The 144,179-nt window shown below is 39.5% G+C and overlaps 1 protein-coding gene across 1 annotated transcript; it reads right to left on the minus strand.

Moving 5' to 3' along the window:
* Positions 1-10,173: 10,173 nt before the first annotated feature.
* LOC128733562 (neuroglobin-like) lies at positions 10,174-118,782 on the minus strand. The gene is made up of 3 exons (XM_053827220.1): positions 118,055-118,782; positions 23,203-23,434; positions 10,174-10,416 (listed from the first exon to the last, which is right to left on the minus strand). The coding sequence occupies exons 1-3, from the start codon at positions 118,258-118,260 to the stop codon at positions 10,174-10,176; spliced, it is 681 nt and encodes a 226-aa protein (XP_053683195.1). The 5' UTR covers positions 118,261-118,782.
* Positions 118,783-144,179: the final 25,397 nt, after the last annotated feature.

Genomic DNA, 144,179 nt, shown 5'->3' on the forward strand with positions numbered 1-144,179 from the left:
CCTGGGAATAGAGCGGATTCTTCTTTTTTCAAACATTTTATAACTTAACTACCTTGCATCCTAGTGTCAAACAGTCTTAACAGAAAATATGTATTCCAACATACTGAATAACTTTGTAGAACATTCGAAAGCAATAAAATAAATAAATTAGCGCAACACACTCTGCTAAACTAGTCTATTTCTAGCTTTTTGGAGCATGTCTAAAGCACGGGTGCAGCCAGAAATATTTTTTTTACAAGAAAAAATCTCACATAGCCTATGATGATATGATTTGATACGGTAATTGATACGAATAAGCTGAGAATGTCGGGGCGACTCGTCTCAATGAGACAATATTGATGCTGTTTAGTTGAGGTCGCAAAGTAAAATACTAGGAAATAAAATACTCGAAAGGCGTAATACTTAATTTGGACATTCACAAGCGCGAAAGCAGTCACTTCGTAAATCAGGTCTGCTCACAAAGGGAGGGAAAGTTGCTTCTCGAAAACCGAAACGAGGAGAATGTAGCCTGTTTATCATTTGAAGGCGATCTTTAGGGTCTGTCCTCATGTAAGTTTCCTCTATCTAGTGAGCATCTGTAGTACATGTCAAGAGCGGCTCATACTCATGTCTGTCCCGGGCGGATGGTTTAATAAGGAAACGTATTGTGCCTAACGCTTACGAGACTTGGTAGCTCGGCTCTTGTGAGGTAAGTCTCAAAACATTTGGCATGGACCGTATTCTACTAAGACGCTCCAAAAACTTCAGTCAACTTGGCATAGATCCAGACAACAATGAAATGGAAGCTTGATTGCTTGGAACTGATCGTTGACTTTCGCAGTTGGCGGTAAGTTTATGTTCTAGCATCTGGAGTGCTGAAAGTTCGACATCGTTGTACTGCAGATTTGTTGCAAAAGTGACAAAAAAGTATGAAAGCTCTGCGACGGCAAAGCCTAATTTTACCAGAGGTATCTTTAATAACCTCTGGAAACGCGCCTTTGGCCAGTGTTGCGAAGCCTATAGACTCGCGTGGTCTAATAAACTGATACGCGCGTTATCGTTTTGTAATGAGCACTCTTGCATGAGCATCAATTTTTCTTAGCCCATGCCAGAATGAGGATTCCGGGCTAATGGCACGCGCAAGTTTGACGAGATTAGTTCACTTTCTCGTATTCACACCGAAACCTGACATGTATAGGGACGAGGGAGGGAATTTAATCACAAACGAACGCGAGGTGGTCGACAGGTGGAAGCAGTTCTTCGATGAGCATCTCAATGGCGATATAGGAGAACGATAAAAGCGTGTTGGCTCCGGATCTCAAAGAGATCCGGCGAGAAATCGGTCAACCGAAGAATAATAGAGCCGCCGAAAAGGACCGACTCCCGGCAGAACTCTGCAAAATGGTCAGGAATTGCTAGCAACGGCACTGCACTGGATAATTTCAAGGATGTGCGGGGAGGGGAAACTACCGGAGACGCCGACGGCCCCATAGAACCCTCAGTCAGCAGGCCCTAGGCAAGAAGGTCTCGTCCGTGGCCCACCGATCTCGCCAAAGAAGGAAAACGCCGAGTCCGTTTCCCGCAGCAGCTTAACCCATTCAACAAACTGCATAAGTGGCATAACACCGCTGCAACGACGAGACCCAGCAGCAGTGAACTCCCTGAAGATCCAGTTTTGTCTCCGGGCTCGTACCGCAAGTGAACCCCCAGTTGCCAAACCCACACATACTCGATTTTTCCTTCAAACCAAAATATAAAGCACCTAGAAATCTAATAGAGGTTGCACATTTTGTCCGCATAGCCCCTCCGATTACCCAGTGCAAGCCGACCTGGTGATCTAAGATCCATGGTCTCTTGCTCTGTGAGCTTACTCAGTCAGGAGTGCTGTCGACCGAATAGTAAAAGAGTATGTATTTAGCCACAATGCGTCGAAGACCAAATACATGAAAGAAAGAGGCTCAAAGTAAACAAACGCGCGCCTCCCACGGACGGTAACCGTTGACGGCGACGAACTAGAAGTGGTAGCGGAGTTCGTGTATTTGGGATCGCTGGTGACCGCGGACAACAACACTAGTAAGGAGATCCAGCGGCGCATCCAAGCGGGAAATCGGGCCTACTTTGCCCTTCGTAAAACGCTACGATCAGAAAGCATACGCCGCCGACTTGAAGCCGTGACGCTGCTTACGGAGGACATACGCGCCCTTGCCGTGTTTGAGCGGAAAGTGCTGCGGACGATATTTGGCGGAGTACAAACTGAAAGCGGAGAATGGCGGAGGTGTATGAATCACGAGCTACAGGCACTGCTTGGGGATACTCCCATCGTACATCTAGCGAAAGTTAGCAGGCTACGGTGGGCCGTACACGTCGCAAGAATGCCGGACGACAGTGCGACGAAATAGTCCTCTTCAACAATCCCACCGGCACCAGGAACAGGGGGGCCCAACGTGCACGATGGCTCGACCAGGTCGAAAGCGATTTGCGACTTCTGAGACGACTAGGAAATTGGCGACGAGTGACCCAAGACCGAGTTGAATGGAGACGAGTGCTTGAAACAGCACGAGCCACCCCGGCTCTATGCTGCTGAAGAAGAAGAATTTAGCCACGATCGTCACTCTCGCTTGTCATTGCAACCTGAATTGACTCTAACAGCCTCTCCCAACCGAGATCCGATCATACCTCGAGGCCAACTGGGAGGCTATATGAGGTTGCATGTGTAAGCGCTAGCGTAATATAAAGAATAGAAGAATGCCATATGCCCTAGTAACCGCCCGCATTCACAAGCTGCTGGCCTCATGAGCGGCTGTGCAGAAAGAAGCTACGAGACTGTGCGCTCGCAAGTGTGTAGGTAGCAAAATGTATGCTTAGAGCACCAACAGTTGTTTGTCGCACGCTTTCGTCAATGTTGCAAGCTTTGGATGTAGTAACTCACATTCGATCGCGTAAACTTGGGACTCGTTTACTTCTACAGTCGGAGGCAACGTACGACAGCTGTTCGCCACATGACTACAAAATACTTTTCGGATTTATGAACGCCCAGGGCGGTAGGGAAGCGATGTACGATGATCGGTGGTAGCACGATAACGGCAAGCGGAGCATTAAGCTCGCAGCGTTCCAAGGCCTGGTGATTAGAAGCACCAAATCGGGCCAAATAGCGGGCGCTGAAGCAGAATCTAGTGGCCAAAAGATGTTCCCGAAAGTTGCACAATGAGATTCTTATGAACTACAAAGGATGCATCTTATGAATTATGGGCAGCTTGCCGGACAAAAATTCTATAAAGCCACTGGTCGAGCTAAAGTTGCTAGCAAGTTTAGATTTGTTTTTGCCGATAAATTCGTAGGAAAGCTTATGATCTGGAAAGTTATGTGTAGCTGCGGACAAAATATCCATTTTGTGACAAATAAGACTATGGTTTTCAAAACGTACAAGCCGGAGCGCCCGAAAAAACGTATTCTTCTGTACATCAAAGTTTACAATGGACCGAAATTTTAAACAAAAGTAATTAGTAGGAACTTTGCGAAGATGAAGGCAATTTACGCCAGACTGAATCACCTCCCCCTAAGGGTCATAAATTTTACCGCGGATAGAATGTCCACCTGTAGCACCAATTTTTAACACCTGAAGGCATCCAAATGGAGACTCTAGTTCTCAGATCGACCATGTCTTGTTTAACGTCTACACTTTTTGGGTGCCTACGATGCACGGTCTTTTCGTGGACCAAATATCGACAACGGTTAATGGTTCACACCCCGTATTTCTTTGGAAAAATACGACAGCGCTTGAGTACCTTAACTGAAAAATGTTTTCATATTACTTTTGTGTGGATACCTTCTCATTGTTCAATATCTGGCAATGAGAAGGCTGACACATCAGCTAAATTGGGGCCAATAAGCGGTGAAATTTTTGAGAGGCCTTTAACGAGTATTATGCTTCGTTACGTCAGAAGACATTAATTAGTTGGCAAAACTCTTGGGAGAATGGAGAACTAGGAAGATGGTTACATTCCATTATTCCCAAAGTATCAACTAAATCGTGGTTCAAAACTTTTAATGTAAATCGTGATTTTATCTGTGTGATGTCTCGAATTATGTCAAACCACTACTGGTTCGAGGCACATTTACATCGTATAGGTCTCTCAGAAGATAATCGTTGTACTTGTGGTGAGGGTTATCATGACAAAGAACATGTTGTTTGGCAATGCCCAACATACCATGCCGCAAGATCCGTGTTTAAAGATTCCCTTCGAGGGAGAAATAAACAAACTAATGTTCCTGTTTGTGATATTTTAGCAAGTTTGTTACATGTCTCTTATTTATACTTTTCTCAAAACTATTCGTATCCCCATTTAGTACTTTCTTTTTAGAAAAGGATTATAAGACAACCCGCATATGTGACTAGAACTTGAAGTATGAAAATAATTACAAGAAGCCATATTCAAGACCTCCATATCTGTTTTTTGTTAACTCATCAACCCCCACCCCCCCCCCCCCCAGAAGAAAATTTGTTCTACACTTTAAAGCTTGAAATTTCTGCTACCAACTGCTTAGAGCACAGGAAAATTTCCAGGACTAGTTGTACGATCCTCGTTGTCGTCGTCGTCAGTAGCATAGACCTGGGGTGGCTCGTGCTGTTTCAACTAGTTGGCTGCATTCAACTCAATCTTGGGTTACTCGTCACCTATTTCCCAGGCGTCTCAGAAGGCGCAAGTCGCAAGACCAAGTTGAGCCATCCCGCACGTTGGTCCCTCTGATCTAAGTATCCGTGGGGTTGTTAAATAGAACCGTTTTCCTTATGACTATCTGGTCCACCGTTGCTTACCGACTTTCACCAGATATCCGATGGTAATTTCCTCAAGTAGTGTCTGCTGCTCGTGATTCCTATATACTCAAGTCTCGTTTTCCGTCCACTATTGGGGGACGTAAAAAAATCAATCGTAAAAAGAGAAAACGTTATTTCAAATTTTAGACGTAAAACGAGCCGACGTTAATTCAAATTTCGGACGTAAAAATGTTGGCGGAGAAGGAAATCACGTAAAATGAATGGACATAAAGAGATTCCAGTGTACCTCCGCCGCTCTCCGCTTCCAGCTTTTGCTCCATTAAATATCGTCCGTAGGGGCGGGCAAGTTCTCCGTGAACATGGTCAAATCCATCAAGACTACCGGTCTAACAAGGGATGTGTACTTTGTCAGCATCGTACGGCGGCTATCATTTGCTAGCGCATGGAAGCGTTTTGAAAAGGGCAAAGTAGGCTCGATTTCCTGCTTAAATGCACCGCAAGATCTCCTTACTTGTGTTATCCGCGACCACCAGCGTTTCCAAAAACACATCTTCCACTTCTGGTTCGTCACCGTCAACGATTACCGTCCGCGAAAAGTGCATGTTCGTTTCTTTGAGCCTCTACCAATAGTGTTTTTGGTCTGCGACTCGTTTACTTACAGCTCAATCCTACTAGCCTTCGCCTTCTGTGCAACGCAAATGGCCTCTGCCGTTGCGAAGTTTCGGCTAACAATATCAAAGTCATCTGCGTGGCCAAAAAGTTTGCTATCTTCACTGAAAATTGAGTCTTTCGTTTCGATTTTGCTCGCCGGGTCATTTTCTCAAGGGTGATGTTGAAAAGCATGCAGGATAAGCTGTCAACTTGTCTCGACTCTTGTTGCACCTCGAAGGGACTCGACCCTATTGACTCTAATAGTCTCTCCCAGCCGAGATTTGAATATACAACATATGCCAACTGTGAGGCGCAATTTCAACATTTATCTTCTATTATTTCAATTCGACTTTTTTTGTCAAACGAAAAACCCTGAGTATTAACCCAAAATAGCTTTTAATTGAAAATAATTCTCCATTTCAATCAATCAATCAATCTAATGTATATCCAGCCAGCTTGATCCTGGTGTTTGTTAGAGCTAATCTTAAACGTGAAAATAATTCTCCATTTCCTGAATAAACTCCTTAAGGTTAGGCTATGGTAGAATTTTTTTTTGTTAAATCCCCCCTAAGAAAATTTTCTGGCTACGCCCCTGCCCTACGTCAGTTACTAGACAAGTTCTGGAAGTGCAACTTGCCGGCTCATCATCTGTTTGTGAACTATAAGGCGGCGTACGATTCAGTCAAACGAAACGAGCTGTGGCAGATAATACTAGAGCATGGTTTTCCTAAGATACTAGTTAAACTGATTCGTGCAATGCTGGATGCGTCAAAATCATGCGACAGTATAGCGGGTGAGACCTCAGCCACTTTAGTGACGTTGGATAGACTGGAACAAAGGGATTTACCGCCTAACCTGCTATTCAACATTTCCTTGGAAAGTGGAAACGGAACTACAATCACGAAATCTTACATGATTCTTGGTTTTGCCGATGGCGTTGATATAATCGGAATATTTTCGTAGAGCAGTGGAAGAGGCCTTTATGTATTTTAAATGGGAAGCAGCCAGATTTGGATTTATTATTAACACCACCAAAACGAAGTACATGGTTGCTGACAGGGAACGTGGGAAGTTCGTGAAAGTCCAAACAGTGTTGGTGCCGCGGTGGAGCTGAATGGGGAACGATGCGAACTAGTGGAGGAATTCATATACCGTGGTACGTTCGTGACATGTGACAACGATGTAAGCCGTGAATTAAAACAACGAATTGCAGCTGCAATTTGGGCTTTTTACGAATTATGTAGCTAGCTGACGTCCCATAGTTTGCAAATGCGTACAAAACTGGCGTTCTACAGCGCACTAATCGTCCTGGTGGCTCTTAACGTACATGAATCATAGACGCTAAAGGAAGTTGATCGACGAGTGCTTGGGGGTTTTGAGTGTAAAATTAAGCGATCAATAGTTGGTGGTAAAATTAAACATGAAATGTGACGTAGACGCATGAACCACGAGCTGTATAGAGTATACAAGTATGTTAATATAGTGAAGGTAATCCAATGTGGTAGGCTGCGTTGGGCTGGACACGTGACCAGAATGTCCGACGAGAGTTTTCAAAATTATTTTCAGCTGGTTCCCTGCTGAAAGAGGTCGTAGACTTGGATGTGCGCAGTCAATGATGATGCACGTTCAGTTGGGGTTCAAGGGGATTGGAGAACCGCAGCCTAGGACTGACAGTGTTGGAGGACCATAATTCGTTCGGTGCAGGATCAATAACGGTCCGTCGCCACAACAGTAAGTAAGTAGAAGAGTGAGGGTGTATAGGGTTTTTTTTCTACGATCTGAGACGAGAGAACTACTACTATTCTTTTTACAAAAGTTAACACTGAAATGCTGGAATTGCCATAGACAACGCTGCCTACGAAACAAATCTTATTCCGCTGTCTATAATCATTAACCTCGAGGTGTGTGGATCAGGATCAGGATCTATTAGAGTACGAGATAATTACGGGGCTACGTTCATCACATTTCTATCGAATTCAAGACAGTTCGAAAATTTTTCGGGAAAAATTGACAAACAGGCGGAGGGGATGAGCAATTTATAATCACGTAAGATAAGTTCATTTTGAATTAATCCTCGAATTTGGACGTGCAACTTATCTGTAGCAGCTTCAGATTCAGAATTTGTAGGAGGGACTGCCAACCAGTATTGCTCCGAAGCAGATAATCATTGCTCAAACTGTCTTCTCCAAAGTTTTTATTAGGGTTTAGTGCTAATTCCTGTCGTAGTAAGGAAAGTCACTTCAATTTTCATTATTTCTTGAATGGGTTTAAAACAAATAATCCCATAGTTCTTGTATTGATTATATCATTATAGGTAATATCGCTAAAACATCCACCCGATTTTAACTTCTGTGACAGATATCGATTTAGAATTCTCAGGAAATTTACTGTTTCCAGACGCAGTTGTTGATGTTTGACAACCACTATCAAAAATTGCCCATTTTATAGCAACTATTATTGCAGTAAAACCACGCACATAAAGTAACCCTAAAATTCAGGCAGAATGTGTATTACAATCAGTAAAAACCCATATACGGCCCTTTTTTATGGCCGTCTCGTAGAATAAACAGCCGCAGTTTACTGGGCACCAAACAAACGGAACTGCCTAAACGAGTAGGTTGGAGGTAGCGAATAATAGTCGACGCAGACCTTGGGTGGGACGACAACTACTAAACAAACCCATAAACACCGGCACTGCTCGCTTGGACGCCCGGCCGAATGGAACGGGCGGCGCGGCGCCTCGATTCGACACAACATTGATCATCGGCCGGCAAGTAAGCAAGTTGCATACTGCTATATTTGGTTTGGTTCTATTTGGATTGCGAAAAAAAAACGGAAAAATATTAACATTACTGTAATTAAGAAAATGGTCACGCTTTCACGCTGTTCGTCGACGACGACGACGACGAGGTGCGGTTCTTCCTTCGAATCGTGTTTGCTCGTCCAGGGTCCGGGCGGGCGGGCTTCGGTCGATCAATAAGGGAGGCTCTTAACTTGAATTATACGCACGATTATATCGCAAATTATGTGCCAATTAGAGTTTTGCCAAAACTAATGGATGGGATGGAAGTTTCATTTCACGAGAGTTATTGTTTCGCATTGTCTCGGTTTGTGATATATTGACTTTGGCGGGGTGCGAGGTCGGGCGGATTTCCCCCTAATGGTGCGAATCATTGTCTTTATCAAAGAGGCTTATTTACCTCGTAGCTTGTGTGTGCAACTTAATATCGCAAATCACACATACAATACCATGCTTTTGGCAAGTGAAATCAAAACCATACACACACCTGATAACGCCAAAGCACCGCCCGCAACCGTGCGGCGTTTAATGCGAATTTTGACAGCATGCCACTAAGCTTCGTGCTAAATTATGCTCGTGCCAAGCGCTGCGATAGAAATGGTTTGAATTACCCGCAGGATAATCCCGCTCGTTATAACCCTCGTTTGCCGCCGTTGCTGTCCTGTCATCCGTGCTTGATCGTGGCCAGCACCGAACACCGTACGTACAGAGTGTGTAGCTTTACTTACCGCTCGCTGACTGAGAGCCGGTCGTCAAATATACCTCGCTATCTAGCCACTAGCCGTCCGCCACTTGCTTGCTTCCACTTGAAGGGGTTTCCGTTTGGGCAGGACTCACTTGGACATAGCTGACCTGTTTCACTTTTTCACTACCCTCGACCCTCCCGAACTAGATGTGGAAACAAGCATGTCATATCGTTCCGTCTTCCCCCAGGCACTCTCCTTCCCAACACCCACCCGCTGGTTCAGAGGGCAGGCTGTTTGTTCAATAAAAACGCTTTTTATGCTCTTCACCGACCGTGATGCATCCGTGTGTGGTACACCTACCAGCGCCACTCCATTTAGCCCTTATCCGTCCGTTCGTCTTCGCCCACTTCGAAAAGCACTCCCAGTAATCCCGGGGCTGACCCGGGCGATATCAAATGACCGTTCCGTCGATAGGAAGGTGTACTACATACATAGTGCCTTCCTCGCCTTCCTACTCACACTATCGTTCCCTGCATCAGTCACCGTTGCTTATCTACTAGCTACTCCTCGGGCGCAGTAGGCTAGCTAGCTTGCTGTCAGTAGTTTTACGGTACATCCTAGAGATATAGATGACTCCTATGCTATGGTTGCTTTGTTGGTTGGTTAGTTTTGCCTGCCTGTCTGCTCGCCTGCTCGCCCACTCACTCGCTCCAGTTAGCCGACCAGGCGAGAAAATGTAGTCGTACTGTTTTTTTTTGTTATTTATTATTTGTGCACTGTATTACTGAGTTGCTGGTTTCCGCTTTTTTTTGTGTTTTCCCGACTATAAATGTTTTAAATGCATACAAAAAGTTTGTTTCGAGTGCCCTGCACATTTCTGCTTATTTTGAGAATAGTAGTATACTAAAAAAAGTGAGTGCTATTGTGGCAACATGTTCAAGAGAGTTCGGAGGTGGGGCTGTTGTTGATGTTTTTTTTTTCTCTGTTGCTGTTGAAAGATTTTCCTCCCGTCGTTTTCGTCGGATTTGTGCACGGTTTGACAACTTGTGTTCGCCTTAGTTTTCCCCCAATAGCACCAGGTATTGTTACATACGATTCACACACAAAAAACACCCGCGCACGGTTCAAACTCACTCTCGCTCTCTCTCTCTTTCGCTAACGTCTGATTTGTTTTATAGTCTACCTTGCGTCTGCATCATGATGCACTGCAGAAACGGCGTGCTTTACACGGACGCGTCCTGCCTGCATCCCGACTGCATTTTTGATGTTTATTACGATGTTCAGGAGGTCTTTTTGCTGCTGTCGCTGCTGTTTGTCGTTGGGCCCGCCGCCCGCGATCCCGACGACGTGGAAAGGTTCGCATTGTTGACGTTCTCATTGTTGTTGGCACTTGTAGTTTCATAGCCGGCGATCAGCGTTTCGATTATGAACTTGATGGTTAGTTTGTAAATTCCTTCGACATTCTGCGTGTACCGGTCGCCCAGCGTGGTCTCGACCGCCGACAGGAACGGTTCCTCTATTCTCTGCAAGAGATTCGAAATGAAACCAAAGAGAGAGAAAAAAAAGAAATTTATTACCATGCTGATGGGAAATTCTACTATTTCTACAAGAAGACGAAAAAAAACACCGGAACTGACGGTTGCTGTGCGGTTGGTTGGTCGGTTGTTTGCAACAGCTGAGGGTTTCTAATTATGCACCGCCTGCTGCTGCTGTGCAGCTTCAGCTTTGTGTTCGCCTGTCAAAATATGTCCAGTTGCCAAGCGAAGCGAGGGCATCGCAACCGGAAAGCTATTGTTTTCACCGTCGGTAAGACCACGGATGTGATGCTGCAGAAAATAAAAATAGAAACAGCAGCTGTGTTCGTTTTTTTCTCCGTTCACACTTTCTTTAAGGCATCTTTGTTCCCTGGCGGAAGGATCGATACGTAACCGACTGACTGGTTGCTGCTGATGCTGAGTGGTATGATGATAGATGTAGAGAAAACCACTGAACACTTTGGTTCGAACTTTTCCCGGTCGATGATGGGGAAGAATTGCTTGTTTAGCATGACATACAATGAGACAATGTAAACCGCAGAGCTGCCAATAACGACAAATTATCACTGCGGTAGGTAGAATGAAGCACTGACAGTTGTTTTTGATGTGTCTCCTTCAAAGGAGGCGCATGGTTCACCATGGTGACAAAGAATGAGAGCACATAAACTGTGTTTCCGTCCGTAGGCCCCGCAAAGTTTGGTGTTTTACATCGAAACTTTTTAGTACCCGACATTCAATCTGAACTGAACTGATGAGAACGTTGAAAGTTTTTGATGACTTTCGCGCGTCAGTCAGGAGAAGAAAACTCGCAATGTCAGTCTTTTTGCAGCGGAAAGTTATTCTATTATTCTGTTTATTTCTGTGACCTCTTCTGTGAGGCTGTTTGATTTTGAAAACATCTGCTGCGACATAATCTTTCCTTGATTGTGACAATAACCTCTTAACGTGTTGTTTTATACGAGTATTTTTTTTATAACCGCATATTTATGTCACGCTGCATATCAGCACAATTAGTTGGTTACTATTATATTATTCATTGTTAAAAGTTTAGTTTAGGCGTAAACTTTATACTGTACTTCAAAACTAACACTATTATTATTTGGAATATTTTCACACTTCGCACTTTATGGAACGAAAGTTTATTGACTAGCAAACTTTCCTTCGGGGTTTATTATCTATCAACATTTTTATGAGTGCAAATTTATGGCTTAATGCATCGCAGGCATAACGCCGATTTTTTATGTGTCATTTTCATCCCAGTTTTGCCGCCTTCGTTGGTGCCAAACGTTAATCTTTGATGTTGTTTTTCCAGCCCAGTTCCCAGCTGCTCTGGGTGGGAACCAACTATTTTGCTTCCTAGAGAGAGCAGGCAGGATTGTCGGACTGAAAGTTTAGCTCACCGAGAAACGTTATCCCTTCCCTTTAAACTACTATCCTAAAGACTAATTTATTATTTGCTGTTAAGCTGTTGTCGTTCAAGTTATTGCTGTTGAACAATGGTGAAGTTTAAGTACATCTCACAGCAGCGGAACAGCGATATTTTCTGCTACTGATGGTACCACTCTATTGAATGTATGAAAAATGAACATTACTGCTTTCATTAAGAAATTGTCTAACAATTTGAATAGTTTTTGATAACCGGTTGCTTGAATGGCAGTTCAGCGTCGTTAGCTTTTGCGGCTCGCTCGTTGCAAAAACCAGCATACGTGAGTTCAAGTCATATATCTCCATGGATCAGCATGGCTTCTACCCCCTTACCCTGGCAGATCAACGACGACAAATTGTCTGCAGTTTGTTCACATCGCATTGCATGGAAAATGGCGTGCAAGTAGTGGACACTATTTAAACTGATTTGAAAGCTGCGTTCGATCGTGTCGATCACTCTATCTTATTAGCTAAGATTGGCTTATAACTTTAATATGTTTTAACTGTTTTCTCAAGAATTTAGTTAATTCGTTGTTTTATATTAAGGCCATTGCAAATCATTTTAAAAGTTTTTGTCACCCCCCTCCCCCCCCCCCCCCCTTGGAAATTGCCTTGAAAAATCGGGGGCAAAAAAATAATTTGTAGGATATGAGTTATTTTTTTTTTATAAAATCAATTGTCTGTGGGCTCTACAGCCTAAAAAACTTGAAAAATGAGTGTATGAGTTGAGTTAACGCTTCTCGCATGAAATAGAAAAGGAAATTCTAACAGCGGAATTTCCGAAAATCGGCCAAAGAATTTTTCTTCCGTTTTTGTCATTTTTTCGTAGATTTTTGCATGGAAATTAACAACGTATATATTAAAAGCAAGAATAGATTTGGTTGGATGCCTAAAATCCATTTTTTTTTGCTTGATTAAAAAATTCTTTTTGTTTTTTTTCGTCCCCCCCCCCTCCGTGGTCCAACACCGGAGGTACAAAAACTTTCTAAAATATTTGTAATAACCTAAATGAACATCAAAACTACCTGTTGTTTCACTAGAAATTAATAAAATATGAAAGAGATAAAGCTACGGCAAAAACTGCCATTTTGATATGAAAAATGATACAAAATGGTACAAATAAGACCAGAATAAAATGGAAATAACATAAAACTTATACAAAAATGAAGTAAGCATGAGACCAAAACGAGTCAAAAATGACAAAAATGGAATAAAATGAAACAAAAATGGTAAGAGTGAAATAAAAATAAGACAAAAAGTAAAAAAAACATGAAATGTGATCAAAATAAAACAAACATGAGACAGAAATGAGATAAAAATGAGACTACAATAATACGAACATGAGCAAAATGAAATAAAAATATCAAATAAAATTAAACAAATAAATAAAGTGAGACCAAACCAGAACAAAAATGAATTGAATAGTCTACAATAATGATGCAAAAGTAGGATAAAATTACTAAAATAAGTAATAAATGACAAAAAAAGACGAAAAAGAGAAGAAATTGATGAAAATGAAATGTGAGATAAAAAAGTGAGATAAAAGTGAGATAAAAAGAGATAAAATTGAGACGAGAATAAGACAAAAATGAGATAAAAATGTAACAAAATGGTAAAATGACACAAATGAGTTGAAAAGAAAAGGGTCACCATTTGGAGTATTGAAAACCAGAACGGCAACATCTTTCTAGTTCCAAATCAAGGGCTTCAGTTATGAAATGCGACTAGTGATGTAAAAATAAGACAAAAGTAAACCGAAAATGAGAAAAAAGAATGAAAGAATATAATAAAAATGAGAAAAATTAAAAATGAAATTAATATGAGGTAAACTTAAACCCAAATTGGAACAAAAATGAGTCGAAAATGAGACAAAATAACACAAAAGTGCGGCAAAAATGATAACACTATAAATTAGATAAAAATGAGACAAAGGTGAGAAAAATTATATGAACATGGGAAAAATTATATAAAATGGGAACAAAATTAGGAAAAGAAATCGACATGAGACAAAAATGAGATAAAATGGAGAAAAGTTGGTTAAAAATCAGATAATGGTTGGACGGATCTAGATTTAGTCGCATAATCAATAGCCTAATCAATCCTTTTGCATGGCTTATGCGACTATTTAAAAATCAAATTCAGAAATGTGACTAAAAGGAGATAAAAATGAAAAAAAAAAAACCAGAATGAGAAAAACTTGTAACAAAACCGGGATAGAAATGAGAACAATGAGATAAAAAGCAAAGCCTTGGGCCTAAACCGTCATTAGACATTACCCTTATTTATCGACAGACTTCGCAGCCGGCTGTTAGAGTACAGGAAAATTACGTGGCCAGTGCAATGATCCTATTGACTCTATCTAGCCGACTGTTGTGACTATTGTGTTGTGTTGTGACTAGCCGAGATTGTTAGACCAATATCGTACTTCGAAGCTAACTGGGCGGCTAACAGTGAGATAAAATGAAACATAAATTCCAAAAGTGATTTAAAACGCGACAAAAGTGAAACAAAAATATGATAAAAATGATACTAACATCAAAAATAGAATAAATTCGAAACCGAAATAAGATAAAAATGAGACGACATTGAAACAAAGCAAAGTGACAAACAAAAATGAGATGGACATGACAAAAATGGGATTAAAATGAACTAAAAAAGGGATACTGATGCAAAAAAATGCGATAAATAAACATAAGACAAAACTGAGACTAAACTGGAATAAAAATATGTTGAGAATGAGACAAAAGTTGGACGAAATGGCAAAAATAGGACAAAAATGAGTTAAAAATTTGATAAAAGGGAATAAAAATGCAGTACACGCAGCAAAAATAAGGTACATATGACACTAAAATGATATAAAAATGAAGGCCTGAAAAAAGAATGAAACGAAAATGGGATAGAAATGAGAAAAATATGAGAGATGAAATGAGACAAAAAAGAAAGAAACGGAAATGGAAGTAAGACAAAAGTGAGTCATAAATCTATACCTATAAAAATGGATTTCTGTCTGTACGTTTGATCCTGCCAAATAAGGAATTTGCTTTTGCGACAACCTTTTCAGTATGCCGGATGAAGTTAAGCTCGCTGTCCATTTCTACCCCAAGATCGCATACATGGTCTCTTCTTGGTATTATTTCCCCTTCCATGAAATAATCAAATACCAATTTATTTGTTTTTCTGGTGTATGAAACCAGATTACACTTCAACGTATTAACTTTTAGGCCGAACGCTTTACAAAAACCGATGAAATGTTGTACACTATCCCGAAGAATTCGACAGTCCTTAACAGATTTCACTGGGAGAAAAACCTTCACATCGTCAGCGTAAATTAAGATGTAAACTCCAGGTTCCAGGAAGTTCCGGGAGCTCGTTCATGACTGTGACGAAAATCAATGGTCCTAGATGACTCCCCTGAGGCACACCAGAGTAGACCGGGAATGAAGCTGACTTGCTCTTGTCAATCTTAACATATTGCGATCGATTCTTTAGATAATCGCTTATCCACCTCAGATTTTTACCGCCTATTCCATACTTTGGCAACAATGATACGATCGCATCAATATTTATTACGTCAAAAACCTTAGACATATCTGTGTATATTGAATCTATTTGCCACCAATCCACCATCCATTGCACAGTTCTCGAAACAAATTCCGCCAAATTAGTTTCCGTTGAGTGTGCTTTAAGGAATCCGTGTGGGGAAATTGAAATTTTTGGTTCAATCTCGCGATACAAACGCTTATAAACCATGGATTCGAACATTTTCGGTATTGCCGAGAGAATGGCAATTCCTCTATAGTTTTCAACCAGTAACTTAGAACCTTTTTTATGAATTGGTATGGTGTGCGATATCTTCCATACTTTTGGAAATGAACCTGTTGCTAAAGACACACTGAATAAACTATGTAATGGAACTAAGAAGCTATCCATACAAGTTTTTAACACAGAATTTGGGATTCCATCGTATAGAAAACGACAGAGACCTGGCGGATAGTCGTAGTCGTAGTGATCTGGTTTGAGCGCCAAATGTTTCGTAGACCTTTAAAGGCACCCCTGGCCTTCCAAATCCGTGTCGCTATATCAGTCTTGGTATCACCATCGGGCGTTGTCTGGCTACCAAGATATTGAAAGGCGTCTACCTGCTCAACTTGTTGTCCCGCTACTGCGAAGTTGGTGGAATTGTCAGTGTTCACTACCATAGACTTAGTTTTCGCTATATTGACTGTGAGACCTGCTGCCTGGGAGCTCTCGGAGAGGTCATCTAACTTGCTCTGCATATCGTTTCGGCGTTGTGCGAGCAAGACAATGTCGTCGGCTAGGTCGAGCTCATTTAGCTGCTCCATCGTTAGAGGATTCCAAGGCAATCCTCGATTTGGTCTACTGTCAATTGCTCCAACAAATAGCTCATCCATAACGATGAAAAACAGAAGCGGTGATAAAATGCAGCCCTGTCTCACGCCAGTAGTGACCCTTATAGGGTTGGACAAGGCGCCTCGTTCTGAGCTTCGATGAGATGGACTAGCTTATCTGGAACTTCTATGGGCCTAAGTGTGTCTCTGATGTTTCCGTGATTGAGACGGTCGAACGACTTTTCGAAGTCAATGAACACCAGCAGAAGAGAGTCCTGGAATTCGTTGATCTGCTCTAATATAATGCGGATCGTTGTGATATGGTGTACATATGATCGGCAAGCACGGAATCCGGCTTGCTGCCGCCAGAGAGTAGCGTCAATTTTCACCTGGATCCGATTGAGGTTTACCGTTTTTACAGAGTACTTTGAGAGCAATACAGAGCAGCGTGAGCAACGTACACTACAGGGTAATATGTGACAAAAATAAAACATACATGAGACAAAACGAAGACAGAAATGAGATAAAAATGAGAATAAACTATGACGAACATAAGCAAAGTGAAGTAAAAAATCATAAAAAACTTAAATATGAAATGAAAATGTGAGTAAAATGAGATAAATATAGGACAAAAGTGAAACAAAAATGAGTTAAATATGAAACAAGAATGCGATAAAATGACAAAAATAAGTGATTAATGATAAAAATAGGATGAAAGTGGGACGAAAATAGGTATAAAATTGAAACAAAAATAAACGTAAAAATATATAAAAAGGTCGATAAAAATGTAACAAAATGGTAAAATGCCACAAATGAGACAAATGAAGGCGATTGAAATAAAGAAAATGAGTTAAATGTTACAAATGTAAGACAAAGTAAGAATTAAAACGAGAAGAGTTACCATTTGGAGAATTAAAAACTAGAACAGCAACAGGTTTCTCTAATCCTAATTCAAGGGTTTCGCTTGTAAAAAGTGATTAATGAGCCAAATATAAGACGAGTTACCAAAAATGAGACAAAAATACAATAAAAATTAAAAAATAGGTCAAAAATTATAAAATGATTCAAAAATGAAATTGAACCAAATTGAAAACAAAAATGAGTTTAAAATAGGACAAATTAATGCCAAAGCGCCGCAAAAATGAGAACACCAAAAATGAGACACATTCCAGCGTTACGGGACACAATCAGCACTCATTGTTACCGTGCGAATCGCCTCCTGTTTCACCAATTTTTTTGGGAAATGCCTTGTAATATAGTTGTTTAAAGAGTACTTTATCTTCCACTAGAATACCAGGGATTCGATGAAACAGGAACCGATCTGCATAGTAGGGATAGTGTCCCGTAGCGCCAAAATGTGTCATGAGACAAAATCGACAGAAATGGTATGAAAATGACACAAAATCAAAAATAAGATAAAGATCAGACAACCACAAAAAATAAAACAAAAATGATATACCTACAAATGAGATAAATACATTGAACATGGGAACAAAATGATCCAGAAACAAATCCAGAAATGTGATAGAAAAGAGTTAGAATGAAACAAACATTTGACAAAAATAAGTCCAAAATAAAATCAAAACGAGAAAAAATTCTGACAAAAATGGAACAAAAAAGTGAGACAAAAATGAAATAAAAATGAGACGAACTTGAGACAAAAAACTGACAAACAAAAATGAGATAAAAATGAGATGAACATAAGGAAAATATGAGACAAAAATGAACTAAAATAAGAAGCAAAATGATAAACATACAAATATAAGACAAATTTGAGATGAAATTTGGAACAAAAATAAGTTAAAAATAAGACAAGAATGAGACAACAGTTGGACATGGCAAAAATATGATAAAAGGAGGTGAAAATGAGCTTTATATGACAAAAACAAAAATTAGGCCGTTACAAATATTTAAAAAAGTTTTTGTCCCTCTGACGTTGGGCCAATGAAGGGGGGGGGGGCGAAAAAAACACAGAATTTTTTAATCGAGCAAAAAAAATTTGGATTTTGGGCATTTTTATTTTAAGTTCAAACGTGAAAACCAAATCTATTCTTACTTTTAATATAAACGTTACTAATTTCCATGCAAAAATCTACGAAAAAAAGACAAAAACGAAAGATAATTTTTTTGGCCGATTTTCGGAAATTTCGCTGTTTGAATTTCCATTTCTATTTCATGCTAGAAGCGTTAACTCAACTCGTATACTCATTTTTCAAGTTTATCAGGCTGTAGAGCCTACAGACAATTTATTTTATAAAAAAAATTTAACTCATATCCTTCAAATTATTGTGTGCCCCTCGATTTTTCAAGGCAATTTCCAAGGGGGGGGGGGGGGGTGACAAAAACTTTGAAAATGATTTGTAATGGCCTAAGTTAAAAATAAGACAAGAATGAGACAACAGTTGGACGAAATGCCAAAAATAAAATAAATATATGCGATAAAAGGAGGTGAAAATGAGCTTTATATGACAAAAACGAAAATTACATTAAAATGAATAAAAGAAACAAGAATAAAAAATGGGATAGAATTGAGAAAAACATGACTAAATGAGATAAAAATAGGACAAAAACGGGAGCAAAAAATAGAATAAATGGAAATGGAAGTCTGACGAACGTGAATCAAAAATATGATATTAAAATGAGACAAAGTAAGTCTAAAATAAATTAAAAAATGAGCCAAAAATAAAACAAAAATTGTAAAAAGAGACACATGAGACAAAAGAATGAGATTGAAATAAAGAAAATGAGTTAAACATTACAAAACTAAGTTAAAAATAGCTAAACTGAAACAAAAATTAGAGAAAATTAGATAAGATGAAAATAAAACAAACTGAGAAAAAATAGGATAAAAATAATATAAAAGGTTTTTGTCTCAAAAGACAGGCAAAAATCATTCGGAAATTTAATGAAATTAAAATAGAAAATAGAAAAATGACACAGAAATAAACCAAAAATGAAATAAAATGTAACAAAAATAGCAAAAATGAGAAAAACCGTGTAAAAATGAGACAAAACTGAGCTGAAAATAGACCAACTTCGTGTTTTGTCTTGACTTTTTACGTTTGTTATACTATAACAAAGGGTTAGAAATTGGTCGAAAAACACGAAGTGTGAGTGTGTGTGCGTGTGTGTGTGTGCGTGTGTGTGTGTGCGTGTGTGTGTGTGTGTGCGCGTGTGTGTGTGTGTGTGTGTGTGTATGTGTGTGTGTGTGTGTGACGCCTAACTTTAGTCGACCGTTTCTCGGAGATGGCTGAACCGATTTATGCACTATTCGTCTTGTTTGAATGGTATTATAGCCTCATAGGTCACTATTAATTTGTTTTTATATTGGGCGTTTAATTTGGAAAATATGAGTAATCGTATGTAACACAATAAAATTTACAATAATGTATAACGATTTTAAGCAGATGAATCAGATTTCTATTATTTTAGTATCAAACGAGAGGTCTTAACGCTCTGAACATATCTGCCAAATTTGATGAGAAATGGTCTTACCGGTTATTTGATAAAAATTGGATGAAATTGCTTAAGAAAACTTTACTGATATTAATCAAAGAGAACCAAACCTCAAAAACACGAGCGTAAAAAATCAAGATTTTTCAAGGAGTGTGTCTTTAAAGAAGTTTATTAAGTGCATCTTTTTACATTCTTAGGGTGACCGAGAATCCACCTATTAGGGTGACACAAATTTTTGTTTTTTTAGTGCATCCAAAACTTAAAGTGTCTTAACAAAAGTTGTAGACCCATAGTAAAATAAGTAACTGTCTATCTCTTAGTAGTTGCGAAATATATTTATTTGTTTAAAAAAGCACTTAAGGACTCTACTCTGTAAAGTCGTCAAATAATGCAATTTCGTAATTTCAACTTTCCAGAGTAGCGTTCCTCCTCAAATCTCAATAACTGATCAATAGCTTTGCATACAATGTTTTATTGCTTTCGTTAGAAAGACACATTTTATTCAGTATATTAAATGAATATGCATAGTATATTAAATACGCATTGATAATATATGACACAACGTTAGCAAGAGTTGAATTATGTTCCGAAGACTTGTCGATTTCTAACTCAAATGACAAATATTATGGTATAACAAAGGTTCCTTTCACCAATAGGTGGATTTAATCGGGTTTTTTTAATGAGGTCAGGGATTTATTTAATTTTAATGGTAGTTTTTACAATCGACGGCGTGGGATAAGACGTGAAGATTAAGGAGCGGAAAATTACCTAAGCAGCACATTTTTGTTACTGCTAGTTACATGAACTTGTTTATGACTAAAATTAGTCATATATTGGTTGTCACAACTATTTTGTAACAACTGTGCTAGTAGGGGCGATAGGGGTGGGTCATTGAAGTATCGCTTATTAAAAAGTGTACCGTTCCTCTTTACTCAAGCCGGGGGATTCACTGATCGAACCAAGCTATAATCGGAGCCAACTCCAACAGCATTCGAACTAAACTTCTCCTGCCCAGACCGATAAATCGCGGGTATTGGTGAACCTTTGAACCACAGCGGACTCGATATAAAGAGATCTCTACAACCCCCTTATTTAGTGTGAGACGTATTCCAAACTCCATCATCACTGGCGGCTTTGCCTTTTCCATCGTCTATTCGTAGGTAACGATTATAAGTTTTATTACGTTCCTCTAGTGCTTTTCACGACCAAGTTCATAAAACTAATACTATGAGCTCCACCAGAACTTTCTGATGACCGCTATAAAACTACCTTTCGACCAAGTGGCCCACTCTTCAGAAGGTCTTTATAACTTCTTCAAGGATCAGGTCATTAGCCCAAGTAGTCGTATCACGCTCTGCTGGCTGCTAATTAAAATCAGCCGACTAACTTTGTTTTGAACCGCTTAGACTGCTTAAAAAAGTTTTCTACCCTAATTTGTACACACAATATTTCACCTCCGATCTGCCGACTTTATCGGTATCTGTTTCGAAACAAACTGATTGATATTTTTAATTGTGGCATAAATTTACAAAACTCTGTATTGTAATAGAAGCGCAAATATACTTTCAACAGGTTGATGGAAATGTTTCTAAAAACATTAAATGAAAGTCGTGTTAAAAATGTGAAAAACCTAACAACTTTTCGTGCTATGTTCAGTTTTCGCATGTGCAAAGTTCATCACAATCTAGTACATCAAAACGCAATTCTACGTTGAAATGTTTTTTTTTGTTCTGCATCATCGTTCCAATTGGTATACATTTGATACAAGCAATTTGAGCCAAAACCGGCATAGGAAAATAGAAGAATATGATTTATCATTCCGGAGGAAGCGCTGCTTTGCAGATATTGCTTCGCACAAGGTCGATCCCCCCTAAGCCGAATGAGCTTGTTGATTCAGTTGATTGCTTTCGTGTGGCGAACGATGAACGAATTCATTCGTCGCTCGCAACACAGAAAAAAAAAATTGTTATCGAAAATGTACCCCCAGCCGGGGGGCGTAATTTTGTCGTTCCATCATGACAACTTTCACTGCGCGGTGCTACCCCTCGATGCGTCCGTCATCAGAATCGAAGGTGACAACAGGTTTCCAAAAAATCCAAGCTAGCCATTTTACTTAGCGGGCAAAGTTGCCCGGGGATCATTCGGGCAAAACAAAAGCTCGCACGTTCTTCAGTTCAGATAGGAAAGACAGATTTCTTTTACCGCATTCGGCAACACCTCATCCGGGCCAGGATTTGTGAAACAAAGCAGGCTCAACCAAGCGGGTATCGAATTGCTTAACCAAGCAAGGACACGAATGATTTCACTTGGAAAACAGAACCGCCACCGGGAGGGAGGCCATCATAAATCAAACACGTACTGACGCATTATGAATCCCATTGGTGGACACCATCCACCGATGGAGGATTATTACTGATCGATTTTCAGGGAAAGAAAAAAAACGAAATTGGGCCCAAATTAATGAATAGCTAATGGGCGTCATCCGGTTAACCTCGGCTTCGGTCTATCGGTCGGGTAGCTTTTTCCTGTATAAATGAAGGTGACAGCATAAATCAAAGCTTTTCGACCGGAACGAACAGAATGTTTATGTAAGATAGAGTGAATGATTCTAGAGTTTGATTAGGTTTTCAATCGATTTGTCTACAGAAATATGACTAAGGGTCTAATAAGGGAACATAGAATATTGTTTCATCTGAGATGTTTTGCAAAATTGTTCAGTATCAAATAATTTCTATATTTTAGTAAATCATTTTACGCAAAAAAGTCCACTACTGCGCATTTTACCCCAAATAGTTCCACGGAATCTATTTTGGGTTGTGAATTAATAACCAACAGCGAACGATGATTACTTCCAATTTGTCTTCTCAGATATTTCGAGAGAAATAATTTTGACTTTCGTTGGTCATTAGTCCATAAAAACAAGGGATTTATCATAACAATAGACTCACAAAATTTTAAAAATTGTTTTGTTAAATCTGATTTGATAAATTTCTTATGAGGTAAAATATGTAAAAAAAATATTCAATTTTTGCGTGCACACCACAGTCAAATACCATGGCAGCTTTCATCTTATCAAGTTAGCCTTGAGTTGCCGAACTGATTGACAGCTTTAACACAGTTTGATTTCAAATTTCAATTTCCCAAGAGTAATTTGCTAGCCTTTCTCCCCATTGTGATTTGAAGAGCATTTATTATCCCCAAAACCTGTAAGCGTTTATTTCTATTGAACGCAAGAAATCACCCGTAAGCCACAATCAAGCATAATTAATGAAATTGAAACTAATTTCAACTTTGCGTGAGCCTGAATGAAATTGAAGTCAATTTCCGGAATCGCGTAATTGCTGCTGGCTGCCACTTTGGGAAGCTTTGCTCTACACAATAACACACCCACGTCTGTCGGCTGGTGCAATTGGCATTCAACGTTGTTTAATTGTCGAAGGACGGAACCGGGTGCGGTAGTCCGGTCCGGCTCATTAGCCCGGTCACGCTATCGTGTCTCACTTGAGGAATAGTTAGATAGATAGTTAGAAGGAGCGATGCTTACCCAAAAGTACTCCTGCTTGAAGCCGGGAATCCTCCGATGGGACGCCCCCACCTGGTGCAGGAACTCCAGGAACGTGTCTACATCGTCCAGACCGCGGATGCCTTCGTCCAGTGTGGTCATCACCTTGTTGGCGTGCTCCTGCAGCTCCTCGGACGTCGCTTGCTCCTCCTTCGTTCGGAGCTCCTTAAACTTGGTGAAAAGAGTCAGCAGTTCCGCGTGCTCCTCGAATAATCTGCAAGTCAAGTGTGGGAAAGGAGAGGAAAAAAAACGAAAAATAAGTAAGTATTGAACCATATGTGTTGTGTGGTGGACTTTTCAGTCCCTGGAAAAGCAATCGTGCGTGAACAGTGCCCTGCCAGCCAGCACCGTACCGGCGGTACCATTCCGGCGGGATCGATTTGCATAATTGAACGACCCACCGGTGCCCGGCCGCCCGTGCTTGTTCAACCGATGCGATGCGATGCGATGATATCGCCCCCGTGCCCTCCTGCTGTCACCACACTGACACTACATGTCTTCCACTTTGTACCTACCGTGCAACGGAAAAGCAATGATTTGAAATGAATAGTAGTGGAAATGATGGCAAAATAAACAAACGCCAGAAGGGGCACGCATTACCAGCACGGAAAGTTTATGCTCACGATATCAGCTCTCATGAATGGACTACTACAGGAGGACAATTAGAGTTAATCAAAAACGGAAGTCTTTTCCTGTTTTGCCTCCAGGAAGTATATTGTGACGTAGGACTACGTCTTATGGTAACGTTTGTGGTCTAGAGAGGATATCATTCCAAAAAATTTATCCCTAAATGTGTTCAGGTTTGGACGCTAATCAGAATAACAGATCGGCTTAAATGTTCGGCATTACACTACCAATGGTTCAACCCCTTCACAGAAGTTTGTTCAATTGTTTGTCGTTACGGATGGCCAGCTGCGAATGATATGGGTCTATCCTGACATAACCTTCTAGTTCCAAGACTTCAGAGCAGCTAAATACTATCACATCACAAATGCTAAACGGTCTAGTGCAATTGCACCAACGTGTTCAGCATAATTTCCTTCTCGCAGCAAACGGTGGGGACGGTTCACTGGAAACTAGCGACCAGCAAGGGTTGAACGGGACTGTGCCTCTTTTGCCGCGTACCGCACATGTTGAATAACTTAATTTCCGAACGTAGCAAGCAAACGTTCAAGAGCTTCCTAAATTACATTCTACTCTAATCGGATTACATAAATGTAACAAATAGCCACAGATATGAATTGATTTTGAACGGTTGATAGCTTTAAACAACACAGAGTAGCAAACTATAACGTCGTTTTTCTCGAAATTAAACTTTTGTCACTTGGTTCGGTCTGACTTAACACCGACTGTATACAAGTGGCGAAACTTCTTATTATTAGGAGTAGAAAGACGAGGTTATTTGCTCTATCTACAAGATAGGTTTAGCCTGGATTGTGAGATCTATCGAGCGATCAGTATCCTGAGTGCCGCCCACAAAGTGCTGCGGCAGATCCTCCAAACGTGTCGCAAATTTCGAGTCCTCTGTTCATTGATTTCCAAGCCGCATATGATAGTGTAAACCGACAAGAGCTATGGAAAATTTGGACGAAATCGGCTTTCCTGGTAAGCCTACTAGGCTTATCATGGCAACGATGGATGGAATTCAGTGCAGTGTGAAATTGTCGTGTGGATTATCAGACTCGCTTTCGCTTTTCTTATATTTTTCCTCTTTTTCTCTTGTTTTCCTTTTTTTCTGTCCCCTGTTTCCTGTTTGATTATTCTGTTATTCTTCGTTTCCTGCCCCGTTTTTATTATTTTCAATCCGGTTTTTTTCACTGGTTTTTAATTATATTCTTTCTTGTTTTCTGTCTTTTCTCTTCAATTTTTCTTTTTTTTTTCGTTAAAAGTTTTCAGCTTTTAACTCTTTCTGCTTTTCGTTTTCACATTTTTTCGTCTTCTCGTTTTCGACTGTACCGTTGGTACCCCTTTTTCTCTCGGTTTCGGTAGTTTTCCCGACCATTGTTTGCTCTTCCTCTGTTCCTTTTCGCTTCCTTTCCTATCCCCGTTTTCGCGCTTTCCTGACTCTAGATTGTTCTTTCCGATTTTGACGTCGGACTACGTCTTTCAGGAAGGTAGCTGATATAGGGGGTCATTCCAGAAAATCGAAAAATGCGAGCGTCTCGAAAAATGAAAGATTTTGAACGCCAATAGCTTAGCGGTTTTCCGAGCGATTTTCAATTTTTTTGCACCAATCGATCGGAAAATCTTCTACGCATCCTTACACATCCTTCTTTACGATGATTTAAACCCATATCAATTTGATATCTGTGCTTGGAAAGTAAGCCAAATTAAATGATAAAGCTTCCTTGTCTTAACAAGATGTCTTAACATCGCGATTAAACCTAGACCATTTTGATGTCCTTGCTTGGAAAGTACGCAAGAAAGAGCGATTAAGCCCCCTCGTGCCGACAAATTTTCTCACGAACGCGATTAAAGCTAGTACAATTTGATATCTGTGCCGTCTGTGGAAGTGTGCCAGAAAAAATGACTAAGATCCATTGTCCCAACAGATGCAAATTCTTTACGGCGAGACAATTAAACCTAGGCGAATTTGATATCTGTGTTGGAAAAGTGCGGTAGAGCTGTAATGTTTGGTTGTATCTGTATCTGTATCTATATGGAAGTGTAGTGAAAAGTAGGGCTATTGATAAAATGGGATTAAATTGGAAACATCCCTTCAACGTGGAGGAACCATTGGTAATAAAAACAATCTTTAATCTCTGTAAGGTAGATGGAAAGCAGTTTGTGTTCTTGATTTTGTTAAATTGTTTCCATATGCACACAGAAGTCTATTGAAATCTATTGAGGATTGAACGTTTACAATGTTACTACTTTGATAAATGTTACATACAACGCATGTAGCATGTATATATGCTGCATATAGCATGTATACATGATGAATCGAATGATTACATGCATAGATACATGCTACCATCACTACAAAGAGATTTACGTAGTCCTGCGTCACCTACATATGCGGTCGTGTCTTGTACACAACCCCTCTGATTTGTTTATCTCTTTTTTCCATTATTTCTCGTTTCCAAGTTTATTGTTCCTTTTCTACTGACTCAGTTTTTGTCATTTTCTGTCACGATTCGACTTTTTTCTCGGTTTCGATTTTCGTTTTTTTTTCGCTTGTCCGTTTTCGTCTGTTCCGTTCTTCCTCTTATTAGGTCTTACTTTCCCTCCTTTTCTTTCACGCTGTTTTGTTTTTCTGATCGCTTTTTGTCTTCCGTTTTGTTTCCTTTTTTTTCTGTCTCGATTTTCACCTTTTTTGCTGTCGTTTCTTCATTTTACTACTTTCTCCTGTTTTCCCGTTTCCTTTTCTGGCCACTTTAGCCCATTTTTCTTCGCTTTCTCTATGGTTTTCTTAGTTTTCTTTCCGTTCTTTGTTCTTAATTTTTTTCTGTCAATCTTCTCGTTTTTTGCTTTGTTTTCCTTGGTTTTTCCGTTTACTACCTTTCCACTTTCCTTTTTATGCCCCGTTTTCTCTCGTATTTTGTCTTCTGTTTTCGTTTAGCTTGCTTTATTTCATGCCAGGTTTTATTATTTCCTCTTTTCTATCCTATTTGTTGTCCAGCTTTTGTCACGTTTTCCCCCATTCCGTTTCTCCTTCTGTCTTATTTTTCCTTCTTTTTTTTCTAGAGAGCTGCAGGAGGCAGACTTTACCCATCCCATTTCCATTTTGACCAATCCTTCTCCTTTTCTATCCGGCTTGACATTTTTTCTCTAATTGCTCATTTCCTTTATCTTCTCTGTCGCTATCCTTATATTCCCTTTTGGTTCCTCTTGTTTTCTGTTCCTGTTTTGTTTTCTTTTTTTTGCCTTGTTTTCTACCTTTTTTTCGTTTCGATCAGGCCTTCCCCGTCTTTTCATCTTTCCTTATCTCTCTCGTTTTTCCTCTTGCTGTTTCCTCTTTCTCTTCATTTCCTCACCCATTTTGGTCCCTTTCAGCCTGGAATTTCCTCTTGTTTTTCTCGTATCTGTTCCATTTTTCCTCCTTTGCTTTCGTTTTTCCTCTTCTAGTCTCTTCTATTTTTCTCCCATTACCATGTTTTTGTATTCATCTGTTCCATTCTTCCTATTGTCATATCTTCCTTTTCTGTCACGTTCTGTTTTTCGTTTTATCACACTTGTCTTCCGGTTTTTGGCCATTTTTCTCTTTTACTGCTCTTGTTTTTCAATTTTCCTGCTCCCTAATTTACTTATTTTCTGTGTCCCCTTTTCTTGTTCCGTTTTTTTCTTTTTCTGTTCAGTTAATTCCTATTTACTTTTTCATTATCTTCGTTTTCTTTGTTGTTTTCCCTTTTGTTCTCTTTTTTCGCCTGTTCCTCTTCCTTTTTGCCTCTTTTTCTGTCCAGTGTCCTCCTTTTCTTTTGACGTTTTCTTCTTTTCCACTTTTTTCTCTTTTTACGTCTCGTGTTTTCCCTTCCATTCCAGTTACGATTTTAGTTTTCATGCTAATTTTTCATTTTTTCTCTCCCTCATTTTTTCCTTCTTTTGCTATTTCGTTTGTCAACTTTTTTTTCACGACTTTCCCCGTGCTCTTTCTGTGTTGTTCTGTTGAACTTGAAATTGTCTTTGGAATTGGACTTGAAATTAGTGTTGAACAGTTTTCTTCAACAGCCCCATCACCGGCACCAGGAAGAGGGGGGCCCAATGTGCAAGATGGCTCAACCAGGTCGAAAGTTAGTTGCGACTGCACGAGCCGCCCCATCTCTAGGCTGCTGACGACAACGATCAGTGTGAAAATTGGGCATGAAATTAGAATTAAATTTGCATTTGAATTTAAGCTTGAATTAGGCCTGAAACTAAGCTTAAAATTTAACCTATAACTGGACTTGAAAATGGAACTATTTTTACGCAGCTGTAACTATTTTTACAATACAATTTTAGTTCGTCCCATTTTTGAAGTTGTGCCATTTCATTACTCACGCAGTCGAACCTTTTCATCGATTTTCACCGACACCGGTGCTTGGTAAGTCGGTGGATGGCCTCAGTTTGAGGCTATTTCTTTCGCAATAGAAAAGTTCCGTTTAATTCAGTTTCAATTCCCCGGCAGCGTTCCACAGTGGCCCAAAAAGCGAAGTTTGACCGACATTTGTTCTTCATAAAAAGTGTTTCTCAGTTTTGCTAACAAGTGACATTTTTTATCGCTTAGATATTCTTGATTGCATTTGAAACAAATTAATACTTTTTTGAATCGAATCAGTTCATGATACATTTCATATTTCCTTTAAATTATTCAAGAACGCATAATCTTGACTTTCGTCATTCTCCTTTTGCCTTTATTTCTCCGAATTCTTTCATTTGTCGTCGTTTGGCTTTGTATTTTGTCTTTAATTTTTCGTTTTTTTTTTGTTTTGCTAAGTATACTCCGTCAACTTTTCCGCCGTTCCTGTCATCTTCTTGTCGTGTTTTGTTTGTTTTAATGTGTTTTGTTTGTTTTAACGAGTGACAGCTTGGGTCATTCGGGGTTTCTGAGGGACTGGAACTTGAATCTTACTTCTCGGTGTGAGAGATGTGAATACTAACCACTACTCCGTGTTGACCCCTTGGTTTTTTTGTTGTCTTTTAATGTTCGTTGGTCGTTTGTTTTGTCGTTGTTTGTAACGTCGCCTACTTGTCTTCACTTCTTTGTCATATCTTTTCGCAGGCATTTCATCTCTCTCATCGATTATTTGCTGTCGTTTCATCGTTCTTTCATCGTCTTTTCGGAACCAATTATTCATCCTTTTGTAATGTCTTTACTGGGTTTTCTCCGTATTCGTCATCTCGTTGTCATTCCTCTCATTTCTTACATTTTTATTGTCTTTCCATGGTCTTTTCACAGGCATTTCACTGCTTGTTCATCGATTATTTGCCATCTTTTCATCGTATTTTATGAAATTTTGCCGCCTTTTCTTCGTTCTTATTATCATCTTTTCATCATCTTTCGTCCTGTTTGTTGCCAAGACAACAAAATTGTTGTATTTTTCTTGTCTTTTCGTTGTTTTTTCGACGTCTTCTTGATGACGTATATTCGCCATCTTTTCGTAGTTTTTTTTTGCATATTTAATCGCCTGTTTAACAGTTTTGAAATGTCTTTTTCCAATTTTTTGTCGCGTGTTTTGTTGCAGTTTTCTTGTCGTCTTTTTATCGTCTTTTTGTCATCTTTTCATCACAGTTTCATTGACTTCTATTCACATTTTCGTCAGCATTCCGCTGTCTTTCGCCGTCTCTTCGTTGTCTTGTCTGTTTATTTAGGTCATCTTTTCATCGCTTTCTGAAGGATTAAATGTCCAAGAGTTTTTGTTTGTCGCGTAAAAAAAGCATATTGAACATTAATGCATATTGAACATTAATGCATATGGAACAATCTACTTTATTATACAGAACAACCTCATTCGTTTGATTTTAAAGTTCTATCGCACTACAGAAATCATATTATGGAACTGCTTAAATGTGGGAAAAATAGAAATGAAAATATTTAGCCATTTTGCCGTACTCCAACCAGGAAAATATCCGTTTTTGTACTATAAATATCTGCCGTCGAAGCGAAAAATGCTAGTTTTTATTGACAGCATAACAGCAATAAGGCAAATCTCCAATTTTTAATGCACATTTTATTCGCTTCTTTCGCTCAGAAAGAATAAAGTCATGCTTTTCGGTGTATTATTCATTGCATGTAGCGTACTCGTACTTTTTGTCACTAAACGAAACTTTCAACCTTTTCCGCAAATCTGATGAAAATCCGTAGATTTGAGCACTTGATCCGTAGGTCCGCAGAAAATTCCTAAATCCGTAGAACTACGGATAAATCTGTAGATCTGGCATCACTGGCGCCAACCCCATCGAACAAAGGAATTTGAAAATGCACTTGAAATTGGTGGTGGAATAGAAATTAAAATAAACATAGAAATTGGTTTAAAAGAGGGCATTTAAATTAGATCTCAATTGAGTTTCAAATTTCTGAAATCGGAGATGACTATTAAGACTAAATTAGACTCGGGTTTGGACTTACAAAGGGACATTAAATTGGACAGCGCTAATTAGACTTGAGATCGGAGGTGAAAATGGGATTAATTTAGACTCGGAATTGGACTTAGAATGGGACATTAAAGTGGACATGAAATCAATCCTAAATTGAGCTTTGAAATTCAACTAGAAATTAGACTTGGAATTGGACATGAAATTGGGCTTGAAACTGTTTAGACTTGAATTAGACTAGAAATTGGCTTTCAAATGGGACATTGAAATTGGGCTTGAAATTGAACTTGTAATTGGAGATGAAAATTAATTTGAATTTAAACTGCAGATCGCACTTGAAACTTGGCTTAAATTGAACTTGAATTTAAAGTGAAAATTAGTCTTGAAGCAGAATCTATTTTAATGCAATTCATTTCCTTATCGCTTATCATTGAAAACCGGACTATTGAATTGACAACTCCGGACTTCGGGTTGCACATTGAGAAATTATTTTGTCAAACATTAAATTTGTTCTAGAAGGTGGGCTACGTGCTCCAGTGTGCCCTAGCCTGGGCACATTGGTGGGTCTGACCACAAATCTTTGCTCTGTGGTTAGTTGGAATTAGCTTTACAAATTTTAAATTACTTTCGAGTGATTTGATACAACTCACAAATCAACGAAAGTTAAACAAAAATTCCTATACAAAAGTGTTCGTTCTTAAAAGGACGATTTTTGATAGTTAATAAAGCAAAGCAAAGCATAGGTGCTACATTCCGTTATCGAAACTTGACCTTCTGTTTTTATACAACAGACTTCGCAGCCAGCTGTTAGAATGCAGGACAATTGCAGGGCCAGTTGCTACGATCCTATTGACTCTAACAGCCTCTCCCAGTCGAGATTCTTACATACGACGACTGGCTTATTAGGCCCTGCGTCATACCTCGGAGGCAACTGGGAGGCTACTAAAGGTTAACAGAGCACTGCTACGTATTTGGACGTTACACGCGGTTTTCTTTGACATCAAAATGGCTTGAATGTTCGGTACCTTCGGTCATGGTGACCCCATCCAGACGTTTGTTCCGTTCCGTTGTTTGTCGTTACGGATGGCCAGCCAGTTCCCGTAGTTTTATCAGCGAAGAAAGGGTTACTATTTTGTTTTAAAATCAATCAAGAAGTGAAATTTAATCAAATTTCGAATCGAATTTTACTTATCACTCATGAACTCCGCCTCTTTCCGCCTTAATATGTGATTTCATCTGTATTTTTCCATCGCTCACTTTCTCCCTGTGGTTTTTTGACTCCCGGTGATGATTCGTTCTATTTAACATCTGCCTTTCGTGCATCTTAACATTGTTATTCAATCACTAGACCACTTCCGATTTGTTATTATTTGGTTTTGTCGTTTGTTGCGTTTTTGGTAGCCCTTTCTGGCGTCTTTTTATCCTCATTTGTAGTCTGTTTTGGCATTTCTGTTTGCTATTTTGCTGTCGTTTAATCCTTTCTTCATCGCCTTTTCCGTATTTATCGTATTTTTGTTGTCGCCTCGTCGTATTTTTGTCGCTTCTTTGCTGTCTTTTCAGCGTATCGTTATTTCGGTTTTTCATTATCTCTTTATTGTTTTTTTGACACATTTTCGCCGTCTTTTGGTCTTTTCATGCTTTTTTCGTCAACTCAAAATGACATTTTCGTGTATATTTCGGCGCTCTTTCAACCATTTTTTCACCGGTTTTGTTATGTTTTTGTCATTTTTGGAGGTCGTTTTGCCATTTTTGCTGTCTTTTTATCACTTTTCCCCCCTTTTCTCGTCATTCTGTTTGTTCTCAAGACAACCAAAATCACCTCAATCATTAAGACTTGTTAAACATATTTTGTCGTGCTTTTGCGGTTTTGTTTTGCTGTTTTGGAATCTGTTCTTCGGCTTCATTGAATTTTTATATTTTTTTTTCGTCGCACAGTGGGACGGATTTAAAAAAAGACGGGCATCAGCTTTTGCGTAGAAACCAATAAGTTTTCTGCATATGTGTCTTCGCAAAAGTTTCCTGATTTTTGAAGTACTTTTATGTTGTACCAAAAAAATTGGGGTTAAGAGGGTGGGTCAATAAATAATCAATTTATCTGTTTTATTTAAAGCCAAAAATTAGCAAAGCCCAAGAAAAAGTTGTACAAAATGTTTATGTAAGGAGTTTTTGTCGAAGAAATAAAATTTCTATCTCTTAAGGCAGCGGTTCCCAACCTTTTTCCGGTTCGCGTACCCCCTGACGGATTTCCCTATACTATTCTGCAGCGAACTAAAGTTTTGGCGAACCCCTGGGGGTTCGCGAACCCCCATTTGGGAACCGCTGTCTTAAGGGAAAAAAGTTACCAGTTTTTCTAGTTTTTTTCTTGGTTATTTTAATTTCTACGCAGTTTTGATGTTCCACAAAGTTTAACATACTATAAAAATACATCTTTTTGCTGTAAGAAGTGTAGCTCTAGCCTTCTTGGTTTTCGAGCTATTCCAGCGTTATTCTAATTTTCAATCCATTTTTAAGTGGCTTTATTTTAAAACGGCGCAGGTATGCGCAGCCAATCTCCGCCATTTTACGTACTGCAATGTAATCTTCTTTATTTCATATGTATGTCACGGTGGATCTCGGTGGAACATTTGAGAAAACTGCAAATAAAATTTCCAATTTTGCAAGGTTTCTTCGTTCAAAATCAAAATATGCAAGAAAAAATATTGCCAAAAATAATCAACAATCACCTGGCAAGGCTTGCGGCGGTGCTTATCTAAGACACTCACATCCGAGCATTTTTGTTTTTGATATCTTTTGGACATTTGCATCTAGCGTATTTCGATTTCAAAGCAAAATATTGTGCGAAATTGGTAATTTCATTTGCAGTTTTCTCAAATGTTCCACCAAGATCCATCGTGTGACATACATATGAAACGAAACACATTACATTGCAGTACGTAAAGTGGCGGAGATTGGCTGCGCATACCTGCAGCCTTTTAAACTAAGGCCCCTCAAAAATTGAATGAAAATTAAACAAAAGCTGGAATAGCTAGAAAACCAAGAAGGTTAGAGCTACACTTCTTTCAGTAAAAAGATGTATTTTTATAGTATGTTAAACCTTGTGGAACATCAAAACTGCGTGGAAATGAAAATAACCAAAAAAAAATTAGGAAAACTGGTATTGAGGCGATACATTAGTTTGTAGCACTATAACTTCATTCCCTTAAGAGATAGAAATTTTCTTTCTTCGACAAAAACTCCCTACATAACATTTTGTACAACTTTTTCTTGGGCTTTGTTCATGTTTGGCTTGACCCACCCCCTTAACGCCAATTTCTTTGGTATAACAAAATTACTTCAAAATTAAGGAAACTTTTGTGAAGTCACATATGCAGAAAACTTAGGCCATTGAAAATTATTTTTTAAGTTTTTGTCCCCCCTTGAAGGGCGGGCTTGAATTGGCTCTAAAAATCGGGGGTCAAAAAAAATTTTGCTAAACTTGAGTAAAATTTTTTGTATAAAATCAATTATCTGTGGGTTTAACTCGAAAAAAGAGTGTACGGGGAGTGTTAACGCTTCTAGCACGAAACAAAAATGGAAGTACAAATAAAGCAGGTTCCGAAAACCGGCAAAAAAAGTGTTTTTCGATTTTGACTCTATTTTGGAAGGTTTTTGCATCGAAAATAACAACGTATATATCAAAAGCAAGAATAAATTCACGGGTTTCAAGTGAAAATTCCCAAAAATCTTAATTTTTTTTGCGTGTTAATAATTTTTTTTTGTTTTTTCGCTCCCTCCCCCCCCCCCCTCGCTTGGGTTGTCTAGCATCGGAGGGGCAAAAACTTTGAAAACTATTTGTAATGGCCTTATTGGTTTCTACACAAAAGTTGATGTCCGCCTTTTTTTTTAATCCGTCCCACTGTGCGTCGGTTCGTCGTTTTCTGACCTCCGTTTTTTTGGCATTTTCGTCGATTTTTTCGGCGGCTTTTTAAATTGTTGCCGTTATTTTTGTTAGTGTTTGAGAATGATTTTGTTGTCATTTTATTGCCTTTTGTTGGTTTTTTATTGTCATCTTTCGTCATCGTTTTGTCGTTTTTTTATTGGTTGTCTTTTCGTTTATTTTTGCAATTTTCACGACGTAAACCTTAAAATTATATTTACACAACCCTTTCTTCGTTCTTTCGTCGTCTTTCTGTCATACGTCTTTTCGTCGTGTTTTGCCTGTTATGTCACCTTTTTGAAGCTTTTCAATCGTTTTTATCGTGTTGTTTTTTTGCCGTCTCTTCATCGCTTTTCTGTATCGATTTATAAGCGTTTCGTTTTTTTTTGTTTTTTGGCATTTTTTGTTTTGCTGTGGCGTTTTTAAGCCTTTCCGTTTTTTGCTGTCTTTTGTCTTTTTCCCAGCGTCTTTTTGCCATTTGTCTTTACCTTTTGTCATCTTTACATCGTCTTTTCGTCTTTACATCGTATTGTTGGCTTTTCGGTATCTTTTCGCCGTATTTTTGTCATCTCTCTGTCATATTTTTGTCCCGTAAGTGTTGTCCGTTTTTGGCATTTTTATCGCTTTTTCGTCGCCTTTACCGCTTGTATTGTCTTTTTTGTTTTGACGTTTTGTCTTGACACTTTTAAGCGCCTTTGTATTCCATGTCGTTTTTAGTCATATTTGTTGCTGTTTTGGCGTCTTTGCATCGTGTGTTCAGGTTGTTTCTTGTTTACTTTTTGCCATCTCTTTTGTTAACTATTTTGCCGTTAATTTTCGCCATCTTCTAATCACTTTTTCACCTTTTCATCGCATTTTCGTCGTCTTTGCGACGTCTCTTCGTTGTCCTTCCTTCGTATTTTAGACTTTTTTTTCGTCATCTTTTATTGTTGTGCTTTCTGAAGGCTTAAATGTTCAACAGTTTTTAATTAACGCGTTAAAAGATTGTAACTGATTGCACTTGTGGGTGAGGCGGCCCTTGCTTTATTCCAACACTTTTGAGGTACAATTTTAGTCCGTCCCATTTTTGAGCTTCTGCCATTTCATTATTTACGCAACCGAACCTTTTCGCCGATTGTTTCTTTGGCGTCGGTGTTTGGTAAGTCGGTGGACGGCCGCAGTTTGATGCTATTTATTTTGCAATAGATTGCACAGTGGTCCAACCAGCGAAATACGTGATCGTGTGATAGTGCGCCAAAACGTGAAGTTTTTCGCATATAGTGTCTTTAGAAACATTTATGGTATAACAAGCCCCTTCTTGTGAGAGAAATCTTTGGGTGATTAATTCCCTTAAAAGTGAGATAAAAAATTTATTTTCTCGTACATTCGAGATACAGCTTTGGTACTTTCGGCAAAGTTGTAGTAAATATCAATGTAAACAACTTTGTCAAAGACACCAAACTTATATCTCTTCATGGAAATTATCTATGAAGCGTTATTCGTGAACAACCCCTTAACAGTTTTTAAACCTTGACTTATTCTGGTCAACTTTTACGTGTTCATAGTGTTCTAGAAAGTTGTTTATCTTGCTAAAATCAACGTTTTTATAGAATATTTTTATACGTGATTTTCTGAAGTTTCGGAGATATTGAGCATTTTTGATGAAAAATAGTACTACTTTGAGCTTAAATATTTCCCAAGGTGGCAAATGGTGGCAGATCAAACAACTCGTGCTTAAAAGTACAACAAAGAACCTTTAAAATCGAGTGTCAATTGACTGTATCTGTTTGTATCCTCAAAAGTTATAGTTGTTTTAAAATTCCTTTACAGTCATGTTTATCGAACAATTAAAATGTACTTCGGATGCAATAAACGCCATTTTGTTTATGTTGACAATCTCTTTCTAACAAGTTGAGTTACCAGCAATTTTTTCGCCTATTTTCGAGTCGAAAATGAATGTAGACTCAAAATTATTTGACGCAATTAATAGGAGAAAAGCTTCCAAATAACTAACTTAAGTCTATTTTGTTCAATGCCTTCGATTCGTGTCTTTTCAAAAGATCCCACTCATAATGGGCTGGTACCAAATGGCCGAAACACAAATGGTCAAATCATGAATGGCCGAAATCCGAATGGCCGAATTTCAACAACAGTCACAGAAGACCGAATTTTCTCGGAATGACTTTTTAGTCTATTCAATTAGAAAACACGAATTGACAAGCAGTTAACCATTAACATAACTCAAACAAAAATAAAATAAGCAACACATCTTTTTGTTCTACTTTTAAGTACGAGTTGTTTGATCTGCCACCATTTGCCACCTTGGGAAATATTTAAGCTCAAAGCTCAAAAATGCTCCATATCTCCGAAACTTCAAAAAATCGCGTATAAAAATGTTCTATAAAAACGTTGATTTTAGCAAGATAAACAACTTTCTAGAACACTATGAACACATAAAAGTTGACCAGAATAACTCAGGGTTCAAAAACCGTTTTGAAAGGTTTGTCCATGAATAACGCTTGATAAATAATTTCCATGAAGAGATACAAATATGGTGTGTTTGACAAAGTTATTTGTATTGATATTTACTACAACTTTACCGAAAGTACTAAACCTGTATCTCGAATATACGAGAAAATAAATTTCGTATCTCAGTTTTACGGGAATTAATCACCCAAAGATTTCTCTCACAAGAAGGGGCTTATCATACCAAGAAATGTTCCTAAAGACATTATATGCCAAGAACTTCACGTTTCGGCGCTATATCAAACGATCACATATTTCGCTGTTTGAACCACTGTGGATTGAAATGAAAAGTCATTCATAAATATTTGGATGCGGCAAAAGGGGAATGGCAAAGTTCCGTTTAATTCTGTTTCATTTCCCCGGCAGTGTTGGACCGTAACATCTGGGTTTCACTTTGCAAACAATCAGCCCTTTTCAGAACCACTAAAATGATTGAAGATACATTTAGATTTTCTTGCCGTACAATTCACATCAAGTTCTGAAGTTGAAGTCTGAAGATATTCATAATCATACAACAACCAGACGAACGTAGTCCTACGCTAACTATGCGGTCGTGTCTTGTATCACATCCCTTCTGTTTTATATGTTTTCTGAGAAATTTCCTAAATGCTTTCCATTTAGAACTGGAACATGAAACCAGTTTTGGAGTTGAACTAGAAGATTTCGTCCAACAGACTAAGTTAGCTATGGACATTTTTTCATTCTGTAATTTCAATTCGACCTTGTTAGTATAAGAGAATTTTAGTTCGTCTAGATGAACAAACGAGCAGATGCCTGGAAGGATTTCAGTAGATTACTGAGAAGAATGGGAAAAATTTGCATTATCCGTACGGGTGGAGGAACTAACTGAACCGAAACAAGAGATCGAATCTTTTTGTCGTCTCTCCCTAATCTATGGTCCCCGTATCACTTGTCGCCATTTGCATTCCATGAGGATCCGTAAGGATCCCTGAAGTTGATCTGAAATTCAACCCCTTCTGCCTGGATTGGATCAGGACCGGAATTTCCACGTGAGAATTGTCGTCATCCTAGACTAGCGAGCAAAGCTGACACTGCTGAAAAGCCAGTCAAAATGTATGCAAACTTGCTGCTGATGGGGCCGGGGGGAGGGGGTGGAAATTGTATATTTATGATACTAGCACAGCACAAAATGAAATTTTCCACATAAAATCATTGCAATCTTGGAATTCCTCAAAGATTTTCACGCCGGTCGAGTCGAGTCGAGACGAGCCGGATCGTGCGCATCAGATGGGAAAAATAAATAAAAATAATATTTCATTCCGAAAACTATCCATTCAATTGCTTGCTCGCTTACGTGATTTGCAATTTTATCCTTTCGGTTCGGATGGGAGGAAGGTTAAACTTTATAGTTGCCCATTGGGACCCCGCGCTCCGCGCACTCCGGTCGGAATCCGGAAAACTGTTGTGTCGGAATTTTTTTCTCCTTCACATCCATCGTGCATCGAGCGTTCGCTCGGTTCGCCCAACCATCAAATGGAGGAATTTTCATAGATCGTGATAATTTTACCCAGCAGCGTAGGTACCGTCGTGATTCAATTTTAATGTACATTATTCAATTTCTGCTCGCACAATGTAGATGTGCTCGAAATCCAATCTGTAATCAATTTGACTTGTGATGAAGTGAGTGAGACTTTCCCCCGGGCGTATTTTCGCCTGATGATGGTGATGTAGAGCGATTGATCGTAATTCGGTTGCTTCAAGGATGATGAATGTGTGTTTCGGTTTTGAAATTTTCGTTCAGAATATGTCATAAATAGTTAACTAAATCTTCATGAACTAATCACTATATTCAACAAAATTTAAAAGCAATTTTGTTCTTTTGTTCTCACTCATTTAATCTATTCGCAAATACTGAAGGCTAAAACCGGTCTTTTAGGATTAGTAGAATTGTCCTGGGGTTAATCCGAGACGCTCGTGTTTTGAAGGTCATTCAGATTCCGGAAGGAAAAGTTACCAGTAGCGCAAACAAGCCGCCATAGTGTAGTGTAAATAAATGGCACTGAACGTTGTTCCAATGAAGCGGAAGAAAGTTTATTTCCGTCTCTATTTATCTTTTCCTTGTGGACTTTGCCGTATAATTCCGGATGCTGTTGCTCGTTTTTTGATAATACTTTTTAAGACAGATGGAGTTAATGCTTTTCGTAGAACTTTCCAAAAATTTTGAAAACTAATCTTATTTCGCTAGTTTCTTTTCGTAGAAATTTTTAATACAAAAATTTGCATAATTAGTTTTGCTGCCAAAGTGGACTGTATTTAGCAAAATACTTTACAAAGCGTCGAACTCATTAATATAATTGTGTGTTGGAACATGGTTGCGAAAACAGTCGCAGAGTGAATTCCCGTGAAAGAAAAACTATCCAGGTTTTCTTCCCATTTCCATTTTAATTTAATTTCACTTTCCACAACCAAGCGAAACGAGTGTGGTCGGTTCTAGTCGGTCGGTACCGATTTGCTACTACAACTGTTCTGTTTGTAACGGAGTCGTAAAATTTTAGTACGTTTTATGTGTTTAAGAGGGATAATCGTTTTTTCTCTACTCTCAATTGATAATAAAAACCCAATTATCGGTTGAACGGGTCGAGATGATGATTTTTCGAGTGCTTTTCTTTATCTTTATTTCTACTGAGAGGCTAGAGTCATGTTTTCCCATTCTCTGTTTGTTTAGCGGAGAAAAATAAACTCTGACACTCGGTTTGTTTACACGTTCTGATACACTGATTTGAAAAAGTGGCCGACAATTAGGTACTGAACATACTAAAGTGAATTTTTGATGCTCATTTTTTACCGTCTGGCGATGATTTGTTTACCGGGACTTAACGAGAGAACTAACACGAATATGAATAATATGATTGTTGTTGACGGCGGGCGGCAAAGTACAAAAACTGCGGTGCAGTTTCCCGTGATTTGCCGGAGAAACGCCGCGGGATAATTACGTTTTTACTAAGTTCTCTTGAGTTGCGTTCGTGCGTAATCGCCTACCAACTACCTAGTAAACAAGCCACCGCTGAATTTGTTTGTAACAAACTTATCCAAGGTGGAACAAACGTTTTTGATAATTCTCTATTCAACAAACTTTCTTGCACAGTAAACGAATGTCAAAAAATCGAAGTTGTCAGCTAGGTTTTAATGCGAGGCTTGAGAAAGAAATTCCCAAAATTTTAGTTCCCACCGACTATATTGATTGGTGTGAATTGTTTGGTTTGAAAATCTAATTGTATCTTCAATAATCCTATTGATCCTGAAAAGGGCTGATTGTTTCAAAATGTGAAACCCAGCTGTGTCTGTCCAACGCTGCGTTGGCGGGGAATTGAAACTGAATCAAACGTGACTTTGCCAGTCCCTTTTTGCTGGATGCACGTGCCCCATCTTCTCTTTAAAATTTAATGTGAAACAAAATAATTTCTGAAACCCACAAGTTCGGATTTTTTAATTTAATTCACCTAAAAATAGTTCAGTTATAAATTAAATTTCGTAACAGAGGCCGGACAGATGGGATAAAACAGAGGGAAAATGTGAGAGCAAAAGGTGAAAAAATCGCATGAAAAATAACGATTGAAAAATCGTGACAGAATGCGAGCAAAAATGGGATGTGAAAAGAAAAAAAAATGGAAAAAAGGAGAAGGGATAAAAAACGGATTCGAGTCGAATAACTGGACAGAAAAAGATGAAGAATGAAAAATATAAGAAAAATGAAAGAAAAGAAGGGAAACGATAGAGTAAACCAGGAAAGTTAAAACAATGATGACCAAGTGGACTAAAAAGGAGAAAGTACGGAACAAAGAGCAGAAGAAAACGGGACAGAAAAGGAGGAATAGCGAGACCAAAAAAAAAGAAGATTCAAGACTTAAGACCTTGCAATATCGACTTCTACTAAAAATTAAATTTTAACCCTCAATTGGTTAACCGAAAGCTAATGAACCGGGCACAGCACACTGGTCCAGAACCTTTTTCGGTGCGCATTAGCTTTGAGCGAGAAAACTCGGTTTTAGGTTTATGGAACGTTTGGAAGTGTTTCTTAAAACTAAAAGTTCTATCGTTCAGCGGAATTTAAATTTTGATTAATCCCCCTAAAAGTGCAATCAAAAATTTATTTTTCTTCAGTTTCAATATAACAGATTGATGTGTTTTGCAAAGTTTTACAGCATATTATTACAAGAAATTTTGTTAAAGACAGTAACCTTCTATCTCCTCAGCAAATATAGAAAAATCCTATTTCTCATAAATGAAAAATCGTTGAAATCAGTTTTTCTATATTAGCCATGACTTTTTCCTGTTTTACAAAATTGTACAAATAGTAAAAATACACAACATTGCTGAATATAGTATACCTCTATCTTTGCTTGTTTAGGAACTATAGAACTTTTACTAGAAAAATACCCTAATTTTGACCCCGAATTACTCGCAGCAAGGCATCATTTTATTTAAAAACTCTCTCCAGAGAATCAGAATAGTTTCAACCAGGCTGAAGTGTTTTATAAATCAGGTTTAAAAGCACAAACGTTAAGGGGAAACCGAAAGTGGCTCAAAGATGGCTGGATAAATGGCTACCATTCGAAGCATGTATTGTTTTGCGCCTTAAAAATGCATCTGTATTGGCAGAGCACGCTTTCGCCACGTAAACAGTGCTTCCAGCGCTGTTATAATGTCCTAAAACTTGTAATTCAATTTATCGATCTGCTGTGTATCAAAAAACGCTCAGCAAAACATAATTGCTAATGGAAAATAAATTTAACTGAACATATCGATCATTACTTGTTCATAAAGGCGACCAATGTATAATTTGGAATTAGTTAATAGATATTTGGTTACGCACATATTTCGTTGAACTAGCGATTTCCGAAAAAGCAGCAACACAGTATCAAACTTTCGTCACATCAATGAGCTTTTAAAGAGCTTTCAATTTTCGCCGCATCGATGAGCTTAGAGTGAAATAAACAAACAAAACGCAAACGCAGGAATCAAAAACACAATCCGATGCAAGCGGATTAATTAAACATCCTAGTGATCCTACGCATTATTCAGTTGCTGCTGTTAATTTTGATTGAATCGGAATGCCTTGATAAAGAAAACAAACCCTTTTTCGGGATGTTTGTAGTCAGTGCGGTTGGCTGCGGATCAGCTGTTTATGTTTGCAAGCTCCGCTATTTGACATATATTACCAATACTAATGCAATATTCAAATAAACGTTTAGGTTTTTAACGAACACATGAGATGTACAGTACAGTGTTTGTCGCACTAACACAATAACGTTAGCCACTTTCGGTTCCGCCTTAAACAAAATTCATAGGCTGGCAAAAGCGGGATAAAAAGCTGATAAAATCGGGGGTAGACAAAACCGGGAGCTGACAAAATCGGAACATTACTGTAGTGCCAAAAAAAAATGGCCTGGAAAAGGAAAAGTAAAAACAGTGGGTAAAAACGGATAAACGAGAGAGCAGGGGAAGAAAAAAGAAAACGTGACAGAAAACGAGAATGAAACAGAATCAAAAAGGAAAAGAAGACTTGTGAGAAAAAAAAACCGGTAGAGAAAACGATGAAAACGGGAAAAAGGGTTAAGCAGGATCACATGTAAAAGAAGAGAGATGAGAAGAAAATGAGACAGAAAAAGAAGAAAGGAGAAGCAGAAACAACGGACCAAAGAAAAAGGTAATATGGAAGAGAAAAAGACGAAAATCGGGAGAAAGAAAAGCAAAACCGGACGTCAAAGGGCAAAATAAGAGCCAAAAACTGATTTAATCCACCTAGTGGTGAAAGGAACCTTTGTTATACGATCTTACTTGCTATTTGAGATAGAAATCGACACGTTTGGCTTACATGAAATTTTTGGAAATTGAATAAGTTTACAAAATTTGAACCAAATAGAAGCACTTATAAATTTTGATAGTTCCTTTTCTCATGAAATTGCTGAGTAAGTTGTTACTAATGAGGGTAAGTCCAAGTAAAAGTAAGTTGTAAGATGAAATATTATTCTTTAACATATGCATTGCGTAGTAAAGGTCTAGTTTATAAGTTTTTGAACTATGCATAATTTCCTGTAATGCCATTCTATTTGATTCACAACAATAAAGTTTTCTTGAATAAATTTCATCAATTTTTATTAACTTTCGGTTACTCACGCTGTTGTATTTTGTACAACATGTGTAGGTTTTTGAATGCCATTACAAATCGTATATTACGTATATACTAACGTATATTCTTCAGTAAACTTGTTATGAGCAAAATGTCCGAATTATTGAATGCATTAATACTTTAAATTGTTAGGAAACAAGATTAGCATAAACCGACATCACAGAAACGGAGCAAGTAGCATGTGAGGTGTACCGCAATTGACCCCAACTGGAATTTTCTCTCGTTTCTTCACATGGAAAAATGATGTCTGTATGCAGCAAAACTACCAGCAAATGTAAAATGTTTAAGATGTATCCGTCTGTTGGTAATCGAGTAATTCGGGGTCAAAATCAGGCTGTTTTTTACAATTAAAGTTCTACAGTTCCTAAACAAGCAAACATAGAGGTATACTAAATTCAGCAAAGTTGTGTATTTTTATTATTTGTACAATGTTGTAGTACATAAAAAAGTTATACAACAATTACAAAAAGAGCAAAAATAGAAAAACTGATTTTACAAATTCATATACAATAAATAAGATGTTTCTACCTTCACTGAAGAGATAGAAGCTTACTGTGCTCAGCAAAATTTCTTGTAATAATATGCTCTAAAAGTTTGCAAAACACATCAATGTGTTGTATTGAAACTGAAGGAAAATAATTTTTTTATTTCACTTTTAGGGGGATTAATCAAAATACAAATTCTACCCGACGATAGAGCTTTCAATTTTAAGAAACTCTTCCAAAGGTTTGATAAACTTAAAACCAAGTTTTCCTAGTCAAAAGTCTATTGCGCACGTTTTCTTTGGTTTGGGCTATTGTGCGCGCAAGTAACCGTGTTATAAAAGTTGGCGCGAGTGTTCGAGGGTTAATATCTTTTGACCGGTAAAACCAATTCTTATGTAATTTTGCATATATATTCGTAGTGTGAAAACCTCTCGTTTGATATTAAAATAATTGAAATTAGGTGAATTATCTTGGTTAAAATCATTATAAATTATTGTTAATTTTGGTGTGATGTATTCGATTGCTCATAACTTTCAAATTAAACGTCCAATCAGAAAACCATTCAATAGTGATCTATCCGGCTATATTACCTGCCAAATGAAACTAATAGCGTGTAAATCGGTTTGGCCATCTCTGAGAAACAGGCGTTCATTTGTACCTAGTCAAAACAAGTTTTTCAAGGCTAACTTTTAAACTGCATGTCTGTTTTCGATAAAACTTAGCAAAATGTTTAGTAATAGTAAGAGCTTTCGTTTGGTACTAATATCGTTAAAATTGGTTGCGTGGTTCCGGAGAAAACCGTGTTACGTAGTTTTCACATTTTTGCTTATAACTTTCAAACGAAAAGTCAGACCACGAAACCATTCAATAGTGATTTACTAGGCAATAATACCTTTCAAACAAAAGTAATAGCGGTCGAATCGGTTCAGCCATCTCCGAGTAACAGGCGATAGAAAATTCGGAGCGAACACACACACACACACACACACACACACACACACACACACACACACACACACACACACACACACACACACACACACACACACACACACACACACACACACACACACACACACACACACACACACACACACACACACACACACACACACACACACACACACACACACACACACACACACACACACACACACACACACACACACACACACACACACACACACACACACACACACACACACACACACACACACACACACACACACACACACACACACACACACACACACACACACACACACACACACACACACACACACACACACACACACACACACACACACACACACACACACACACACACACACACACACACACACACACACACACACACACACACACACACACACACACACACACACACACACACACACACAGACATTGCTCAGTTCGTCGAACCCTATCGATTGGTACATGTGACTCGGCCCTCCGGGCCTTGGATCAATTTCGTGTTTTTCGACCAATTTCTAAACCTTTGTTATATAGTATAACAAAGGTAAAAATTGAATAAACGTAACAGAAAAGAAAAAAACAGGGCATCTAAAAGGCGAAGATGAAAATCGAGAAAGGAGGAGATAAAAAGAGTTGAAAAAAAAACGAAAAAATCGAAAAAGCGAAGAGACGGAAAACGGGAGTGAGAAAATTACAAAAAATAAATGAAAAACAAGTATAAAGTAAACAAAAGAGAAAAAACAGGACTGAAAATAAGAAAAAGTGGGTTAGTAAATGAAGAAAAACGAAACAGTAAAGCAGAAAGCACGGGACAGAAAAAAGAAAAACGAGAGAAAAAGAAGAAAAAAAGCGAGAATAGCAAAAAAAAAACAATACGGAAAAGAAGAAATAAAACGGAACAAAAAATGGAAAACGGGGCTGGAAAAGAAAAAAAGAAGAAGGGTAAAGAAATAAAACGTCCAATTTAAAATTTAATTTCCAGTTTGATTTCAAATCCAATTTCAAGTCCTATTAAATGTCTAATTGAATTTTGATTTCAAGTTCAATTTGAATTAAAATGATTGAATTCTCGTTTAAGTCCGACATCTTGTCTATTCCCATTCCAAAAAAAAATTTCCAGCCCTATTTACTTCAAATCTACTTGAAACTTTGGTAAATCAAAACGGAAACATTCCGCCATTCCTTCCAATGTTTATCTCGACGAAACCGAAGCTAAAACTACTATAGAATCATGTGAGCTGTTCGCGAAATGTTTTCGCTGAACAATCGGCTTCTGATTCTGAAGCAACTATCGCTGCTGCTGATGTTCCTGTTGATTTAGTGGATATAAGTACGTTTGAAATAACTCCCGATATGATACTGTCAGCTGCAAAAAAAACCGAAGCGTTCGTGTTTACCTATGGCATTAGTGGAGCCTTTGCGTCTAATATTCAATAAATCGTTCGAGGATGGAAAATTTCCGACGATCTGCAAGCAGTCACTCATGTTTCCTGTTTAAAAAAAAATGGCGACCGCCGGAATGTTCGCAATTATCGGGGCATTACGAATCTATCTGCTGCATCGAAATTGTTTGAAATAGTAGTGTGTAATTATATCGTTGCTAGAACAAAATGCTATATTTTCACCGACCAACACGGATTTACGCCTGGTCGATCCGTAAGCACGAACCTGTATTTCTTACATGGAACAAAAAGCGCAAATCGTCGTAATCTCCACTGAGCTAAAAGCAGCGTTCGATCGTATTGACCATAAAATACTACTGCAAAAAATCTCACGACTTGGCGCATCTCGGAATTTTACAGAATGGCTCAGCTCCTATTTATGCGGCAGAGTTCTACGTGTATAGTTTAACTCCTGTTTCTCTTCCCGGTTTACTAATTTGTCGAGTGTGACTCAAGGCAGCAACATGGGGCCTCTATTGTTTGTGCTGTTTTTCAACGACGTCACCCCGCTGCTTGGAATTGGATGCAAGCTAATGTACGCATTGAACGATTTGAAATTGTATTCACCAGTTCGTTCTATAGATGATTGTATGCGGCTCCAGAGGCTTTTGGATATGTTCGATAGCCCATTTTCCCGCTGCCCAGAGCTTGATTTCCCGCTGAAATCCCGCTGTCTATAGTCTATTTCCCGCCAGAAATTCCACTGAATTAAAGGTCATATTCTTTCGTTTCTAGTGCAGAATTAAAAATGTAAACTATTCATCCCAGTAAGGCATGCCCTTAAAATTAAGATGAAGATCTGCTGAAATTGAGAGGTTGCAACTAAATGAACATTATGCAAATTTGCTGCATTCATGTTGACGAAGTATTTGGGAACAGGAAACAAAAAGAAATATCTTTTGTTCGCTTATATAATGACCTTTAGCTGTGACGGTACAGCCTAATGAACAAAGATGAGATAAAATAAGCGTACCAAACCTGCTTCCTTGGGGTACATCAGAAAATTTTCAAAGGCTGGAATTCACTGAACTACAGTTCCTGCCTGCCTGTAACTTTCATGTTCCCGAAATACTGGTTTTACTTCACCAAACAACGACGCTATATTATTTGGAGGTTAGTAGAGGCAACACCCTGGTGTCGATTGAACTTAAGTACGGAGGTAAATAAATCGCACCGAAACAATTCTCTCGTAGAGTTGTCCCATAAATTCATCGACAGAACGAAAGTCGGTAAAGCTTAAGTCATTTAATATCTCATGGAAGGATGCATCTTCACGAGCGATGAAACGTACGTACGTGAACTATGGCAACTTCCCGGACAAAAGTTCTAGCAAGATAAATTCGCAAGAAAGCTTATGATCTGGCAAGGTATTTGCAGTTGCGGACAGAAAACGTGATAAATAAGACAATGAATTTCAAAACGTACCAGCAAGAGTGCCTGAAAAAACGTATTCTTCCGTACACTGAAGCTCACAGTGGATCAGTTCAGTTTTGGCCTAATTTGGCAAGCTACGACTACAGCGGAGAAGTACTGCAGTGGTATCGAGATTCTGCCCAATTGAAAAATATTAGGCAATGGATTTCGCGATAGATCCGTTTTTTGCGTCCAGATATTATATGATTCAATCTTTAGCGCCACGAACGTTTTGACAATATGTTTGCCATTTTGCCTTGTGAGGTATGTACACTAGTCATCATAGAGTTCTTATAATTTATCGTATACAAACTGGGCCACAAAGACCCACAGTTCTATTAAATTTTACACACGGTTATAATAAACGTGTATATTATTTAGAAAATTCGTGATCCAGAGTAATCCATTGGATGACGATAACTTATTTCTGTAATTTGTATCTCAATAACCAAGCATCGTAGAACAAGCACTATTTATGAAAATGTAAATTTCCTCAGCAATTCAGCCAAAATGTCAGGAAAAGTTTTCTACAAAATAGCTGAAAAACTAATGATTAGTTCTGTACCGACGTTAGTTTTTCGGCCATAACTTTCTCAAGCCGGTTGTCCAGATACTTTAAGCTCGCTAACAGGTCATTATTTGCTATTAGACAAATTGCTTAAGGATGGCAAATGGTAAAAAATGCTGTGCAAAAATACTCTTAAAATACTTCGTTATTTTGGAATTTTGCGTTTTTATGATTGATCTATCATAGTGCGAAGATTTTTAGTTCAAATAATATTATAACAATTATTTATAATTAATAGTGATAAAGCCAGTTATTCACGTGATGAACAATAAAACAATTTCATTTAAAATATGACGATGAATGCTGTACGATAATGTCAGCATTAGCGGTGCAGGGTTGGTGCTGTCCACAGAGACTCTATCAATTGAAAACTTTTCAATACATCGAATCGCCTTGGTGCCGCCGCACGTTACACGCTGCGACAGAGCCAAATTTACGTCCAAGTTCGGCGATAAATTATCCGAAAGTAAAGTTTTCGAAACGTTTTATGGCTCTCGTGCCAATTGATGGGATACTTTTACCATTTATGACAGGACGAAAGCCACCAACCAAGCAAGAAGCATGGCGGGATTGCCAACACCACTCCGCCCCGTCCCAGTTGGCTATGCATTTCGACCAAGGCCATTCGACTTTAAAAGGTCGGCACCGCCGCCGGATCGAGATGAATCAAGTAGTCGATGATTTACTGCTGTTCTTTGCAGTTCGATTGAAATCGGCTCAGTCAGACTCTCAGAGTCAGACAAGTATAAGGTTGTGTTCGCGGATCGTACTAGGAACGGCGAATTATGTAACACGCTCGTAAAACTTCCTCCGACTTTTATTTTTTTCGGTTCGGTAGCATTCCAGTAGCGAATCATCGCTAGCACAAACTAACTAACTTATGTTGGACCGCATTGCTCGCGTAATTGAAAGTGCTAATTCGTGCTCCTTTGCGGTGGAATTTCGCGATTGACGCAGCAGCGTCGAAGGAAGTCGGTGACGCACGGCGCCGGCGGTGGGCGCAGCGGGGGGAAATCGATTGAAAAATCATTCCCTCGACTGAAACGTCCCGTGGAAAGTCGTTTCGAAACGCGCGAAGCAGTAGAAGGAAAAATATAAAAATGTCGTAAAAATAGATCCTCAAAACCGGATAAAAATAGAATGGTACTTGAAGCAGATGTCTGCCGGTTCTAACCTACCGATGCGATGCGATGGGATGCTGTGGGCTGTGGGTCGAACACTTGGGAAAACGGCATTTTTTTCCATCCGGTAGAATTTGGCACATATGTTTGACGTGTACTCGTCATCACATCGCACCCGTTTCGCGATGCCAATCTCGCTAAATTAGATTTGCGTAATTCTGTTTTATCGTGTCGTCATTGAATTGATTCGATTTTTGATACCGTGTTGTTGTATGGCACCTTGATTGGTTGGAAACGATGCGTAGCGTAACTGTCAAACGAATCGAGAGAGTGGAATCGAAAAAAAAACTGAAGACTGCACACACAGTACCGGCAGGATTAGCGAAACCCTGTTTCTCTCGTGCGCCAAGCGCAGTGGATAAATCATCTACATAATTGGCTCATATAGGCATCGTCGTCGGGTGCGGCGCTGCTACTTGCCGTGATGATGGATATCGAAGCAGCAGCAGCAGCAGCGTTGACGTCCCATTTTGTTTACATCTTTTTTTATACGTTTCCCTCCTCCGTGAAATGAAATACTGCCAACCATTTGTCGGAGCCAATCAGGGGGAAAATTGCACGTAAAATAAGGGCCGTAAAAATTGGGTTTAGAATTTTTGCCAAAAACTCATTTAGAATCTGTATTAATATGACTTGTGTGACATATAAAAATGCTGCTGCTAACGAGGAAGCTTTGTTCAACAAGCTAAATTCGTTAAAATTGATTTCTTTCTTTTGTACTCGTGTACCTAATTGAACATCGGACAATTTTTCTCCGGTTTCTATAGAAATGCAAACCAAAGAATATGTTACGCAAGAAAATGTTTTCCTCTCCTGAGGAATATGGCTACTTTCTACTCGACTTTCGACCGGTTTCATTTCCCGGTGTGCAAGTTGACACCACCAACTTCGGCAACAAAAAAAAAAATAAGTGGGGATGTGTACACGAAACAACCGCATGGATGACGTAGAACTACTTTAGTCTGCGTATCGTTCGACCAACCCACGCACGTCCAACACTTTCATAAATCTATTCTGTCTACAACTTTTGAATTGCTGAAAAGCTTGTAATAGAAATTTACAACTTATAGCATTGCACTAGATTCATACGCATACATTTCCGATCAATTGAAACAAAAATCTTGGGAATAATTTGTGAAAATACCAAATCAAAGGCATGCAAAAGCTATTTCCTTCATTTATCGATTGAATTTTCGTATCTAAAGGGTGACCTCTGAAGGGTTTTCGATTAAAAAATGTCGGTTTAACTCTTCAGGGACAATCTTCTCATCGATTATCGCTCTTGTATATAACTGAACTGAGAAGTAAGTCGTTAGACGGCATTAGTTCGGCACTATTTAACGCGGAAAAATGACATTTCAACATGTCTAGACGCGGGGTAAACTTAAGAAAAAGGCAAATAACAACAAGTTCAATGTAGCTCTCTAGCTTGCCCAGACATAAACAAAAGGTTGGGCAACCGACCTTTCAGTAGAATATCACTATTACTTATCACAAAAACCTGCCCATTATGTTGAAAACTCCGGAACTTCTCGGGGGCAGTTGGATTGCAAATCAAAGTTTAAATTAGACCAGAAATCAGACGTGGCACTGAACTAGCAATTAGAGTTGAAATTGAACTTAACATCGGACTGGACATTGAATTAGGCATGAATTTGGACTAATTTGGGGCTTCAATAAAGTTTCATTTCAACTTAAATTGGATTTAAAATAAATTTGACATTAAATCGGACTTCAAACAGAATTTGATTTTTATTTGAAATTTTACTTGAAACTGAAATTAAACTAGACTTGGAATTGGACTTGAAAACGAGTTTGAAATTACAGTTGAAATTGGACGTAAACTGGATTTTAGATTCGACTTGGGATTGCATTTGAAATTAGACTATATTTTTTCTTCTTTTTCTGTTCTATTTTTCCGTTCTTTGTCACATCTATCACCTTTTAACTTTCACAATTCTTTTCTTTTACACTTCAACTTGGTTTCGGTCCCGTCTTCCCTCTATTTGTTTCGTTTTCCCTCCTTCTTTTCTCGTTTTTCCTTTTTTGTCTGCTGCTTCCTTTGAGAAATTGAGAACATTTTCTCTTCTTCTATCCCGATTTTTTCCTCGTTATTCCTCTTTTGCTTTTCGATTATTCAGTCCCGTTTCGTCTGTTTTCCTTTTTTATTTTTTTTTCTATTTTCATTTCCGTCTGATCCGTTGTTCTTCTTATTATATCCACCTTTTATGTTACGTTCTGTTTTTCGTTTCAGTTCCCTTTTGTCTTCCGTTTTAATTTTTCCTCTCAATTTTCATCTTTTTCTTTTGTTCTCGTTGCTGCTGCTCCCGTATTTTTTGTTTTTGTTTTTCTTATTCTCTATCCCGTTTTTCACCGTTCCATTTTCGAGTTTTCTTCGTTTTCTTTATCGTTTTTCTTTCTTTTATCTTCTGGTCTCCCTATTTTTCTGCCCACTATCCTCATTTTTTCTCTTTTTTCTCCAGTTTACTTTTTCTCTTTTTATGTTCCGTTTTCCCTCCCTTTTCATCACTTAACATAAAATTGGCCTAAAAAAAGGAAATGAATATCAAGCGGTTTTAAATTGGACTTGAAACTTGATTTGAAATGGGACTTGAAGTTATTTGCAGATTAAATTAAAAACTGTGGCAAAGTTAAGTTTTATATTAAACTAGCTGACCCGACAAACACAAATTAAACTATGTTGTACATAAATCGTGAATCTCGGATGACCTTTGTCACAATCTCGAATTTTGCAAGTTTTTGAGGAGTTTATGGGTGTTTTAATATACAAATTTTCCTTACAGTAAAGTAGAAAACAACTCCCTCCCTCGCTAAGCCTGATAAAAAAAGCGGATAGCATTTAAATATTCGCCATCATTACGAATCATTTCGCCGAATACCATTCTGCGGAACACCAATTCTCGGTTGATCATTACGCGGGATATAAAGTTTCGCAGAATACCATTTCGCGAAAAACCTTACGCGGGATGTACCATTTCACGGAAAATCTTTTCGTAGAAAGTACCATTTCGCAGGGGTGACCCAACTGATGGAAAGTAATAGAGGTCAATAGATATAGGAAAATAAATAAACCTGGAAAGAGGTGATCTCTACGGAGGACTGCCCCCCGCAGTGGCCGGCGCATCCGACGGCAAGGCGCTGAATTATCTAATGTTACTATTGATAGTTTTTGGTGGTCTTGTTATTGATTAATGTTTTATGAAAGAGTCTAAAATTTCTCGAGTTCGATTAATTTTTGAGTTACGCAAAAATTTCTGTGTTATTTGTATGAGAGTCCTTATCCCCCTACCACAGGGGTGAGGTGTCTCAAACCATCATAAAAAAATCCTGCCTCTAGAACCCCCCACATGCCAAATTTGGTTCCATTTACTTGATTAGTTCTCTAGTTATGAAGATATTGGTATTTCATTTGTGTAGGAGCCCCCCCCCCCTACTATTCATGGGGGGAGGGGTCATAATTCCCTAAAAAGAGGAGGGGTCTCAATTCACCATAGAAAAAAAATTTGCCTACAAAAACACCCACATGCTAAATTTGGTTCCATTTGCTTGATAAGTTCTGGAGTTATGAGGAAATTTGTATTTCATTTGTATGGGAGCCCCTCCTCCCAAAAAGGTAAGGGGTCCTAATCCATCATCGAAAAAATTCTTGCCTCCAAAAACACCCACATGTCAAATATGGTTCCATTTGATTGATTAGTTCTCGAGGTATGCAGAAATTTGTGTTTCATTTGTTCGGGAGCTCCCCTCTTAGTGGGGGGAGGGGTGTCTAACCATAATAAGAACCTTCCCTGGCCCCAAAAACCATTTGCCTGTAGAAAATTTTCACGGCGATTGGTTCAGTAGTTTTCGATTCTATAAGGAAGACAGACAGAAATCCATTTTTACATATAAGATTTTAAGGAGTGGGGGGGCACGCCTGGGATATGGCTTAAAAGTTATTAATAATAATATGGCACGATATGACAACATAATTGATAGCGTAGCTTGACACGTTTACAATAAAACACGAGAATTTCTTTGAACGTTGTTCAACTTCTGAAGTTCAAATTCGAAAGCCGGTTTGGTGAAAAAATCTAATTGTATCTTCTATTATTCTATTGGCTCTGAAAAGGGCCGATTGGTTATTAATTATAAGCCGTATCTGAAACCTTTGTTTGGAGCTTGTATACTTAGGGATGCGCAAACGAAAGGCGCGTCACTTCAATCCCAAATTCAGAAATTGATATGATGATTCTGGTCTTCTTGTCGTCATGAACGGTGTAACCTACCGCTGTTTCAATAATTTACATCCTACATAGAGTATGTTGGATGTTAAATTGACGGGTACAGCTACATTAACGCGTTCTAGCGTAATTTCTCTTTCGCATCAAACGGTAAATACGGCCTACCGGGAACTCGAGACCAGCACGAATTGAGCACGATTGAATTTTTGCCACGTCCAGACATGATGAATGAATTTTATCTTTGACCTACTCGAAAAAATAGCGTCAAACTGATGCCGTCCATCGACTTACCTCTCGTAATATATTAGAGCAATAATCGGTGGAAAGGCTCGGCTACGTAAGTGACGAAATGGTAAAACCTAAAAAAAGGACGGACTAAAAGTGTACCTAAAATGCGTTGGAATAGCAAAAGGGCTCCCTCTGCACTGTCTATCAGTTGCTGTGGAGCAACCCGATCAGGAGGGCATAACAAAATTATAACTGATCCTGTTATTTTTCGACCGATTTTTTGCTAACAACGGCTGTTATAATTTAGCTACTGCAAGTGGTTAAAATAACTCAAATTCTAACAAAACTGCTTAGCAGTGATAGCAAAAATATAACAAAGTTTGTTATGTTTTGAACAAAATTATATCAAAATTTGTTACCATATTTCTAGCAAATTGTGTTATAATTTTGATAAAACAAAAACTTCTTTACCTCTGTCTGCTATATCGACATTTTTCCGACCTATTGTCAAAAATAGTACAACTATTTATCGGGAACATTTACAAATAGCAACAGAAAAAGATTTTCACACATTTTTTCAATTTCAAAAACCGCACCCTTTCAGTCGGAATTGAACTCACGATATACCGCACACGATGCCATCGTCTTAACCACTGTACCAGAACTACTCTTGAATGTAGGTAGTTTAAATGCTCATATGATTTGACCGATAGCTTATTCTGTCAGTTGTCAGTTTTGCTGTTCGAGTTGTCTATAAATAGATCTCTTTTGGTACGAGACCGTGATCAAGAAATCGAAACCGTTTTATCAGTGTAGCACCGTTCTGACAGTGTTGCTCGAAGTGCTTTCAAATATACCAGAAAATAAATTGAAGTGAACCTGGCCATTCAAACTTTTTTTTAAATGAGTTTTATATTCCAGGTTCTATAAATGTTATTGCTGATTTTGGTAGGAACCAACCACAGTAAAGATTAAAAACAATTATGAACCTAATTATTGGTGATGCGTGGAAGAAAATATTTCTCAATTATACGAGGTTTTGTTAGTAAAGGATTGGAGAAAACACTTGTTGCTTTTAAATTTTGTAAACAAGACGTAAACCGAGAAAAAAACTAAAACATTTTATTTTATCGTTAATTATTTTTTTCATAATGAGTTTGCTCGATTATGTTCTGTTCCAAGCATCTACCAACAAAATAAAAGTTTGAGAGATTTTCTTTTTAATCCTAATTCGTTGTTCGTTTCAATTCATTGTTAGAACCTAATAAAAGTGCAGAAAATACATAAAAGATGGCTGACCAGGAGCGGCATTTTGCATCGAGTATATTTCTAACTGCAATAGTTTATGTTTTCATTTTATACACTTGCTGTTGTCGGATGCTTAAAAAAATTGTTATTCAAACAAACAAAAAAAGTCTAGAATTGACGACAAAATTTTCTTAATGCAAAATTGATAGATATAAGAATTCGCTACATGTAATCGTTATTTCGTTCTGATGCACTGAAACTGAACACTGAAAACTGAACAACTGAATAGGACTTAGATTGCAATTTGCAATTGCACTTGAAATTAGACACGAAATTTCACTTTGAATTTCATTTGAAATTGCATGTCAAATGGACATGGTATTGGATTTAATATTGGACCTAAATTTCAACTTGAAATTGGACATTAAATTTGAATTAAATTTAGAATTAAAATTGAATTCCAAATAAACATGAAATTTGACTTGAAATAGTACTTGAAATTTTACTTGAAGTTAGGCTGGTATTGCATGTTGCATGTTGAAATCAGATTTGAAATTACACATAAAAATTTGCGTTAAATTTTATAGAAAAGGTATGGCACGTTCCCCATTGTGTGTCCCGGGCACACCAGTCATGATATGTAACATTTTTAGTAGTGGCCAAAGCCCTAATTCTCCTATATAACTAAATGAGTTATAACTATCAGAATCTGTTACAAACTTGAAACTTTTGTTTTCACTTCCTGATCAGTTTATTTCCGATTTGTAACACAATGTGTTGTAAATAGCAGAATGTGTTATAAATTTGATGTTATCTTGTTATGCCCTCCTGATCGGGAAGTCAACGTAAACCATCGAAATGGCACCGAAATGGCAGTGAAAGAAGAAAGCAAACCGTTCCAGTTGGCATTACATAACAAACTACAAGTTGTGTTGTTCTTCAGTTTTCAACAGGTCGATGCGAAAGCGAAATTACGCAGAACGCGTTGGTTAGGTGCACCTGTTTATCTGATGAAAAAGCGTTTGAAACCGGCAGGTTATGTCGCTCGACCAGAATCACTCTATGTTATTTACAGCTGGCCATCCGTAATGACAAATAATTGAACAAACTTCTAAATGCGGTTGCCATTGCTGAAGTTGAAATAACAGTGTTTTATCAGTTACCAAAAAGTGTTCTTTTTAGAACGAACACCGTTGTATATGAAGATCTAAAAGATTTTCCTGGCTCTACTAATGGTAATGAAACTTTCCGATTATGGACTCATTCCAGATCATTCCTTGTGTTACACGTTGCACCGTCACTTCTTCCGGGGGGTGAGGCTTATTGGTTCATCCAGGTTAAGAGGAATCGCTTGAATATTCTCAGTTTTTAAAATACTTTAACCGGAAATCGTAGACAGGTTGCTTTTAAAATTCGTTACATTGAAATACTTTAACGTAACATCAACTGTTCTAGAACAATTATTCAACAAATTACACTAGACCATAATCGGATGCGATTGATGGTGACGGTCCGTTATCAATCCTACACCGAACGAATTATGGTTCTCCAGTACCATCCGCACATCCGTCGAGTTCGGTCTGCCCCGCAGTCTACGACCTCTGGCTGGTTCTCTGCTGAAAATAGTTATAGCTACTTTTTCGTCGGGCATTCTAGCCGCGTGCCCAGCCCACCGCAGCTTGCCACATTGTACTACCTTCACTATATCAGTATATTTGTATACTTGATACTAAATACTGATTGCTCATGCGTCACACTCCACTTTCCATTTTGCCTCCAAGTATTGGTTGCAGAATTTTATGCTCAAAAACTCCAAGTACTCGTCGATCAGCTTCCTCTAGCGTCCATGATTCATGTCCGTAAAGGGTCACCGGAAGGATTAGTGTTATGTAGAGTGCCTACGGGACTTCACCCTGATTCGCGGCTGCGCTTTGTCGTCACGAGCTATATGAATTCCGCCATATATTCCCCATCCAGCTCCACCTCGGCACCAGCACCATTTGGACTCACACGTTTCCTGCCAGCAACCATTCACATCGTTTTGGCGGTGTTAATGATATGTCCCAATCTCGCTGCTTCCCGTTTAAAAGGCCTCTTCCACTGCTCTCCGGTTGATTCCGATGATATCGACGTCATCCGCAAAATAAAAAGGATGTAAGATGTCCTGATAATAGTCCCATTCTTTTACACGTTTGCTCTGTGTTGCATTGCACCTCCTTAGTCCATCTAACGTCATGAAAGCGACTGATGTTTCACTTGCTATTCTGATGTATGATTTGCGCCCATCCAGCGTCGCACAGATCAGCGTAATTAGTTCCATCAGAAAACCATATTTAAGCTTTATCTGCCACAGCTGATTTTGTTTGACTGAATCGTACGCCGCCTTAAAGTCCACAAAGAGATGATGAGTTTGGCAGTTGTACTCCCAGAGCTTGTCCAGTAACTGATGCAGGGTAAATACCTGATCCATCGTAGAGTGACCCTCATGAAAACCAGCTTGGTACTCGCCAGCGAAGGATTCCGTTAACGTCCGTTAAGTCTACGACAAGATACGGGAAAGCACCTCCTGCGTAGAATTGAGCAATGTAATGTCTGGAAAGTTTTTACACTCAAGTCGATGTCCTTTTTTGAAAATAAGGTAAATGAGGCCATCTAACCACCCAATGCTGCGATCAGTATAGCTAAGAAACTCTATAATAGCTTTATACAAGAATGTTTTCGTGTTGGTTGATGAGATTGTTTTTATATGAAGAAGATATAAAAGATTTCCTTTGCTCTACTGATCGTTATTACACTGTGAATTTATAGATTGGCAGCTCAATTTTTCGATAGTGAACTTCAGTTCAAGAATCAATATTTTTCTTTGTTTGAGTCGACGCGTAGAAGAAACTATTGAAAAGCAATGAGGAAATTGCTAAGTTATTAACGTTCAAAATCTGCCCTCTTTTTGAGATAGATTCTTTGGAATGACCCCGTACACCTGCTTGTTACCTACCAGTAAGACGTAGTCCTACGTTAAAACAACAACAAAAACCTAGTAGCCAGTATGGTTTTGCGTAATAAACACGTCCGCCGCGGAAGGAAAATGAAAAACCTATCAAGTTGCGCCCCTGTCGCTTGTCTAATTAAAACTTGTACCGTCTTGAAAGCTTCTTTCACTTCGTTCGGGTCGGGCCGGTCGGGCGGGATTGAATTTCGGAAGTTTTGTGCAAACTTTGGTCGTTGCTGGCTGACTATGAAGCAGAAGGCTGTCAGAGTGAATTTAGTCTGCAGTAGAGTAGCTACTCGGTGACGTTTGCAACGTGGTTTCCGAAACCGAGCTGGCTGGCCTACTGCGAGTTGTGTTGATCTTATAAAAGAATAACGAAAATAAATTGAAACGCACCGGCGAGCTACGAGGAAAACATTTTCTCTTCTGACTGAACCGGTTGCAATATATTTACATAATAAATCTTCCGTGATGTAAGTATCAGGACTCAGGAGAATGGTAAGAAAAACGAATCAACAAAACCGTGGAAATATCTTCTATCCTGCCCCTTTTTTCACATCATCGATTGTTGTTCCGGTCACTTGTAAGGAGCCATTCATAAAGAGTAGGAAAAGCCGGTGAAAAAGGCCGGAAATAATAATAGTATCAAACCAAATCCAGAGGAATCGTTTTCATCGTCGTTTGGAGATCTTTTTTATTCCTTCTTCCGATGCCGGCACATCCCTAAACTGTCAGGCTCGGTCGAGCACAATCAGTCGCCGCATCTCTTGAACATTGACCGTAGTATTATCCCTATCGACAATCGTCCATCCATCCAGCCTCGTATCTTTTCGTCGTATCCATATCACGGGGACGGAATGGATGGACGCGAACCTGGTGGAGACGCTTAACGCTGACGGGTGGTGAATTTATGCAAATTAATAGCTATTATTTTATTGTCCGCAGTGGTACAGAGCACGCTCGATATCGGCTTTCAACCCGGGCCAGGGTGGATGCTATTGTATTCTCTTTGAAGGGTTCGTCGTTGACATTCATGCAAATGGACACGGTTTCACCAGTGCTTTTCATTCCGTCCCAGCGCCATCATCATCCACTGCTTGAAATTGTGCAACCGAGACCATGTCGAGAGTAATTACACCGACTATGAATAATTTATTCAATTATCTTTCGTTTAACTCGCTCCAAATGAAATAAATTGAATGTTCCACTCTCTCAGGGCGGCAACGACGAGCAAAACATGGCGTACGTCAATCTATGGAGCTATCGCTCTTCAAGTTTTTGCTGCGGTGCGGTGGAGGAAAATTCTGCTGGCGAAAAGATACACTCAACGCACTTTACGACCCGAATCTAATCCGCTGTCATGTTTACAAATATGGAGACGCAATTTGAGTTGGTCCAATCTATTTACCTAAGTAGGCCACGAACTGCTTCCAGCTAATGGGGCTGTGCGTTTGTATGTATGTATGTATGTGTGTGATGAATACACACAGTCATCCCTTAATTTGGGAGCGCTTGTCTGTTTCTGCTTTCGGAACTTCTGGAGAAATTGATTATCCTGGGTGGTTGCGCAAGTTCCTGGTAAAACCACGGAATGAGGGGGGACCGAAACCCGAACAGTGTTCTGATGTATTGTCCCTTCGGGTGATGGCGGCCCGTACCATCAATTTTATAGTACAACCGTACATGTAAAGTAAGAGGTTTCCTTCTTCCCCGTGTTATTCGCAATGGGGAAAAATGGTCCCACATCAGCAGCGCGCTCGCCCGTCCACGCTCGCAAAGATTATATCTTTGTAGAAGACTGGATTAAAAGATAAATGTCATACTTTTTGAGAAATTTGTTTGCTGCTCTTTGTCGTCGGATGGGTGAATGAAAATAAAAGACTGGTGGTCTTTTATCCCAGTCAGTCGTTGTTGGCAGGCAGTACATCGCACAGTAGATGATGGCCCCTCTCTCTAGTGGAGCATAATTTGCTCGTTAGACGTTTTTCTTTACTTTACGATTCTCGATGTTTTCCCCGCAACGCAATCGTCCCGATCCCGGAAGCCTTTGGCTTGGCGGAAGAGTTGTTGATAGATTGAATTTTTCATTCGCAGAAAATTATTCTACATTATTAGATTCCAAGGACTCGTCAGAGTACTAAAATCTTTCATTCATAAGATTATCTGAAACGAAATGCTTTCAAGTGCTTTTACCGAAGCAAAGTCACTGAAGAAAACTTTTCTGCTTTACATTCGTTGTTGACAAAAGTTTCTAAGCGGAAAAATCGGATGAAAATTTTCGCACCACCAAATGTTTGCCAAAGTCACAGACTTCTTGACTTTTGTTATTGAATTATGAGGCAGATATTTTCGTCCTTTTTGGATTTACTGAACTTTTTCGCACTTTTTATTTTTGTTTTGAATGAATGACGATGGTATTCTTGAATGTGTGCAAGCAATGCTAAGTAGGCGATTAGCTTGATCGAACGTGCGGTGCATGTCTGCGATTCAAGAATAAATTTGTATAATTTCCGTTTAAAATTGAGTCGTGATTTAAGCATTCTTGATTGCAGCTAATAGAATTACTGATAGAAATCTTACCCAGAAAAAAAAAATTAATTTGAGGGGACAAAATGGAGAAACATTAAACTATTTGATCACCCGATCTTGATTATCCCATTAAAAAAGTTTCACCAAAGGCCAGAACTATTAAATCGAATGCTAAAACCCATCAACTTTTCCCGTTAGTCGCAACTTTGAGCATTAAACTGACAGCTGAACCCCTAGGCTAGCCGGCCGGCGGCTATATATAGAATGCTGACGCTTTCGAAATTTCCTTCCAGTTCAGCCGCCTTCGGACTTCTTTCCATTCGGTTCTCTTAAACTGCCAACAAATTGCTAATTGTTTCTTTTTCCGTTTCACCTAATATCATCGGCACCCAAAAGCTACTCGATGGAAAAAGTTTACCCTGCTTGTCTGCCTGCCCGCCTGCTGCTAGAGCGTCTTCTAGAAGGATAATGGGATACCTTGTGATAAAAGCAAAAAAAAAAAAAGAACGAAACCAATCAGCAGTGCATATAATTACCCCCGGCCAGCCGGCCGGCGGGCGTTCGGTTTTTGCTCTGCGGAAACTTTATCGAAGACGGCGCTGATTGCCAGTTTATAGCTTCTGCCAAGTGCCATACTACTTGATGGCATACTAAATTTCATCGATAATTAACCGTTGCAGAAAATACTTCGAACCCCTGTCCTGCCCTACCGCTCTCGCTGTCCGCCAAGCACCACACTCATCGACGCCTACTGACTGCTGCATCACGGGGCTCATCCTACCCTTCCGCAACGACCGCCAGGTGGGACCGAAAATAAATTACGTAATGTAGCAAGCAAATGTCGTCGTCCTCGTCGTCGTTGATGATTGACGCTCTTTTTTTGTTTGCAATGGTTGCGAACTGTGAACTTTTCTGTTGGCACACAACACATGGGCCCAAATTTTCCACTTTCATTGACGGGTGTAGCTTTTCCACAGTATTTTCCTATTAAAAGAAACGTTTGTTGTCATGCCAGTTAAGCTGCTGTGAAGCTGAAGATTGTGGTACGACGGTGAACAGCTAATTTGGGCGTTCGGTTACATCATCACATCGGCGTTGTACCTTGTGCTTGTGCTACGTCAGAGGATCAGTACGTGACGAGTCGTTTTGTGGCGTGGAGAAAAAAAAACTGGAAAGCACGTGTGTCAATTATGGTGCGGAAATTTGATAAGTGTTTCTTTGGGTCTGCTGTTGAGCAGAACACACGTAAACGTGATAATAAAAACTGTTTCTTTTTACGAAGGAAGGTGATTAGCAAATTGATGAAAAAAAGTATATTTGGAGGATATACAATTGGTTCTGTGAGTATTTTGCATATCGTCTGAGTTCCGCATTTCTGTTAATCGCACTTATTTCCCATGTCTATTGCCTGTACGCTATTTTGCGAGTTACAATGCACACGGTAAAGTTTCTTCCTTATCTTCGATCTCAATTTTCACACCTTTTCGGAGAAGCTAAAAACAGTTCAGCATTAATAGGAAACCTTTATTGCGATCCATTGTTCTATGTAATATATAGAAGAGGTAAACTACCGAAAGCGATTTTGGTCTAGAATAGGTAGTAGTAGTAGTAAGAGGGAAATCCACCATCATTTCAAGGACTTGCCAGTGTATGTGGGTAGACTTACAGTAGATCCAAATTTGATTATCAAATGAATATCACACTAATGCTGTTATAGAAGGACCAAAAGGGGTTTGGCGGACCCACAAGCAGAGACACTTGTGCGCATTCCGGGGTTTCAAGATTTTCCTTCCAACATTAGGATCCTTCCATGTAATAATCAATTTCGCTGCACCAGATTTAACCCACGTGATGGCTTGTTTGTGAGAAGAACTTGGCATAACTGTTTCAGACCTTAAGGACTCCGGTTGGCAATCCACTCCATCATCCAGCCTTCCACAATTATGCTGTTCATAACAATGATAACAATTATAATATGATATATAGTAAGGTTATAATAATATTCTGGTAAAAGTTCTATGTCATACCTTCATGTTTGAGTTTCACCTACAACCCGTTAAGTAATTTCCCGTTTTGTAGTCCTCTCATCCTTCCTGTCCTCGCCATAGTTCTCTCCTCTCCACTTGAGCTAGCACTAATCTACAAAAAAAAACCGGAAACCCCTTGCCGGTTTTCGTCTGGCTTGTTGTTGTAGTATGCAGATGTTATTATGTTCTCGTTTGTACCGATATTATCAATATTTTGTATGTATTTGGTAATTTGGTAATTTTCAATAATATAAAAAATTTACATGTGATTGAAGGTGAATTTAATATGTATATTTTGCTCACCAGTGCCGCTGATCCAATATGGTTATTAAATATTATTATTAGAATAAATACCTGTATGAAACGTGTCAACGATACTGGCAACACTCACCCGCCTTGCTATGCCAGTTACCAATACTTAAATATACTTACTCACCACTCCGCTATTTAGCGCCGTCTTAGCTGTCGGTGCCGCGCTCTTTCGTTTCAACGCCTACTGTGCGAGCGCAATTCAACGAAATCGGGATCCGATCCGATATATACGTGATTTATTTGCAGCTTTCCTTTGCATATATAAACCAGCCTCTGCGCCGGTTATGCCACCGCACTTCGATGTGTGCGCACAGCCAGTATTCTCTTCACTCTCCCTCTCTCACTATCGCTCAAGCTCGAGAATAGGGGGAATAACAATGTTTTTTTTTCGCATAGTGAATGGTATAACGACTATTTTTGTATGGTTTCCTTTGGTGGCATAAGCAATAGTCTCATAACTAAGCTGCGATAGCTTGTTAATGAATGTGACAGCCACCAGAACTATTTGTGGACTTCCTTTCATCGCCAAAATCGTGAGCGACGTCTCTCCCAATGATGCTATGATTTCTCTGCTCGAAAACATTTCTTGAATCTTGCTCATTGTTGTGTGATCGATTTCATTTTGAAGGAGAACCACGCATGATTACACTACAACCGTAATAATTAATGCGAAGGGCATGTTATCGAAAGCGCCTTCAATATTAAGGAAAGCACAAAATACCGTCTCTTGATATTTGAGTGTTTTCTCGATTAACTTTTCACACACAGTGCAATGCTGTTTCTGGAGATTTACCGTGTTGGTATGCATGTTGATTTCCACGCAACGGACTTTTTTTTGAAAATTCATTGCGGATATAGTTATCCGCGATTTTCTCCATCAACTTGAGAAGCGTTGATGTCAGACTTATTGGTTTGAACGACTTATGCATGATTTCCTCTTTCTTATCTGCCTTAGTTATGCATTTAGGTACATATTTGCCTACTTTTCGACAATTCCGGGATATGTCCCAAAGTGAATCTGGGAGCTCGGAAATTATAACGCGGCCCATTTTCTGTAAGGATGTGGGTAGAATACCATCCGGATCTGGTGATTTTATTGGTACAAAAGAGCTAAGTGCCCATTTAATCGAATACTCGAATCAGCGTGCAAGCAGAGTCGAGTCGTCTGGCAATTATGGGCCCTATTCTGTAAGTCACGTCGAGTGTCACTTTGCTCGACTAGTCGACTTTTGGTATTATGTAAGTCACATGCGACCCGGTTTTGTCGAGTAACTCGACTGAGTCCACCGCCAAAAAGCTAGTGACTAAACGGTTAGCAAGTGACGCCTGAGCTAGCTTTGTTTTGGGTGTGCATTGAGCCGCTATGCTGCCCGTTCTTCTTGCACTCGACACTCGACAGTGACTGAGTCGAGCCGAGTTGCTCGACGTGACTTACAGAATAGGGCCCTATGTAATGAGAATTCTAAAACAGCGAGGCCTAATTTCATGTGTCCACGTGTCCACAATGTGTCCACGTAACACACGTTAACTGACTTCAAAGCCGCATACGATACTGTCAATCGAAACCAGCTATGGCAGATAATGCAGGAACACGGTTTTCCGGACAAACTGGCGCAACTGGTCAGAGCTAATTTGGAACGAGTTGTTGTTGTTGTTTGTTTCTTGCGCATCGCGGGTACACTCCCGAATCCCTTCTACGGATCCACTCTACGCCAAACTGAAAGCGGAGTCTAGGGGGATTGGGAGAAAAATAAATGCGTCGAAGATCAATTACATGAACCCAAGAGACTCAAAAAGAGACAACCCTGCACCTCCCGTGGACGGTAATCTTAACGGCGACGAACTTCCAGTGGTAGCTAAGTTCGTGTATTTAGACGACAGGCACTGCTTGAGGAGATTTCCATCGTACATTTGGCTAAAGTCGGTAAGCTACGGTCGGCTGGACACATCGTAAGGCTACCGGACGGCAGTGCAACGAAAATCGTTCTCTTCAGCATCCTCACCGCAACCCGGAACAGGCGATCGAAAACTACGTGCTCCTTCTGAAACGTCTGCAAAATTGGCGATTGGCCCGATTGACCCAAGATTTGACAAATAAGCCGTTCAATATGTCCCGCATTCATTCAGAAAAAATCTGGTCACTTTACTATTGGGCTACATTTTCGTAGAATAACATTTTTTTGATGAAAATTTAAACAAAATTTACAAAAAAAAAAATATCAAAATTCTGAAATTCATTTTTGTTCGTTCTTGGCTTACGCACGAACTATCGAGCGATCATTTGCTTCCGTTTATCGTTATCGGTTATCGACTGTAATAACTCAATTTGCTTTTCATACTTGCTCAGGCCCTACGAAGTAGCTACTAGTTGTTTCTCCGCCGGAACCAGTATCGGTTTTTGGGAAACCAAGACCTTTTTCTTCACTTTCATGTTGAATGCGCCTTACTTTACTATTACATACGCGTTTCAATTAGAAATCCCACAGCACAAACTACGGAAAACATACTTGCGCTATATCTCACTGATCGCACTGATCACATTACTTACACCGATAAGAAATCGCGCACCACTAAACTCACTTTCGTTATTTTACTCATAAAACTTGGCGGTGCCACACAGATTGCCATGAATGGCACGATCATCAATCACTCACTCACACTCACCCTATTTGCTTCGGCTTTTACCGTTTTTTTCCTTCTGCGTCTGCCAGAAACCCACGCGCTAAGCTGCATTTTCACTAGAATAGCCTAATTTTTTCAATAGCCAACTTTATCCCCCCGCTAACTTTTGCCTTTACCAGCAACTGGCTTGAATATGACTCGGGAGGCAACTTTTCTTCATCTCACTACACACCAAAAATTATATAAAATCACATTTCAGCCGAACCGCGGGTCGAACACACGTAATTTACTTCCGTTCAAATCGCCTTCAACAAAGGCGAAGTTAGTCAAATTTCTAGGTGTCCGATACTTATCTTACGACTCCACTAACGCACTTTAATTGGACTAAACTCTGAAATAACTAGTCTTTCCGCAGACTTAGCTTCACCACGAATAGTGATCAGCACACGCGATACCCGTCTATACCGTTCGAATGATCGGCTTGAACTGCGATTTTGGTCTAGAATAGGCCTTATTAACCCTCAATTGATCAACCGGGTACACCTGTACCCTTTTCATACTTCAGACTTCGATTTCGGCATGTTCTTTTTGAAATAATGTCTAAACGCTTCTGTTCCTCGTTATTTAGACGAATTTGAATAAATTCCATTATTTATTTAGAAACATGTTGAAAAAAAATTTTGAGTTTTAGGCCGTCAAAGTCTAATACCCCGATTTTGATCAACCGGGTGCAGGTGTACCTAGGCCGTCCCTTATTTTAACAAAATTGACCTAGCGATGAGCTCAATATCACAAAATGTTCGGTCTGACGTGCAGAGGAAGATGATATGTTCTTTAGGTTATATAATAACGTTAAGTGGTCCCCAATTCCTTAAATACATAGTTATACGAGCGACCTTCAACATAATGACAAGCACGCTACTGTAATTGTACGTTTAATAAGTGTCAATACGAAAACGCAAACACGAATAGCCTGTGTGTATCTGTGTGAATTAATGAAAATAAGTTCTTTGATCTGATACCGCTCTCACTAATACAGATATCATCACATGACACCTGACATGAAATCGAACTATTTCTTCGGCGCGTGTGTTTCGTTTTTGCTATCGTTGCCAATATTTATCGAAATATTTCGAGTAGTAACAATGTCGCGTAAGCTAAGAAGTGATAGTATTGTGAAATTTGTTGGACCTCAATGCGAATTTATAAGTGGTGCGCGTCTCCCCACGATACGCCAAGTATTGGCTACGTTTTATTACCAGCTCCGATCGGCAAAACCTCCACTTAAAGTGAGTGCGAAGAACGCCGTTAAGCAAGTGTTGTGCTACTTGCAGAAAACGAAAATACCAATAATCCAGGAAGCCCATTGCATTACGAAAATCTTATCCCTCCATGCTGAATTATCGGCACTCTGCAAGCAAACATCACGAAAGGAGAGCAAAACGCAACATAATCGAGAGACTCTCTTCTGCAAAAAGCTTCTGCAGCATTACAACATTTTCAAACTGCAGCCAATACCGTGGTTCTCTACACATCTAGTGAAGATGAAGACTCTGATGATGCAACCGATGGAGACGAATATCGTGTATCGACAGAATCTCCACAAAGACGCAGAGGAACACAGAATGTTGTGACCCCAGAATTGGCACAGGCTCTTCACGCTGCAAAGGTTAGCACAGATTCTGCTCCAGTAATCTTGGCAGCAGCTGCTAAATCATTTGGTGTCGATATAAATAATACAAAAATTAACCGTGCTGCCATTCACCGTGAGCGTGAGAAACACCGATCCAAGTCAGCCCAACAATTGATGGAGAATTTTGATCCAGATGATATTCTCACTGTTCACTGGGACGGTAAAGTGGTCAGTTCGCTGATAGGATCTAGTTGATCGACAAGCTGTGCTTGTGACAGGGAAAAGCACTACTCAGCTATTAGGAGTTCCATTCGTTGAAAAAGGAACAGGAAAGACCATTGCAGAAACTGTGCATGAATTGATCAAAAACTGGAAATTGACTGATCAAATCAAAGCGATGTCCTTTGATGCCACCAACGTGAACACAGGTAATTATGGTTTTTTCAGTAGTATAATATAAATTTATAGTTTGTCAGAATTAAACGCAAACACACAAGATGATGAATGAAATATTGTAGCAAGTCGCGTGTAGCTAGTGATGAAATAGTAATTAATCACTAGATGTAATATTCAATATAGGATGGAAAAATGGAGCTGCATCGTGGATTGAGCGGCTGCTTTAAACCAATCTCTTGTGGTTCTCTAGTAGGCACCACATATTGGAACTTCTGCTGGAAAGTGTCTTCTGTACCATAATGGGACCAACAACTGGACCAGACGTTGCGTTGTACAAACAATTTCAAGAGCAGTGGAAATTGATTGACAAGGAGCGTTACGATGTACCACAGTTAACAGGCTTTCCATATTTCATAAGAATTCACAGATTGGATAGCCCAGAGATGACTATCTTGAGTTTTTGGAGCATGCTTTAATTTTTCTTGGCCACATTCCACCCAAAGGAGTTCGTTTTCGTACTCCAGGCGCCATTCACCACGTTCGATGGATGGCAAAAGCCATCTACAGTGTCAAGCGCACAGTTTTCTCAACCAATTTCCGGTTTATTTACTCTCTGCATGTTCATTGTGGGAGTGTACTTCGAAGCTTGGTTTTCCGCTCCTTTTTCAGCCTCTGCACTACGTAGTGACCTGAAGTTGCTCGCTGATCTGGAAAAATTCGGGTCTTACCACCCGGAAGCTTCTGCTGCTGCTCAACGAAAACTTTCATGCCACTTGTGGTATTCGAGCGAAGAATTGATAGGTTTGGCTGTATTTAATACAGGTCTTTCGTTCGAAGAGCGAGAGAATATAGTTAAATCTATCTCGACGCGTCAAGGAAGTGATGATCCACCCAAAAAAAGAAATATTTTGGAAGTAAACGGATCACTTTCTGAACTCGCTACAACCAATACTGTTGAATTTTCTACAGTATTAGGGATTAATGCGGACTTTTTCGATCAACCGGCAGAGGAGTGGAGTACAAATGTTGAGTACCAAAAAGTAGAAGAAATCGTGAACAACCTTAAGGTAGTGAACGATATTGCGGAGAGAGCAACAAAATTAATGCAAGACTACAACAGAAATGTTACCCAAAAAGAAAAGGCTTTTCAGAACTTGCTGCTAAATATTGAGGATTTTCGGAAGAAACTTCCACACAAACAGAAGGCTTCCCTACGTAACTTTGTAGGATCGCGAAATGAACTAATTTACTTACGTTTGAAATAAAACTAATTGATTTGAAAATGACACATGCGGTGACTGCCTCGATTTTTTGCTTGCTAGACCCTTTAGAAGTGCGCCCCCCCTGCAGTGAGCAGTAAAGAGCTTGTCATTACGTTGGAGGTCGCTCACTAATCTACTTACGGAGCGTTGGGGGACCACCTATTGTTATCATAGGGGTCTTAAAAGCATATCATCTTCCTCTGCACGACAGAACGAACATTTTGTGATGTTGAACTCATCACTAAAATGAATAAAGGATGACCAAGCGTATGCACTATAGTGGCGTATTTGTCATTGTGTGGTGGATCCGGTTATTCACATAATTGTATCCAAAAGTCCGTTACGGGACCACTTAACGTTATCGCAGGGACCTTAACAACACGTCATTTTAATCTGCATAAAAAAACGAAAGCCCTGAAAAGCTAAAGCCCCATAAAGATACATTTATAGGGCTTTATGAGAAGTCTGGCCGAGAGCAAGACGCTGATATGTTTGAGACATTTCAATTCGAAAAAAAGAAATTTCGCAACATGAACGCAATAATTAAAAAAAATGTTTACCAACTATTTATTGGTTCAGGTGTCAAACGTTATATTGCGATTAGCGATAAACACAAAAGAAACTGAGATGCATGAGAGAGTAAGGTTGTTGTGTTCAGTAAATTTATTGTCGCGCAAAATTCAGCTATTACGGAAACGCACAATATGCGTTACGAAGTAACGACATCTGTTGTATTCAACAGGGAAACATTGATAGTTTCAAGCATACTTTCACGCATGGCGCATGATGAAACACTTGCGCCAACTTCTGTTATTTATTATCAGAAACTAGAGGCGGTGTCCTATTGAGGGTTAAACTCGGGTGTGGAGTGAGTCCTGTTGCCGTTGCTTCACTCTGCTTGTGGCATATGTTGCTTAATAACATATAATTCCACAAAGATGATTATACTGCCGATACAATGTCCTGACGCCTGTGACTATTTTCGATTTTTCTTCTTCTAATTAATCGCATTTAATTGCGAATAAGGGATCTCTCCAGAAACCAATCAGAAACCGGTGGAATATAAAAAGCAAGTTGCTACTTGGTACGGTTTTCTAATCATTCTTTTAATCCGATATTCACAATTGTTCAAGAATTGGTTTCTTTTTTTCAACAATTTCTCGAAACGTCTTGTTCATTATGATTCTTGACCCTTTCCTTTCTTATTGCGAATTGATGGAGGCGCCTGGTTCATTTCGATTCTGTGAGTCTGTAAGCTATGAATTAAGGGGGCATAGTACTTTTTCAACTTAAAAAAATCGAAATTTTTTTTAATGATTATTTCGAAAGATTAACATTTTGACCATATGTGTTTCAAGTCATTTCAATGAATTCCAAAAATTGACAAAGTTACGGCTATTTGTACCGCGCATGTCTGGAGCGATTACACGGCGAATAAAAAGTTCAACGTCGTTTTCCTCGAAACCAGGTTTTGAAAGTCGGTACCATAAATATCTCAAGAACGGCTCAAGCAATTCTCATGATTCTTTTTTTGTTTTAAAGCCAACAAAATTATCTAGTGTTTGACTCATCCTTTTTTTGATATTACTATTTTTGTATTTTTTAGAAATGTTTAAAGTCAATTTTTTCGACAAAAAACCTTACTTTTATGTTTGAATGTCCGCCACTTTGTTATCCGTTCGAATTTAAAAAAAGGATGGGTCAAACACGAGATAATTTAATATACTTTCATGTCGTTTTGGAATTTTGCAATTCGGTTAAGACCCCCAGCGCCAATCCATGGTACCGCAAATCATGTTTTTTTCGAACGATCATATTCAAGGAGCCGTAGGGGAGAGGGGAAGGGGTTTACATATGCAAACAAAATTGTAAATATTAGTATAAAGTGCAATGCTTGGAATGCAAAAAACCCGAATCGATTCGCTTTTCGCGTTATCGAGAATAAAATATTTGAAATTAGGCAAAAAATATGGTGTAAAAAGTACTATGCCCCCTTAAATCGAAAATTATTAAACTTGTTGTCGGTTAACTGCATCGGTTATTATTATTTAAAAAGAAAAATAGAAGGGATGTGTTATGATCGTGGGCGCATGGTTGACGTAAGACTGCGTTAGGGCGTTTCATAATAGCATTATGCCATGTGGAATTACCCCTGAAATGATAGCATAGGGTGTCATATCAATACTTTTCTATGGCGCTATTTAGAGGTTGCAAACTTTAGTTTTGTACAAACATTTTTTTTTTGAATATTTTCAAAACAAATGAATGTTTCAAAGTAGGTAAAACTAGGTACGTAACTATTTTTTTTACACAATCTGCGAGATGTCCGGTATGATTCATGAAAAAATTACTATGCTATGTCTGGTAACCATAGTTCATTAAATTCGGCAAAATTTTTAAACTTTTGGAAGTGTCAAAACAAGGTCAAAAAATCAAATAGTATCCCAGGGCAGCGTAGTTATACTGTACTAGCTGATTGGCCGATCTTTCTAAGACCCATTTATCTCACAGCCACTTGTAACGAAAATTCTCAGAATGCAAGAAACAAAACCTTTTTTCTTCATTTGAATGTGTCTACTCCCTTTGCCAGCTCTACCTCCCCAGCTGTCGACCAGCCACTTGAAAATCTGTCTTCTTTTCGGTAATCCCTATCAAGCGAGCAACTAACATGTGACTACTCAAATTTTGGAATTTATTTCTCAAGCTGTCTTTGCCGAGATCCTTGTGCAATTCGTAGAAGTGTACAACGTGCTCGCGGAATGCTTCTTGTTTTGACGCCATTTTAAGCAAAATTTGGCAAGCATAAACAAAACAAAAAATACTTAGTTATCACCCGTTACTCTTCACTGATATTCAATCGGCTGTTGAAATGTTTGCCGTTTCATTCAGAACTTGATTTGATATGCTCCTCTTCGTAAAAATATTTTTCGTGGTTTAACACTATGTCTGCATCTTCCAGGATTTCATTTTCATTTTTGTTCTCGCCCAAAGCTGTCCTATCTGCAATCATCTGTTGAATCATTTCCAAGCGTTACCTTATGGCTGACAGTGGTACATCATCTTCATCGTCAAATTGTGGTTCCGCGTATACAATAACTTCCAGGGCTTGGCGATTGATTCAGCAGGAATTTCCTCCCACGCAACCCTTCCGCAACCCAGAATATGGTGTCGTCCTTGACATTGATGCGCTTGATGTTGTCTCCAAATTAACCAGGACGCCCGATGATCTCTCTCATCAGTTTCTGCTTGTTCTTAGGAAGAAGTTCTTAGTGCGTCGGAGCTACATACAGTGAGCGGAGCAATTGTCCAGCACCAAAATGGCACGGAGTGGTAGATTGGCAGATGTCAGATAGTCGATCACTTTCGGTACGAATTCATGGAAAAACCATTCACGAAACAACCCACGCATTATTATAGCATGGCATATTCGCTCTTTATTACCTTTTCTACCCGGGCCTGATGCTTAGGCGTGACTTACAAATGTGGATGAAAGAGTGCATCTGTAATACAATACACTCTCATCAGCGTTGAATATTTGTGCAGCGGTCAATTCATTTTACCGAACCACTGACTGACGTAGGTTTCGATACTGGTAATGTCAGTAGATAGCTTTTCTCCGCAGATCTTAAGTAAACGAATGTTATGTCGTTGGATAACTTTTCCTAATCGTAACCGTAAATATGCACGAATAACTTCTTAGCTTGGCTAGCCAACATATTTTGACTGACAGGCATGTCCAGTAAAGGGTGGAACTTCTCACTAATTTTTTGTTCTTCATGCCTGGCAAATGCATACTACGATCTACTAGAGATGACGAAAAATTGGAATTCAATTCCATTATGTAGTTCATTTAATTCAGTCCACTTAGGTATAATTATTTTTATTTGGTCGCGTAAATATACTACTACATACAATAAATATTGATAATCATATTGATTTTGGTTCAATTATCGATCTGAAAAAATAAAAAAATATGGCTCGATTATTCGGAAGATTCAATTATCCAGAGTGATTTTTTCTTCAATATTCCGGGTAATCAAGTCCGACCGGTACTAAGAAACAGTTGGTTTTTCTCATTAAATAATAGTCTGCAGTTTTGGAAGCAGCAAGTGGCAACTAAATCACGAATAAAGTTTCTAGAAAGTGTAGAAGTTTGGAAATTGTAAGTCATGTGATCAAGCGACACCTAAGAAAGTAGGCGAATTAAGATCAAGAAACACTTGTTCAATTGTGAAGTGCGAATCATCATCTGGACTATAATCTGAAATCCAACGCCGTAGCAAAAGGATACGATTTTGCAGTTGGCAACAGCTGTTGCGTAGTTGATGCCAACCCTCACAATTTAAAAGACAAAGAACCTTCCCGAGGACTTGCCGAAAGGCAAAGGTTTAGTCGTTCATTTCGATTCGAAACAGATGATGTTTGGACGAAAGAAAACAGAATAACTCGAAATTGTTGTGACAGGGTTGGAATTTGTTGAACAAACCATTCAAAACCATTTTCCTTTAGTTTAGAACGGCATGGAAGTCATGGAAGCTAGGTAAAATTATAGTGAAAAATTTTTATGATATCACCCGCCTTAAGTCAGCGAAAAAAAATATTTAGGAATCTAATATACTTGAAGGTTTACTGAGGAAAAAGTTTCTAAGCTTACCACTTCCGAACAGAAGTGCGGATGCATATGCATATCACCCGAGTCCAGGAAGTTGAGGAATCGTGCGGAAAATGACTCCAAAGAAAGTTTCAACTAAGTTTTCGAAGGCGAGAAAAAACGAATTTGCCCTTTTGCAGCTGAGATAACGATCAAACTAATGTCTGTGCAAGTAAAATGCCTCGTTTTTCTACCAAATGTACGGAGAAGGACAAAAATAGGACATAGGTTGTTACACTACACAGCCAATAACTTTCTGCAGTGTGTCCCGTCCATAGAATTGTGATTTGCAAAAGTTGGTTAATTAAATTAATCTTGGCGTGGGGATTACACAACCGAGCGAAGGGAGAAAAAGTAGAAATAATCGCTTCTGACATTGCATGCAGCAAATATTTTCCTAATTAAAATACTGCGGTCGACGCGCCCCACACGGCAGCATACAATAACCAACGTCGATTCAATCATGTGCGCGAGATGCCTTCTCAGTAGGCAGGCCGTGCAAAGTTAACCGGAAACCCCGGACGACCGACAAACAACAGTTACTGGGTTACTGCGAATAATTAATGCAATTTGCAATGGCGTTCCTATGCCTTCGGGGGTCTTTTGCGGTTTACTCGGTAAGCTCTGCATCGAGCCAGCGAGTCGTCAACATTGGAGTTTAATTATGACAGTTGCTTAATCGATCCGGCGGCGCTGCCAACCAGGAGGGTGCGTCACTCGGCTACGAGCAAGGGTTGGGTAGGGGATGAAAGTCATAGTGCATCAGACTTTCGCGTTGTGACAGCCGCACCGGAAGCCGTTCATTCAAGCGGAAGGCAATGTTGTTTTCGGATTGAAAGATTTCGATGCGAATGAGTGATGCGTGTTCAAGCGATTTTTCATACTTCGATGCCGCTGATGTAAGCAGGAATTTCAGATGAGTTTTCTTTTCTGCGAAGCAGAATTACTTCACAGATAGATGGTTTCGGAGTTCCCCACGATGTTCCAGTGCGATAGGAAATGCTTTTACTTAGGGGAAGTTTACCGAATACTGATTTGAAATAACTTTTCACGATAACCGTTATGTGCCTTCGGATGGGTTTGGTTAGATTTTTTTGTTTTCGTTTTAGGATAATAGCATCGCACAGTAAATCGAACCCGAAGATCAAACAGAAGCTCAGGAACTCTACGCTGAAAAGATGGAATTCTCTACCCGTGACAGTTTCGCTTCCGAAGTCGGTAAAACGAAAAATTACCAGCGAACTTTCCAGATTGTTTCGAACTCAGCAAACCTAGCCAAAACGGTAAAATTGTAAAAGTTTTTCTTCACTCCCATTAGGCTGCAAAACAAATCATGCTCAGTTGATTAAAGCATTTGCTCGTCCATCGGTTTGCTTTTTGCGATTCATTATTTTACCAGTGAGCTAGCACTTGAATTGATATTCTTCTAACCCCGCAGTGTAACAGGCCATTGCTAATTTTGCCACCGCTAATCTCTAGAGCTGTTACCTTCGGAACCGCCAAAGACAGCACTTTCATGCTTTCTTCCTTCGCTTCTCATTCCCATCCACTTTGGCATGCCCTGGCCCTGTCGAGTGATGAAAATCGGCAGATTTTCTCAACTTTCCAAGCGGGGCGTGACAAATTAATTTTCGCTAAAGACTTACAAAGACCGTCAGCTTACTGTGAGTGAATTCATTTGCCTCAGGGACTAACGAACGAAACGACCTGAAGGCAGGCAGGCAAAACAGAGCACTACGGTAGCAATCGCAGTAGGCTTTCGATAGCCCGACTCCGACCGCAGCACCGTAGTGGCCCTCCAGGACCCATTAAATAGATTACAATTCCGAATGAACGAAGCAAGCCACGATTGCCGCTGATTTTATCGATACCATAAAGGGTGCGGGAACGAACCGAGGGCAGTAAGTTCTCAGTAGGCTGGGGTTTGTTGCTGTATAACAGTGCGGACGGCTAATTCGAATCAATCGCTGGCTAGTTGTTGGTACCCGCAAGTGGAATAGGAAATGACATTTCGAGTGAAAAAAATGTTTACTTACTTCATCTCTTCCGGTGGCGACGGCTGCAAACGAACGGATAATAAAATGTGCCTCCCCACCAACCAACCTAATGAAAAAGCAGCCATTTTCCTACGTGCGTGGCACCGATTGCGACGGGAATAAATTTCTACTTGTTTGCCCACATTCGCTCTCCAACCCACGCCCTACCTCTACCTCCCAACCGAACAAACGTAGTTAGGAAAACAGGAAAGCACAGACACGCGTACGTTCGGTAATAATATTCGTTTAATGGAAATGACAGCGCAGAGAGTCGGTTTCCTTCAGGATAAAATAAACAGCACATTGCGGAAGTGGTTACGTAACTACGCTTTACGATGGCAGTCCGAACGCACGGCCTGCTCCGTCCGTCCGTCCGTCCGATTCAAATCAAGTGCCAGGCTTTTCTTTTACGGTGATGATTTATGGTGGGTTCCAGCTATGATAAGTACTTGTAATTTAAAGATCATCTGTTCGTTATAAATGGGACGTCACAACTTTCTAAATTAATGTTCATAACTCAAGGTTGAATTTTCTGCGACAGCCTCGAGGCAGGCAGTGACTTTTCTCTTTAGGCGAAAAACAAATGGATGACTTTGTGATTGAATCCATCATACGGGGAATGGGAACGACAAAACCGACCGTTGTTTGATGTGGGTCCAGCCTACCGATGGAATTTACTCCCGCAGCTAGGAAAGGTACACGTTGCTGCAGGGCACACTACACTGCCCCGTTCCGTCAGTCAGACCGTGATTAAGCTTACAACAGTTACGACTAGTGTGCTTCCGGTGCGACAGCCAGCCAGCCAGCCAGCGGGCGGATACGGGAGTTTCCAGAATCAATTTTCAAATGCGTCAAACAAAGCAACAGGTGGTTGCTAGGGCGTTGAATTTAGCATGTCATTATCTTTTCTGACAAGTGTCATTTGAGAAGTTAATATGTTGATGCTGATTTTGAAGCATCAACATTTATGACGTTTCTCTACAGAAAGGCAAATATTCAGTCGAAATTTCTCTTTCAGGAAATGTACACTCGCTCGATCGAAGCAGTCCAATTTTGCACGGCAGCTTGACAAGCTGCGTGGAAAAACTTTTAACCGAGAAGCTTTTCATCTCCCGTGGGTGTATGATTTCTCACTGCGAAGCTGAAAGCTGGCGCACGCACGTACGTGCTGTAAACTTTTTGCCGCAACAAATTGGCGTTTCACTTTCTGTTTGCCTACGAGCGATTGATTCAGACAGTCACGGCCCACCATCTTTCGTTCCGCTTCGAAACTAGTAGGTACCTATAGGTACCATCGGGGCAGAAAGCACCCGGCAGCTGACAGCTGCGGTAATTTCGCAAACCCACTTTACTTGGACTATTTGACTGTCCCTCCCTGGGAAAACCCTCTAGGATTCTAGGAAACACTTTTCGGAAGCGTACACAGACAGCAAACGAAAGCGAAGCGAATTTGTTTAATGTTTTTGTTTCGTTGACTAAACTACCTCGGACTCGGTTGTCTCTGCTCGGTTAAAATCAGCAAAGGGTTTCCGAGAAAACAAGCAACCCTCGTAAAACATACTTTGGTTACTCGGTACGTACAACAGGCATAAGCAAGGCACGCTACGATGGAATTGCGTAACCCTAAAAAACAACCAAAGGGCATGTGCAGCGGGCCAACAACAACAGAGGCTCAAAAAGGGTATAAAGTTTCGGAAATAAATCTCCTAGAAGAGGTGCTTATTGTACACATATTTTTACAGGCAAAGGTCAAATTTTTCCTGTTACTTGTACAGTAACGAAGACGACGACGAGATTTATCGCCAATGTATTTCAAAATGCTACCCAACGGGGTAAATTTCTTGGTATCAAAGAATTTTATTTTTATAAGGAATCCAAAAATAAGGATTCAACTTTTCGGTAGCTCACAAAACGCAATTTTTGTTGTTTGCTTCTCTACTGTCATTTTTTACCTTCAGCTTAATCCCACCGGTTCGCTGACAAGACGAACAAATTATTGCTTCAACGTAAAGTTGACGAAGGTGCGTCGCAACGGAAGTTCATGACACTCTCCCGGTACTTCGAGATCAATGGTCCGACAATGTACATAAACTTGGACCGACGCGACGTCTAACGCCGCCAGGTTTTGCCGCTGATCTGTTGAAAACTCCGTGTTCAGTCTGCACAACTGGACAAGAGTTGATAAGAAGCATAATTTCAGCGAGTGTGTTCTACAGTATTTCGTCACTGGGTATGCGGGTGGCTTGAAGTGGAGGTGTTTTAGGGCTTTCTTCACGCATTGAACGAGACGTTCCCAGAGTCCACCGAAATGTGGTGATGCGTGCGGGTTGGACGACCATTTCGTATCACCGATGACGAAATGTTCCTTTAACTTGTCCTGGTTTATTTGCCACAAGGCTTGCTTCAGCTCGCAATTGGCCTCAATTATGTTGGTGTCAAGTTCGCTAACTGTCTGCACCGGCATATCTCCGGCCTGGCGATAAAGTTTCGGATGGAGAGGATGCACGAGCCGGTGGCGAGACTGTGTGCAACTTCGCGCTTATAGTTAGACAGGTCAGTGGTGCGCCCCATCATTTTCGGGTTTTCCGAAGCTGAATGGAAGCGCGGCCGAATTGATACTGTTCCAAATAAACGTGAGCCCGAGTGGACACGAGGAACCTAAAATCGGTTAAACGCCAAGCTGAATGGACGTAGAGCCTAGAACATGACACTGAAATTGATTCGCACTTGAGACCAAATCGACGCGAGATAAAATGGTCTCAAGTTAGAATGAATTCGTTGAGCCAATGAATCAGAACTTGATTCGAAACCAAATGGTCTCGAGAGAAGATGGACACAAGTTAGAACTCACATGAGTCTATAGGAATCGTTTGTTTGAGAAACCTCCCAAGTTGCTTGGAAAAAATATCTGAGCACTGCCAGTAGGGTGAACTTGACCAAATATCGACGAGTAAGGAACCAGTTGACCATGATCTTGAGGAGTAAAAAGCACCGCAAGGACGACAGAGATCGTGAAGAATTAGAACAGCTATTCCAAGTTAACCTTAGAGTGCCCATGGAAGATAGTAATGTCCCAGCAACTGATCTCCAGGAAGACAAACAAAGCCTCTGATAAGGACCGCTTAGCGACAGAGCTTAATAAACATAACCGCTGACAACGCCTCTACAAGAGGCGGTGAGGCTTGAGACAATGTGACGACTTTTCCTACATGCTGTTCAACATCGCTCTTGAGGGGGTTGATCCAACGAGTGAGCATCGAAACGAGAGGCACATATTTTACCGACGGTAACCAACTTCTAGGCTTTGCAGATCACTTCGATATCATAGCCAGGAACTTTGCGACGGCGGAGGCAATCTACGCTAGACTGAAAGCGGAGTCTAAGAGAATTGGGCTAAAAATAAATGCGTCGAAGACCAAATACATGAAAGGAAGAGGCTCAAAGGAAACAAACGCGCGTCTCCCACGGACGGTAACCGTTGACGGCGACGAACTAGAAGTGGTAATTGAGTTCGTGATTTGGGTTTGCTGGTGACCGCGGACACGAACACTGGTAAGGAGATCCAGTGGCGTCTTCAAGCAGGAAATTGGGCCCACTTTGCCCTTCGCAAAACGCTACGATCAAGAAGCATACACCGCCGTACGAAGCTGGCGATGTACAAAATCTTGATTAGACCGGTGGTTCTTTATGGAATTGAAGCTATGACGTTACTCACGGAGAACATATGCGCCCTTGCCGTGTTTGAGCGGAACATACTGTGGACGATATTTGGTGGAGTACAAACTGAAAGCAGAGAGTGGCGGAGACGTATGAATCCGGACACAAACCGTAACAAACCGGAGGTAGTATTTTTAAAAGGTAGAACCTTACGCTACTGAACAATAAACAAATGACAAACAAATGACAAATGACAAAATCATGAGCTACGGGCACTGCTGGGGGAGAAAATATGTGCAAAATATGTTCTAAAGGTTGGTCAAATGTGATACCAAATATGTGCCAAAGCAAAACAAAGCTTTGGTCTTCAATTTCTCTAACACTTGACTCTTTTTCGACAGGCTTCGCAGCCGGTTGTTAGTCGGCATGACTACCGGCTTGCTAGCCAGCATCACAGTTCGAAGCTAACTCAGGAGGCTTCCAAAAGTAAGGCGAATGTGTGCGAAATATGTACCAAATGTATGTCAAATGTGGGTGAAATCTGTTCTAAATCTGCTACTATTTTAAACTATTTTAAAAGATCAAATTAATGGATAAAGTAGTCAACATTGACCAACATGAAAGCTAAATGTGAATCAAATGCAGGCTAAATGTTTGTCAAATGTGTACCAAATGTGCTCCAAAATGTCTGCCTAATATGTTCCAAATGCTGGCGAAATGTGTACCAAATGTGGGCCATATAAACACTAAATGTGTACCAAATAAAAAGAAAAACCTTGGGCTTAAACTTCTTGAACACTTGATCCTTCTTTATCGACAGACTTCGCAGCCGGTTATTAGTGTACAGGCCGTGTTTTTTTACGAACGGGCCGTGATTTTTGGCACACTTATACTATATTGTATGGTGGTTCATATTAAATATTCATATTCATATTAATTCATATTAAAGACTAAAAACACGAGGTTGGTCTATTTCATAGGAACGGAGCCTTTCCCCAAAAATCCGCGCTGAGAATCGCGGATAACACGCTGACAGAACAGCGTCATGCGCAGTATCTTGTAATGTAAGTCGCAAGGGCCTGCATACTGTCGTCGTCCTGACAGTAAAAACAAGTTAGATTAAAACTTTTCGGTCGGTGGTTTCTACGGTAGACGGAGAAAGAGGCACAATTTGTGTCTAAAAATAACTCAACCAGATACGTCGCTACCTTGATAAGTGGGTTGTGCAGTCTCCTTTTGTCCAGCACCTCTCCGGTTCAAAGGTGCATGGGTACCAGCGAGTCACATGCCCTGGCGGGTGTTGTGGGTTCGAATCCGGTTATAATCTCAGAATATAGCTTGGTTCGAGCCATGCCCCTTCCAGCATTGGACAAAAGATAGGAGTCACAACGACTACTTGTTAAGCGTAGCTACCAATTGCCCCCACCCTCATCTTTCCACTCTTTCCCCTCCATTTCAAAAAAAAAAAAAAATTCATTACTTTCTCGTTCTCGAACACGCTTGTTGGCCAATTTCAGTCCCGGAATGTAAAGTTTGCGTCAGACCTCGTTGTTATAGCTGCCCAGAAATTACTTGGGTAGCAGGATTGGATGCTTTATGCACTCCTCATTTATGTGACCCTTCACGTTTCATCTCCACCAATGAATGGATTAAGTTAGTACAGTGAACTCTACTCTTCGAAAAAGCGTTCTTCCGCGTCAGCTATTTCGGTTTTTATAGCAAGGGTTTTTCTTTACCAAACTCCGCATTATCTATCGACTTCAGGGTGACTAAATGCGCCTTCTCAAGTTCCTCTTGCGTTAGAACAGCTTCTAGCGTAGATTCGGCGGAAACCGCTGAACGAAGATTACATGTCGCAGCAGTCGCTTCTATCAAAAAATGGCGCGGTGATCGACGGAATGATGTAGTACAGAGCTAAGAGCTCGTTGGTCGCTCTCTGTCAACGTTCATGCTTCGTGGCCGTAGAGTAGTACCGGGAGAATTAGCTGGCTACGTAAACCGTAGAAGGGCCTGTTGTCAGCCGCTATCCGCCCTTTTACTTCACGACTCACATTGTTGTCGCATGTTACTAACGTACCAAGGTAAATAAATTCGTCAACGACTCCAAAAGTATCTCCATCTATCACCACCGCAGTTTCAACACCCGAAGGGCTACCACGGTCTCTACCAGCCACCTTATGCTTTGTTTTGCTAGAATTTATGATAAGCCCTATCTTCGTAGCTTCCTTCTTAAGATGATTGTACACCTTTTCCACAGCTCATTTCGTTTAACTGAATCGTACGCCGCCTTGAAGTCTAAAAACAAATGGTAAGTCTGCAAGTTGAGTTCTTGGAATTTATCGAGCATTTGGTCCGTCGCACTATTATTCGTCAACAAAGGTTTCCTGCAACGGCATCAGTCTATGAAACAAGATCCAGGGAGAATTCTCTACCAGTAACGGGTCGAACGAACTTTTCGCTTCCGACCATTTGTGCATTTGTATTTCCGAGGACTCTCTTTATGTCATGTCCTGGGTTAGAGTGGTACTGGGCTCCAATAACCACAAGAACATTCTATACAAAGGACACAGAACCGAATGGACGTGATGTTTTGACGTAGATCTACGTCTTATCGAAGGGTGTCATTCCAAGTTTTAGATTTAGGCCAGCATCACGAAAGAATGAAAGATTTTGTACGCTAATAGTTCTTCCAATTGAGAACTGATTTTGATGGTTCGCATACCATCAAAATTCAAAAACAAATCAAAGCCTTGGCACTATGGGCCAGAAATTAAAGTTTCGGGACAAAAATCTTTGCGGTTAAACGGCCTGTCTCAGCTCAATGTAGTCTTCGGCAACTTTTTGAATAAAAAATTGATGCATATTTTGAAGGGGTCATCCTATATTTAAGCGTTACTTAAACAACAATTGAAGTAATAACTTTTTGAGTAAAATTTTTTTCACCTTTTTGGTTTCAAAATATTAAAGATAAACCAATTTCAAGTAATTTTTCTGAAGATGTGAAACTTCTACCTTTTACCCATTTTCAGCAATAGACCTTTGTTTATAAACGACCCCTCAAATTACATTTCTTCTTGTAACATGATTATTTCAATAGACAGCTCAATGTGATGTTCTAGAAAATATTTTGCACACAAAAGAGGAATATTTTTGCTGAAGACTGTTTTGCTTTATATGCATTGATTAATTAGATATAACTGATTTTATGTTAAAAACCGTCTGATGAAAAATCCGAATATCATAGCCATCTGTCAGTATCTGCAATTAGTTTGCATACCAATTTGTAGGAAATTGTTAAAGTTATCTGCCCAAATGTGTATTTCAGGAAATACCTGGGAATACCATGGCTGGGAATACCTGGGAATAGTGCGGATTTTTTTCCATACATTTTATAACTTAATAAATATGCGTCCTAGCGTCAAACAGTCTTCACTGAAAATAGGTTATTTCAACATACTAAAAAACTTTGTAGAACATTTGAAAGCAATAAAATAATCGTGTGCAAAGTTATTAAGTGTAATTGATTTTTAAGTGCTCTTTTTTAATACAACATTATATTTCGGAACCGGTAAGAAATAGATAGTTACTTTATTCAACAAAGTTGCTTATTTTAGTATTTTCTGCAACTTTTGGAGAAAAAAACTTTTTTTTTTAAATTATTTAAGAAAACAAAAGTTTGTAACACCCTAATAGGTGAATTCATGGTCACCCTAATAGTGCAGGAAGATGCGCTATATTTTATTATTTAAGTTGTCGAATAAGCAGTCCAGTTGAACAGTTGAATCGAGCAGTCGAATCGAGCTGTTTAGTCAAGCAGTCCGGTCGAGCATTTGAATCACAAACAACAGACATCAATTCAGGAGCAAATGTTTCGGAAATTCTTGGATAAAATTTCATATTAAAATCACCTAATTTACCGGCGTCACTACCACTATAGTTTCCTAACTAAATGATTCTGTCGATTTGCACAACCTTTGACAACCTTTGGCTCCTCTGGCGCTAGTATATATGGACTATAAGCGTTATGCTAGTGCCAGAAGCTAGCTGTTGTGAGTTTATTGTAGAATTTTGTGCGCCTTTGGCGACATCATCACTATAGTTTCCTAAGTCAAGCAGCCGATTTGAATAGTCAAATCGGGCAATTGAGTCGAGTAGTTCAGCCGAGCAGTTGAGTCAAGCAGTTCAGTCTAGTAGTCGAGTCGAGCAGTTGAATCGAATCGAGCTGTCAAGTCGAGCAGTTAAATCGAGTAGTATAGTCGAACAGTCCGGTCGAGTAGTAAGTCGAGCAGCTGCTTCGAATAGTCGAATCGAGCAGTTGACTCAAGCAGTTGAGTCCAGTAGTTTAGTGGAGCAGAAGAGTCGAGCAGTTCAGTCGAGCAAAGCAGTCGAGTAGAGCGATTGGATCCAGCAGTCAAGTCGAACAGTTGAATCGAGTATTCTAGTCAAGCAGTCGAATCGAACAGTTAAGTTAAGTAGATGGGTGGAGCAGTTGAGTTGAGTGGTTAAACAAAGCAGTAAAATCGAGTAGTTGAATCAAGCTGTTCAGTCAAGCAGTCCAGTCGAGTAGTAAGTCGAGCAGCTGATTCGAATAGCCGTATCGAGCGGTTGAGTCGAGTAGTTGAATCGAACAGTTTAGTCGAGCAATCGGGTCGAGTAGTAAGTCGAGCAGTCAGATCGAGTAGCTACGTCGAATAATGAATCGAGCAGTTGAGACGAGTAGTTCAGTCAAGTCGTCAAGTCGATCGTCCAATCGAGCAGCTGATTCGAGCAGTCCAATCGAACAGTCTAGTGGAGAGTTCACTAGAGCAGTCCAGTCGAGCAGTCAAATCGAGCTGGCTAGTCGACCGGTTGAGCAATCGACAGTCCAGCAGTCGACCAACGAGGTAACTGAGAATAGAACCTATTGCTACAAAAGCATGACGTCCTGTCAGGGGCCTGTTTTAGTTACCGATAAACCTCTTATGACGTCCTGTCACCTGTCAGAGACCTGGTTTTGGCTACAGACAAGCCTTTTATATGTATATAGAGATGTTTGTAGATTTTTTTTTTAATTTTTCGGTGAAAGAGAAGAGAGAAAATATTCTGAACGACAATCTTGCTTTTTGATAATTGTCAGTGCGGTCAAATGTGTGCCTAATGTTGAATTATTTGAATTTTGGTAAAGCCAGAAAATGCTCCATTTTCTGTGTTTATTGTGCTGTATATCCTTCAACTTTAAAGGCCATGCACCACACAGGACGATTGGCGAGGTACCCCTCCTCTCATAGCTCTAGTGCTCTTTTTTCCAGAACAATGCTCCTCAAAGAAGCCACTCAATGGCTTCTTCTCCCGGCAGTGCTTCGTCATAATTGACCTCAATTATATCCAACCATTCTCGTTTCTTTTCATCGCGTTTCAAGGCAACCGGAGAGGCCAGCCCTCCGTAACATTCTTCAAAGCTGTTTCGTATTTACTGTCTACCAGCAGCAGCAGCAGCAGCAGCATGTGGTGAAAAAAGGTACGTGAAAGCACAGCATATCTGTGCTTAATAGCCACTAGTTTATCAAAACGTTGCCTTTCTGCTGCTTGTCTAGTAAATGTTGGAACATGAAACTAAAACCTCTAAGTATGGTCCCTTTTTATTGCGAGGTCTTAGTGAGATTAAATTATGGCATAAAATAATTGGTCATTTAGTTCTAATTGTACACAGATAACCATGGGACTCCATGAGCTTACTACTGACAACTTTGTGATACAATAAAAAGAGCTCACTATCAGCTCGGAAATTTACTTGATCGAACGAAAAATTCTTTATTAAACGTCAACTTTACTAAAAAGTAAAATCATTTCACTTTGAATTTCATCCCCATTTTGAACCCCTACAGGAGCTGAAACTTTCCCTAGTAAAATATCAATATTGAAATGATTGAGAGCAGACATAACTGGAAGAACCGATATTTTTCCTGTCACATCACAAGTATCGCTCCCTCCTCCTCCCCCATTGTGGGAGGAACTTTTGTGTGCATGTCTGAGGAGTTGGCTTGACTGGAGGTGGGGAAGGAAACAGCAGGCTACGGAATAGAACTACAGAATTATATGCTTCCGAGTGTCATACTGTAAAAGATGAGAACCCTTATCGAGTTCCTTCGCTCTACGCTGCACCGCACCGAGACACAAAGCTGTGTGAAAAGTTCCTCCTCCGTCTCGCATGAACGGACGGACGGACGGACGAAACTAACAAAAAAAAGCATGAATTATTGGTTTCCCGGAACAGTGGCGGAGCTACACACCGCACCGTTCCGTTTCCACACGATATTACAATTCGGAAAGTTCGAGTGCTTTGTCTCCTCTTACCGATTCTTTTATATATTACAAAGTTCCGACGTTCGCTCGAACGAAGCCGGTATGGGCGCTTATCACAGGACTTACTTTACTTTATGACGAAATTTGCTACATTTTGCCTTTTGAAGAAAGTCATTTACAGGAAAAAAATTAAAATTTGATAGTTGATTAGTTATGAAGGATGCTTCGAGAATCTAGGAAACTCACTCAATAGCAAACAAACTACCATGCGTTGCCTAGAAACCGAGAAGAAAAGCTTTTCCATTCCATCGAAAGCACTAGCCAGCACTGCAGTGAAGTGGGGCAGCAAACCAAATAAATAAAGTTTTCATGGCAAACCAAGATGCTCTGGCCTCGCCAGAATAATAAATTTGAAAGTTTAAATGCACAAGAAAAGGGTATAAAATTTCTGGTACTGTTTGTACAGTTCCGATGAAATAATGATTTTATAAGTCGCTCACACAAGTATTAAATGCAATTCCCTCATTGAAATCCTTAATCCAAAACTCATAAACTTGTGTACGTAATGCTCCCCGATTTCTGACTTTTACATCTGGCTTTTCATTGCGTTTTCTAATCTAAACGACTAACTTTACAATAAAGTTACGAATAAATGTCGTAAACCGATGCAGCATGCATCGGAGGAATGTTATTTTCGCAATCAGTCAGCGTTCTTTCGCTAAATCGAAAAATCTGATCACAGTCGGTGTCCTCCGACTCGTAGCAAGACGATGCCTCACCTTAGATCTCCACCCTTCCCTGATACTTATCCGTCATAGTCAGATCCGCTCGGAAAGACTTTACCTACAAAATTCCCCCTGGCTTCATCCACAGCGCCCCAAACGGGGAAAGATCCGTTGGCAACCTTCCCACTTGCTGTTGAATGCTGCACCGCGCTGCTGGTAGAAAGTTCACTGCCAAATTCTTTTTTTGTCGGTCCTTTCACTGTTCTGTTTTCTTCTCAAACACGAATGTTGTCAATCGAACACGCCACCATCACGGATATCGATTACCGCACTGTCAGGGGTTTTTTTTGCTTCTCTCGTTTCTTTTCATAATATGCTAGACTGCGTCTAAACAAACAATTAATCTTCCCAGCAGCTTAAACAGCTCAATTGTTGTACTGTCAAAATAAATAATAGCCCAAACTGGAGTAGTGATAAATCCCCCCGATTATTGCGAAACAATAATGTCTCCAACGGGAATAAAGTTCGCTCGATTAATGTACTTCATTCTGCGTTGTGATTGCGGAAAAAAATGTGGGATTCGATTTTAATTTTTACGTCCCTTCACATAAAAAATTGCCCCGATCGTGACAAGTTGAAAACGTCGATTGAGACTTGACGACTGTGAAGCCAGCAGATGAAAGATGAAAGCAAATTTCGGAATCAATTTACTTACCTAAAGCTTAAATATTTGACATTACCGGTTGTAATCTACGAGCTACGAGCTAGACCCTAGACCGGTTGGCTTTAATGAAACAGCACTCTACTTAAGACTACCCGCTGAGCGGAGAGTAATTAGCATTTTATCGTCAAACAAACAGTTACGAAGCATCAGCGCAACTGATGAAATTTGCATATTTTTCCGATAATTACTGGCCTATGCTGTTAGGATTTTGCTCATCGAAATCTTCGTAGAACTAAATGACTAAGATGAAGGAGCAGGTTGTTCGAGCATTTATCACACTCGAAGTTTTGTTATGCTTTGTTTTGCTGTGCTGCACAAATAATTCCTAGTTCCGAAACAAAGAAGTAGTGTGCCTCTTTTGATGTCAATTTTGACGTCAATTTTAATGAATGGTCAATTTTTATATCTCTAAACTATCGTATATCTAGAACTGGAAAGCGCTACTCGAAAGAGTTTTTACGATTTAGCAATCTTGTAGCTATGATTAGCACTTTGCCAATATGATTAGCAACTAGCTTCAAAGTTTGTTGGGAGAGTAGCATGCAATGTGAAAATTGCTGTTTCTAGAGGACATAAACATGGTTGAAACTGCAAAAATTCATCTTCCAATTTCATTCATCTTAGTATACTTTTATATTTTCATTCTCTATTGGTTTTATTCATCTTTGTTTCATTTTATTTTGTATGCTATCCACAGCGGCAGTCTTAATGATCGCTATCATCCGTGCATTGTTTAATTTTTTCATTTTTCCGTCATGCTTTGTTTTACTTTTTTACTTTTTACTTCTCTCTCATTCTTTTTCTCACGCTTTCATTACTTCACTAGACTATTTACATGTTAGCAACAAAATCTTGATTTGGGATGTCGCTTTTTTGGCATGAGCTATTTTAGGGTGACCCTTAAATTAACCAAGATTTTCAGAAATTATCTTCAAAACGAAACAAGATAGAGCAATATTCACTTCAGCAATTTTATAGCTTGAAGTATTTTGAGTAATATTGCAGAAGACGAAATCCTTCTATCTCAAACCGTTTCCATATTAGGGCGATTTTCCTGAGTCAAGTTAGGGTGGCCCTGCTATTTTGCGATTTTTCTCCATAACTTTTTTATTTTGCATCTCTCGCCAAACACTTCTTCAGATGACTTTAGAGGCTCAATAAGACGCAACTTTCGGTGGAAAAAGAAACTGGCTATCTACTTTATCTCTACATTTATATCAAATTTTGTGATACAAATAGGCCGTTTTCAAATGTTAGTATCTTAGAAAGATGCAAACAGAATTAAAATCGGTTGATTGCGTTTGAAAGATCGTGATTTTTTGTGCATAATATCAAAAAATTAGAGAGTGGATTTCTGATTTTTCCCGCAAATTTCCTCAAAACTCGAGAGCTAGTCAAGCAAATGGGACCAAATTTGGCATGTGGGGGCTTCAGAAGACAGGATTTTTTTCTACAATGTTCTGAGACCTCTTCCGCTTCAGAGAGGAGGGGGGTTCCCATGCAAATGAAATACGAATGTCCTCAACACTCTAGAATTAATCAAGCAAATGGAACCAAACTTGGAATGTAGGGGTTTCAGAAGGCAAGAATTTTTCTATGGTAAATTAAAACCCCTCTCCTATTTAGGAGGGGGTCTCCCATACAAATAAAATACAATTTTTTTCATAACTCGAGTACTAATCAAGCAAATGGAACCAAATTTGGCATGTGGGCGTTTTAGATGGGAGGAATTTTTTTATGGTATAATGAGACCCATCCGTCTTTTAACAGGGAGGGGAGGGGGTGAATTTTTCTACGGTGAATTAGAATCTTTTTTTTCTTTTGGAAGGGGAGATCCCATACAAATGTAAAACAAATTTCTTCATAACTTGAGAACTGATCAAGCCAATGAAACCTAATTTGGCATGTGGGAGTTTTTGGAGGCATGAATTTATTTTGAATTTATTTATTTTATGATGCTTTGAGACCCCTCACTCCTGTGGTAGGAGGATAAGGGCTTTCACACAAATAATACAGAAATTGGTCATTACCATTTCAACCTTTATGATGCACACAAGTGATTTTTAAAAGAAATCTCTATGTCTCAATGGTTGCAGTCATTGTACTTATGAACCCACGTCCACGGTTTTTCAAAGCCACCATTGCATTAAATGAAGAATTGAATCTGAATATTTCGCTCTTCTCTTTAAAACATTCACTTAAACAATGGCACTCACAGATTCTTATAAACATACATATGCCAGAAATGCAGTTTACATGAGTTTTCGATCTGATGATCTTATTTAGTCCTACGTCACCCTTTCGTACAACCCTTAGGGCTGTAAACCTTGTAGTTTTTTTTCCTTTTTTCGGGTTATCCAACTGGTCACTTAATAGCGTCTAAAACTCTGCGCTGGGACCTTTTGTGATGCCAACAAAGTGTCAGGGAGACCTCAAACATCAGTTCGACCTAACGAGACAGGCAATTTCGCCCACTAAAACACAGGTAGAGCCCCAAGCATAGCCGTCACACCTATGCCCGCAGGCGGAGGCATTCCGGCCCTGCGCGGACTCCACGAACTGACTCTAAGATCTCTTTGCCCAAGGCCGAAATGTCATATTTTAAATATAATAATGATGATGACGATGATGATGATAATGATGATGATGAGATGAAAAATGATAGATCGAATTTGTAAATGTGCTTTGAATTTTGTGTACTACTTGAGTTTTAAAATGTAGTATAGTGAAGAAGTGGAGGATTCGTCAGCCCCACCTTACAATTTCCCGCTATCAATTTTCCAAAACAAACAACCACAAATGAACTAATAGGAAAGACAAATTTCGGAGCATTAGTGGTTATCAACTTATCAGCTTAATCCTTCTTCCTCCTAGCATTTATGCACTGTCCCAAGATACAAAGTAAATTGAGCGCAGCACAAGTTGCACGTTCGCGGTAGTCGACAGAAGCTTTAAAATATAGAGACGCACCCACCTTCTAACTCTCGAGACCAAAGAGCTAGTGCAGTAAAGCTGTGGGCTTAAACGTCTCCCTAAGACTCGACCCCTCCCCGTCGACAGACCCCACGGCCGGTCATCAGAGCACAGGACAGCCACGGGACCAGTGCAAAAATCCTACTGACTCTATCTAGCAGCACCGTCAATCTAGCAGCCGAGACTTGAAAGCACGAGAAGAATTGACCTAATTTTCCCATCTGCTGCCTACGCACTTCTGTTACTACTCGTAATCTACAGCCTAAAGAAAAATGAGTGTTCGAAATGTTAACGCGTCTAACACCAAACAGAAAAGGAAATTCAAACAATAGAATTTACAAAAATCGCCATTTTTTCTTTCTTTTCGTTGGTTTTGCTTGGAAAACAATAACATATATATGAAAAGCAAAAATAGATTTGGTTTTCACGTTTAAACTTTAAGTAAAAATGCATTATTTTTGCTGGATTAAAAATTCTCTTTTCCTTCAGTTGCCCAACACTGGAAGGACAAAAACTTTATAAAACATTTGTAATATCCTTATTGACTAATGTTTTATGGAAGAGTCTAAAATTTCTCGAGTTCGATTAGTTTTTGAGTTTCACAAAAATTTCTGTTTTATTTGCCGAACAATGTGCGGTACGGGTGGAAAAAGAACCGGCATACAGTAGTTCAAGCAAATCTTCCGTGCGAAAAATGAAAAAAAAAAACCAAAATGGAAATTAAATTGTGTTTTTCAATGATAGAAATGGATTGCAGAAAAGTGAAAGATATAAAGTGTTCCGTCATAAAATTGATTTGGGTTTTCTGCATAAGCTCAGCAGTTTGCTTTAAATTTAAGCAAACATATAGCTTCGCGATTTTTATGTTCAGGGTGGCCGATATTTCATAGCTATGTGTGTGTTAGTGGTTTAAAGTTTGCTCGAGCTCGAGCGATACTGAGAGAGGGAGAGTGAAGAGAATACTGGCTGTGCGCACACATCGAAGTGCGGTGGCATAACCGGCGTAGAGGCTGGTTTATTCGTTGATTTGCGTTCGCACAGTAGGCGTTGAAACGAAAGAGCGCGGCACCGACAGCTAAGACGGCGCTAAATAGCGGAGTGGTGAGGAAGTATATTTAAGTATTGGTAACTGGCATAGCAAGGCGGGTGAGTGTTGCCAGTATCGTTGACACGTTCCATGCAGGTATTTATTCTAATAATAATATTTAATAACCACATTGGATCAGCGGTACTGGTGAGCAAAATATCCATATTAAATTCACCTTCAATCACATGTAAATTTTTTTATATTATGAAAATTACCAAATACATACAAAATATTGATAATATCGGTACAAACGAGAACATAATAACATCTGCATACTGCAACTACAAGCCAGACGAAAACCGGCAAGGGATTTCCGGTTTTTTTTTTTTTTTTTTTTTTTTTGTAGATTAGTGCTAGCTCAAGTGGAGAAGAGAGAACTATGGCGAGGACAGGAAGGATGAGAGGACTACAAAACGGGAAATTACTTAACGGGTTGTAGGTAAAACTCAAACATGAAGGTATGACATAGAACTTTTACCAGAATATTATTATAACCTTACTATATATCATATTATAATTGCTATGATTGTTATCATTGTCATGAACAGCATAATTGTGGAAGGCTGGATGATGGAGTGGATTGCCAACCGGAGTCCTTAAGGTCTGAAACAGTTATGCCAAGTTCTTCTTCTCACAAACAAGCCATCACGTGGGTTAAAGCTGGTGCAGCGAAATTGATTATTACATGGAAGGATCCTAATGTTGGAAGGAAAATCTTAAAACCCCGGAATGCGCACAAGTGTCTCTGCTTGTGGGTCCGCCAAACCCCTTTTGGTCCTTCTATAACAGCGTTAGTGTGATATTCATTTGATAATCAAATTTGGATCTACTGTAAGTCTACCCACATACACTGGCAAGTCCTTGAAATGATGGTGGATTTCCCTCTTACTTACTACTTACTTCACAAAAATTTCTGTTTTATTTGTATGAAAGCCCCTTATCCCTCTACCACAGTGCACAGTGGTTCAAACAGCGAAATACGTGATCGTGTGATATTGCGCCGAGACGTGAAGATTTTCGCATGTAGTGTCTTTAAGAACATTTCTTAGTATAATAAGCCCCTTCTTGTGAGAGAAATTTGTGGGTGATTAATTCCCTTAGAAGTGAGATACGAAATTTATTTTCTCGTATATTCGAGATACAGGTGTGGTACTTTCGGCAAAGTTGTTGTAAATATTAATACAAACAACTTTGTCAAAGACACCATACTTGCATCTCTTCATGGAAATTATCTATTAAGCGTTATTCGTGGACAAACCCCTTAAAACAGTTTTTAAACCCTGACTTATTCTGGTCAATTTTTACGTGTTCATAGTGTTCTAGAAAGTTGTTTATCTTGCTAAAATCAACGTTTCTGTAGAACATTATTATATGTTATTTTCTAAAGTTTCAGAGATTTTGAGCTTTTTTGGTGAAAAATAGTACTTCTTTGAGCTTAAATATTTCCCAAGGTGGCAAATGGTGGCAGATCAAACAACTCCTACCTAAAAGTATAATAAAAAGCCTGTAAAAGCAAGTGTCAATTGATTGTATCTGTTTGTATCCTCAAAAGTTATAGTTGTTTTAAAAATCCATCTCAGTCATGTTTACAGAACAATTAAACTGTGCTTCGGATGCAATAAACGCCATTTTGTTTACGTTGACAATCGCTTTCTACCAAGTTAAGTTAACAACAATTTTTTCGCCTATTTCCGATTCGAAAATTAATGTAAACTTAAAATAGACGCAATTAATAAGAGAAAAGCTTCCAAATAACTAACTTAAGTCTATTTTGTTCAGTTTTGCATTGATCTCTCCTTCCGCTTTTTTCCAAAACAGCATTTGATCTCACCTACACCTTTATTTAACATAATTAACTATATATGACGTACTGCTTACTTAGTCATTCCGAGAAAATTCGGTCTTTCATGACTCGGTCTTTTGTGACTGTTGTTGAAATTCGGCCATTTGGATTTCGGCCATTCGTGATTCGACCATTTGTGTTTCGGCCATTCGGTACCAGCCAGAGTGTGTTCTTTTGAAAAGACATCAATCGAAGAAATCGAACAAAATAGGCATAAGTAAGTTATTTGGAAGCTTTTCTCTTATTAATTATGTCAAATAATTTCAAGTCTACATTCATTTTCGATTCGAAAATAGGCGAAAAAATGACTGGTAACTTAACTTGTTAGAGAGAGATTGTCAACGTAAACAAAATGGCGTTTAGTGCATCCGAAGTACAGTTTAATTGTTCTGTAAACATGACCGAGAAGGATTTTTAAGACAACTATAACTTTTGAGCAGAATGCAAATTTTCACGCCGATCGGTTCAGTAGTTTTCGAGTCTATATGGAACATACGGGCAGCCAGACAGACAGAAATCCAGCATTCCAGAGGGGAGGGGTCTCGAACCACCATAGAAACATTTCTTGCCTTCAAAAACTCCCACATGCCAAATTTGGTTCTCTAGTTATGCAGGACTTTGTGTTTCATTTGTATGGGAGCCCGCCTTCCAGAGAGGGAGGGGTCCCGAACCATCAGAAGAACTTTCTCCGGCCCCAAAACATCTACATACAAATTTTCATGCCGATCCGTTCAGTAGTTTCTGAGCCTATAAGGGCCATACAGACAGATAGACAGACGGAAAATCATTTTTATAAGTATTGTTTCATCCATTTTTTTCTTCCATTCTTCCATGCTTGCATACTTCCATTCTTTAATTCTTTTATTTTTCGTGCTTCCTTTCTTATTCTTTAATTTTTCCCTACTTTTATGGCTTCATTCTTTTATCCCTTCATTTTTCATTCCTCCATTCTATCATACATTCATTCTTTCATTTTTCTTTCTTTCATTTCTCCATTTTCTCCTTTTTACATTCTTTCATCTTTTCATTGTTACACTTTTTCTTTTTCCTTTCTTTCATTCTTTCAATTGACATAAGGACCTATAAGGTTTCTCCATATTCTCCATTGGCGTCAGCAAAGCCCATTTTAATTCTTGTTAACTTCTGGGATGGTCCGATCACTTTGACTCAATTTTGATTCATTTGATTGTACCGTCTCAGCCGAGCAAAATTTGACAAAGTTATATATGGGACATTTGTAGAGCTAGTTATCGTATACAACTTTGCTGAAAAAAGTGTTATTGTGTCTTTTGTAGTTTAGGAGCTACAATGCTAGTACCTCATTAGTAACTAAATGAACGTTTACTTCTTAAATGAACGCTGCATTGCCTACCTAAAACAAACGATTTGAGCGAATCGCAGACGTTCATGTTCGAGTTCCCTACATTCATTCATTCATTCTCGGCAATAGAGAATGAACTGCCAGCAACGGCAAACGAAATTACAATAAACGTAAACATATTACTCCGAAGTTTTAATTAATTTCCTTCAGCCAGATTTTGGTTTATTTTAAAAATCATGCAGTTTAAAGAAACTAAACTTTAGAAGCAAGAAAAATGACAGGTTAGTCGAGTAATCATTCAACCCTGCAATTAATGAACTAATTATTGTTATGAAGGGTAGAAACCTGAGAAAAACAAACACTGTCAGCAGTTCAGTAGTCATGTCCATGGGCTAACAGATAAAAGAGTACTACCATCAGGGGTATGCGCTGAAGCCGTTTTACATTCGCTTTCATGCAGGGTTGTCAGTTTTTTCGAACACTGTTTTTATGTGATATTTTGTATTATTTTATTTTATTTTTATAACAATTGTGATACCGTTTTTAAACGTCTAACAAGGACGTCATGTGTTCGAATGTCGGTTGGGCGATGCTACTAGATAAAGTCAAGTAGGATCGTTGTACTAGCCACGTGTTTGCCCTGTACTCGAACAACCAGCTGGCAAGTCTGTCGATAAAGCAGGGTCAATTCTCAGAAAGACGTTTGTCCAAGGTTTGCTTTTCGAAATTCTCCACTACTTCATATCGTTGCCCATTCAGCTCCACCTAGGAACCAACACCATCTGGACTCCATTTTGGTAATATTAATGGTGAGTCCCAATTTCGCTGCTTGCAATTTAAAAGGCCTAAAAGCGTCTTCGACTACTTTGCAGTTGATTCTGGATATTTTCGTTTCTTTCCGCGTTTACTTACTTACTTAGGTGGCTTGCCGTCCTAAGACAAAGCCTATTGAACAAAGTTTCTCCATGTAACTCGGTTGAGGGCTACCGTTCTCCAAGTCCTCGGACACCGAGTACTCTCCGTCAGATCCCGCTCCACCTGATCTAACCATCTTGCTCGCTGCGCTCCTGGTCGTCTTGTTCCTACCGGATTTGAGGCGGACACCATCTTTGCAGGGTAGTTGTTCGGCATTCTTGCAACATGCCCTGCCCATCGTATCCGTCCAGCTTTAGCCACCTTCTGGATATTGGGTTCACCATAGAGCTGTGCGAGTTCATGGTTCATCGTCCGCCTCCATACTCCGTTCTCCTGTACGCCGCCGAAGATCGTTCTTAGCACTCGTCGTGCGAAAACTCCGAGCACTCCGAGGTCCTCTTTCCGCGTTTGCTCTTCTTATTACACCTTCTAAGGTGATGCTGACTAGCAGGGATTGCATTCCCTTACACTATGGGCCAGAAATTAAAATTTCGGGACAAAAATATTTGCGGTTAAACAGCATATCTCAGCTCAATGTGGACTTCGGCAACTTTTTGAATAAAAAAGTGATGCATATTTTGAAGGGGTCGTCCAATATTTAGGCGTTACTTAAACAACAATATAAGTAATAACTTTTTGAGTAAACTTTTTTTTCACCTATATAGTTTCAAAATATCAAAGATAAACCAATTTCAAGTAATTTTTCTGAAGATATGAAACTTCTACCTTTTACCCATTTTCAGCAATAGACCTATGTTTATAAACGACCCCTCAAATCACATTTCTTCTTGTAACATGTTTATTTCAACAGACAGCTCAATGTGATGTTCTAGAAAATATTTTGCACATAAAAGAGGAATATTTTTGCTGAAGACTGTTTTGCTTTATATGCATTAGTTAATAAGATAAGAACTGATTTTAGATTAAAAACCGTCTGATGAAAAATCTGAACATCTTGGCCATCTGCAAGTATCTGCAATTAGTTTGCATACCAATTTGTAGGGAATTATTAAAGCTATCTGCCCAAATGTGTATTTCAGAGAATACCTGGGAATACCATGGCTGGGAATACCTGGGAATAGTGCGGATTTTTTTTCATACATTTTATAACTTATTAAATATACGTCCTAGCGTCAAACAGTCTCCACAGAAAATATGTGTTTCAACATACTAAATAACTTTATAGAACATTTGAAAGCAATAAAATAATCGTGTGCAAAGTTATTGAGTGTAATTGATTTTTAAGTGCTTTTTTTTAACACATCATTATATTTCGTAACCGGTAAGAGATAGATAGTTACTTTATTCAGCAAAGTTGCTTATTTTAGTATTTTCTGCAACTTTTGGAGAAAAAAACTTTTTTTTTTAAAATTATTTAAGAAAACAAAAGTTTGTATCACCCTAATAGGTGAATTCATGGTCACCCTAATAGTGCAGGAAGATGAGCTATATTTTATTATTTTACTTCTCCGAAGACACCACCCTTGAAAAAATACACATTTTTCATCAAACGGTTTTTAGCTCAAAAACAGTTATATCTTATTAATTAATGCAAAGCAAAAGCAAACAGTCTTCAGCAAAAATATTCCTCTTTTATGTGCAAAATCTTGTCTAGAACATCACATTGATCTGTCAGTTGAAATAAACATGTTACAAGAAAAAAAATGTGATTTGAGGGGTCGTTTATAAACAAAGGTCTATTGCTGAAAATGGGTAAAAGGTAGAAGTTTGATATCTTCAGAAAAAATACTTGAAATTGGTTTATCTTTAATATTTTGAAACCAAAAAGGTGAAAAAAATTTACTCAAAATATTATTACTTGAATTGTTGTTAAAGTAACACGTCAATATTGGACGACCCCTTCAAAAGATGCATTATTTTTTCATTCAAAAAGTTGCCGAAGACTACATTGAGCTGAGACACGCCGTTCGCAATCACGAAAGCGGCTAAGGTCCCACCCGCTTTTTGGCGCAAGTTTTTGACCTATCCAGCGTCCCACCGGTTAGCTTCACTTACTAGTTTCGTCGGAAAACTATGTTCTAGCGTTATTTCGTTTGACTGAACCGCATGCCGCCTTAAAGACTTTAACCAAAACCAGGTGGCCGATGAAGAGCTCCGCTCCGCCTTAGTCTACGGAACGGGATACAAGTGCGCATTTTATAGGCATGTGTGAGTTCTTAAAGTCACTTATAGTATAGATCAATTTTTGTAGGTTCTATAGTTAAAAAAAAGTTAAAACAAATTGAGCCCTTTCCAAAAGTTAGTCCAGACCAATTTTGGAAAAATGGACGAGTTGGCGTGAAATCCAACAGGTGCAAAACTGCAGAGCGTAAAGGGCCATCCATTCGTGAACTTACACCCCTGCGGTAGAACGCTCAATCGATCGGCATGGCTTTTCAAATGACAGATGCAAAACTCACCGAAACAAGCCGTAATCAAATCTAGTTGCCTAAAAAGCAACAGTAACGTATTTGCTCTTAGTTTGCCACTCTTCCTCGAACCGCGAACGTGCCAGGTTCGGGAAAAAGCTTTTGGTGTAAATTAACATCGAACGAACAGAGTTGTTCCAGGAACCCGTCGTCGCTCGTCGAACAAACACCGTCCTCCAGCGGCGGCTGTAATAGCGCTAGTGGAATAGAAGCACTAGAAGTTCGTTCAATTCGTTCGAGCCACTCGCGTTCGTGTTTGACGACTGTTTTTCTCATCTTCTTTTTTATTTTTAATGTTGTCACTCCATTTTAGCAGACATGCAAATTTGCGCAAACAAGCGAAGCACGCTGTCATTTGCCAACTCTAGCAGCACGAGCGGATAATTTTGTTCTGTCGTCAGGTTCGTGCCGGCGTGGATCGAAAATGCGCCATCGTAGAGTAGGTAGAGGTACGTACATCAAAAGCACAAGCAAACGTTTCTTTAATAGAAAAATAAGTCCGCTCGACGTCTGTTGAAGCGTTACTAGAAAAACAGTAGATTACTTAGCATCGCTTGCGTGCAAACGCCTGGGAAAACAACCATCACTCTGGGTGGGACGTCTATCGCGAAGGCTTGCCTGCAGCCCCGTTACGAAATAGACTAATTGCTCCTGTCAAATCATTGCGGACCGAGCTACAGCACACTACTGTGCTCGTGCTGTAGCTGTGGCTGTCGGTCTATCGTACAGTTCTAAATCAAGCCCAAACTGCCATAGGGCATTTGTCAGGAACTAAAACAGACCGACCGACCGACCAGTGGATACCACTCACTGCACTGCACTGTGTGTGGAAAGCACGTGACGGCAGAGATAGGATCTGCTCCATTAGATGGAGAAGTACTAACTCGCAGTAGTTGGAAGCTTTTGTGCGTCAGAAAGAAACGCTGATTAACCATGAACTTATTCCGGCGTGGTGGTGCTGTTGCTGCTGCTGTGCTGTTACTGACAGCAAACGAGTCAAAAAACCGTCCATTCTTTGCTGGTTTGTGGTTTGCTGTTATGTATTACGTTATGTCACTTTCTTTTTGACAAATGACTCTTACAGGTCATTGTCGCTGGTTTCAATAACCCTGGTTATATTTAGACTGTTTGGCGGATCGTTCTTAGCCGTGAAAGGTTATACTTTTCATCTTTAGTTGATTGATGTTTAGACGACAGACAAGACAATGTTTGTTAAACAATATTCGAACACCTAGCAGAAGGGGGACTTTCATACCTACAACATAAACTGATTAAAAGCTCTGGAGTTTGATTTGTAAATAATAAATGGAAGACGCTATCAACAGACGTAGGTGTTTCTGATTTTTCAAATTAAAACAAGTGCTCATTTACCGTGCACACCTACGCCTGGTTTGGTGACAGATCTAAACTATAGTCGGATTTGTAACTGAAACGACTGAACGACCCATTCGTGATTATCGCATCTGGCAACAACTGGCAAGATAAAGCGTAAAGTAAATTCAACCTGCTATCCAAACAAGTTCGAATGAAAAACAAACAGCTTTATCTGGCGACACAAACCTAGGTACCTATTGGATTTGCTTCGCCCCTTTTTTCTGCTGCTGCTGCTTTGAAGTTTCCCATAGAGTAGGTTGCTTTAAACATAACACAGCAGCAACGGAAGGGGAAGAAGCTGTGTTGTGAAAGAAAATAATGGATCAAAAAGTCGTTCCCTGTAGCAGAAAGGAAAGGAAATAAAAGTTGAACAATATTCAGATTTAAGTTAGAAGTTTAGTATGTAAGAAAATACAGCTTTAAAATTCTGTCGTAGCTGAGAGCTGTTCTATTCGAAAAGGAAGCATGTCATTTGAACTTACTTGAATAATATTGAGTTTGCTTTTTGCTGTTTTATTGAAAAGTTAGAATTGGAAACTTTTTTTAAAGGATCTTGTGATTAAACTTTCGATCCATTGTTGAAAGCTTGTTTCCAATTGCATCTTTCTCTGAATTATATTTTTCACTGAAAGCCTCAAAAAATGGGAGTAATCGCTAGAGTTATGATTAGGTATTAAGACTTTAATTCAGTAAGAGTATAAAACTTGCGGTCACCTACTTTTGACTCTGAATGATCGAGAGTAGAACTATTTACATATATTTTTATAACTTATGCAGTTTATGGCCCACTTTTAAAGAACGAATTAGAAAAAGAATGACTCGAATATCTGTAGGACTCGAGATAAAAATTTTCTGAATTTAGGAACGCTAAACAAACACTAAAAGCATATTATGAAAATTACTAAAAAACAAACACAATTTTCACGAAAAATGAAACATTATAAGCGCTAATAGCTTAGCGGTTTTATGATACATTTTCAATATTTCTGCGCCAATCGATCGGAAAACCTTCAACACATTCACATCTACAAAGAACACTATTGATTTTCAAGTGCGCACTATTGAAAAATTGGAAATAATGAAGCATTTTCCACCTGGAAATCCTCGCTTTGTGATTGGTAGGTTGGAAAAAACGCCATCAAAGTTTCAACGTATTTTTAGAACAAAAAGTACAAACTACAAAATCTCCTCGTCCCAACAGGTGGAAGCTTCTTTGCGACGTTTGAACCTAGACCAATTTTACATCTGTGCTTGGGAAGTAAACCAGAACAAATTACAAAATTTCCTCGTCTCGACAAGATTTCTTAACACCGCGACAGGGTGGCAACTGGATACGAAAAACCAAATTCCCTGATTTTTCCAGGTTTTTCTCGGTGTTTAATAAAATTCTAGGTTTCATATTGCGATATAATTTTAACTGAAAATGTGTTTCGATCATTGATATTTGAATTGTTTATCAATCTACGAGGTATTGAAAAAATTTCCCCACCTACTCTATTTCCCTAGGCGAATTCTTCAACCCTTCTCTTATTCGGCCGACCAGCAAATTACACTCCTCCCGTAAGTTCCTCATCTGTTCTTTTTCCCGCGCAAGTTCGTTCGCAAACTCAGGCGCAAGCGGAGTTTTAGTGCCCATTGCGGCTAGCTCTCGAACCCGCCGTGGTACTTTTCCTGCCAGCCATGCGGAAATGTTCGTATGTTTAATGTTCGTTTTTCGAGCCATAAGCCATGCAAAAAAGCAGTTTAATTGAGCTAATTTTTAATTTCGCTTTACCACTGGTGGCTGTTCTACTTTCTGACCAGCGCGGTTTATTTCACTTTGCATGGATTGATCGGGATTTACTCTTCCGTGTCCAAGATAGAGCCAAAAATTCGTAACGTAGAAGTCGCTACACCCGCATTTCGATTACAATTTGTTACAACAATATGGCAAGTTTATGTACTGCCGTGAGTCAGAGGAATTTCTCCAACATTTTTCTCGAAAACCGAATTTCGCTGCGGTGCCACTGGCATTTACTTCGATGTTCTGCGAATTGTGTCGCATGCCGCAAAATATCTGTCCTGAAACTTCAATGTCATTCGATTCGACTTGACTAACGCCAAACGAAACGCGCGAAGTGAGTGCAAACTAAATTTGTTAATCACTTCACCTGCCTCGCAGAATAAGGCCCTTTGCAAAACACTGAGCTAATCATCGATAACCCAATCTATCGCTTGTGTGCCGTACTTCTTTATCTATTTCTAAGTGTTCTTGACTACTCAATGAATTGATCATTGGGGTTGTTTGAAAAATTCCCTGATTATTCCAGGTTTTTCCAGGTAATTTCAAATTCCCTGACAATTCCAGGTTTTCCAGGTTTTTCCAGGTAGTTTGTTGTCTTTGCTTGTGAAGAGTACACCAGAAAGAGTGACAAAGGCCCCTCGTTCCAACAAAATTTTTCACGAACGCGATTAGACCTAGTCCAATTTGATGTCTGTGTTAGGGAAGTGTACCAGCAAAAATGAAAAAAGCCCCTAGTACGAATAGATTGCAAATTTGAATTGCGAATTGGATATCTGTGGTTGGAAAAGTGCGCTACAGCGCAGTAATGTTCGGTTGTAATATAATTCTGTATGGATGTGTCTGTTTGCCATTTCGTTGGAAGTGAAGATGTGAAGAATGTGAAGAAGTGAAAAGACGTGCTGTTGACACATTCCAGCGTGTCCCGTTACGACGAGGACCCGACTTTCATTGACATTTTGCTCACGCTAGCAAAAAATACTTTTGTGACTAAACAACAAGTTAAACAAGTTAAAAATTATGTCTATTAAATGTACTTTCTAACGTAGTATTTACTTTTTGATTTAGATTGTTATTTAGGTAGGTATAACAAGTTACATTACATTAATTACATTTCATAACGGGACACCATCGCAGAAATACCGCTTTTTCCACCATGTTTTAATATGTGTAGGGGACTGACGTCGTAATTGGGCCACGTTTTGGAATTCGCCAATAACTTTCGTTTCAAAAGCAATTTTGGAAATCTAAATACCTCGTTGCAAAGGTCTAAGATTAAGATATATTTCCGGAGAGTTTTGAACTGATTGCTTGAAAAACAAAAAAGTTATAGGCATTTAGGTGAAGACAAAAAATGTTATCATAGTCGGGCCATGTTGTACAGGTTGGGCCACCGCAGAAAATCTAAGCCATACGTATTGAAATTCTATATAGAGACATGAAAAGAATGAATTCTGTGAACAACGGCTCATATAGGCACAAATACCCTATTTTTAATTGCATTTTTGCGAAATTTTGGCGATCTTGTAAAATCAATATTGCTACAATCGCCTTTTCCGAAGTGTACAACTACAATGAAAAAAACAACAAAAATCTAGGTTTTTATCGTATTAATTTTGCTTTATATCATTACACTTTACGTGACTGACATTCTCTAGCGATTATTGCGCTTCTGCGCTTAAAATTATGGTGGCCCAACCATGACTACTCAAGTGGCCCGACCTTTACAAATAGCGCTTTTCTAGTATCTCACCTTAGCCTTCCCAAACACCTTACTGGAGAGGATTTTTCTATAATCTTCGAGTGCAGCACAACACACTTCATACATTTTCAAAATTTATCTCGATAATTGCATTTCATGAATCATTTCTTGGAGAAAAGTGCATTGCGGCTGGAAAACTTTTTTTGTAAGATTTAGTCACTGAATTCAGTACGCGTGTTTTGAATAAACGATTGAAACTCACAATATTGTGAAAAGTTAGCTATCACAGTAAGAAGTTTTACAATGGTTGTATCGTAGATATCATGAGTTACTAAAACTGTAAAATCGTGATGGCCCGACCGTAACCGACCCGACCCGACCGGCCCGACGATAACGACAATACCCTACACTTCAATGTGCTAATTATTAAACGTTCTGTATGTTGATTGTGTTGAGAACTACGTTTTCTTTGTAGTTCAATAATCGCTGGTTCATATCCAGTAATAATATGAGTTGAAAATAGTTTTAAATACCGACTTCTTGGTGTACAAGTTCGTGGAATGTGTCTGTTGATGAAATGGGATGGAATTGGTAAAATCCCTTCAACGTGGGGGAAGGATTGGTACTAAAAACAATCTTTAATTTCTGTAAGGTAACAGGTAAGCAATAATTTGTGTAATAATATAATGTTTTGTTACCTACGTTACCTACAAGATTTCAGTTTTGATTACGTTTAAGGTACCGTTAGATAAAATTGATCAACGAGAAGGGTTGATTGTACACTTTTCCGTTCATGACATCAGCTTGGCCTAGGTTCAGTCGAAACAAATATTCGGGACAGGATGGGTTGGTTACTTTTAATCTAAAATCGAAGTGAACGAAATCGGAAATGCATAAAATCGTCGCCCCAATTGCAAGGGAATTTATAGAGCAGGCGGGCTTTATGAGGGCCCGTGCTGCTACGGATCAAATATTCTCTTTCCGACGAATCCTGCAGAAATTTCGGGAGTACAACGTGCTCACGCAACATATGTTCGTGGATTTCAGGGCAACGTACGATACAGTCGAGCGCGAATAGCTATGGCAGATAATGCACGAGAACGGTTTTCCGGACAAACTGATATGGCTGATTAAAGCTACCCAGGAGCGTGTGATGTGCTGCGTTCGTGTTTCGAGGGCACTCTCGAGTCCTTTCGAATCGCGCAGAGGGTAACGGAAAGGGGATGAACTCTCCTTTATGTTATTTCACATCGCTATAGAAGGTATGAACCGGCTAGCGGGCATTGAAACGAGAACGCTGTTCAGCAGACGATTTCGACATCATGACTAGAAACCTTGGGACGGCGGAGGCAATCTACGCCAGACTCAAAGCTTAGGCTAGGAGGATTGAGTTAAAAATCAATGCGTCGAATGGCAAATATATGGTAGGAAAACGTTTGCCTGCTCAGAATGTCGGATGACCGTGCAGTGAAATCCGTTCCGATCTTCAAGAACCCCACCGGTAGCAGGAATAGAGGAGCCCAATATGCTAGATGGCTCGACCAAGTTAAGGCCGACTTGTGTGTGTCGAGATGCTTAATGAATTGGCGACAAGTAGTCAACCGAGTATAGAGAAGAGGAATTCTAGATACGGCTCTATGATAGAAGATCCCAGCTCTATGATAGAAGGGAAACTAATCTTCACTGTGTTTTTCTGTTTTACTTGTCTCTGACTCTGTCGCGGTCCAACGTAAATCATTTTTTATTGAATGTAGAGGAGCGTTTGATGAGCAAGAATGGTAGACTGGATAATTCTGCGAAGTTTCGATGTGGGGCCAAAAATATATTGCGTAGTTCAAATGCTGAGTGGGACTCTAACCCACACTCTCTCGGTTTGCGCCAATGTGTTTTGACAGTTAAACTACGAGCACACGACATCCAATATTAGAGCCAGTCTTTTAGACTGGACTGGTCAAAATTAGATGTGAGATTATTTAAGCTGATTACCCGATCTTACTCGGGGCCCCTTTGCCTCTCAGTCACTTGTACATCTGTTATTGTAACGAAAATTCTCATAATGCAAAAAACAAAACCCTTTTTTCATTTTAATATGTCTACTCTCTTTGTCAGTTTCCCTCATTTTGTCCCCTAGCCACTTGTAAATCTGATTTCTTCCCGGTAATCCCTATAAATCGACAAAAAACCGTTTTTGAACCTTCCCTTTGTTAATTGCCACCCTATCCCTTCTTTCAGAAATCCAGCAACTTGTACAACTGCTATCATTCCAATTGGAAGAGAAATTCGCCCCTTCACCCATTTGAACCTTTCTTTCCCTTTCTAAGAGACCATCTCCCTCTTTTGTCAACCCCCCTGCGCTGATTCTTTTATGCCAAAATACATGTGTTTGACAAACGACGCTTAATGAAGAACAGTCCAGAAGTTCCGGAGCTATGACGAAGCATACATTCATACTCACGTTCTTCGTCCCCCTACCAGTCGATTCTTTCCCAGTCAGCTCCCTCTTCTGTCACGTAGCTAATTATGCATTGGTTTGCTCTATGAAAATCACTATAAGAAAAACTAAACAAAGGCCTTTTTTACCATATATTCTTCTTCGGTGGAACCCCCTCTTTTCTCAAAGTTATTTGCACAATTGCAATCGGTTTAAATGCAAGAAAAACGCATCCCCTTTTACTTAGCCCCTTGTTAGGGCCTGCCCTTTTGGCAACCTCCCAGTACTGATTCCCTTACGTCAAGTGTGCCAAGTTGAAGAGCCATCCAGGCATTTCGGAGTTAGGGCCTCCTCCCTGTTATGAACCCCCCCCCCTTTTGTCAACCCCTTAAGTTCTGAGTCCTTTATGTCAAGGAACATATGTGCCAAGTTTGATGAAGAAGCGTCCAGGCGTTTCGGAGTTAGGACCTCCTCTGCCACGACCCCCCCTATTATGAACCCCTTTCCCTAGTGTCAACTCCTTCAATTCTGATTCCCGTATGTCAAGAAAGATGTATGCCAAGTTTGATGAAGAACCGTCCAGGCATTTCGGAGCTATGGCCTCCCCCTATTACGAACACCCAGCCCTCTCTTATCAACCCTCCAGTGCTGATTCCCTTATATCAAGGAAAATGTGTGCAGAGTTTGGTGGAGATCGATCAAGGCATTCTGGAGTTATGGTGGAACATACAAACAAACTCACGGGCACTTTTATATATATGCATAGATAGAGTGTCGTGTGCTGGTAGTTTAACTGGCAAAACACTTGGGTGCAAACCGAGAGAGTGTGGGTTAGAGTCCCACTTAGCAATTAAACTACGCGGTTTATTTTGGGCCCCACATCGAAGTTTCGCACTATCATCCAGTCTACCATTCTTCCTCACCATACGCTACTCCACCTTTAATCTTCACTGCTTGGTGGTCCAAATCGGAATGAAATTTTATTTATATTGATTCAGTATTAGTTACAGGGAGTTAAGGATACCTATTGCTATACAGTTTGTTACGATGTTACACTCTATACTGCTAGAAACAAATCATAAAATCGTCGTCTAAGACAAGGGAAACAAAAAGTGTGCTTGAATGTGATTAGTTAAAAAATGAAAATCGAAAAACTTAATCTTTCAATTAATGTTGACGGTTTAGCAATTGCATGCTGGTTACAATAATCCTAATCAGCCAGTTTGATCCTGGTGTTCGTTAGAGCTAATCACATCCAAGATGACCATTCATCCATCCAAGATGACCGCCAATTTTTTTCACTTTGTTTATAGGCCCTATCTCTCCTCTTTGCATAACCGTGTCGTTTGTAGTTTATTTCTTAGCAAATTTTGGAAATATCACAATAATTATTATATGAAAATTGTGAACCTTGCTACAAATAATTGGTTGTTTTATTCAGTTAAGGCCATTGCACACCTAATTTGATGAATGTTTCTTATAGCATTTTTCTCAGCTTTCTAATGGTGGTCTTAAAATGAAAATCGGCTGGGGGCTTATGGTGAAAACGGCGAGTTTTTTTTATTAAATCCAATATGGCGACCAAATCCAAGATGGCCGCCGAAATTTTTTTTAATCCATTTGAAAGCCATTTGAAATAAATGAGGTATGAATCATAAAACCCCATCAGTCCTGTTTTGAGTAATAAACTCTACTAAATTGACAGATTATTCGATTGAAAAAGTGTATAGCAAAGATTATATGGCTTTAAACGTTTTTTGACTATAAAAATGTGTTTTCTCAACAATCATAGTGCTGGTCGTTACGTCGACTATGCATCCATGGGCAGCCCTGTCCACGTACTTTCAAAGCCACCATTGCATTCAATGAAGAACTGAATCTGAATATTTCGCTCTTCACTTTAAAAAATTCACTTAAACAATGGCACTCACAGATTCTTTTAGATACATACATATGCCAGAAATGTAGCTTACAAATGCAGTCTTTGAACTACTTATGATCTGATGTAGTCCTACGTCACCCTTTCGTACAACCCTTAGGACTGTATACCTTGTAGTTTTTACACAATATCCGAATGTTCGTCCTCTCCGGTAACCGGTACTGCTCACAATCGTTTCTTTGTGTTTTCTGTTGGTCCTGGATCCGCATTTGGTGTTCAAAAAGGCTTGAAGTATTCAACACTTATAACTTTTTCGAAATATATACTCGAATATTTTCAGAGCAGAAAATTCTTGAAGCGAAAAAATATAGCATCTATCTGCGGTCGCAGTTTCCGGCGATCTTGCATGATGGTTACAACCACCGCATAACAAAATTGCTGAACATTTTTTCTATTCAACGACATATTGACGATGGATTTTTATGCAGTGATAAAAAGAGTGATAAAACCTTTCATGCACACGTTACCGTTCCGTTTTCGTTTTCACAGAGTGTTGCCTAGTATATAAAAGAAAGACGTAGTCCAACATTAAAAACTGAATATAAATTTTACTATTAGGTGTCTGATGCTCCAAAATTTTGAAACAGTTGCATTGGATGAAAATTCCACAATACGCAAACAATAATTCTGCTATAGCAACAGTGCCGCATAGCGGCCTACTATGTATTTACGATGCGAGAGCATCAAACCCGTATGGGCAGCAATAAAGGTACACATTTATTGGCAGGAGTGCAATATATCTAGGAATAACAACATTTATCGTTTTGTTTACTACAGATGTAAAATGAGTAAATAAAAAGTTTTAAAATTTAATTTCAATGGATATTGGCAGTAGCTCTATATAAGCCAGATGATGAGTTTGAGTGCCATTTTCGATGCGGATTTGGATTTGTTATTGAAAACATTGTTGACATTTTCGACATTTTTTCTATGGCTTCCTTTGTGATTGATTTTTTTATTTTAAATATTTATTCAACTGATTTTCAGTAATGTTCAGCCATATTTAAAAATTCTAGGAAAACTCCATGAACTGTGTTAAAACGAAACTCCTACAGCAGACCGTCATAATCCGAGTTCCATTTTGCACTGGTAGACACCTAATTTTAGCTCACCCCTGACGACTGTAACGAGGATCGATAAAGGAGAGCGACATTCGCATGCCGCAGGTGTGTTGTCCCGTCGTGACCCTGAAAGCGGTCAAATTTTTGTCACGAAGGAACCACAAAAAAGTGTCCCTTTGTGCAGGTTGTTGGATTATGGGAAAGAAAGTAAGAACGAAAGCACGAGCATTTCGATTCAAATGCAAACCAGAGGGGGTCATTAATTCGACGTCGAGTCGGCTGGCTGCTTGCGCTTGGATTATGTTTTGATGGTAAACGCCAGCTTGGCTACTGGCCAACAATTTTTCTAGCACCCCGGTTTAAGGTATTCAACACATTACAGCAGAACCAGGTATTCAACACATTACAGAGAGACGTGGAGGGGGGATGGGGGACAGTCGGCATGGTATCCTGAAGACTTTATCCCACACTGGTCCCATTTGGATGGTTAGTTGAACATGTTCCGTAAACATCTCGTCCCCGACTAAGGAGACATAAAGGTGCACACAAAGAGACACAAACAGATGGCGACCACAGTCCGTCGGTCGGTCGGTCGGACGGGCAGTCAGTCAGTCAGTTCAGACAATCATCCGACAGGACAGGGGATGAGAGTTTTCCCCCCTACCACCACTGTCCTGTGTGCGAACAACTGTGGAATCTGTGCCGGAGATTTGCTTTCAATATGGTGTACCTACAATACAAAACGGTGCGGTTCCTGTCACGGTTTACCACACAAACCAATTTAGCCTCACGGAAGACGTTGTTCATTGCCAAGCCCCCTCCGGGGGAAGTGGGATTTGGATTGATTGTTTTCTACAGACTGGAGCGGGAAGCCGGTGTGAAGTGTTACGAGGATGTTACGAAACAGTGCCGCACAATGGGTGCGGTGTTGCGCAAATCTGTCAAATTAAATCTTGTAGTTGATTTGATGAATTTTAGCAGACAGCCTAAGCTCGTCGCTTTTTAGTTTGTAGTAGTTTCATACTTCCACTTGCGATACATCGATGCTATGCTAACTGCATTTCTGTAATTCAGCTGAACATATTCCAACGTTTATAGTACTCTCGAGATTAATTCTTTAAAAAATTCTGAAATAGGCCACAACCTCAAATTCACCAGAGTTTGGGATTTGTGCTATATCGTGTGGGCTTGCTCCACTTGGTCTCATCCCAAAAAGGTACGATTTCTTAAGTTATTGTCACCCCGAAGTTCTGCCAACAAAAAATCATTTCAATTTCGCATTTTTCTGGCCATCCCCCAGACAGTGCTCATCGATGTTATGTTAATTCCATATATTGACTACTGTTCTTATGATTGGTTTATTGAGGCCAACGATTAGCGAACGAATAATTTCGTGTAAGGGACACGTGAATTAATATCCAAGAGCATGCCATTTAACAACACTTTAGACCATTTTTGTGAGCCTATATAAAGTACCTGATCTTCGCTGGCAAGCCGCAGACGAAGTTGAAAGTTCACGGACCTCTGGACCCCTTTCGAATAAGGCCAAATTCATGGCAGAAAGAACAAGAAACATGATAGAAAAAAACAAATTTTCTCTTTGAACTAACTTTTAACTGGAGAAACTAACTTTAACGTTATCGTGTGAGACAAGCGCATATGCCACGGTACAAACATTATTTCGTATACTACCGAGTACAAAACTGGAATTTCTAAAACGATCAATCTGAAATTAAAGCAGGTCCTTGACAGTCAATTCCCGCTTCATTAAGCACACCGTCAGTTTTCACTACCTAAACAAGGCCGTACTTCCGTGGTTTTCTCGCGCCAGCCGCAATTTATTTGGTTCATTTCAGTTACAAACGAATAGCGCTCAAGCAGATCATTTTAACCATATTTAAAAGTTCTTCGTTGGGCTTAAACATGTAATGCGCGGTTTAGTCAGTTCCTCTATATATCGCTGTGCCACATAAAAATGTAAAGAGCTAAATGTGAGCTAAAATAGCTGAATGTGGGCTAAATGAGGGCCAATTTGGCCAAATGTCTGTCAAGTTTGCGCCAATCTGCTCCACTTGTGAGTCAAAAGTACACTAACTGTGAGCCAAATATGTGCCAAAAGTTAGCCAATGTAGGCCAAATGGGTGCCGAAAGAAAGGTTAATGTGGGCCAAAAGTGTTCTAGATGTGGTCCAAATGTATACTAAGTGAATACCAACTATGGCAAATATTGAACAAATGAAATGTAGGCTAAATGTAGGCCAAATAATTTCCGAATGTGGGCCAAATGTGTACCACATGTGGCCCAATTTTGTAAGGCAAAAGTGAGTCAAATGTGGGCCGAATGTTTGCCAAATTTTTGTTAAATATGTACCAAATCTACTACTATCTACTTTGAAATTTTAAAATAATGGACAAAGCAGTCAAAATCCCGCAAGTGCTGGATATATGTTTGACAAATGTGAACCATATGAGCGATAAAATGAATAGCAAATGTGCACCTAATATGTTCCAAATGTGGGTTAAACCCAATGTGATTCATATATTGACCAAATATGGCCCAAATATGTTCCAAATGTGGACATGTAGAGGACAAATTGGGGTCAAAGTGAATCAAAGCTATGGACTTAGATTCTTTTAAGATTTGACTATTCTTTATCGACCGACCTCGCAGCCGGTTGCTAGAGTACGGGACAATTGCGGGATAACGATCGCACCCGTCAGTTGAGTTTCGAACATATGATGACCGGCTTTTTAAACCAGCATCATAACGAGGCTAAAAATAAGGTGAATGTATAGCAAATGTGGGTCAAAAGTGTGACGAAAGTAAGGTAAATGTGGACCAAATGTATGTCAAATGTCCCAAACTTTCCAAAAGTAAGGTGAATGAGTCCCAAATATGTGCGAAATGTGGTTAAAATATGTGCCAAATGTGTACCAAATAGATGTGGGCCAAATGTATACTAAGTGTGTACCAAATATGTGCCAAAAGTAAGGCAAACGTGCGCAAAATATAGGCTAAATGTGGGTCAAATATGTTTCGAATGTGGGCCAAATGTATGCCAAATGTGGGTGTGTCAAAAGAAAGGCGAATGGTAACAAATGTGTGCCAAATACATGCCAAATGTGTACTAAATAGGTGGGGAAAGAAAGGTAAATGTGAACCAAATGTACGTCGAATGTGGACCAAAAGTGCACCAAATTTGAGCACAATGCACCTCAAATGTATGCTAATTTTGTGTCAAATGTGTACCAAGTATGTCCTAAACGTGGCTAAAAGTCTTTCGAATGTGTGGCAAATATCTTCCCAATATGGATCAAATGTATGCCAAATATGAGTCAAACATGAGCCAAATGCAGGCTAAAGGTGTGTCAAAGTAAGGCAAATGCATCTCAAATGTAATGCAAATGTAAAAGCTCGTTGGAAATCATGTCTACTGCTGTGCCTCAAGGTAGTAATCTGGGCCATTATTGTTCTTAATATTTATCAACGACTTGGCCAAGCTAACCCTTCAAGGAAAACTGCGCTCTTTGCTGACGAGACATCTGCTTCCTACCAAGGATACCATGATTGGGCTACACTTCTTCTATTTCTCACGAATTTGCAATTGTTTGATTTTATCAAAAACTAAATACATGTTGATTCATTAGCACGTTGTGCAAAAATCGACTAACACTACCTTCAAAGAGCAAATACTCACTAGAAGTGAAATTAATTAAAGGAAAATTTAGAAAAGATGAGGCGGTTTTATGTCTGTTGGAGAGGAAACCTGGAAGAGATTTACTCTTATGGGCTTTTCCCTACTCCTTAAAAAAGACCATTAGGATATAAATAAATTGAATAATGTGTCCCAAGAGTAAGACAAATGTATCCCAAAAGTAAGACAAATGTGGACCAAATAAAGAGTAAGGCAAGTGTATGCCAAATGTGAGTAAAATATATAGCAAAACTACTCTCAAGTAGCAATTTGGGTTTTATTACACTCTTATGATGGCATTTAAGACCAAAATTGGTCTTGAAGGCCACCAAAAGAGTACAATAAAACTCACATTGTTACCTGGGCTACAATGTACTACAAAATCCTTCAATAAAAAAAAGCTTGTTGCGGACCAAATATAGTCTAAAACTGTGGTAAATTTGAACCACAGGTGTACCAAAATATGTGCCCAATGTGTTCAAACTGTGGCATAATATAGGGCCTATTCTGCCAGGCAAGTGTCGTCAAAAGCCCTAATTTGCTGTGCCGCCACTCGCATTTGTTTCGATGTTCTGCGAATCAAGTAACATGCCGCGAAAGGTTCTTTTAAAAACTCCAATGACATTCAATTCGACTCGATTAACGCCGAACGAAACGCGAGTGGCAGTAAATGAGATCAAAATTTGCCGTGTCATGTCACTCACCTCGCGGAATAGACCCTTAGCCTACATTTGGCCCCCATTTGGTACACATTTGGATACCGTTTGAACATACTTGGCACATATTTTGGTACACATTCCTAATGTGTGGCAAATATCTTCCAAATATGGACCAAATATATACCCAATATGGGTCAAATATAGAATGGTAAATTTGTCCCAAAAATAAGCTAAATGTGTCCCAAAAATAAAGCAAAATGTATCCAAAAAGTAAGGTAAACATGTTCCAGAAGTAAGGCAAATGTGTCCCAAAAGATGGCAAATGTGGCCCAACAGTAAGGCGATTCTGTCCTAATAGGTAAGGCACATGTATCCTAGAAGTAAGACAAATGTATCTCAAAAGTAATGTAAATGAGCTCCAAATGATAATGTGAATGTTTCCCAAAAGTATGGCAAATGAGTCCCACAAGCTAAGGCAAATGTGTCCTGATAGTAAAGGCAAGTGTTTCCAAAAAATAATGCAAATGTGTCCCAAAAGTTAAAGCAAATGTGTTCTAAAAGTTAAAACAACTGTTTTCCAAAGGGTAAGGCGAATATGTCGCAAAAGTAAGGAAAACGTATCTCAAAAGTAAGGCCAATGTGTCCCAAAAGTAAGGTAAATTAGTCCAAAAAGTTAAGACAAATGTGTCTTAAAAGTGAGGAAAATGTGTTGCACATGTAAGGTAAGTGTCTCCCGAAACCAAATGTGTCCCAAAATAGATAAATGTGTCTTAAAAGTAGATAAATGTTTATCAATAGCTAGGCAAATGTGTCACAAATTTTTTTTTTAATTTAATTTTTATTTTACTTGTATCGTGGGAGGCAAAAAGCACTTAGATTGAGATAGAAATAGGATAGGATTAAGGCAAATGTGTCCCAAAAGTAAATCAAATTTGTCCCAAAAGAGAGACGAATAAACCCGAAAAGTATGGCAAATGTGTTGCGAAAGTAAGGTAAATGAGTCTCAAAAGTTACAAATTTCACTACAAAAGCTTTTTTCATGCTCATGTATCCCAAAAGTAAGGCAAATGTATCCCAATTGTATGTGTGTCCCAAAAGTGCGTGTTTGTATCCCAAATGTGTGTTTGTTTATGTGTGTGTATGCATGCGTGCATGTGTGTGTGTGTGCGTGTATGTGCCTAGTGATGTATGTGAGAGAGATAAAATATGTTTAATGTATGAGTATATGAATATTATATATATTGCCCCTTTTATGACTATTTAGACTACTGTGATAATCATTTAATGAAACATACCGCATTTTTCACTCTTAATTTGACACTAGACTGGCGTTTAGTTTAATCAACTTATGAGTTTGACTTCTTTTTTCATCTTGCCCTCCTTTTTTACTTCATTTTCCTTGAGCGAAATCGTGTGCGAGATTCGACTGTCGTGATAATCGTGTAAATCGGGGTAGTCTAAATAGGGGCAAATGTCGCAATAAATTGAATTGAAATGAACTGAAAATGTGCAAGAGTAAGGCAAATGTGTCCCAAAAGTAAGGTAAACTTGTGAGGCAAATATGGGTCAAAAGTACTGCAGATGTGAGCCAAATCTAAGCTAAAGGTATTCCGAATGTGTGCCAAAAGTAAGGGCAAATGTGGGCCACAGAAAGACTGGCCCAATATGTTCTAAACATGTACCAAATCTGGCTCAATTGTGTGGGGCGAAAGTATGGCAAATGTGTGCCAAATGTGGGTCAAATGTAGACCAAATACAAGTCAAATGTGTCCCGAAAGTAATGAAAATGTGTTGAGAAAGTAAAGCAAATGTTTCCCATAAGTAAGGCAACTGTGCCCCAAAAGTACGGTAGATGTGTCCCAAAATTAAGGCAAAAATCTGTACTAGAAGTGAGGCAAATGTCTCAAAAGTATGGCAAATATGTCCCAAAAGTAAAGCTATTGTGTACTAAAATTAGGGCAAAAATTTCCCAAAAATAAAGCAAATGTTTCCTAAATGAAAGGCAAATGTGTACCAAAAGTAAGTCAAATATGTCCCAAAAAAAAGATAAATGTATCCCAAAAGTTAAGGTAAATGTGACCCAACAGTAGGGAAAATATGTTCCGAAAGTAAAGCAAATGTGTCTCGAAAGTAAGGTAAATGTGTCTCGAACCTAAGGCAAATGTGTCCCACAATAAGGCAAATGTGTCCCAAAAGTTAAGGCAAATATGTTCCAAAAGCAAGGCAAATGAGTCTCAAAGGTTAAGCAAAATGCGTCCCAAAAGTAAGGCATATGAGTCTTAAAAATTGAGGGAAACGTGTCTCAAAAGTAAGTGAAATATGTCCCAAAAATAAGGTAAATATGTCCCAAAAGTTAAGGCAAATGTTACCCAACAGTAAGGAAAATATGTTCCAAAAGTAACGCAAATATATCCCAAAAGTAAGGAAAATATGTTCCGAAAGTAGAGCAAATGTGTCTCGAAACTAAAGCAAATGTGTCCCCACAATAAGGCAAATAAGTCCCAAAAGTAAAGCAAATAAGTCTCAAAGGTTAAGCAAAATGCGTCCCAAAAGTAAGGCAAATGAGTCTCTAAAGTTGAGGCATATGTGTCCCCAAAAGTAAGTCAAATATGTCCCAAAAATAAGGTAAATGTGTCCCAAAAGTTAAGATAAATATGACCCAACCGTAAGGAAAACATGCTCCAAAGGTAAGGCAAATGCGCCTCAAAAGTTAGGTAAATGTGTCTCAAAAGCAAGACAAATATGTCACGAAAGTAAGGAAAATATGTTCCGACAGTACAGCAAATGTATCTCGAAAGTAAGGTAAATGTGCCTCGACACTAAGGCAAATGTGTCCCCACAATAAGGCAAATAAGTCCCAAAAGTTAAAACAAATGTGTCCCAAAAGTTAAAGTAAATGTGTTCCAAAAGCAAGGCAAATGAATCTCAAAGGTTAAGGAAAATGTGTCCCAAAAGTAAGGCAAATATATCCCAAAAGTAAGGCAAATATATCCCAAAAGTAAGGAAAACATGTTCCGAAAGTAGCAAATAGGTCTCGAAACTAAGGCAAAAGCGTCCCAAAAGTAAGGAGGATGACTCTCAAAAGTTAAGGAAAATGTGTCCCAAAAACAAGGCAAATGCATTCCAAAATGAAACGTAAGGCAAATAAATCCTAAAAATTACAGCAAATGTGTTCAAAAAGTTAAGGATAATGCGTATCAAAAATAAAGCAAATGAGTCTCAAAATTTAAGGTGAATGTGGCCCAAAAGTTAAGGCCAATGAGTCCCAAACGTAAGGCAAATGTGTTCCGAAGGCAAAGGAAATACGTCGCAAAAGCAAGGCAAGTGTTCCAAAAGTAAGTCAAACGTGTCCCGAAAGTTAAGACAAATGGAATCCAAAAGTAAAGCAAATGTGTCCCAAAAGTAAGGTAGTTGTGCTCCAAAATTAAGGCAGAAATGTGTACTAAAAGTGAGGCAAATGTCTCCCAACGGTATGGCAAATATGTCCCAAAAGTAAAGCAATTGTGTCCTAAAATTAAGGCCAGTTTTTCCCAAAAATAAAGCAAATGTTTTCTAAAAGAATGGCAAATGTGTCCCAAAAGTAAGTCAATTATGTTCCAAAAATAAGATAAATGTATCCCAAAAGTTAAGGCAAATGTGACCCAACAGTAGGAAAAATATGTTCCAAAAGTAAAGCAAATGTATCCCAAAAGTAAGGAAAATATGTTCCGAAAGTAAAGCAAATGTGTCTCGGAAGTAAGGTAAATGTGTCTCGAAACAAAGGAAAATGTGTCCCCACAATAAGGCAATTAAGTCTCAAAAGTTAAGACAAATGTGTCCCAAAAGTTAAGGCAAATGTGTTCCAAAAGCAAGGTAAATGAGTCTCAAAAGTTGAGGCAAACGTGTCCCAAAAGTGAGTCAAATATGTCCCAAAAATAAGGTAAATGTATCCCAAAAGTAAGGAAAATACGTTCCGAAAGTAGAGCAAATGTGTCTCGAAAGTAAGGTAAATGTGTCTCGAAACTAAGGCAAATGTGTTCCAAAAATAAAGCAAATGTATCCCAGAAGTTAATGCAAAAGTGTCTCAAAAGTTAAGGCAAATGTGTTCCAAAAGCAAGGCAAATAAGTCTCAAAGGTTAAGGAAAATGTATCCCAAAAATAAGGTAAATGTGTCCCAAATGTTAAAGTAAATGTGTTCCAAAAGCAAGGCAAATGAGTCTAAAGTTAAGGAAAAAGCGAACCGAAGGCGAATGTATTCCAAAATGAAACGTAAGGCAAATGAATCCTTAAAATTACAGCAAATGTGCTTCGGAAGTAAGGCAAATCCAAATGTACCCAAAAAGCTAAGGATAATGCGTCTCAAAAGTAAGGAAAATAAGTCTCAAAATTTAAGGCAAATGTGGCCCAAAAGTTAAGGCCAATGAGTTCCAAACGTAAGCCAAATGTGTTCCGAAGGCAAAGCAAATGCGTCCCAAAAACAAGGCAAATGTGTTCCAAAAGTAAATCAAACGGGTCCCAAAAGTTAAGACAAATGTAACCCAAAAGTAAAGCAAATGTATCCCAAAAGATAACCAAATGTGTCTCAAGAGTAAAGTAAAAGTGTCCCAAATGTAAGGCAAATGTGTTCCAAAGGCAAAGCCAATGTGTCCCAAAAGCAAGGCAAATGTGTCCCGAAACTAAAGCAAAAATGTGTTTCAAAAATAGTGCAAATGTGTTCCAAAAGTAAGGCAAATGAGACCCAAAAGTTAAGGCAACTGTGTCCCAAAAGTAAGACAAATGTATTTCAGAAATAAAGCAAATGTGTCCCAAAAGTAAAGCAAATGAGTTACAAAAGTAAGGCAAATGAGGCCCAAAAGTTAAGGCAACTGTGTCCCAAAAGTAAGACAAATGTATTTCAGAAGTAAAGCAAATGTGCATGTTTATATGTGTATTTGTGTGAGAAAGAGAGATAATTGGTATATGATGGATGTGTATTAACCCTCTAACGGGCAACACCGTAAAAACGATGCGATCAAGCTAATGACTATTTTATCATGAAAGTACACACAAAAAAACCTTACGTTCTGATTTTCATGCAAAAATAATTATCTGGAGGAGCGCCAGGTAAGAAAAAGTCCAATTTCTCCTTTTCTTTTTTCATATCTAACACTCTGCCCAGATATTTTTTCAATTCAGATATATTACAAAATTAAAATAATGCATGAGATTTACTCATAGAAAAATTGTTTAGGTCAATCATTTTGTTCTAGATGTTCTTTTCCTTCAAAAGTAAAAAAGGGAATATTCGCGCATTAATTATTTTCGGAATTTTTCGGAATTTTTGTTTTTGAAAAATGATAACTTTTGAATGCATGGTCAGAATGTTATGATATTAGTATCAAAATGTCAAGAAATCTGTTCTGAACACATTTTGCATATTGCCAATTAAAAACAAATTTCGTATGCGGCTCTGGAGCTCCAAAAGCGAAGGCCGTCTCCAGACGGTCTTACCCGTAAGAGGGTTAAATTACGCTTAATTTTACGACCCATGTTGGGTGCGTGTGGAAATAGTTCTCATTTTTATAGTATTCGCTTAGTTTCAAACCAAGTCTCGAGAATGTTTTCGAAAGGTGAGAGAATATAGGTATCTTTTTATATAATTCATCCGGCATCGAATAGATGGATTATTTCAATGAGCGGGAAATATAATTCTACGTCTGGTTTTTTTTAAGTTCAGGGAACTTTGTTTTAAAGTTATGACCTTTCCCTGCTTCAAATTCAATTCCCAAAAACTTTCAAGCATTGCAACTATGCCAGGATACCTCCTCAATGTACTTTTGCGTGGTCACATCGTCCATTAAGACTGAAAGCCAATTCATTTCCATTCGTTCGCTAACAACAATGTTCCTCTTTCGACAGCAAACTTGGGAATATGCATTTGTCTGTCTGTCATCCCGAAGCTGTTAGTTTCGGTCTAATACGCAACTGCCACTCTCCAAACAGCCATTATGATGACGGCTTGATGACATTAATAATCCTTAATGGGTTCGGAAGCAATTGTGTGCTACACAATTGGAGTATGATGATGAAGTGCTGAATATTCGTGCTTTAAAATGGGTATTATCAAAGTAGGCGTATACGCTTTGGAATGTAAATGTGAAATATGGATACGATTGCTAAGCAACCGCGAATCCTTTACTTCGTTTTTAACTTTTAGAGGCATAAGAAGAAAAATAGAAGAAACTTCTAACTTTGACCACTTTCCAACCGGAAGCAATCGCACCGTGCAGGTGGAAGCCTTCCGGTGAAATTTCGTGGTTAAGTGAATGAATGTGCGGTAATCATCTGCCAGTCCTCTTGGACCGGCGGCTGCAATCAGTTACGATTTTCCTTAATTGAATCCCAAATCAAGCTGGACTTGTGGTGTGTGTGTGTGTGCGCATTTATCGGACTTACTTGATGAACATGTTAACCCCCGTGGGTTCCATCGCTCGGCTGATGCCCTTCCAGGAGGCCACCATGGTGTACTTCTGCTTGGCAGTGAGCGGCAGCCGGCTGTCGACTGGCGGTGGTCCACCCGCGTCCAAACTGGGCAGTGCATTATTCCCCTTGGAACTGCTGCCGCCCGTTCCACCGGCTAGCTTGGTCAGTTCACAACCCATGGTTACCGGCTAATTTTGTGTTTTGTTCACCGCCGCTGATTGCACTACCGACTGGTTTGATTCACGTTACTTCACTGAAACCTTTCTTTTTTCACAAAAGCACCGCGCCATTCCGATGTTATCCTTTTTTCATGTGATGCTGCTATTTTTAGGCGAACGCTGTATCAAATCATGGGAACAACGTTTCCCACAAACTATGGTTTCATAGACCTGGGCGAATTTAATTAGCTATCCTCTTCTCATGATACGACGGTTCACTTCACTTCAGCTGTTGCACTTATAGTAATTGCAAAATAACACTTTCTACCTCCAGAGAAATATAATATCACGAATCTTGTGAGACCTTACTGACTCACGTAACTGCAGACACACAAACACACTCGCTCTCCGGGGGTATCCTGCAGGAAGAGATAGCACCACTTCCTGTAGCTATACGTGGCAGATGTGGGCGCCACAGTAAAACTGATTGTATTCCACGTCTAGTCGGGACATGCAATTTTCGCTCAAACTCTCACTCTCGCGGATCGGTTGGTGCACACAAAAAAAAACGCAGCCCTGGAATATATGTCGAGTCAAGTCCTGAAGCGGACCAGATGCGATTAAAAACACCCACTAGCAGCCACAGACCGGAAATAGTTCTCCTGGCGTTACGCACCTCGTTTGCTAGTGCTGGTGCCCGCGACTGCCCGGTGGCGTACGTTTACCAACCGGACCACACGTCCCACACGATGGTCGGTCGAGTTTTAAAGAATTGATAAATAGCTTCCAGTCGTAAGCTGTTCCCTCAAGGCTGAATTCATGAATGAAAATCTGATTTCCTCGTCTACGACGAGCACGACGACAACGACGGCGACGACGGTGATGGCGAGGACGACGTAACTCACGTCTGCTGACGATGGTACTGCCAAATACATCAAATCTCGGCGGTCGTGTGTACTTCAAACGTACCGTCGAGACGACGGTACGTGCACTCGATGATGGCAAAAGGACGATCCTGTGTTGTTTATTTTTTTTGCGTTATGTCTTTTATTTAATTTCAAACGCTCAAAACCCAATCAAAGTAAACCAGACATTTGAAATTTGGACACGAAACAAGTTCACTGACAGCTGACAGGTCAGTGAAGACTTGATCAAACGTCCTCTCCGGTACGACACATCCCCACCGGCGAGCTTTAATCCTCCTCTACAAAAACTGAACTGAATTTAAGTTGTTTTCCAGCAAAATGCAGAAAATCTCAACAAGCCGTACGTGAGCTATTCAACGGAATGCCTTTTACGAAGGACCTCATTTTTTTCTCCTGCTGCCATCGACATTCATAACCATCATCATCGTCATCATCGCCGTCGTCGTCGTCGTCGTTGCCGTCGTCATCATCGGAGCTGCTGGCTGCTGCTTCACCGAAATTGATTTTCCGAACTTAATTTCCTTTCTCGTCGGTGGCTTCCTTCTTTTATTCCCACAGCTGCTTTGCAAGAGCACTGCTCACTTACACACGCCGTGTGCCTTTTTGTGGGTGCACTCTTCTGTTATGAAACTTCTCACTCACAGCAGCAGGAGCAGTAACAGCGGCCAAACAAACCACGACGATCAGCGTCGTCAGCACACGCGCCCGGTTAAAGTAAAATGCTTCGTATAGATGGACAAAATTAGGCTGCCCGTTTGCTGGGAACTAGGTACTGCAGCGCACTCCCACTTCGAAGCAGGCGTCCCGGCAACTTTGAACACAGACAGACACTAACCGTTACCGCTAGCGCACACTTCGCGTCCAATCGCGCTCGACGTTCATTCCAAACTAATCACCGTGATTATTCGGTCGGTGGTATCCTCTGCCACCCAGCTGGCTGGCGGGCGGTGAGTGACGGTGCGCATGCTTCTCATTACCACAGTACACTCAGATCAGAAGGCAGAATGAATCTCCGGCTGGGCGTGAGTGTCTCGCTTCGTGTACACTGTCATCGAGTGAGGGGGTTGATGATGACGGTGAGTGACCATGTGTATGCTTTCGCATAGCCTACTTGCATGCGGGAGAGGACGGCGGAGGCGCACGGTGATTTACGACAACCCGGGGTGAAGCAACAAAATTGATTCGACGATGGCAATTGATCCTGGTGAATGTGTAATTGAGCTGAAAATATATAGAAAAATAATGCAATAAGTGTGACGAGCTCGGGGAATTATCTGTTGCGTCGTTCGGTTGTTGCTTCGATTGGTGCATGTTCTGCTGCAGTACTTTGACGGTTGCAAAGAATTATTTTCGTCTACGGTTCTAAAACCAATTCACTTTGTAGAAATGAAAACGTAACATTGAATTGACTTTCACATTGCCGTTAAATCAAATAAAAACAAACCTAAATTCCGGTGCGTTCTCGGGGTCGAACCGATTCAATAGGTCAATTCAATACTAGGAATCGGTTTCTTTTTCGAGAAAGTTTTCCAATTGCCTTCCAGCGCAGTTGTTGTTTCTTGGTTCAAACCGGCAGTGTATGGGAATTAATCAAACGGTCGGTCTTCGTTTTGAAACGAGGTTAGCAAGCATGCAGGCAGGTTGGTTGAGCGGAGTTTGCGATTGAACACTCGACAGATTGTTCGCTGGAACAGTAATGCTGTTAGTATTGACGACAGAAGTTTCTGGCTTTCGGTCGATATGAGAACCTTGTTTATTGTTTTAGCAATTTCTGTGGCCAATAATCAAACACAGGAAATACTTTGATGAGAAGGGATTCAATTTCGTTTGGTTAATTCACAAACTGAGAATTTAAATTGATTGTGTCAAGCTCTATTCAGAAAATATTTTTATAAAATTTTACAAACAAGCAGAATTCTAAGAATTAGAACATGGGCTTTCCAGCTTTTCTGTGGTGGTTTTCACCGCCGTGAAAAGTTTTATGGGAACTTTTCCAACTGATATTTTTCCTAGATTGTAGAGACAATTTTCCTGCATTTTCATAAAAAAAACATTTGTTCTACGATGGTTGGTTCATGAGTTGTAAACATGACATATATTAAGCAATATTTGAGAAAATCCGAAAGTCTCCCTCGGAATTTTCCAGGAAAATGGGAGACAGCAAATTTTTAAAACACCTATTGTTTTTAAGTCCCCCCATTCAAAATGTCATAAAATTCTCTTCTTATTTCTTATTTCTTATTTCTTATTGATACCAACACTGCCACAATAAAGGATTCCTGGAAATAATTTTAATTATTTCTAATCATAGAAATGTTTCAAATTATTTTCTTGTCTTGTAACTGGCCAGCCGATTTGCTCCCCGATGCTAAGCGGGTGGCTTAAGCGCCACTCTCTAATGAGAGACCACCCGCCGTGTTTAAAGATTGCCCAGCCTGAGACCTTTCGGGGGAAGGTTCCTTTTTATCCCTAACTCGGGAAAGGAAGCAAGTTAGCTGACTCAAACAGCGACTCGCAATACTCCGCAGAGATTTGCGTCAAATGATCTAGCCTTCCAGTGACCCTCACGCCTTAAGACACGATTTTCAACTTTGCAAAACAGATTCAATGAGGGTTATTCTCATCACTGGTCCGGCCCCAATCTCCACTTCAATCTGCCCAATGGTGAATTGGGAGTTATCTTGGCTGAATTAAGGGTCAGCCTCCCCAGTAAAAAAAAAAACAGAAACAAATCTTTAGAAAACTACAGCGAACCGAACAACATGAAACCCCTTCACAAGATGCTAAGACGGGAGAGCGTTAACTTCATAAATAGTCACTTTCGTGGTACCTAACAAACATTTATTCTAGCAGTAATTTCGCTTTACGCATATTCACCTCCGAGACTGGTTTACATTTCTTCGATTTCGATTTGCATTCTATCACTAGGCCTAGTCTGTCTCTACTCTCCCCTATTTCGTTCCCATTCTGCTAGCTATCTACTGCGTGCGGTGTGCGATCAACTTTTCATTCCCCCTTTTGTGTTGGGTGGTGGTACGATTCTATTGGTAGCAGTTGCTGCTGTGTGCTTTAGGGTCGCGGCCCTATTTCGGTCGCATGCGCATGGACAAATTAATCAAAAGTTTGTACTCACTCAAAACCGGATTTACATGAGGTTTACTTGCGGGTGCTGGATAGTTTTAGCGATGGCGGCTCTCGGTGGTCAAAATGGCGACATCACTCTACTTCTCTGCTGCTGCGGCTGTCGGGATAGGCGATCAAACCATCGATCTGATCCGCCCCACGCGGATCCCTTCTAGATAAATTTGCTTAGCGTGCTGCACACGCCGAGCCGGCCGAAACTGAAGAACGTAGACGGGTTTTTGATGACCGTCTAAGCGGGTTGGATATCCGCTAGGACGCGATGTAACGGTAGCGATCCTTTTCCGGTTTTCCGTGCTGCCGGGCAAGGGTTACAGTTGACGGTGGAAACAGGAGCGGTCGCAGATGGATGACGATAGTGTAGCTGGGTTGTATCTCCGCGAATCTGATAATTGAAATACATTTGCCCGCACGTGGCATTTTTACACACCGCTCGCCCATAGAACCAAAATTCGCGGCTTACCTTAATAAGCACAGATGCACACAAGAGCTTATATTCGCGCACACAACCTGACTTTCTGTGGGAACGCAAAAATGACTTAGCTAACTTGTAAAAGAATTTCATGTTCTTTATCACCTTTGAAAATCACGACCGGTTAAAAGTTTAGATCACTCCTACCTCTTCCACTAGTCAAACTGAAATGAAATATCAGTGCATCGGGATCCTCAGATTAACCGTCAGGTAACACGACGCTACCGGAGGCTGTTTGGCGAAAATCTCTGATCGCATCAAAAAGCACGAAGGACAAATCTCAGCGAAGATCATTTTCTTCTTGCGAGCGGTTATCGCCAGGCTAACTGACCTTTCCCAAAGGATAGAGTAAAGAAGCAAACTCTCTCCCGACAGCGCAAAGGTCATTAGACTTTTTCGGCAAGGTCAATCCTCTTATCGCATCGGTCGCATCGGCGGTCAAAGCAAATTATCGCAGGCGAATGTAAGGGAACTCATTTATATAATTTTTAGATATGTTTCGACCGCTGCCTTGCTTGCGGTGTACCATCGTAAGGATTTTTGCTTAATATTAGTTGCTCAACCAGATTAAATATATTCAAACGTTTAACAAATTAATTAATATTAACAAACTAATTAGATTAACAAAATAAGTGATTATCGCAAATACTATTTACAGCAGGAAACAATTATTGAAATAAACAAATTAATTATAAATAAATAAACTGACGAAACTAAATAACTATCAGCAAAAGTATTTACAAATCATCAACCATGTACTTGTTACAGTCTGTATTAACATTTGCAAAATATCAGAGATATATTGCAAACGTTTAATCGGCCAGACCAACTGTGAAGTATTGCCGCAAAGAGGATTATAAGAAATAAATCTTGTGTGAATAAGTTATTCATACATGGATGCATTTTAAAATCAACAGGGGAAGAAGAAACAGGGACGTCTCGTACCAACCGTTTCTGATTAATTGTAAATTTGTTTCGTTGGGAGTATTTTTGCTAATAATACTGAAACTCCGGACCCTCGGGGATGAACTTACGGTATTTAGACCAAAAGCCCGGCTGTTTTTGGCCAAGGCTATAGCACCTTTTTTCGCTCACTGAAAATATATAAAATACACCAGCAACCCAACGGTAGATTAATTAATTTAATAATAACTGTGGGTATAACAAAATTCGCCTTCACCGTCACATAAAAATTGTCGTAGAATAACTGGTTCAAGAATCTTCGAAACAAGATGTCCGTAGAATCGAAAACTCTACCCTCCGGGAAAATAGAAGACTCCAAACTTGTCATACATTACCCTTTGATTTCACAGTAGAGTATGTAAAGAATAAATAAATACACTCAAGTCGCTTTTTACGCGAAGGATAGGTCCCGCATAAATCAAAACCGCGTAAAAAACCGCCCAAATTTCGAAAATCGCGTAAAAACCGCGTAAATTCCGAAAACCGCGTAAATTCCGAAAACTGCTGAAAAAATAACCGCGTAAATTCCGAAAACCGCGTAAATTCCGAAATTCGCGTAAAAATAGTCGCGTAAAAAGCGACTTCAGTGTATAAGGAACGTCCTCACCCGATTTCAAATCTGGTAGTCAGGTTATATTGCCAATCGATGTCAGTGGAATCGTCCATACTTACTTTACTTTAGTGGCAACGGTCCGTTACCGATCCTGCGCCGAACGAATTATAGTCCTCCAGTACCGTCGGTCCTGGGCTGCCGTTCTCCAATCCCCACGAACACCAGCTGAACGTGCATCGTCTTTGACAGCACACACCCACCGGGTGCGGGGTCTGCCTCGGAGTCTACGGCCTCTTCCTGGTTCTCTGCTGAAAATAGTTTTGGCTACTCTTTCACCGCCCAAGTAACAATGTGAGTTTTATTGTACTCTTATGGTGTTCTTCAAGACCAATTTTGGTCTTGAAAGTCACCATAAGAGTGTAATAAAACCCAAATTGTTACTTGGGCGGGCATTCTGGCCACGTGTCCTGCCCACCGCAGCCTGCCACATTGCACTACCGTCACTATATCAGCATATTTGTATACTTGGTACAGCTCGTGATTCATGCGTCTGCGCCACACTCCATTTTCCATTTTGCCACCAAGTATAGATCGCAGAATTTTACGCTCAAAAACCCCAAGCACTCGCCGATCAGCTTCCTTTAGCGTCCATGATTCGTGTCCGTAAAGGGCCACCGGGAGGATTAGTGTTCTGTAGAGCGCCAGTTTTGTGCGAATTTGCAAGCTACGGGACTTCAGCTGGCTACGTAATCCGTAGAAAGCCCGATTCGCGGCTGCAACTCGTCGTTTCACTTCGCGGCTTACATCGTTGTCACATGTCACGAGTGTACCAAGGTATATAAATTCCTCCACTACTTCATATCGTTCCCCATCTAACTCCACCTCGGCACCAACACCACTTGAGCTCCCACGTTCCCTACCAGCAACCATGTACTTCGTTTTGGCGGTATTAATGGTAAGTCCCAATCTCGCAGCTTTCCTTTTAAAGGGCCTAAAGGCCTCTTCTACTGCTCTACGGTTGATTCCGATGATATCGACGTCATCCGCAAAACCAAGAAGCATGTGAGATTTCGTGATGATAGTTCCATTCCTTTCCACGTTTGCTCTTCGTAATGCACCTTCCAAGGCAATGTTGAATAGCAGGTTAGAGAGTGCGTCCCCTTGCTTCAGTCCATCCAACGTCACGAAAGCAGCTGAGGTCTCACCCGCTATTCTAACGCATGATTTGGATCCATCCAGCGTCGCACGAATCAGCGTAACTAGTTTCGTCGGAAAACCATGTTCTAGCATTATCTGCCACAGCTCATTTCGTTTAACTGAATCGTACGCCGCTTTAGAGTCCACAAACAGATGGTGTGTCTGCAAGTTGTACTCCCGGAACTTGTCTAGCAACTGGCGCAGGGTAAACATCTGATCCGTCGTGGAGCGACCCTCACGAAAACCAGCTTGGTACTCGCCGACGAAGGACTCCGCTAACGGTCTCAGTCTGCAGAACAGGATACGGGAAAGCACCTTGTAGGCAGAATTGAGCAATGTAATTCCTCGATAGTTTTTACACTCCATTCGATGTCCCTTTTTGAAAATTGGGCAAATGAGGCCATCCAACCACTCCTCCGGCATTTGTTCTTCCTCCCAGATCCTGACAATGATCCGGTGGATTGCTTCGTACAGCCGCTCGCTCCCCGCTTTTAGAAGTTCAGCCGGGATACCGTCCTTCCCAGCAGCCTTACCGTTTTTCAGCTCACTGATTGCCTTCTTAACCTCCTCCTGTGTTGGTGGCTCCACAGCTTGACCATCGCTTACAATTTCTATCCTGTCCCTGCTGATCTCCTCATTTACCTCTCCATTCAATAGTGTCTGGAAGTGCTCCTTCCACCTGGCTGCTACCGCCGTTTTGTCGGTAAGCAGGTTACCAGCACTATCATTGCACATCACAGGCATGGCAAAATTCCTGCTTCTCACCGTTTTATAGAAACTCCGTGTGTCGTTGCTGGCGTATCGCTCCTCTGCGCCGGCAAGCACGTGCTCCTCGTACTCGCGTTTCTTTAGACGATGGATTCTTTTTTCCGCAGTTCACGACGACACATTCTACGAGAAATATCGGGAACAGATCCTCAAGGTGTTAGTTCCAGATAGCAAGTTCGAGTATGGAGAAGGTATTTCACTATAATTTTCACTTCTGTCCAGTTTCGCATAAGCCGCTGAATATTCTGAAGTTTTACAGCATAGACATTCACATCGAAATTCACTTGAATTCAATATTCCTTAAGCACGACACTATTCAAAAAAATTCAGCTGCAAATTTTTTTTCGAAAATCTATGAAAAACGTGACAGAAAATTTTTTCGCGTCCATCCGCACGCGTAGTTTACTACGATCTCTCTCAAAATGTCATAAAAGTCTCTTCGGCACAAACCGGTACAGTTATTTTGATAATCCCCTTTTAGCATTTGAATTTTACCTAATACTTTGACTTTTGATGTCTGACTTTTAAGGTTTCGCTTTTTAGTTTTGAATTTTGACTTCGAGTTTTTAATTCTTTTGACTTTAGACATTTGGAGCTTTAGTAAAGATATCTCTGCATATTTCTCCTAGCAGTATAAAGCCGCGGTAGCTCTGCCATATCAAGAATTCGTCTCCACTGTACTTGGTCCTGGGCTACTCGTCGCCAATTCATTGAACGTCTCAACACACGCAAGTCGGTTTCAACCTGTTCGAGCCATCTAGCACGTTGGACCCTTCTATTCCTGATGCCGGTGTACTATGGGTCAGAAATTAAAATTCCGGGACAAAAATATTTGCAGTTTAACGGCATGTCTCAGCACAATGTGGTCTTCGGCAACTTTTTGAATGAAAAAATGATGCATCTTTTGAAGGGGTCATTCAATATTTAGGCTTAACAATTTAAGTAATAACTTTTAGAGTAATTTTTTTTCACATTTTTGGTTTCAAAATATTAAAGATTAACCAGTTTCAAGTATTTTTTCTGAATATATCAAACTTCTACCTTTTACCCATTTTCAGCAATAGACCTTTGTTTATAAACGACCCCTCAAATTACATTTCTTCTTGTAACATGTTTATTTCAACAGACAGCTCAATGTGATTTTCTAGGAAACATTTTGCACATAAAAAAGTAGTATTTTTGCTGAAGACTGCTTTGCTTTATCTGCATTAATTAATAAGATATAACTGATTGTAGGTTAAAGACTGTCTGATGATAAATCCGAATATCTTAGCCATCTGCAATTAGTTTGCATACCAATTTGTAGCGAATTGTTGAAGCTATCTGCCCAAATGTGTATTTCAGAGAATACCTGGCAATATCATTCACTGTGGGCCAGAAATTGAAATTTCGCGATATTTTTTAAGATGTTATCGGTGCACAGTCATCCGCTTTCGAAAAAATGCGGACATTAGCAATTCTGTTTCTGTTTCTGTTCTGTTTGCAGCACGAGGTGGGGCAGTTAGAGCCAAGTCTGTCCAAGGCTGAGAGAAGGTGGTTGTGATAATGATAAAAGAGTCCGTGCGGACAACGCTAGCGCCTTATGAATTAATGAGTAGGAAGAAGAGATGACAGAACTTAACTCTATGCAGATCCGCTACAATTGTATAAGCAATAACAATGAATGTACTTATTTTGATCTTCTCCTTCCTTTTGTTTATCCGCTTCTCTGCATGTGTCAGACTTGTTCGTATATTCGTAATAACTTAGGGCCTACGTTGACTTCACGTCGTCCGCTCCAACGTCTTCAACCAATAGCTGATCCCTCGTTGCCCCTCACGACAAGGTACTGGTCACCGTGGGAAGCAACGACAGAGATCAGACAGATAAAGGAAAGGAAAAAGAAAAGCCATAGCCGCTTCTTTACATGTCATCATTTGGCGTTAATTTCCGAATATTTTGTACGGAATATTATTCAAGAGCAACATTATCGCTCAGCACTATCAAAAAACTACTTGATCTTCCGAATAGTACAGCAAATGCGATATAATGGGAACTGGCACTCGCTCGTATTATTCCCGGTGGCAGTAATTGCTTATTTGTAGCGGTAGACAACCAATTTGTCGATATGCTCTTCAGATAGTCGTCAAATTGAAGCATTTCTGTAACTAAGGATATGGTAGATCATGTAGAACTTCACTTGAAGATATGTATATATACCGTTTTAATTGCAAACTGTCACCGACGCAATACTTAATAAGGTGTTAGCGAAGTTGATAACCCTCTGTAAGGATTGAAGCGACAAAATCCGAATTCCATGGCCATATTTTAAGCACTCTGACCATCTTTCAAGAAGTGGGAATGATGGTATATTAAGGGTAGCCCTTCGATATCCCTTGAAAAAGCCAAAGAATCGAACACCTGCTTTTACTTGAAGAGCTGTACTCTAACAAGATCTAGGTAGAAGTAGAATTCCAGTTAAAATCTACCAGGATTGGGCAATAGACAGAAACATAATGTCCCCTGAGGCTATAAAGCTTTTCGAGAGATTCGCTGAGTCCGACCGCGAAGACAGCAGCGAGAATGGAGAGGAGCAGTCCGGCGGTGAGTTACCACCGTCCGACTTTGATGGTTTCTCCGACAGTAGCACATCACCATCAGGAGGGCCCCTGGGAGATAAGCAGCGTCATTCATGATAAATTTACATTGTTAGTTGCATGCCGTAAACGCGATGCCGTAAACAAGACATACAAATTACTCTAATAAAGGAAGGAAATGAGAAAATAAAGTAATAATTATCCAAAACAAAACAATAGAAGTGACAGTAACAGAAATGATAGCAATAGTGAAGATGGTTATAATTGTAACATTAGCAAAAACAATAATAGTAATGAAGTAACAACACACGAGACAGCTACTGACTATAACTTACTGCCCACTAATAATTGTAGTTTGGCAGCATAGGTATAAGAGAAAATTCCGACTCATCATAGAACACTCAAACATGTATTTGCACATACCTACATGTTTGCATGCACATGTCTGTATATTTTTCAGTGACGTGCTGCCCATAATCGCATACACTCAAAAAAATCGACATGTCGCATTCACGTGAAAAATCATGTAAACTTCTGTACAGCAACTTACGTGAATTTCATGTACTAGTTAATGGGAAAATTAATAAAACTTACCGGGATCGCACGTAAATTGGTTAGTATGAGTGCGAGTTACCAACAATTCACGTAAATGTTACATGAAAAGTGTGATGGATGAGAATTACCTATGTTTTCACGTAAACTTGACGTGCCGATTTTTTTGAGTGTAATAGCCACAACTCCTATGGCAACCCCATAGAAAATGTCTCGATTACGCAAATGAAGCCATCACATCATTCTTGAACACTCGTTCGTTCTAACGAGCGATAAATTTAAATTTTCATGAGTAAGTCAAAATCTCATGAATGGTGGCTAGGATTTGGTTTCAGTTTTCTAGAGAAATTTCTGAGCATACCAGCATTTCATCTAGAGAATTGAGTAAGCCCTCCCGGTGCTTCGGCCTAAACGAATTTGATTTAAAATCAGATCCGTTCAATTCCGCTCTACGAGACACATACTACACGTAAAGACAAATTATGCAATACTACATACTACACACATATCTAACTTAAACTGTATTACATTCTACATGCGGAACTAAGCTTTTTAGGTGGAAGCCGAAGTGAGCGTCAAGCCACCTACCCATGGGAGGGTTTCGAAAAAATGCGGACATTAGCAATTGGGTAAAAAATGCGTAATTCTTCAAGAGTGGTGCCTTCGGAGAAGTTTAATAATAAAATATAGCGCACCTTTCTGCACTATTGGAGTGACCGTTAGTGAAAAACAGTCTTCAGAGAAAATGTGTATTTTAGCATATTGAATAACTTTGTAGAACATTTGAAAGCAATGAAAAAATCGGATGTAAAGTTATTGCGCATAATTGATTTTTAAGTGCTCTTTTTTAACACATCATTATATTTCGCAACCGGTAAGAGATAGACAGTTACTATATTCAGCAAAGTTGCTTATTTTAGTATGTTCTGCAACTTTTTGGAGAATTTTTTTTTTGAAATTAGGCCATTGCAAATCATCTGAAAAACTCGAAAAATAAGTGTACGAGTTGAGTTAACGTTTCTAGCACGAAATAGAAATGGAAGTTCAAACAGTGGAATTTCCGAAACTCGACCAAAAAAATTTTCTTTCGTTTTTGTTGTTTTGTTCGTAGATTTTTGCATGAAAAATAACAACGTATTTATTAAAAGCAAGAATAGATTTGGTTTTCACGTTTAAACTTTAAGTAAAAATGCCTAAAATCCATTTTTTTTTGCTCGATTAAAAAATTCTCTTTGTTCTTTTTTTGTCCCCCCTTCACTGGCCCAACACCGGAGGCACAACAACTGTATAAAATATTTGTAATGGCCTTATATTAAAAAAAAAAAACAATAGTTCGTATGACCCTAATAGGTGAATTTACGATCACCCGAATAGTGCAGAAAGATGTGCTATATTTTATTATTACACTTCTTCGTATACACCATCCTTGAAAAATTACGCATTTTTTACCCAATTGCTAATGTCCGCACGTTTTCGAAGCCGGACCACTGTGCGTTCCACAAAAAAGCATTAACTGAACCGTTCCGAGAACCACCAAGTGGAGCAAATGTTTCGTTGAATGCCATGATCCTTTTGCAAAAAATAATATCCTTAAAGGATTCCATTCTCGGAAGCTGGACTACCTGGATTAATAGGCCGTATGATAGAAGAGTTAGAGCAAACTGTCCCATAAGATATAAACGAGCAAAGTGGCCCAATATAGTGAATTACAAATAGGAATAATATGCTATATTTATAAAGTTACTTTTTCGACATCGACCGAAAAAACTGAACCGTTGAATGCCACGTTCGAACGATCAGTATCGTACTCCGCTTGTTGCGTGATTGCCCGTGAGATATGGTCCTTCCAAATCGAACATAACGGGTTTCAACTAAAATTTTGGATTTTTTTCGCAGCCCTTATGCTCAATATCAAACGAGCTCAGAGAGAAATGAGAGTATGTATGTGTTAGCTCTCTCTCTCCCCCCTTTTTGTTAATATTTTTTGTTTTGTTTATGCTTGCCCAGTTCTGCTAAAAATGGCGTCGAAACAAGAAGCATTTCGGGAGCGCGTTGTACACTTCTACGAACTGCCACAGAAATCTCGGCAAAAAGTATACGGTACAACAATTAAAAAGCAATTATGTTGCGGCTTCGACTGTTTACCATTATCCTAAGATGCTACTATTCGCAAGCAAGGTAGTGGAAGACCAGCCAAAATTATGGACGCAGAAGAACATCGTTCTCTTTCTCGTTTCTTCAACAACAAGCCCTGTGGTTTGGCCATCAATTAAGATGCACCAGACGAATGTTTGCAGAAAATGTTGATCCCGTTTCTACAAAAACATCTTGCAGATGGAGAATACGTGTTTTGGCCGGATAGAGCATCATCGCATTACGCCAAAAAAACACAATCGTTCCTGAATACCCATTCGATCCCATTTTTACCCAAAAACCACGACCTGAAAAATCTGTCTCAGTGCGCCCAATCGAAGATTTCTTCGGGATTTTGAGTTCCTTGGTGTACAAAAATAACTGGAGAGCCACGAATGGCAAAAAGTTGATTGGTAGAAACAAGAGATGTACACTCAAGTCGCTTTGTACGCGAAGGATACGTCCCGCGTAAATCAAAACCGCGTTAAAAAACCGCGTAAATTCCGAAATTCGCGTAAAAAAACCGTGTAAAAATAGTCGCGTAAAAAAACCACGTAAAAAGCGACTTCAGTGTATTCGCAAAGTTGACATGACGGCCGTACAACGCTCCTGTTTCGACGTCAAACGAAAGCTTCGCCGATCAGCCGATTAGGGACCATTTTCAAACGAACACTAATTTTTTTTTCAACAATGGATAATGTATCTTTAATTTCGGTAAATCAGATCTTCTTCATCTTTGTCTTTTTTTGACAGCTTGAGAAAAAAACCAAAATTTTAGTTGCCACCAGTTATCAGCTCTCATGAATGGACTACTACAGGAGGACAATTAGAGTTAATCAAAAACGAAGTCTTTTCCTGTTTTGCTTCTAGGAAGTATGCTTTGACGTAGGACTACGTCTTACGGTGAGGTTTGGCTAGATAGGATGTCATTCCAACAAATCTATCTCGAAAAGTGGTCTAGTTTTGAACGGTAATAACAGAATAACAGATCGGTTATTCGGCATTACACCATCTTCAGTAATGGTAACCTCGCTCAGAAGTTTTTTCAATTGTTTGTCGTTACGGATGGCCAGCTGCGAATGCTGTGGGATTATTCTGACGTAGCGACGTAGCCTTCTAGTTCCAACACTTCAGAGCACAAATGCTAAATGAACTAGTGCAATTGCACCAACGCGTTCAGTGTAATATCTTTTTCGCTGCAAACGATGAACTGGTGACCAGCACGGCTTGAACGGGACTTTGCCTCTTTTTTAGCAATGGAATTACTTTAATGGGTTCTTCATATTGCAAGCACTCTTTGACAAGATCGGCAACGGCTTCCGTCTTTACACTTGGATATTGAATCGATTTTGGAAACAATTCGTCCAAATCGTCATAAAATCACTTGAATGTACATAACAGAATACTTTTACAAGCAATTGGTTCACAAGTGACCTAAAATTTGTACCAAAACTTAGAAAAACTGCCGAAGTTACTGATATGCTTTTATTTGTGCTTGAATAAGCAAGAATAAACGCATAACAGTCACAGCATGCCTTGATCCTTGCGTTGTCAGTGACTCGGCAGTATTTTCAAGACCACGTGTCGTTGTTGTTTTGATAATTCACGTGCTCTTTCAATTCAATTGTTCAAAATGTCCTTTTTGACTCAAATCTCTTCCTGGGCTTTTCTCCTTTTTATTGTAATTTGTTACACAGAACGAAAAACTGCATTTCACATTCGACGTTAACTGAAATCCGATATATTTTTCCATCAAATAAAACGTGAACAGCCTAAACCGTTTTTAAAGATATATTTTTACATCAGTCCAAACGTAATAAACAAGCCTTTAAGTGAAATATGTTCCATTTATTTGCATGTCAGAAGACGTAAAATTACAAGATTTTTTCGAAGTGTGTACCTTGAGTTTATAATGAGGTCGCATGTTTGTTTGACTCAGAAGCTGGTCGCTTTCCTGTGTGCCCGGAACACACCCAGAACCTGTCCGATTATGACCAATGTGATCCTAGACACTATATGTGACAACAAATGAACTTTTTCAAACTAGTTTGGCAATTTCGACTACCGGCTTAGAGATGTCACATGTTGTATTTTTGTTAAATTCAGAAACTGATCCCCGTAAAGGTACCTGGAACATTCACGGACATGTTTAGATATGGCCAATGACGTCTTGAACACTTTATACGACAACCAATAGTCTAGATTTGCAAATCCGTGTATTTATAGGTGTCACATGTTGGGTTTGTTGTGATTCAAGGTGCTTCTATGTTCAAGTCCCATATATTCCGGAACTTGTTCTCACTGTAACTTCGGAATCGTACATCCGATCCAAATTCTCCTCGATAGTGTTCTTCTAGGCCTTAAAATCTTCCGTTTGGTAGTTGCTACAGGCGAATCGGTCCAGGCATTTCCCAAAAACAGATGCTTATTGATATATTTTTACTACTGTGACTGTTATGCGTTTATTTGTAATATGGAACTGACATAGTTTGATATTTTTTTCAACATCTTGGGAACAAACGTTACCTTTTTGATTGAAATATTGAAAGAACAGTTAATTTAAAGATGATTCCCAGGTTTATCTCAAAAATGGTGAAAAGTCAGATGCTACTGTTATGCATTTATGAGCAGTAAAGGTAGTGGAAGAGAAAAATTGACGTATTAAGTGCTCCTGCCACAGGGAATACAGCTGCTATGAGCTACGAACATAGCAGTCTAGTTTCTACGCCGTTTAACAAAACGACGGATTGTTCGCAAAAACTGGCGTAAGTTTTTTTCACATATAATAAACTTGCATTGAATTTCAAAACTTTGCTGGCTCCTTTCTTATGAAAAATCTTTGTTGAAATGACAGATTATTTAGATGAAAATGGTAACAGATACGGTTTTTTATGTTAAAACAATATAAACGTGTTTTGCCAACAAAGATGGTGATGGTTGGTACGTCAACTATACAACCATGGGCAGGCTGCAGCGGTGCCAAAAATTTCACCGAAAGTTGTGTAAAACCTCATGAAGGGCATCGTCACAAAACCTAAGGCATTCTTCAGAAATAAGCAGTAAATCTTATATTTTACTTCATTCTATCTTTTCATATATACCAGCGGTTCCCAACCTTTTTTCGGTTCGCGTACCCCCTGACGGATTTCCCTATACTATTCTGCAGCGAACTAAAGTTTTGGCGAACCCCTGGGGGTTCGCGAACCCCCATTTGGGAACCGCTGATATATACAATCTTTTTCATATATACAACCCAAACTTATGTATTTGTTCGAAAATACACAGTTTGCTACGAAAATAGTTACCCACTTCATAAAATGAGCAGTCCTGACTCCAAAGTCACGTACGTCTACGTTCTGGTGGTATTACTTAAACTCAATAGTTACAGTACCGCCAGTAAAGCTTCGTTCATTGGAATCTGGTGACAGAGGATCGTATTTCAGAGTATTGAGAAAATATAGTTCAAATTAGTGGACGGTTGGAATTGGGACAACTGATGAATACTAACGGCAAAGACCAGATTGATACAGTTGAAAGGTCGGATGCTTCCTTAACCCTTTATAAGGCAGTGGCAACTATATTGCCACCAACGAAAAATATTGTTTTTGCTTTTCTAACAATATCATTTTAGCATATTACGTACTCAATATGTTCTGATAGCTTTTGGCAACATCCTCAATGTTTTTAAATCGCTGAATTTGTAAAAATGGTAATTTACCAACCACTTTTATGAAAACAAATCTTGGTTTTTGAGTGTCAACAGTGAATTTGGTTTAAATTCGTAGAAAAACCATTAAATTGGAAACTTTTTGGATGGTAATATTCAGTTTACGGTGTTTTGTGATAGATTATGCGGATTTATCCAAAAACGTAGAACCAATATTCGAGAACATGTTTTTTCGGTTTAACGGGCTGCGGCAAACATATTGCCACCAACATTTTGCGCTAGACGAGCAGTGGCAACTGTATTGCCACCAATTTTTTCAAGTTTTTCAGCAATTTTCTCAACAAAAAGAATATAAATGGGTTCTACCGAATGTTAACATTATGTTTCGCTGAAGTTTGTGATAATTCTACGCGTAGTTGCCACGGCCTTATAAAGGGTTAATGCATGTATATCATTCGAACGACATTATTTTCGCGTGTTGTTTGATGAAATCAAGACATTTCGTACATCTTAAAACGTGGCATACTTTGATTCAGTTTCACTTTTGCCAAAGTGACTGGATATTTTAGCATCAAAATCCAACAGTTGACCTTGGCATTAGTTTTAGCACCTAATCGCGATTCTAGTAGTTACACATTCCGCGAAAACGTTTCATTCTGTGCATCTAAAATTAACTGCAATCCATCATCGAAAATCAACTCGCAAAAATATTACCGTATACACTCTCAGATGACAGCCGGGTGCAAATTGGATGACCACGTCCAGACGAAAAGATCGGAATTGTTCGGAACAGAGTCGGCGAATTTTGCGCACCTAATCGATCGAGGAATGCGATGTGTAAATTAGCAGCGTCGTGGCCGGAATTGCTTTTCTCATTAAAATTAAGACGACAACATGTTGCACACTCGGAGAAGGGTTTACGTCATTTTCATATTCGCCAAGCACGTGCTGATGGAAGCTCGATGCGGTAAAAATCCACATCCCCAAAAGGTGGTCTGCAGTTGCCGTCAAAATGCACACCGCAGAAACGTTCTTTCTTTTTGGTTAAGCGAAATTTAAATTCCTCCGATGTGTAACCCCTTTTCAGTGTGACACCTCGCACAGACGACACTGTGACAATAGAGGCCGCAAAGTCCGTGACGTTCATTACCCATTTTCGATCGTCCGGCCATAACTGAACTGCCATTAACCGACCGGACGTGGCCGGTGTAATGATTGCTGCATCAACGAGCGAGCGAGCGACCGAGCGAGCGCTCGCTGTGCTACGCCGGTAAAGGTGCGATTGAATCGATGGAACGTGCTGATTTAACTAGAATTAATTATTTCCAGCCTGCAAGGCTGTGTGCCGTTGCACGAGAATGATGCGAGATAAAAATAAAACAGAAAAGTTTTATCACAGTTTCTGAAAGTTCGGAATTATATACTTGGTAAAATAATGGAATAATCTGAGCGGAAAACTTTTCGAGTGAGATACGGGAGAAAACGGGAAAAAGCAAATAAAACGACAAATGAAACTTATTCGCTGATCGAGAAAGTAACCGAGACCTGACGACGGATGACACACCGGGAAGACTTTGGCCTCCGCGTAGCATTCAACCTTTAATCCACCTGTGTGCGCGCCCACCCAAGTAGGCGGTGAAGTGCACTTGCCTCCGCAACACCAGCTGTGTGCATCCGTCGCATCGCATCGGTATGGTGGAAGAACCCACTGCGGTCGACGCGACGCTCGGGGTGAGTGCTGTTGTGTATTGATTTTCCACTGCCTATGGGCAGAAGAACGACGTCGACAATTCATGGATAAACACCATCAAGCAGTAGGCTTTGCCCGCTACGCTCGAGTGACTGGAAAAGGGGTTTTCCCGATGAGAAAAGAGTTACCCCCTTCCCGACGCTCGCTGCTTGCTTTCGAGCAGAGGATTAGTTGGTCTGCATTCAGCAGCTCGACCTGGTGAGTGTGAGTGGGTGGGTGGGTGTCTGTGGAACAGCATTCCAGCCCAGGAAATGCACTGGGATTTATTTGCCTCTATGTATGATTTCCGCTTATGATGCTGAGGAACGTGCTTTTGCTCCCGTGCCCGCTTGGAGGCACTTTAACCGCTCGGTCGCATTTCACCGTCACGTTGGTCGCTGGGAGCACCAGCACAGACAGCACAGAATCGAGGCCATCATCATCATCATCATTATCGTCAGTAACAGCCAGCATCAGCATTGTCAGTTCCGGTTGAGTCGGAAAAATAAGCGGACTTTGTTATCGGTTGAAAGCGAAATTCAGAATCAATTTTCGTCGCTTTCTTCGGCTAAAGCCCAGTAAGTCAAGGATGCTTGGCTTGCTCGGGCTGCGGACGACGACGAGCCTTCGCCGCCTATTTTCGGTACAACACTAATCGCCCACGCAATGCGGGAAAGTTGCTCTTCAAAGGATTTCGATTGCGTGGGAAGAATTCTCGCAGGCTGCGGACCATCCGAGCGGTGAATGGTTAAACTGCCGGCATCCATCGGGCCGGTATCTTCGTGCTGCTGTTGAAAGCTTTGCAAGACAACAACTGGAAAAGTCATTTTAAGGAATGATTTAGTAATAATAACTTTGAGGTATAAATTTGCCTCGGTGAGTTGCACCAAACACTAAAAACTTTTTAACGTCAAGTACTTTTTATGAGTCGCACGACGGCTTGTGAATGAAAATTCACACGAAAAAAATGTCAATGGAATGAAAAATTATTTTTTTATCTAGCGTGCTAGGATACTTCACCATTTTAATAGTGTACTAAAACGCATGCAGAAACTCTTGAATTAAATGTAGGTATAATAATGCTCAACTGTAGTGACTCTTTTGCCGTTTCCTTTTGGCTTCACATGGGAAATAATTACTAGTCTCAGTAGCCATATGCTTTTTATGCTTCTTTTTCGTGAAGTTTTCTGTCGACTGTTAATCACTGGCGTGCCCAGGCTGGGGCACGCCTACTGGGGCACGTACCCCACCTTCTCGATTGACTTATTGTAAATTGATTACTCAGGGTAATTAAAATTGCTCTTGAAATTATAATTTTAATTGGCCTTAAAATCGGACATTAAACTGCACTTGAAATTGACCGGAAATCGGAGGTGAAATCGAAACGAAATTAAATTCGGAATTACACTTAAAATGGGACATTAAATTTGACAAGACACTTAGTAGTTTATGTTGGTTGAATTTTACAAGAATTTATGGTTCTAGGCGAGTATTGAAGGACTCAAGACGTCAAGCAGGTCCAAAAGATTTGTGGTCTTCTGCAAAAACGTGTATTTTGAGTGCTTCGATAATTGCCTAGAACATTGTATTCTTGTAAAATGCAACTAAGAAAAGCGAAGTATGAAAAACCAATTTATAAAGAAGTTTTAAAGAATATGCCCTATAGTTCAGCACTCGATTAAGATAGAAATTTTCTTTCTTCAGCAAAGTTGCTTGTTTTTACATTATTTACAACTTTGCCGAAGAAACTATGTCTATATTTCCTAACACAAAAAAGTTATTTTTTTATTTTCATTATAGTAAGCAATGACTAACTTTTGACAGTTTTAGATTAAGGGGGATATTCATACGAACAAAAGTGCTGAAGACCATAAATGATAAAATGAAAGCAAAAGAAACTTGGAAAAAAGTTTCGCTTTTGGCCCTTTTTAACCGCTGTGCAAGTCTTATTGCATTTAAAACAAGACTTAAATTTGGCCATCGAACATTAAAATGCATTTGAAATTAGACCTAAAATCTGAGATGAAGTTGGAACTAAATTAGACTTGAAATCAGGCTAAAAAAGTGGACATTGAATTGTACTTCATATCGGATGCGAAATGGGTATAAAACTGAACTTGAAATTGTCTCTGAAATGAACCTTAATCGAACTTCCAGTTGCACTTAAAATTAGATTACAAATTGACCTAGAGGCTAGAAATTGGCATTGAAATGGGACATTCAAATTGGACCTCAATTGGATTTGTGCTTCAAATTGGACCAGAATCCAGAAGATGAAGTCTCACGCAATATGTGAAAAGGGCGTGGGTGTGCAAATGAGAGATTCTCTTCGTGTCCTCTCTTACGGCATTAAATTACATTTCAACTGGCTACTTCCCACTCAGCTCACTCTTTTGTAACGTATCCAATTATGTATCTGTTTGCTGGAAGAGAAATAAAGACTTTTTCCCTATATCCCTCCTCGGCACTATGGGCCAGAAATTAAAATTTCGGGACAAAAATATTTGCGGTTAAACGGCATGTCTCAGCTCAATGTGGTCTTCGTCAACTTTTTGAATAAAAAATTGGTGCATATTTTGAAGGGGTCGTCCAATATTTAGGCGTTACTTAAACAACAATTAAAGTAATAACTTTTTGAGTAAACTTGTTTTCACCTTTTTGGTTTAAAAATAATAAAGATAAACCAATTTCAAGTAATTTTTCTGAAGATATCGAACTTCTACCTTTTACCCATTTTCAGCAATAGACCTTTATTCATAAACGACCCCTCAAATCACATTTCTTCTTGTAACATGTTTATTTCAACAGACAGCTAAATGTGATGTTCTAGAAAATATTTTGCACGTGAAAGAGGAATATTTTTGCTGAAGACTGTTTTGTTATTAATTTTAATAAGATATAACTGATTTTAGGTTAAAAACCGTCTGATGAAAAAATATCTTAGCCATCAATACCTGGGAATACATGGCTGGAAATACATGGGAATAGTGCGGATTTTTTTTTCATACATTTTATAACTTAATAAATATGCGTCGTAGTGTCTCAGTCTTAACAGAAAATATGTATTTCAACATACTGAATAACTTTGTAGAACATTTGAAAGTAATAAAATAATCGTGTGCAAAGTTATTGAGTGTAATTGATTTTTAAGTGCTCTTTTTTTACACATCAGTATATTTAACAACCGGTAAGAGATAGTTACTTAATTCAGCAAAGTTGCTTATTTTAGTAAGTTCTGCAACTTTTGGAGAAATAAACTTTTTTTTAATTATTTAAGAAAACGAAAGTTGTAACACCCTAATAGGTGAATTCATGGTCACCCTAATAGTACAAGAAGATGCGCTATATTTTATTATTTTACTTCTTCGAAGACACCACCCTTGAAAAAATATAAATTTTTCATCAAACGGTTTTTAGCCCAAAAACAGTTATATCTTATTAATTAATGCAGAAAAAGCACAACAGTCTTCACCAAAAATATTCCTCTTTTATGTGCAAAATGTTGTCTAGAACATCACATTGAGCTGTCTGTTGAAATAAACATGTTACAAGAAGAAATATGATTTGAGGGGTCGTTTATAAACAAAGGTCTATTGCTGAAAATGGGTAAAAGGTAGAAGTTGGATATCTTCAGAAAAAATACTTGAAATTGGTTTATCTTTAATATTTTGAAACCAAAAAGGTGAAAAAAAATTACTCAAAAAGTTATTACTTAAATTGTTGTTAAAATAACACCTAAATATTTGGCGACCCCTTCAAAAGATGCACCATTTTTTCATTCAAAGAGTTGCCGAAGACCATATTGAGCTAAGACATGCCGTTTAATCGCAAATATATTTGTCCCGAAATTTTAATTTCTGTCCCTAGTGCTCGGGTCACCCCCCGTAATCCCCCTCCAGCCTCCTATACCCCTTTTACTTATTTTAATCTCCCTCCCTTTCTACTAGGGAGCAACCCTCCCTTTGTGAACCCACTACTGCTGATTCCCTTGCGTGTGCCGTGTGTGCCAAGTTTGGTAGGCGTCGTGAGTAGTGACATTTCTCTCAGAACTCTAGCGACAATTTGACATTATTCTCATCAAGCGACTTGACATCATCTTTAGTGAAACGCAAGACGATTAAAAGTGAATAATTTAAAGTGTAAGCAGTGGACTTTAAATAGTAGCGAGCAAAGCAATTGATGGAAGTTGATCTAAGTGGCTTAAAACTAGCTTATTCTGCCTACAGCTTACTTTACACTAGTTAAATTATAAACCTGTAAAATCGATTGCGAAGAAGAATTCGTTTGTATGAATAACCTCAGTAGCACGAGGACCTGGAGAAAAACCATCAAATTTTGAGCTGCTACTGAAGGTTGCTTCTAAAAGGTGGTGCATTTCGACAAAGGTAAATTCGAACATTCTCAAAATTTGATAATCGAATAACCTCAAATGCAATGGTGAAGGCAGTAAATACGACGTTAACCCGGTGCGGTGCTTGTTCAAAGACATCGGACAGCAATGAAGGTATGGTGGGATGCGGAATCTGTCGGAAAGCAGGCGAAGAATACCTCAACAGAGCAGAAGAAGCCAAGAAAGGAGCAAAATCGAAGAAAACGCTTGCAACGGATGAGCAATCGGACAAATCCAGTACCAAGTCCGACCGTCAATCCGGTTCCTCTTTGGAAAACGATTGAGAGCTTTGGAGAAGGGACAAAAGGAACAAATAAGCTTATTGTGTTTTTGGACTCCTAAGAAACTGCAGCCGGTAGATAGCATCACCTTTTGCTTTATTTGCGGTTTCTGGTTGATTTGAGCGAAGAAATAATTTGAAGTCGCGTATTGAGTAATTCTCGCTGAAACGGGGCCACTACTGACACGAGGTCTTCAAATGTGAAAAACTTGCGCTTGAAACTTTTGCGCTTAATTGGTTGAAAATAGTTAAAAATAAGAATTACACTTTTGATACCTCGAAATAGTGGACCCCTCGTTCGCCAAGGGGCCTAGCAGTTTCAGATATTTCATAAATTTGCCATGAAGCAACTGACAAATCGCCCGGTTCTGTAAAGAAGAAGAACAGGGCTTTCTAATGGAGTAAAAAATTTTTTAGCGGCTATCTTTGATTTGGTCGCCATGTTGGATTTTATCAAAAAAATGGCCGTTTCAATCCTGAGCCCCCCAACCGATTTTCATTTCAAGACCACCCACCATTTGAAAGCTGAAAAAAAATTCTTTAAGGCGGAACCGAAAGTGGCTAACGTTATTGTGTTAGTGCGACAAACACTGTACTGTACATCTCATGTGTTCGTTAAAAACCTAAACGTTTATTTGAATATTGCATTAGTATTGGTAATATATGTCAAATAGCGGAGCTTGCAAACATAAACAGCTGATCCGCAGCCAACCGCACTGACTACAAACATCCCGAAAAAGGGTTTGTTTTCTTTATCAAGGCATTCCGATTCAATAAAAATTAACAGCAGCAACTGAATAATGCGTAGGATCACTAGGATGTTTAATTAATCCGCTTGCATCGGATTGCGTTTTTGATTCCTGCGTTTGCGTTTTGTTTGTTTATTTCACTCTAAGCTCATCGATGCGGCGAAAGTTGAAAGCTCTTTAAAAGCTCATTGATGTGACGAAAGTTTGATACTGTGTTGCTGCTTTTTCCGAAATCGCTAGTTCAACGAAATATGTGCGTAACCACATATCTATTAACTAATTCCAAATTATACATTGGTCGCTTTTATGAACACGTAATGATCGATATGTTCAGTTAAATTTGTTTTCCATTAGCAATTATGTTTTGCTGAGCGTTTATTGATAAATAGCAGATCGATAAATTGAATTACAAGTTTTAGGACATTATAACAGCGCTGGAAGCACTGATTACGTGGCGAAAGCGTGCTCTGCCAATACAGATGCATTTTTAAGGCGCAAAACAATACATGCTTCGAATGGTAGCCATTTATCAAGCCATCTTTGAGCCACTTTCGGTTTCCCCTTAAGAAACATTCATAAAATTAGGTGTGCAATGGCATTACCTGAATAAAGACCTTCAGGTCTTGAAAAGGCTGACTGATGATATAATTGAAATTTTTGAGTCAACGGTGAATTATGTGTGCAATTTAAAATTGATATTTTTCGGTGAATACGATGAAAAAACTTTCCCTTTTCTGTACGTTTCGGCTTACTGATTTCCTATTCAGCCATCTTCAGAATATCAAACTAATTATTTCATTTGTACGATTATCGGCTTTCCGTGCGCCTATTAAACAGTTTATGCTGCTGATTGTCTATTGAAAAACACCACTCTAGCTCTCCTCATGGCGTGACTTATTCATTTGCCTTGCCCTTCTTAGTCAATTTGTCACTAACTGTTGACGTCATTCTAACAATGCGATCGTGCAATTTACGTACAACATGCTGCATAGATGATGTGATCAAGTAGTCTTGGCCTCATTCAAACAAATTTTCAGTGTCACTCTTTTTTCTAATTTCTTCCGTTTTATCAACGACGTGACTAGAGGGTGTTGCCTGTAGCAACTTAGCAACGAAAAGTAATAGTGAAATGATGTGCTGAAAACTGCAGTGAATGTATAAAAATTGTTCAACTTGAAAATTCCAGGAGTTACTTGCAAAATTCAATCTTTCGAGGAAAACTATACGAAAGGCACATCTTTTGTGGTTCGAATGGTATGCGAACCTTAAAAATATATTCAGAATTGGATGAGCTATAAGCATTCAAAATCTATCACATTTTCGTGTCACGATTATCCTTGTTTTCGTAGCATGCCACCCTATTAAAGTAAGACGTAGTCCACGTCAAAAAATCCGTAGGAGAGAAGCGAAAGGGCGAGAAAGACCCGGAAAGTTCGGTTGACGAGCACCAATCGGTTGAAGAAAACAGCGACGAAAGAGATACAAGCGATGCAGTACAGACTGATGTCGAGTCGACGGAAGATGAGCTGGAAGATGAATCAAAGTCGGAGTCAGTGGAACCGGAGCCAACTGATGATGAACGGTTATCACGCAAAAGGAAACCTGCCCAACACGGGCTGGAGCGACAGCGAGTGGGACCTACGAGAGCCCAGCTGGCCGCACGGAACGGTATTTCTAAGAAACTTCTGGAAGGCCTGAAGAATGGCCGTTATTTATCGACAGCTACGAAGCCTCAAATCAAGCCTGCGGTTTTAACAATGTCGAGAACCTAGTTGGCCTACAGAAGAGTTTGATAGGTCCTGCTTTGGAGAGCGTACGTGGGCAGTTGTTATTGCCTAAGTCAG

Source organism: Sabethes cyaneus, chromosome 2 (genome assembly GCF_943734655.1).
Source record: "Sabethes cyaneus chromosome 2, idSabCyanKW18_F2, whole genome shotgun sequence".
NCBI lineage: Eukaryota > Metazoa > Arthropoda > Insecta > Diptera > Culicidae > Sabethes > Sabethes cyaneus.

Coding starts and splice junctions, on each gene's coding strand:
- LOC128733562 (XM_053827220.1), bottom strand. CDS start 118,260: ATGGGTTGTGAACTGACCAAGCTAGCCGGTGGAACGGGCGGCAGCAGT. Junction 23,435..118,054: donor GGGGTTAACATGTTCATCAA/GTAAGTCCGATA, acceptor CTTGACTTGCAG/ATTATTCGAGGAGCACGCGG. Junction 10,417..23,202: donor TCAAGCAGGAGTACTTTTGG/GTAAGCATCGCT, acceptor AATCTCTTGCAG/AGAATAGAGGAACCGTTCCT.